General features: G+C 39.4%; 7 protein-coding genes across 9 annotated transcripts; 4 read left to right on the forward strand and 3 right to left on the reverse strand.

Moving 5' to 3' along the window:
* Window positions 1-4,645: 4,645 nt before the first annotated feature.
* On the reverse strand, window positions 4,646-5,281 carry LOC134222426 (uncharacterized protein K02A2.6-like). The gene is made up of 2 exons (XM_062701575.1): window positions 4,921-5,281; window positions 4,646-4,851 (listed from the first exon to the last, which is right to left on the reverse strand). Exons 1-2 carry the CDS (start codon window positions 5,279-5,281, stop codon window positions 4,646-4,648), a joined length of 567 nt encoding a protein of 188 aa, XP_062557559.1.
* A 23,869-nt stretch (window positions 5,282-29,150) lies between these two features.
* Window positions 29,151-31,486, forward strand: LOC134219180 (hexamerin-1.1-like). Its single transcript, XM_062697884.1, has 3 exons — window positions 29,151-29,319; window positions 29,393-29,520; window positions 29,581-31,486. Exons 1-3 carry the CDS (start codon window positions 29,223-29,225, stop codon window positions 31,432-31,434), a joined length of 2,079 nt encoding a protein of 692 aa, XP_062553868.1. The 5' UTR covers window positions 29,151-29,222; the 3' UTR covers window positions 31,435-31,486.
* A 10,999-nt stretch (window positions 31,487-42,485) lies between these two features.
* Window positions 42,486-45,296, forward strand: LOC134223789 (group XIIB secretory phospholipase A2-like protein). The gene is made up of 4 exons (XM_062702987.1): window positions 42,486-42,748; window positions 42,812-43,069; window positions 44,630-44,872; window positions 44,935-45,296. Exons 2-4 carry the CDS (start codon window positions 42,838-42,840, stop codon window positions 45,189-45,191), a joined length of 732 nt encoding a protein of 243 aa, XP_062558971.1. The 5' UTR covers window positions 42,486-42,748; window positions 42,812-42,837; the 3' UTR covers window positions 45,192-45,296.
* Window positions 45,297-51,569: 6,273 nt separating this feature from the next.
* On the forward strand, window positions 51,570-57,573 carry LOC134219184 (uncharacterized). Of its 3 annotated transcripts, none has more exons than XR_009981508.1 (2): window positions 51,570-51,715; window positions 57,267-57,573. XR_009981508.1 is itself a non-coding variant. In XM_062697886.1 (2 exons), the coding sequence occupies exons 1-2, from the start codon at window positions 55,984-55,986 to the stop codon at window positions 57,335-57,337; spliced, it is 1,191 nt and encodes a 396-aa protein (XP_062553870.1). In that variant the 5' UTR covers window positions 55,627-55,983; the 3' UTR covers window positions 57,338-57,573. The 3 variants fall into 3 exon arrangements, 1 of the variants encoding a protein (XP_062553870.1); XR_009981509.1 differs by lacking the exon at window positions 51,570-51,715 and adding an exon at window positions 51,724-51,867; XM_062697886.1 differs by lacking the exon at window positions 51,570-51,715 and adding an exon at window positions 55,627-57,103.
* Window positions 57,574-61,582: 4,009 nt separating this feature from the next.
* LOC134219185 (uncharacterized) lies at window positions 61,583-65,560 on the reverse strand. The gene is made up of 3 exons (XM_062697887.1): window positions 65,377-65,560; window positions 65,049-65,153; window positions 61,583-61,798 (listed from the first exon to the last, which is right to left on the reverse strand). The coding sequence occupies exons 1-3, from the start codon at window positions 65,512-65,514 to the stop codon at window positions 61,703-61,705; spliced, it is 339 nt and encodes a 112-aa protein (XP_062553871.1). The 5' UTR covers window positions 65,515-65,560; the 3' UTR covers window positions 61,583-61,702.
* Window positions 65,561-68,158: 2,598 nt separating this feature from the next.
* LOC134223790 (myeloid leukemia factor) lies at window positions 68,159-89,283 on the forward strand. Its single transcript, XM_062702988.1, has 4 exons — window positions 68,159-68,343; window positions 71,681-72,244; window positions 87,728-87,982; window positions 88,727-89,283. Exons 1-4 carry the CDS (start codon window positions 68,294-68,296, stop codon window positions 88,806-88,808), a joined length of 951 nt encoding a protein of 316 aa, XP_062558972.1. The 5' UTR covers window positions 68,159-68,293; the 3' UTR covers window positions 88,809-89,283.
* Window positions 89,284-98,210: 8,927 nt separating this feature from the next.
* Window positions 98,211-104,855, reverse strand: LOC134219188 (uncharacterized). Its single transcript, XM_062697890.1, has 8 exons — window positions 104,814-104,855; window positions 104,616-104,740; window positions 100,613-100,892; window positions 100,309-100,557; window positions 99,618-100,038; window positions 99,288-99,448; window positions 98,629-98,940; window positions 98,211-98,566 (listed from the first exon to the last, which is right to left on the reverse strand). Exons 2-8 carry the CDS (start codon window positions 104,699-104,701, stop codon window positions 98,231-98,233), a joined length of 1,845 nt encoding a protein of 614 aa, XP_062553874.1. The 5' UTR covers window positions 104,702-104,740; window positions 104,814-104,855; the 3' UTR covers window positions 98,211-98,230.
* Between the last annotated feature and the right edge of the window lie 6,150 nt (window positions 104,856-111,005).

A 111,005-nucleotide genomic window follows, 5' to 3' on the forward strand; every position in this document is an offset into this window, starting at 1 on the left:
CTGATTTAAGCACCATCGTGCGCTTATAACGAATTTAGAAGTAAAACTTTGAAGAAGCGTGTCATATATGTTGCCAGTCTTACGTCACACATATCATACTATCATTTTAAACAATTTAAGGAACATCTGAAACAGCTGAGCGATGCGGAGCGCGTCCAAGCACTCATAAAGCAGAATATCAGCAAGAGGAATTCTTTTGTCTTGGACGCGTTCGCACACGCACTCGCGTGAGTATGTCATCGGCATAAGAGTGTTATCAGCAATAATTGGAATTTTATGGGAATAATTTTCTTATAAAGCAGATTAGCTATCCACTTAATTAAACAGTTATTATGTTTATGAATTATTTTATCTATCAAGGAAATTAGTTCTAGTTCTAGAACCCTTCACCATGCATTAGTTCACCTGATAGACCAGAAAATATTTCCCCGAGGAGTAAATTAATTCCATCATGGGAATGGTGATTCATAAAATTTAATTTTCGACAAGATACTTTACTGTTTAATTAAGTTTACATTAAGTTTAGTTCCATTCTATCCACTTGTCGGTAAAATTATTTTTTTCTTGAGAAACAAATTAGCAGCGTTATTAAAACGAGGAAAATTTTTGGTCGAAAATTTCCTCTGAGACGTCTTACTGGGATTTCCGAAGAAGTTTATCCTGGAACAGTAGTTCTCCCAAGGGTTCTTCCTGGGATACCTTGGTAGTTCGGTCCAAAATTCCATACATGATTTAACTTGATATTCTATCTAGACCTGTGCGCCGATTGAAATTTTATCGACGGTGAGGCGTGATAGATCATTTTCAGCCAGTGGCAGTGGCGTGGTGGTGATTGGCGGCGGCGTGAGTCAGCGTGAATCAATTTCGTGTATTATAAGTTTTCCGGAATTTATCTAGATGTTCCTGCAGGAATTCCTCCGAAAGTTTCTTCGGTAATTCCTACGGGAGTTTTTCCAGATATTTCTCTGAAAGTTCCTCCAGGAATTCCTCTGGAAGTTCCTCTAGGAATTTCTCCGCGAATTTTTACGAAATTCCTCCGAACATCCATTTTAAATTAAAGCCAAATATTTTTCCGTTCATCCTTCCAAATATACCCTCTAAATTCCATTATTTTCTCGGTAATTTCTTCAGCAATTCACTTAGGAATTATCTTAGAAATTTCCACATCCCTTTTCCCAGAACTTCCACCAGAAAATCATTCAGAAACTCCCATACAAACTCCTCCAGGCATCCTCTCTGGAGTTACTCCAGAAATTTCATCAAGATCTCTTCATTAATTACTTCGAGGTCTTTCCGGAAATTCTCATTGAATTTCTTCAGAAACTCACGTGGAAGTCCTTGATACTCACGCCCCAGAAATTCCTCCAAGAACTCTCCTGGAAAATTGTTTTTTTTCTTCGGGAATTCTCTTGGAAATTCCTTGCAAAATTCGTCTGCAAATTCATCTGGGTACAAAAATTAAATTTCGTCAAAACCAGTGCTGGAAATACTCGCTTCACGAGTAAGAAAAGAGTGTAATTCGCGCGAACCCACTGCCTGCATTTTTTCAAGCGCTTGCTTTGTTCGCGAGTACGGGCAGAGCAAAGACAAAAAGCAGGACAGTATTTTTTCGCGAGGAAAAAAATCACGATCACGAGTATTTGTGGTTACTTCGAATAAAATGGATAAATTTTACTTAAGGTGATTATAGAATGAAGCCAGAAATCGGCCATTTTGTAAACCACGTGCTTTTCCAATATTTTTTTCAAGAGCACGAGATGAAAGAACCATGACGCGTATGGGGCTAAAATAATGGTAGATCGTTTGCTTAGTTATGCTGAACAATCATAATTTGATTTTCGGCACTGTACGAAAACTATTACGCCAGATTTGGGGTTTTGGAAATGTATGTAGATAATCATGTGGTGAATTTGTAATTCACCACGGGCTTCATTCTATAATCACCTTAACATAAACACAAAAACAAATGTGTTCTCACATCCGTGAGAATCATGTTCCGAGGTTGGTTTATGACATTTGGCAAATTAACCCAAATGACTCGCGAAGCTCTACGAACATTTTTCGGGGTTCGCTTTTCTGTTTTCTCTGCGAGTAATAGGTAGGCAAGAAAAGGCAAAACAAGTTTTCCCGAGTATTTTGCATGGCCTAATTCTTGTTTTGTGAACAAGGTTCACAGATTTCCACCACTGGTCAAAACTCTTTCGGAATTACCTACAAAAATTCCCCTTAAAATTCCTCTGAAAATTATTTAAGGGATTCTCCCGGAAGATCCTGCAGCCATTCTCAAAATTTCTACGGTACTTCGCTTAAAATTTCTATAAAAAATCATCCGAGTATTTTCCGAGATTTTTTTCCATGAATTCGCAGCAATATCTTAAAACAACAACCCCGAAAATTCTTCAAGAATTCTCACACTTTTTATTCCAGAAATTCCTCCATGTATTCTCCCAAAAAATCCGTTAATAATTTCCCCGGAAATTACTTCAAGAACTTCTTCAGAAATCTCTTTTAAAGTTCCCCCGAAAAGTTATTCAAGAATTATCCGGGATTTCGTATCGGAATTCCCACAGAATTTTCTCAAATTATTCTGCAGAAAATTCCTTCAAAAACTGCTCTGGGAAGTTCCTTTTTCAGGAAGAATAGGAGTATCCGAAAGGATTTCCTGAAGAATTTCCTAAAGTAATTTTTGAAAAAAATCGCGATGGATTTCTTGGTTTGAGTTTAAGTTTCGAAAAATCTTGATGGATTTACCTATGGATTTCCTGGAGATATTCTCGAAAAAAAAATCCTAGAAGAATATCTGAAACAAATCTAGGATAAATATGAAAATAAGAAGTTTTTTGAATGAATTTCCTAAGGAATTTTCAAAGGAAAATATTTTTGAATGTCAAAATAAATTTCAAATAAAGTTTTAAAAAAATTTCAAACTAAAATACGGAAAAACTCTAGTAGAAGTTCAGAGGGTGTTCTTGGAGTAATTCCTTAGTGTCCTGAAGAACAAACCCACATTTTCAGAAAAAAGTATCTTTATGTTTGGCCGAGAATGTGTTGAAAAGTGGCTATGTTGCCAAAAATTATCCCACGTCGCACTTTTTGGCCAGAGATCCACGCTAGTTCAACTAGTTCAGTAGATCAACATCCAATGATTTAGATTTAAATACTTTATCGACAGACACCACCTCAATTCATCAAGCTGATGTGACGCTCAGTGTTCTCAGAATATACATCTGTTACAGCCTTTCAGTCCATTATTGTCTGTTTTTGCTTTGTAGAAGCAAACTATCAAAATCTGTACGGATAATTTGCAGACACCCTGTATGTACGAGAAAATTAAAATAAATTAGAAAATTAGAAATCAGTTTATTTGTTATCTTTATACTCATCTTAGTGTAATGTATTTATGTATAAAATTACGAATCATAATGAAGATTCCTCCTAATCAACGCGATGCGTTTGTTGCTATAGCTAACAGTTTGTCGCTTTGGTGAGGAAGCGTCAATGGAGCCAATAGAATCACAACGACAGTGACAGTTAGGGACAAGCTTAAAGCTTTTCATTTACTTAAAATCTATAGGTGGAATCCATAAAATACGTCACGTAAAAATGTTGTGATCCACCTCCAATCGTCACTTTTTGTAGTTACATGCATAATTATGCATGATGTGTAACATATTTTTATAACGTTACGAATATCACGTAATTTATGGATGCTCCGAAGCATTAACATACAATATTTCATAAAAACAATAGCCTCACATTTGCAAGGACGATAATTTTGCGCAATGCTACATGTAGGCACCATTTCAAGAAAAATCTTAGTCATGCTGGTCCGTTGTGTACTATATCAAATATAAATTTGCTTAGAATACAGAGCCTTCTATCGAAATTTTGGCTTCCGAGAGGTTTTATAAACATTACACCACTCCCAAATAAATAGAAAGGCAAAAACAATTTTTTTTGCTCAGTATTTTTTTGCTTCGATAGTACGTACGCTTCGATAGTACGTACACTAAAATTACGGAGGTGTACGTACTATCGAGGTATGCCTGTATTTCGATTTGAAAGAATGGTGAGATTGATTGAAAGTTACTGTCGGATCATCAATAAAAACAATAACTCAGAAATAGTCGTACACTTTCTAAAGACATTTATTTTCCGACCGTCGAACTTGACACCATCTTTTATTCTAACCTTTTTGCATCTCGATCTCACTCTCGTCGTCTCTCGGTGTTTCCACGTTCATTCGCTAGGGTTACCAGTGCTGATCTACTTTAGTATTTGGCCTATCCCCGACATCCCCCCTTTACTTTAAACGTCGTATACTGTGTCAGTGTGGTAATCCTTCAGATATCCTGGTCTCCGTAACATCCGCAAACCTCGATTCGATCTCATATCCTTTCGTATTCCACTAAATTCGGCTCCCGCTTCATTTCTGTTATTTTGTTTCGAAGAAAGGAACTCAGTTGGTACATTGCCAGATAAATCATTGTTTGATGAATTTTCCGGTACAGGAGTGGCTTCAGATGCGCCACATTTCTTTGCAGCACTCGTCCTGAAGTATTAGATTTAACCGTTGCTTCTGATCCTACTAGTTTTGTCACTGTATACTCTTCGGGTGCAAATGTTTTCGAGTGATTATTCTCATTCACAGCTCGTTCCACCACAACAGTATCCCCTCTGAAATATCTGAGGTCTTTGCATGACGTTTGCCATCCGCATAATCAGCATCTTTCTGTTTCCTTTCCCTGTCTCTATCTAATATCTCCTCCTCCTCCCCATTGGGTTGTTCACTGTAGCTGGGTAGCTTATCTCGGAACAATCGCTTGAACATCAACATTGAAGGTGCCACCCCTGTTGTTGCGTGTGGAGTTGAGTTATACATTAATAAAAATGATCTTAGGTCCCACATCCAATCCGAACTTGCTGTCTGTTGACTTATCTTAAGGTGTTTCAATATTGTTTTGTTCGCCCGTTCCACTTCACCGTTAGCTTGTGGCCAGTACGGCGTTGTTTTCCTCAGTGTTATACCATATTCATTACAATATAAACGCATTTCCTCGCTCACAAACTGTGGTCCATTATCCGACCTAATAGTTTCAGGCACTCCAAATCTGCTAAAAGTCTCATGCAGAGCCTGTACTGTGCGTTTCGCCGTTATTTGTTTCATAACAATTGTTTCTGTGAATCTACTGTAGTAGTCCACTAGCACGAACAGTGTATGGCCCGAAGGGAGTGGTCCCATGAAATCAACCGCTATATCAACCCATGGTTTCTCGGGCATTTTAGTACTCTTTAAAGGCTCCGGTGGCCCAAGAGAAGAAACAAGTATACACTGCTTACATTTCTTCACAATTTGCTCAACCTGCTTGTCGATGCACGGCCACCAAACTTTTTGACGCAGGCGACGCTTCATAGCCGCAATCCCCGGATGCGCCTCGTGAGCCACACTTAAAACTTCTTCGCGTAGTTTAAAAGGAACCACCAGTCGACTACCTCTTAGCAAAACACCATCGAAACTACAAAGCTCATCTGCATACGGTTTGTATTCTTTTTGCAGTCCTTCTATTGACCCTGATTGAAGACACCTTAGTACCTGTTGAAGCTCCTCATCACTAGCCGTTTCTTCCTTAACTTTTTGTAATGTGACTGCGATGGGGACTGATTGTGCCACCACATTCCGAATGTACTCCTCTCCTTTTTCATCAAAAGGCTCGGGAGATTGTTCGCACAGTCTCGAAAAAACGTCAGCAAGGTTGGCAGACCCTGGAATGTGCTCAACATCATACGAATAGTTTTGTAGTTTTAGAACCCATCTCTCTATTCGAGCACAAGGCCGAGATTTTGGACTAAATAGGAACTTGAGAGCCTTGCAATCGGTTAACAGTGTGAATTTTACTCCCAGCAGGTACAAGCGAAACTTCTCTACGCCCCAAGCAAGAGATAATGCTTCTTGCTCTGTTTGGAAATACTTCTTCTCCAGGTCAGTCAAAGCTTTGCTGGCGTATGAAATCACACGACTTGACCCTTTTGAATCTTCTTGAAGAAGTACAGCTCCTAGTCCTGTTGCGCTAGCGTCCGTCATAAGCTTGGTTCGGTCTTTAGGATTGAAAAACCCGAGATGATGTATTTGTGATATAGCTGTTTTGATTGAGTCAAACGCTAGGCTTTCTTTTTGTGTCCATCTGTACGGAACTCCTGACCGGAGCAGGTGCCTCAATGGTTCAGTTTTCGATGCGAGATTTGGAATGAATCGGCCAACATAACAAATCATCCCCAGGAAACTACGAAGCTCTGATATATTCTGTGGTTCCCGAAAATTTTGAATTACGGAAAGTCTATCTTCAGTCGGTCGAACTCCGGAGATTGATAATTCGTGACCAAGAAATTCTAAGCATTCTACACCGTATATGCATTTTCCCTCGTTGAGTAGAATGTCATATTCCGAGAACCGCTTTAACACCGCTGCCAATCGTTTATCATGTTCCTCTTTACTAGAGCCGAACACGATAGTGTCGTCCAGGTATACGATAACTCCTTCGAGGCCAGCTGTAATTGTCTCCATTGTTTTCTGAAATATTTCAGGGGCACAGCTGACCCCGAACATCAAGCGTTTATACCTAAATGTGCAAATACAAACATATTTTATGCATACAAATTCAACTTTATTGAAAATCAATATAAAACGAAAACACTTATTTTTGTGTTTTAAAATACGCAGGTCTACCTGTATAGTCCATACTTGGTGATAAATGTTGTAATCGGTCTTGACCTTTCGGACAGCTCCACCTGATAATAGGCATCCTTGATATCAAGTCTGGAAAACAGTACTGCCCCCGATACTGACGACAACAACTCATCTACAAGCGGTAAAGGGTGTGTTTCCCGGAGGACCGCTTGATTAGCCCGTCGCATGTCGACACAGAGGCGAACTTCTCCGGAATCTTTAAGCACGGGCACCACAGGTGACACCCATGGTGATGGCCCTGGAGCAGGCTCGATGATGTCGAGCTCTAGCAGTGTTCGAAGTTTCTCCTCAATCTTTTCTTCCATCGCAATTGGTGGACGTCGATACGGCTGTTGCACTGGCTGTACTTGGTCGTTGATCGGTATTTCTACCTCCACACCTCGCAGTTTTGGAAACGGGCTGCAGCGTTGTGTGTCGATTGCTTCAATGTCATATCCAACTTTAAGAACTTGTAGGTCCTTGGCTGTTTGATCACCTAACAAGCAGCGTTGACCATCCTCAACAACATAAAATTTCGCTCCCACTTTGTTGTTGCCTGCTTGGATGTCGGAGGTGAATGATCCAGCCACCTTCAATGGCTGCTTGGCCCCGTATGCCATAAGTGATCTGTCAATTTTAGTAGTAGCATCGCTAACATTCACTCCCGCTTAATGTTAGCATCTGCGCCGGAATCGATCGTCATGGGGATATCCACTCCACCTACCTTAAAGTTGAAAACGTTTCGACCCATCGCATAAAACACAAAATCTTTCGATTGACCGTCTTCAATCTCCTCCTGCACCGCGCGAATACGTTTGGCTTGTGGTTCTGAGGAATTGTCATTGGCACGGCGCTTAAACCCTTGCCTTGCAGCATAGCATCTCTTTGCCCAGTGACCGAGTTTGCCACATGCCGCACATTTAGTCTGCTTTGCCGGACACTCGATGCTTCCTTGAACATGACCTCGCCGACCGCAACCGTAGCAATTGAAATTGTTCTGTTGGCGATCAGACTGCTTCCGATATTGAAAACCAGGTGAGTTGGTTGCTCTTCGATGAGTAAACGAACGGAAAGGCGGTTTTGCTACAGAATGAACTTCGAATTCAGGTCTTGTTTGTGTATTGGGTTTTACCAGCTTCTTTGACTGATCCCACGATTCAGCCATACTGGTTCCTAACGCAACGATCTCCTCAAGCGATCGATCTCTCTGAAGAAGTTTTGTCCGAAGTTCCTGCGACTTGCATCCTTGCGTGATGCGATCAGCAATTAGTTCGTCCACAACGCACGCATTGTAATTGCACCTCGAAATTTGCTTTCGCAAACGCATAACGAAATCCGTAAATCTTTCTTCAGGGTTTTGTACAATCTGATGAAAGATGTGCCGCTCATACGTCTTGCGACGGAACGGTTCAAAATAATCATTCAGGCTTTTAATTGCAACGTCGTAATATGGTGGATCATTCGATACATGTGGGACTTGATTAACCCCGGGCAAATGGCGTAACAATTCCTGAAGTCCTGGCCCACCAAGATACGCTAATTGCGCACGCTTATCGCGCTGTGTTTCGACATTTTGAGCAAGGAAGAACGACCCAAATCATTTTTCCATAATTCCCATTCACCAGGAAGACTGCTAGCTTCCGAAGAGACATCGAAAGGCTTAATGCGGCTGTATGATGACATCCTGTGAAACATGTTTTTTTTTTTTGCAATCAAAGCGGAATACGCCATTTAGAAAAATATAATTCTAAAAATTGTGAGTCAATGTGGTCCCAATGTTTTTCATCACATGTATATAAATATAAATAACAATACTACCAAGTAAAAAGGGTAATAAAACACAAGGATTTTTCTAATTTGTTTATTTGTACGTCCTTTATATAAATATTAGCAGCAAAAGCTATTTCAATGACCGGGATTTTACTCCTTTTCGCATGGAAAACCCATACATTTTAAATAATATAATACGTTTCCTGTATTTCATTATTCCATATGCTCTACTGACCATCTTTCGGTACACAACCAGCAATATATCACATGGTACACAACCATAACGTGGTACATAACCATGACGAGGTACACAACCATCTCAAAGGTATATCACAATTCAGATACCAAATCGCTAGGTACACAACCTCTATTTAGGTACACAACCTTTCAAATTTCGTTTATCCTTCCAACGTCAAAGCAACATTTAGGTACATAACCATCGACGCGAAAACAACATTACACCATTTTATGTGATACACAATTTTCAGCTAATTCGACGGTTACTTCCGTTTTCCGTTCCGGTACACAACCTTCCACCAGTTCTTTCTCAGTAAAATAAAAATTCTTTAGTGAAATACAAGTATAGTTACTCACCTGCACTGCCGTTCAAATACTGGTTTAAAACTGTGATCAATATTATTATATCATCCTGCTAAAATACTCATTTCACCGTGCCAGATTACACCCAACAATAATACAATTTTATATATGTATTTGATGTTTGGCAATGAAAAAAACATTGGGAACCACCACTCACTGTATTCTTTCGTTCATTTCTATTCTTCTATTCATGTACTCACATTGCTTCCAAGGCAAACCTAACCTCTCTGGGCCTCCGCCCTTTGATGATTTCTGAACGTCGAAACTCGATTATCTCTTGTAGCACAGAATAAAAACTGAGCTGCCGAAGCAATTATAACCTCACTTTATTTTTATGGGCTTGGGTGTTCCGCCCTTCCAAAACCGACGCGAGTGAATTTACGAATCGTTTTCCTTTTTCGTCCTACTAATGCACTTTTCACAGGTGAAACAATTTTCTCACTGCACTCCTTTTTCTTCCTCGTCGCCAATTATGTCGGATCATCAATAAAAACAATAACTCAGAAATAGTCGTACACTTTCTAAAGACATTTATTTTCCGACCGTCGAACTTGACACCATCTTTGATTCTAACCTTTTTGCATCTCGATCTCACTCTCGTCGTCTCTCGGTGTTTCCACGTTCATTCGCTAGGGTTACCAGTGCTGATCTACTTTAGCATTTGGCCTATCCCCGACAGTTACGTTTATATGCATGCTCCAAATATGTGCATGAAAATACATTTAAAATCACAACATATTTTTATCTGTGATTGCTTGACGGAACTATTTGGATTCACAAAGCTTATAAATCTTTGGTAAGACCATTTGTTAGAAAAATATAAAGTAATTAAAATATGATTTTACCTGTTATTAAACTATGTTTTAATTTTAATTTAAATAAAGTTTATGAGATTTTGAACTCCACGAATGAACTGAGGAAAATTTTGATAATCCTTTACTTCAATTTCTAATTGGCAGATGTTAAGGAATATTAAAATTAAAGGGTGGCCAAATAATCTCGAGCAAAACAAAATTTGTTTCGACGGATAAACGGATTTAACAATCATAATGTACTTTCTAGCAACGACGCGCTCATCGCTCATTATTCTCCTTGACGTTGAGAAATATCAAACATCATAGTCATGTGATGAAACTGAAGCTGTTCACTATCTTTCTCACCGTAGGGCATTACTCTCGCAGCAGACGTCCCTAGCAGCACGCGTGTTGCACATGGGTTACGACAACTCATATGTGCCCAGGTTTTGCCACTGTAAAGTTGCTGCAACCATTTTTTCCTGGCATGTGCTGCTCGGGGTGGTTTTGATACCACTACATACTCATAAATTCTGTCCTTTTTTTCTTGAGGTTCGCTTATCACATTTTAAGAAATTCCATTCCTGAAGAAAAAGATCATAGTTGACATGAATCGGAAATAACCTCACGATTTTCACAACACACTTGGAACTTCTTGGGTGCATATTTCCCAAATTTAATATATTGCTACCAGATTCACATTTGATTTGGTTGATCATGAGCATGATGAGCGTGCATTTCGTAGTTGCTACTCCGTAATTGACCAGAGCAATCACAATTGCACAGAGAACCAATGGATGAAAGCATGGGCTTTGCTCTCCAACCTCAATGTGCACAGTCCGAGAGATCTAGTATATTAAATGGTCGATAACGGCACTGGCCACGTCCTCACGGTCATGGGGGTGGGAAGAAATTGATGATGCAGTCACTGTAAGCCGAGAACACCTCTGCACTCGCCTCGAGTTCATGCGGAATTTTATTGGAATCTGGGGGTTAGGTTTTTATGGCATAGGTTCGTCTTGGTTAACGGGTTGCCAATGTGGTAGTGAGGAAAGGGTGGTATATCTAAACTAAATTGGACGACAGAAACGAGCTTTTTCGCTCATATCGAACCGCTAGAATTTGTCAAATATAACCGCTAGAACTAGTAAAGATGTACGTAGAGGATAGAAGATGGAAACGGTATGAAAGCCCATTTCCAGTTCTAGCAATTGCTACAACATGAGAAATTTATGGAAAGATACAAAGTAGAAGAAATGTAAGGGGCCTGGTATTGAACCCACGACCTTCTGCGTAAGAGGTAGAAGTAGTTGGCATATGACACCCAAGTCCGTTTTCACATTTATTTGGTTGATAATAAAAGGTACAAATAATTTTTAATTTGAGCTTTTTTACAACAGGCAATGCAAAAATAGTGACTTTAGTGACCATTTTCTGTAAAATAGTGAATTTAGTGGCTTTTGGATGCAAATAGTGACTTTTTAGTGACTAGACTCAAAATAGTGACCAAGTCACTAAAAAGTAACTCGCTACCAGGCCTGTCAGTGTGTTTTGCTGACAGTTAGCCATGAAGTAGGCAATATATATTGAAGTTTCTAAAAAAAAAGTCAAGAGCCGTAGTACTTCAGTCAAAATTCAGCAAAAATTGAATTAAAACTCATCAGGAAACTAATGGTCGGTTCACCATATAGTGGGTGAACCCAAAAATTTGGGCCAATGCATACCATGCACTTGAGTACATATGTCGATTTTTAAAAATAAAACAATTTTTTTCGCCGAAATTTCATCAATGGCTTTCAAAGAGGATTAAAATGTAGTTCCATTCCACTTGTTATTTCAAAATGTTGTAAGCTTAATTTCCAGAAAAATTAAGGTAAGCGAATTAATGTCTATGTGAATCGTAATACTGTTAAAACGACGCTCGGTGGTCTAGTGGCTACCGCTTCTGCCTTATAAGCAGGAGGTCGTGGGTTCAATTCCAGGTTCGTCCCTTTCCTACTTTGTGTTTCTATATTAGTTCTTTCTGTGTTTCACGCTCTACCAGAACGATTCCTACTGTTAAACCTTCAACACTAACAATCCAAAAACCTCCCATGGCACCTATGAGAGGTCGTAGAATTCTCTGCATCTTTCTTAAGTAGGTGTCCAACTAACCATCCTTTCCGTTCCTCAGCATTCACAAGGACGTGGCCAGGAAAAATCTCGACTATTGGAGAGTGCATTGCTTCCATCTAAAAGATAGCGATTAGTCCCAAATCAATATCTGTGGTAACGGATGAAAGTGTTGCTACTCTCATACAATAGTCTTGGCTTGTACCACCTTCGAATTTGTGCGAAATGTACTAATGTGAATCGTAATACTGTTAAAACCATTTCAGTCCAAATGGCTTGTAGAAGTTTCAAGCAGTTTAAAAGATATAATTTGTGTATCCGCATACAAAACCAAAAGGTCGCATGAAATCCGAAAAATCGTAAAACAAAACTCGTAGGGGAAGGTGGGGAGACTTGATAACCCCCTGTTTTATCGAGAACTAAAAAAGTTTTGTTCACGCGTATTTTTTAGTATACATAGATCCTCTTGACAAATGACCTTCATGTGATGAGTTATTTTTTGGATTGACAACCTTATTTATTCTGCAGGGCGGTTTGTATGTCTTGACCTTCCTAAAGATTTTTTTATTGGCTACTCAAAATTTGAACAACTTTTCATAACAATTATTATTATATTTTTGTCTTTATTTCAGAGGCTTCCAGCCCTAGACTGGCTCACCTCTTACATGTTCTCAGACTTCTAATTTGTTGTAGATTTGACAAATTTGATGAAGGGTTGACAGGAGAATATATTGCGTAGATATCATAGAAAGGGGATCAAGTCTCCCAAATGTTGGCCAACCAACTTGGCTTGGCTTATTGGCACATTGGCACATGGCTTTGTTCTCTCCGAGGCAGCCAAGTTGGTTGCGACGAGACTGACGCAATGAGAAAACAGAACTGTGCAATAAAAATCCTTTTCGACTAGATGCTGATGTCATATTAGAAATTTGGAGACAGTACTGGTCGATAGAAAATCCTTCCGCACGCGATGGCATATGAGCAAATCAAACCACCTTCCTTTTGCCAGTGGAGATATATCAGCTTCCACACTGATATTCTTCCCTCCCCCTTCATACGGGAGCTTGGCAGAAGGATGGTCGTGTGATATGTGCCATCACAAATATTGCCCTCCGCTCGCTTTCAAATCGACTTCTATAAAAACATTCTTCCTGCCTGCCATATTCTCACGGAACTATCAATTCTATACTTTCGCCTCTAATTCTATCATGAACATGTACGTCTAAGTTTGGAAGATGATATTAGCATTTCCATATCATTAACAAAATAATATTTCTCAGTTAATATGATATAAAATTGCTGCTCAATCAAAGTTAATTGCCTATGTTCCGGGTATTTGACCTCCCGACTTAATCTGGTAATCTGGTAATATCAACGCACCCTCTGACCATAGCCTATCTGCGTTGTATTTAAATACCGCTGAGCGATACGTCTACTGGGCAACACGTCCGGTGTGCACTGCACTAAGATCTCCTTAGATGCAACCGGACCGAGATCTTACTCAAGGCTCCGAAGGGTCCCATTTCGCTGTGATATGTTGCCATAAAATAGTAATGTATGCACTTGCTTTTCTAATCTACGGGAATATTTAAATTTACTAATGATATTGATTATTCACGATGTATTTAAATATGTGGCAAGTCAATTCATTCACCGAACAGATTAGAACGAGCTCAGTGCAATTAAAATATAAACGCAATACTTATCTGCAATTCACAGAGGATGTTGGGATTGTCCTTGAAGTATTCTCGTTATGAACACAGACTTCCTGTATTGACGGTGGTTGTAGGTAGTATTAGTTATGAATACCACTGCTGATACCGGAACTATATGATTTTCTTGAAGTCTGGAAGTCTTCTTCATCATTGGTCGTCTGGAAAGAGGTAGATAAAAGAATTGGGCCGCTTTCACTCGCCAGCCCGCAAAACATTAGTAAGTAATTAATCTTACTACAAAGACAAAAATACAGTTCTTATAATTCTGCCTTATTAATGGTTATCACACATGCATATCTGCTATATAACCTAACTAAAAACATATCATCAATACTTAATAAAATAAAACGATAACTGTATTATAGTTTCTATTATTGTCCATATATACCTACTATTCAATCTAGGATTCCAAATCGGATAAATTAATTCAGTTCCCAACCAAAAGATAATCCTCAACGCTTTGGCTGTCAATAGTCCTCACAATATGAACCCTGAAGTTTATAACTTGTTCAATCCTACATCCGTCTATATTAAAACTCAATCCTAACTGCCCCGAAACCGCCCTCAACACACAACCGCCCCGAGTACAGCCACTACATGCGACCCACAGGACCCCAATCAAGGACGGCCCACACTATATACCATTACAACGCAAAGCCTACACCCTCTCCTGGGCTGTGTGACGCTGAAAACATGCTCCTAACATTTGATGCCTAAAAAACAAAAATAATTATAATAATTACACTAAATCTTACACTCTGAGCGATCCCGGCTGACATCCGCGTTAAACAATGTGTTCCATGAGTGCTGATCACTCATAATAATGCACCGAATCGGGGGAAAAAAATGCAATGTAACGCAGAGTTTAAACCCTCTCTTGCGCTAAGTAATGCTGAAAACCTTACTTTTAGAAATTTGATTCGTAGAAACAAATTACCTATACTGAAATTGTTGCGTGGCAAAATAAGTTATACTATTAGCTAATTTAGTTAAACCCTGACTACCCCACATTATACTGGCCCGTTTGGAGTCATCCAGTGGCACTTGGTCTTAACATTCGTTTTCTTTTTAAATTCTACAACATTTCTTCACGCTTACCCCCCATATTAATCATATGTACAACGAATGCTTGACTATTACTATACTAAGTATAGTAAAAGACCGGAAGTAATCATGGGGCCAGCCACCACCTCCGGGTATTTGACCTCCCGACTTGGACATTAATTCACAATGTTCTGTACATTTTCATTTATTTAGTCTACATCTAAACAGATAACACTGAATCAACAATTTGACGCCACAATACACATCTCTCCATCCTCGAATACGCCCCACGCTCGCCAAGTCGTTTTGCACCTGGTCTGCCCATCTTGCTCGCTGCGCTCCACGTCGTCTCGTCCCTGCCGGATCGGAAGCGAACACCATCTTTGCAGGGTTGCTGTCCGGCATTCTTGCAACATGCCCTGCCCATCGTACCCTCCCGGCTTTAGCTACCTTCTGGATACTGGGTTCGCCGTAGAGCTGGGCGAGCTCATGGTTCATTCTTCGCCGCCACACACCGTCTTCTTGCACACCGCCAAATATGGTCCTAAGCACCCGTCTCTCGAGTACTCCGAGTGCTTGCAAGTCCTCCTCGAGCATTGTCAATTTTTCATGTCCGTAGAGGACAACCGGTCTTATAAGCGTCTTGTACATGACACATTTGGTGCGGTGGCGAATCTTTTTCGACCGCAGTTTCTTCTGGAGCCCGTAGTAGGCCCAACTTCCACAGATGAGCTGAGATGATCAGCCGTTAGCAAGGATCCGAGGTAGATGAATTCCTCGACCACCTCGAAGGTATCCCCGTCTATCGTAACACTGCTACCCAGGCGGGCCCTGTCGCACTCGGTTCCGCCCACAAGCATGTACTTTGTCTTTGACGCATTCAGCACCAGTCCAACTTTTGTTGCTTCACGTTTCAGGCGGGTGTACAATTCTGCCACCTTTGCAAATGTTCGGCCGACAATGTCCATGTCATCCGCGAAACAAATAAATTGACTGGATCCGTTGAAAAACGTACCCCGGCTGTTACACCCGGCTCTCCGCATGACACCTTCTAGCGCAACGTTGAACAACAGGCACGAAAGTCCATCACCTTGTCTTAGTCCCCGGCGCGATTCGAACGAACTGGAGTGTTCGCCCGAAATCTTCACACAGTTTTGCACACCATCCATCGTTGCTTTGATCAGTCTGGTAAGCTTCCCAGGTAAGCTGTTCTCGTCCATAATTTTCCATAGCTCTACGCTATCTATACTGTCGTATGCCGCCTTGAAATCAACGAACAGATGATGCGTTGGGACCTGGTATTCACGGCATTTTTGAAGGATTTGCCGGTGTTCTGTACATTATGTGGAAGATTATGATTTGCAAAATGTATTCGACATAACTACTTTCCTTCGATGGGACTCGACCCTTAGTGAGGGTCGTGGGTTCGAGTCCCATCGAAGGAAAGTAGTTACCTGCATGTAACGTTTTGCCTTTCTCGTGTACAACTTTGTGTACCGAAAGGCAATATGATCACTCCAAAAACGAACTTTTGATAGAAGCCCCGGAGACCCATAGTGTTATATACCAATCGACTCAGCTCGACGAACTGAGGTGTGTGTGTGTATGCGTATACATTTTGTAGATACACTTTTTGGAACTTAGCATTGTCCGAATAACTTGAAATTCGACGGGGAATCTTGTCCCATTGTTTGCTATTGAAAATTGGCCAAATTGGACTATGGGATCACAAGTTATGGCCAAAATACTATTTTTTATGCTCAATGAACGCTAAAAAGTACTCATTTATTTTTTTTTTGTATTTTTTGCACGAGAAAGGCACCAACATCGCTAGGTGGATTATTCTGGGTTTATGAAAAGATGTTTCACTTGTCAAAACGCCCCCGTGTAGGCAGGGCGATATGCCCTTACCTACTGGACACAAGCGCGGCAAGCTCGGCAGCAGTTGCTTCCAAATTATATGGAAACTATCAAAATGTAATTCAAACCTGTTTAAATGGACTAATGTTTATATTTAATGCCAAGTACATAAGGGTTTGTAAAATACTAACGAAGGGCTATGGAACGTTTCTGGTTACGGTGGGGTGTTTTGCCCAGGTACTTGTTGAAATCCATTTTTTCACGGCTGTTCAACAAAGCTTCATTACGTGTTTTCTGTAATATTGTTGCCTTTCTCGTATACTAAGGCTATATATTCGCTCCAAAAACAAACTTTTTATGGAAGGCCCGGAGACCCATAGAGTAGAGTGGGGCAAGAGTACGCTTCTTCTTCTTATTATTCTTCATCTTCCAATCAGAAAATTGCCTAGACCGGCACCGGGAATCGAACCCAGCCACCCTCAGCATGGTCTTGCTTTGTAGCCGCGCGTCTTACCGCACGGCTAAGGAGGGCCCAAGAGTACGCACTTAGTTTTTAATCGATCATGTAGCTCTTATGAATCAAGCTTCTGCATATCATATCAATTTCGACGATTCGTATACTCTTCCTATATGTTACCCAGTGGAAAAAATATTGAAATTATTTTAATCCGTTTCAGTAGAACCCTTATTGCAAGACATGTAAAAACCGCAATCTTACCCCACCGAATTCTCTAAAAATTCTATGAATCGTCATACATCTCGCAACTCCTCCCAGCTCAGCGTTCCATAATTTATGGATGTTTCTTTTGATTAAAGGATTATAATTTAGATGAAATTGTGTTTTCGGACTATATTGAGGTGTAAAACAATACCAAATACAATTTTATTATTTTGCTTCAGTGCTTTGTACGCCAAGTCCTTTCTAACACCAAATAACTTATCCTTAAGAGGAGAACTTGTGATAATTTTCGATTTCTATTCCTTTTTTTTGTTGGTGGTCTTTATGCTTTGGAAATAGTCTTACTTCGGCCGGAGATACCGATTCGACAATAGAATTTGAAGATTCACATGAGTACTCTTGCCCTAAACGTTCCTGCGTACTTTTACCCCACAGCTTCAAAAATGTATTCAGTTTATGGTTTGACCTCTTGGAAAACCAACCGAATTAACATTCTGCACCATAAAATACTCTATACAATAGGTTATCGAAATGGTATAAAGGTCACCTGATTGAACGTATAAATGGTTATTAGGGTGGCTCAAAAAACACTTTTTCAAATTTTTTGATGGGCCGCCCTCTTATTCGGTTCTATTTGATGCCCAGATGCTCTGGACAAAATTTCAGCCAAATCGGTCAACGTTTGGGTAGTGCTAAGCTCGTTGGAAGTTTATATGGACAAATGTATGCAGAAACATCCAAAAACAGTGATTTGCAGTTAGACGGCACGATTTACGATCAAGAACCATGATACTCATTCAGTTCTTGTAAAATAAAATACAGAATGTTATGCTGAAAACCGCGAGAAGATTAGAGTTTATTACGCAAAGATATTAGCATTTTACTGGAGTGTTGTAGGGGTGAATTTATTTCTTTTCAAAGGTAAAAGAAACGAAATTTGCTCAAACCCCACTGCAGAGAAATGCTAATAACTTAGCCGGGCAAACTCAAATCTTCTTGCGGTTTTCTGCATAACATTCTGTATTAAATTCTCCAAGATCTGAATGAGTATCATAGTTCTTCATCGTAAGTTGTGTGGTCCAGCTGCAATTTACTGTTTTTGGATGTTTCTGCATACATTTTTCCATATAAACTTAAAACGAGTTTAGCACCGCCCAAACATTGACCGATTTGGCAGAAATTTTGTCCAGAGCATCAGGGCATCAAATAGAACCGAATAAGAGGGCGGCCCATCAAAAAAATTGAACAAAGTTTTTCCCATACTAATTTGAGCCACCCTAATGGTTATGGAATACTAGTTGCGAAAACACAATTATTTTTAGCAAAATGACCACAAAATTAACTATCTTTATATCTCCCTTGTTGTTTGTTCAAATCGTTTACAATTACACATGAAAATAGTTGGTCAGAATACCTATCAAACTGATGCAGTGCTGCTAGTTTATATTTTTTATACCTTCAAAAAATCGAAAACGTACTCTTACCCCACGCGCACTCTTGCCCTACTCTACTCTAGTGTTGTATACCAATCAACTCAGTTCGACGAATTGAGGTGATGTCTGTGTATTAGGGTGGCTCAAATTAGTATGGGAAAAACTTTGTTCAATTTTTTTGATGGGCCGCCCACTTATTCGGTTCTATTTGATGCCCTGATGCTCTGGACAAAATTTCAGTCAAATCGGTCAACGTTTGGGCAGTGCTAAACTCGTTGTAGGTTTATATGGAAAAATGTATGCAGAAACATCCAAAAACAGTAAATTGCAGCTGGACTACACAATTTACGATAAAGAACTGTGATACTCATTCAGATCTTGAAGAATTTTATACAGAATGTTATGCAGAAAACCGCAAGAAGCCCATCAAAAAATTTGAAAAAGTGTTTTTTGAGCCACCCTACTGTGTATGTATGTATGTGCGAAAAAACTCGCAAATTCTTCAGGCACTTATTGTCGGGCCGCCACCAAACCGGACCGCGCGATTGAGCACTCGCGCTGCGCGGCGAGTCGCAACGATTTGAAATATTTCATTAGTAGTGCGCATCATGCACGCATGGACGTACTATCATGCGCACTAATCAGAAATGAGTTGCGACGTCTGATAACTGCAGATATTTCATTTTATTGAAAACAAGTTTTCGATTTTCTACTATACACGGAATACCTTTAACTGATTTGCTCGCAACAAGTTGCATTCAACGCAGAATACTGTCCCATTGTTTCCTATTGAAAATTTGCCGGATCGGACTATGGGATCAGAAGTGATGGCCAAAATACTTTTTTTTACTCCAAGAACGAGTAAAAAAGTCTCGCCCTTTTTTTAGGCACTTTCCCCTAACCGATTTGCTCTCGACAAATTGCCTTCGACGCAAAACCCTGTCCTATTGTTTCCTATTGGAAATTGGCCGGATCGGACTATGGGATCAGAAGTTGAGGCCAAAATACAAAATACGAGTGAAAAAGTCTAGCTCGCTTTGCTGGACATTGCATTTCGGAATTATTGAAAAATCATTGTTTTTGTGAAAAAAAAAACAAAAAAAAAAGGTTTTTTCTTCGAGAATGGTGACAATGCATAGTATTTGAAGCAAAAACATATAAAATGATAGAAAAAATGCGATCTATTCCCCATAAGTGCTTTTTCTACCTTTCTTATGTGAATTTTTCAATACATTTTACGATGCCCGAGGAAGGCATCATCGCAGCTAGGTGGATTAATCTGGTTTTGCCTATCGCGTATACTAAGTATACGGAAAGGCTATAGGATCACTCCAAAACCGAACTTTTGATAGGAGACTCGGAGACCCAAAGTGTTATATACCAATCGACTCAGCTCGACGAATTGAGATGATGTCTGTATGTACTATGTATGTGTGTGTATGTGTACAAAAAATGTGAGACAAACTTTTTTGTACTTAGCACTAGCAGACCCGACGAACTTCGTTTCGCCTTAAATTGATTTATTATGTGATTAGTTCTCGAGTTATGCAGAAATTTAAGGTTTATTTGTATGGAAGCCTCCCTTCCCAAAGTGGGGAGGCGTCTCGAACCATCTTAAAAACCTTCCCCGGCCCCAAAAACCTCTGCGTACAAATTTTCACGCCGATCGGTTCAGTAGTTTCCGAGTCTATAAGGGTCAGACAGACAGAAATTCATTTTTATGTATATAGAAGAAGAAGATAGAAGAAGAAGATTATCCGATTTTCTCGCAACAAGTTGCAATCGACGCAGATTGGCCTAGTTAGACCCTGGGTGGTGCGGATAGAATCGATTTGGTTGTCAGACTGAAGCCAAAAGTTTCTATTATGTCGGAGCCAAACATTAAAGATCGTGGTTATGTACGTTTCAGATCTTATATTGAGAAGTATTGTTATTATTTGGAAAAAAATATAAAAATAATCTTAGTTTGAGTTTTGCATTCTTTGTAACAAATATTTTCACATTATATTTCGAGTGAAAAATTAGTAAGAATGCATTGAAAAAGCACTCGTTACAAAATTTCACGAGATTAAACAGCTGACTGGAGCAGGAATGTATGTAAACCCATTGGCGTAACTAAGGAAAAATTCTAGGGGGGCTAACTTTTTTATATTCTTACAGTCAATCACAAAAAGTTATTGTATTTGTTCAACTGTCCGTAAGTTGGCCTACCAAACCGCTATTTCAATACATCCAGTAACGACTTGAACAGCTCTGACATAAAAATCTAGAAATTTCATGGTACGTAGAAAACATAAGAGCTTCAGATACATAAGACTTTCGAGTTTTATATATCCACTAGCAGACCCGACAAACTTCGTTTCGCCTAAACTATGCAGAATTTGCTGATTCATTTGTCTGGAAGCCCCCTTTTCCAGAAGGGGATAGGTTTCAAACCACAACAGAAACATATCTTCCCTTCGAAAACCTTCACATGCTAGATTTGGTTTCATTTGCTTGATTAATTCTTGAGTTATGATAAAATTGGTGTTTTATTTGTATTGGAGCACTTCTTTCCAAAGAGGGGAGGGGGCTCGAACCAACTTAAGAACCTTCCTCGGCCTAAAAAACTCTACATATAAATTTTCACGCCGATCGGCTCAGTAGTTTCCGAGTCTATGAGGTTTAGACAGACAGAAATTCATTTTTATGTATATAGATTAGAAATAATTTCAATTTATTTCTCATTAACATTTTAGGTAACGTAATACTTGTGACAGATATATGATGCGAAAATCACTGTACAGCATAAAATCATATATCTGTCACCCAGAATCACGTTGGTATTACCCAAGCAATGATGATTCTACGCTGATACGTACCCTGCTCTGCGCCCGTTGTATACAACGTTACAGGTACAGCGCAAAGCAAATTTGAATGCAAGCAATGCTAGTAACGCATACAATGGCGCCATCTGGTTGCGGTCACTACCCATCACTGACGTTAAAACATAATAAGAAAAATGAGTTTTTTCTTGTTGGAATATGAAAACGACCAATGAACGTGTTCGTCGGCGATATATTTGTATATTCCATTTTAGTTCAAACTAGGTACTTATTTTACAAATTTATATGCCACATCATATCACTGAATTTACTAAATGATTTGTTCAGTAGGCATATACTTATAAAATATTGTAACTGTTTGTCCTGGTTATACTTGATGACCTTAAATAATTTTCTTTTGCTATTATCAGCTTTTTTGAATTCTGAGTTTCAGACAAGTCTGGAACGCTGATCTTTTTTCTTAGTTTCTTGTAAATATTTCTTATAAAAAGGAAACGTCAACATATTTTCTATTTATATTTGAACTAATTATTTCCCAACAATTAAATGAATATTTCATCGCCTACAATAAGTAATACTTAACAGCACGGATATCTCCATCAATCCTTTTACTAATTTTAATATTACAGTCCTGGATTCACTGATTCAGCCTGCTTGATCCGAATTGCCCGGAGAATGTCTCGCATTACCACATGATAAATCAGTAAATTCTAGATGAACTATGGAAATCGTAAGAAATTGGATTAAAAAAATGGCCCACATCCGAAAAACCAGGAGAAAAAAGAAATCTTGGACACTCTAGAGGGTCTACTGAACTTGGAGAATGGAGGTTCAAATAATTTTGAGAATCTAGGCCATTTCCGTATATGTACTGAAAAATCAACGTTTTTTAGCCGAAAAAGACTACTTTTGGCCATATAATCGATTTACCCACCTCCAATGTTTTTTGGGTAGAATCTAAGAAAATGGGATATCAGAAAATGTGAGTAATCCTTTTGGAGTATCCTTAAATTAGCAAAGATCTACAAAGTTAGGAAAACGCTTTCAAAATCCGAAGAATGAAAAAAATCACAGTGATTGTTCAGACTGAACACTTACATTTTTTTTAAATCACGATAATAAAGAATATAATAATAAATACTTACATATTTTGTAAGACAACGGATAATGCCAGAAAATTTTGCATATCGAAGAGTTTCCACGATTGGAGGGGGAACAGTTTTAATAGGGATTTTGTTTGGGCGTAAATAGGGATTTTACATTTTTTGTCAATACCAATAATCAAAAAAGCTGTACATATTGTAATATGATAGGGTTTCTTACCCCATTCCCGGCCTAACATGCGTACGACTGCATTATTTAATTGATATTTATGACAGGAAGCAACTTTTTCTGAAATTTGTAGGCTGTATAATACTGCATTGGGGTTCACTTCTGCTTGAAAAATAGCTATTCGTGCTAAATATCGTTCAAAGAAGCTTTTATTTGATTTAAATGAACGAGGTGCAGCACTCATTTCAGTCATAGCGATTGCCAATCCGGCATACAAAAAATCCAGTTCCCGGCCTAAGCAAAATTTCACTCAATCTCTCAACATTTTACTCTCATTCTCTCTCGGGACGGTAGAAAATGCGATGTAAACAAAAATATGCACGTTCCACGACAACAAGATGCCAGATGGTATTATTCATAATCATTTTTATTTGGTTGAGAAGATATATAAACTCATCCAAATTTGTTCCAAATACTTTAAAACAATATTTATTTCACCTTTTAAAATCGAGAGAACTATAAATAACATGATAACGTCAACATATTAGACAATTTTCCTATTAACGATGAAAGATCATTTTTATAATCCTGGCCTTTTGGCAGCACGGTGCGGCTAGAAGTTCTTGGGCCGAGGTGAATTTTTGTTCGGTTTGTGAATACATTTTAAAATGTATTCTAGTATGTTTAAATAAGTTCTAGTGAAACGAACAAATAAGAATAATTGAAGTGCGGGTATTTAGAATTATGGTGTGGTGATTAACAGCTTCATGCAATGGTTGTATCGTTCACTGTGACGATTTTCAGGTAGGTGTTTATTCGATAATACCGTTTTGTAAAAGTGGAAAGAATCACTCCGGCTCAGCGGTGTGGCATCGGAGAGTGAAATTTTGAATTCTACATTTTTATTTTCTACAATTGAATCAATTAGGAGTAAAACAAGTGATAGAAAAATATTGAGTATTGTGAAAAATAAATGAAAGACTTTTTAAAAATTATCAACCATAAACCTACGACTTCCAAACAGTTTAAATCATTAGTTTTCTGTGCAGTGAGCCGGGAATCGGGTCCATAGGCCCAAGTAGTGATTTACCCTAATTTTGATAACGACAAATTTACTTTTTAGCAATTTTACAGATAGTAGTGTTTCTTTACATCAATCGAAAATTCACCAAGTGTGTTTTGAACAACAATAAAAATGTTTAAAATAATCAGCAAAAGGCCGGATTTTAATAAAGTATGTAGGAGGAAGGTTTTGCAGGTTTTGTTCTATTATTGTCAGGGTGGTTTTTGTCGACCAAATTTTATGAAATTTGGCCACAATATTATTTGATATGCAAAGAATATTTAGGCCAAATTTGAGCATTGTCAATCATAAAAAAACCCTACCAATAATAGAATAAAACCTGCCAAAGCCGTCATTCCCCCTATTTCCATTTTAATAATATATTTACAGGTCATGTAAAAATGGAAAATAAATTTTTATTATTTTGTAAGAAAAATCTTTATGTAACGCAAATAATACTATAGTAACACAACGAATGGTAAAAAAATATGTGTCATCCTGCTGCTGTACGCGTACAACATGGTACGTGTATCACTGTACAGAAATCATATGTCTGTCGATAGTATAACTAACCTTCAAATTTCAGGGTTTACTCTGATATTACAGGCATATGATTAGTCTGCTATTACAGGCATATGATACGTTGTACTTGGCAATCACATTATCGAAAGGTTTCTCCTGACAATCCTTCCAGAAATGCCATGCATCTTCAAAGGTTATGTTGGAAAGCTAGAGGTCATATGCACACTTAAAAAAAATACTCGCAATGCAATGCAACGCAATGTAAACATAAAAATCTTGAAGAATCAATGATTTGCTGATAAATAAAAGTCAAGATTTGTTAGAAATTCTTCGGTAACCTAAGCATCTTGTGTCTTCTGCTCAATTGTCTTTTTCATGTTGTCTAAATATTACGGGCAGTTTATTATTTTACTTGTATATTCTTTATTCAATTTAAATCTCTGCCATTGTATTTGTTCTGTTATGCTATGTTTAGACAAGGCAAGTGAATTGAGCAAGTCGCTTGAATCGAACGCGAACTGAACGTGTAAACACCTTAATTCAATTCACTTGAACGAAAAGAAAGTTGAACATGTTCAACTTTTGGCAAGACAATTGAATTCAACTGAGTTGTTCAATTCACTTGCCCTGTCAAAACGTAGCATTAGTCTGTTACTTCTATTATTTATTCAATCAGCATTGAATCAGTATGAAAATACTGTTCCAACTCCAACATTTCTCTCGACAAAGTCCCAAAATGACTATAACAATACCCGTCCTATCTCTCATTTTGGCAGCACAAATGTCAATTCATAGCTGATAAGCACATCTAAAAACAATTTTGTGCGTACTGAAAACGAGTTGTGTTTTGGAGTTATGTTCCTCCGAAAGTGTAACTTACTTTAGAAATTAGATTCGTACGCAATTCACCTTAACCAATTATATGTGTGGCTGAGAATCAAGGTAGCGTAATATCCTTCGTGTTTAACATTCATAACCAAAGATATATCAACTTTTCGAAGTTAGAAAACATGATAAAATATATTAAACTCACTGTAGAGAGATATGATAAGAATACATTATTTGTACTAGATATGTACAGTACTCATGCAAAGTCGTAGAAATTCTAGGGGGGGCTAACTTGATTCTAGGTGGGGCTATAGCCCCCCCCTAGCCCCCTGTAGTTACGCCAATGTGTAAACCATCATAAAGTCACGTGGAGTCTCGCGCATTTGAGCGCCCTCATGCAGCAGAAAGAGAATTCGAAGAGCGGGAAATGCTTGACAGCTAAGTAACTGCAAAATAATTTTGCTTATGGGAGTGATTTCAAACTATCCCTCTACTTGCTTGAGAGCAGAAAAGCGGCTCTATCCGCAGCACCCAGGTTAGACCCTATTGAAAATTAGACCGATCGGGACCCCCCTGAAAGGCACCATCACCGCTAGGTGGATTATTCTGGGTTCTTTTATGAAGAAGTGCGTAAAAATGTCTAGCTCACTTTTCTTACACTTACCCTCAACCGGTTGGTTGCAGACAAAATTCTGTCCTATTATTTCCTATTGAAAATTGGCCGGATCGGACTATGGGATCAGAAGTTATGGCAGTGGCGTCTGGTCGGCCTGTTCAACCTGTTCATTGCACAGGTAGGCCAACTAATGAAGATTATATTTTGATATTGTGTTCAAAAACATAGTTGCACCGGTTGGCAGAAAACTGTTGCAACAGCTACGTTCAATTTTGTTTCTGAACCAGTCAACACATTTGAAACATAGGCAAACATTTAGCTTTCCTTTTTGTATTTAGGCGTTCGGTTGTTTGTATCCTACCAATGCACAAAAAGACACTCCTGCATCAAAACACGTGTTTTTTTTTGTCTCTGCCCACCTACGCGTAGAACACGAAGCGATGCAACAAACCTTGCAACGAAACGGCGTCGCAGTTCGTTCAAGTTTACGACGTGAACGAGGAAGAAAATATGAGAGAGAATTGTGAGGAAAATTTTCTCTCTATTCGTCTGTTTGGGAACGAAGTGCACTGCGAGCATAATATCGACACCTTCTCGCATTTCGTTGCAACTCGTTCAACTTCAAATTTGAACGAGCAAAAGACATAGGTATTCTCCTGTCGTTCAACTATGCGCGGAATACAAAACTACAGATGATACGAATGCCAGTAACAACAGTTACATATTTGACTTAGTTCGTGGGGAGCAGCTTGGTTCAGCATAATTATTTGAACGTAGTTCTCTTCTATTTCAATATTGTTTGTTCAAGTTCATATATTTCGAGGATGTCTCTGCATGTGGATGTCTCATATGTGGCTCAAATATAGCTGTAATGATGTGCATAACCTTACTCTTTCAATGAAAACTTATTGGTTATCAAATGGTTGCATGATGCTTTTCCCTTGCTAACGGCCAACAACGAAAAGTGAGCTTTATAAAGATATTTTTCCGATGGTCACCGGTGACGCCAGTCATAGTTATTTGGTAGGGCACCATTTGTTGCAAGAACGTTGCCTATGGCAACAAAGCGTGCTAGCGACGAGTGGCGCCACACCGCGCACGTGCTGAAGGGTTATTAAGAATGATATTTGATTGTTGAACATTTTTGAACAGGTTCTCAATTATTCCACGCGACGCCACTGAGTTATGGTCAAAATATTAATTTCAAAATCACTCATTGCTCATCCGATTTGCTAGCAATGGCGAGAAATTTTAACAAATCTCGGGTACTTATTCAAAAGGACGTATGTGATTTTGTAAACAAAGATTCAAACGTCGATTTGTCCGATCGTAACGCTGGGTAGACACCTTTGCGTGGTGTGTTACGGTGTAAGATCTACCACGGTCATATTGTCAGCTACAGGCAAATCCTGACCCAACGAATACCTTCCCCAATATCCAACTCCGTGGTACTTATGAGGGTGTCGCTGAGTCGGGGGCCTCTCGTTAAGTAAGTACTACATCAACACTTCCTTCCCCTCCCAAGTTACGGTGAAGATGGGCGTGGCCAGGAGTAGTTATCCTCATGATTTTGTGATTTGTATCCTAGATTAAAATCAAGGATTACACCCACCTTGATTTCTGATAGCAATTTGGATAAGGATTTCAAAAGAAAAACATGAGTATCACTAGTGTCCAATCTACGAAGTACACCGTAACTATGCTATGCTAAAGTTTGCATAAATAAAGTAAAAAGTTGTCATAGATATTACCTTAGGGGGCATATTATACCGTCTTACCCTATATAGCAAACCTGTGCATTATTTACGATTAGGGTTGTTTCTTTTATAATAGCTTATAATATTATCATATTATCAAGAGTTATAGTTACCAAAATTTTGACTGAGCTATGAAACCTACCCACAAAATTTGATCCCCTTTTCAATGCTGAAAGCGGTAACAAGATTGGTGTTTATCCGGTGAAGTAATAGACACTTTAATGAGGTGCCGACTAAAATGACTTCAGTAAAAATTGAGATGTCTAAAATCAAGTAAAAAAACGATACATACATTTTTCGTTTCAAAGGGGCTGTCCATATACCACGAGAACAATTAAGGGCATGGCATGTATGGCGATTGTGCACGGTTCATACAAATGTTTGAATATTTATATGAGCGATGTCCACGCTGGGGGAAGGGGTATCTGAAACTGATCAGAACCTGTCTACGTGATGGTATATGGACAGCCCAAAATGAGTTTAGCACCACCCAAACGTTTTCTGTAGCGTTCTTTATACACTTTTTTAAATTTGTATGCTGTGTCTCTAGGTAGCCTTGCGAGCAAAGGCGTAGGATAGCCAATCCGGATATGGCGAGTTCAATTCTTGATTCTGTCTAGGATTTGGAAAACATTCTCGACTCCCTGAGCATAGTGTATCCATTGTTCTTGCCATACAAGATACGTACTCAATACTCATGCACTGGCGGGCATAGAAAAACTTTCATTTAATAACTGAGGAAATGCTAAAAAGAACACTAGTTGAAAGCAGGCAAAATTCCAGTTGGAATGTAGAAGAAGAAGAAGTTATATTTATGGAACCTTATTGTTCTCTGCAGCAACATGATTTATTGGCAGGAATGACAATATGAATTAAGTTAGACTGTACCATTTTGGTACATATTTAACATATTGAGACCCATTTTTCTTCATTGCAAAAAAAGCGTGTGCAACTCGTTTTAAAAAAATAATATTTCCTCATAAGGACACCGTGCGCAACTAGTTGCACAAACTACTATTATGCAACTAATTTGAGTTGAATAATGTCATTGAAGTGCCGATTTCTTTAGTATGGAAAAGTAGGCTGGTTTATCACTTAAACACGAACTATAATACCAGGTATTATAATCCGGAATTGCAAAAATTACTATTTTAATATTACGACTCGCAATCCGAAGGAGTTTTGTTGCTTTACTTTTTGCGCCGTAATCTCACTCCCCGAAAATTCAAAGTTTACTGGGCAACCAGAAAGCGAAAAATGAATTTATTCTAAAAACTGCTCTATTTGCATATTGCTGTATTTAATTCACGATTGATCCCTCACTTCCTTGACTCGTTACTAACCAGCATCCGCAAATTCGATAGTGTGTTCATCAATAGGTCATTATCAAGTTGCAGTCAAAATAACACATGGTTATCGCTGCTGCGTGTTATCAAAATTGCAATTCTACAGTGCAAGAAGTACAAATATATAACTCAGGTACTAATCTATCACATTCAGAGAACATACTAACTAAATGATAATTCAAAAGTAAAGGTACTATATAAGCCTCTGCCAGTCCATTCGACAGGGCATGCTCACAGTTGAGCCCGTACAGGAGAGGACAAGATGAGACTGACGGTTGCTGCGATTGCACTGTGCCTGGTCGCATTGGCCAGTGCAGCCTACGTTCCCGTTGGGAAACCGGTAACAGGATCCACATACGGTATGTACAATATCCAAAAAATAAGGCAACCAAGAAAATTTAATTTTATTTAACTTCTACTTTTATTATAAAGCTGACAAAGAATTTTTGGTGAAGCAGAAGTTCTTCTTCGAGGTGTTTCGTAACATCCATCTACCTCTTAAGTACGAGGAATACATCCCATACACCAAGACATGGGTAATCGATGAATCTAAATACACGGTGAGACATAAAACCAACATTCTGCTTACCATTTTGCTCACAGTTATAATCTTATTTTAGAACTACAATGAAGTCACCGAGTTTTTCGATGAATATAAACTTGGCTTTCTATCAAAGGGAGAAGTTTTCACAATCTATAACAAAGATTACTTGAAGCAAACCTATCTGTTGTTCAACTTCTTCTACAACAGTGTCGATTGGGACACCTTCTACAAGAACGTTGTGTGGGCTCGTGAAAACATTAGCGAGGGAATGTTCATCTATGCCTTGACTATGGCCGCTTTCCATCGTCCCGACCTGAATGGAATCGTGCTACCAGCAATCTATGAGATCTATCCGTATTACTTCTTCAACACCGACGTGGTACAGGAGGCCTTGTATAAGAAAATTTATGAGCCTAAATTTGGATTTGCCAGTAATGGGAAATATAATGTAGTCTACTCCAACTTCACCGCCGTGTACCCGATAGATTATTACGGCGAAGACAAGCTGAGCTACTTCACCGAAGATATTGGACTCAACTCCTACTATTACTATTTCATGTTGGAATACCCATTCTTCCTGGGAGAGAGCAAATTCAATCTGTTCAAGGATCGTCGTGGAGAGTTGTATTTATATATGTACCAACAGCTTATCGCTCGTTACTATCTAGAGCGTCAAGTTAACTTTTTGGGACCAATCGAAGAGTTCAGCTGGGATCAACCTATAAAGACCGGCTACTACCCAAAACTCAGCTATTGGAATGGACTGCCTTTCTATGGACGTAATGATTACTATTCGGTTCCCAAGGATCAATACTACAAGTTTGATATTCTTAAGGACTACGAAACCAGAATCAGGCAGGTGATTGATCAGGGCTACATGTATCTCGATGATGGAACCAAGATTGACTTCCGTCAACCAGAATCTGTTGATTACCTTGGAAACCTAATCAACGCCAATCATGACAGTTATGATGCGGATTATTACAAGTCCATCGAATTATACGCTCGATTTTTGTATAGCGGATCTGACTACTTCTACAGTGGATCGAAGGTGTGGCCAAGCGCTTTAATGCAATTCGAAACCTCGATGCGTGATCCGTTCTTCTACCAGTTGTACTACAAAATGCTCAGCTACTACTGGCAATTTAAGAGCTATTTGCCATACTATACCGTCGATCAGCTGAGCTACAAGGGAGTTGAAATCAAAAATGTTGTGTTCGATAAGTTGATGACCTACTTTGAGTATTTCGATGCCGACATCAGTAACGTAATTCCAATGAGCTTTTCTTCGGACAAGTTCTTCGATTTTTCAGTCTTAGCTCGCCAGAAACGCATCAACCACAAGCCATTCACCTATACCATGGACATCTCTTCCGAATACGCTGGTAAGGGTGTGGTTCGACTATATATGGGACCGAAATTCTACGACTTTAATCAACTGCAGTACCTCAAGAAATATTTCGTTGAGGTCGATCAGTACGTGTATGACTTCGTTGTTGGCAAAAATACCATTGTCCGTAATTCTCGTGATTACTACTGGAGCGTTCGCGACCGCACCACTTACAGTGATCTGTACAAGAAGATCATGACGGCGTACAACGGACAAGACAACTTTGTTCTGGATATGTCTGAGGCGCACTGTGGATTCCCTGATCGACTTTTGCTACCGAAGGGCCTTCCAAGCGGCTACGAGTTGACGTTCTACTTCATTGTGACCCCATACTATGCGCCTAAGGTGGAGCAGTTCTCCACCTATGACTATACCTACAGCTGTGGAGTCGGATCTGGATCGAAGTACGTGGATGACTTGCCATTCGGGTTCCCATTCGACCGTGAAATCAACTTCTCCTACTTCTTCACCAAGAATATGTACTTCAAGGATGTGCTTGTTTATCATACTGATGATATGAAGCTTAATAAAACGTTCTGAAAAGGAAGTGTAACTATATGAAAAGCAATAAAGTACAATAGATTCATTTGAATGCACATATTCTACTATTGACTATTTTTCTGAGAAAATACGTGCCTCAATTTTAATCGAAACAAAAAGTTGTCGTATTCAATTCGTATTCAATATAGATGTTGCATAAGCTGGCGCATTTGGGGTTTTCATACAAAATATGTATTATGAAAAAAAAAATACATTTCCGTCCCTCCTTCGTCCGCGAAATTGATTTGAAAGAATGCAGTAGACATGTCATCCAAATCATTAATTTTCAATTAAAATTCGGTTGATTTATTCGGAGATGGGCAGTGTACTTTGGAATTCTTTGATTATCACGACAAACATGTGCATTGTGCAATGCAATCAAAGGTGGTTGCGGTATATGTGATGACCATGCATTTTCATATGTTGAAGCACGCGTAAAATCACACAGCATTTCCGATGACACACACCCCCGGAAATAATGATAACAACACCGTTGGTTTTACGTAAAAAATAATCATGTTTGAGGATCAATATCTCGATTTCTAGCTATTAGATTAGGGACAAATTTTGCATCCCTGCCAAAAATTAACGATTAATAATTGTTATTTGTATGCATGATTACTGAAAAGGCATATTTTTGTTGGAAATAATTATAAAACCACCACTTTTATATGGGGCTCCATGCAAGTTTAATTGCTATAATAATTATTATTTCAAACTAAAACATGCCTTTTCAGTAAACATGCATACAAATAACAATCATTTATCAAAAATTCAGTTAATTTTTGGCTGGGATGCAAAATATGTCCCAAATATAATCGCTAGAAATCGATATATTGATTCTCAAACATGAACATATTGTTTATAAAACCAGCGTAGGTGTTATAATTATTTCCATGGGTGTATGGTAATTGGTAATCCACAAGGAGGCGTCTTATCGCCTCTGCTCTGGTCATTAATAGTGGATGAACTATTAACAAATCTAGAATTACTAGGATTCGAAGTAATAGGGTTTGCTGATGACATTGTCATAATAGTTAGAGGAAAGTATGATAATATCCTTCAAATAGAATGCAACAGGCTTTAAACTTTACAACTAATTGGTGCAAATCTGAAGGATTAAACAATCCATTGAAAACGCAAAATTCAAAATATCAAAATATACTTTCATCTGAAATCAAATATTTGAGAATCATCTTAGACTGCAAACTTAAATGGAATTCTTATCTAAAGCAAGTCCTAGACAAAGCAACAACTGCTCTATGGATTAGTAGAATGGTTTATGGTTATAAATGGGGCCTTAGACCTAATTGTATGATCTTTTGGATATATACGGCCATTATTAGGCCCAGAATTACATATGCTTCGTTGGTATGGTGGCCAAAAACTAAAGAAAAGTGTGCGATGAAGAAGCTAGATACACTACAAAGACTAGCAACTATATACACAACTGGCACGCTACGCAGTACACCTACAAAGGTGTCAGGCCATTTGGCCGAACGGATCTTCTTGGCAGAACGAATCTTCTTTTCTCATTATTCCTTCTTCTTTCTTTCTTTTTACTTCTTTCTTCTTGCTTCTTCCTCTTTCCTTCTTTCTTTTTATTTTTTCCTTCTTCCTTCTTCTTTCTTCATTCATTCTTCTTTCTTTCTTATTCCTTCTTCCTTTTTTCTTCTTTATTTCTCATTCCTTTTTCCTACTTTCTTCTTCATTCTTCCTTCTTCTCTCTTCCTTCTTCCTTCCTCCTTCTTCCTTCTTTCTTCTTTTTTTCCTTCTTTTTTTTCATTCTTCCTTCTTCCTCCTCCTTCCTTCTTCCTTCCTCCTTCTTCCTTTTTTTCTCATTCCTTTGTTTTAGTTCCTTCTTCCTTTTTCTTTTTTCCTTTCTTCTTCATTCTTCATTCTTACTTCTTCCTTCTCCCTTCTTCGTTTTTCCTTTTTTTCTTCCTTTTCCTTTTACCTTCTTCCTACTTCCTTTTTCCTTCTCCCTTCTTCTTTTATTCTTGTTCCTTCGTTTTTGTTCATTCTTGTTCTTTCGTTTTTGTTCATTCTTCTTCTGTCTTTCTTGTTCCTTCGTTTTTGTCTATTCTTCCTTCTTTCTTCTTCCTTTGTCCTTCTTCCTTCTGCTTTTTTCCTTCTCCCTTCTTATTTCTTTCTTCTTCATTCATCCTTCTTCATTCTCCCTTCTCTCTTCTTCCTTTCATCTTCCTTCTTTCTTCTTCCTCCTTTCTTCTTCATTCTTCCTTCGTACCTCTTCTCTCTTCCTTCAACCTTCTTCCTTTTTTCTTCTTTTTTCTTTTATCATCCTTTTTCCTTCCTTTTTCTTCCACTTCTCATAGTACTTATCACCTTGAACAGGTAAATATTAAACGGTTGGTATATCACAATAGATCTAAAGAATGATCGCAGTGATAATCACCCAACAGGAAAAAAATGGTAATTGGTTATCCGAGAAATCCTTGGAGTAAGGCTGTGAGGTCTACATGCACAACTAAAGATCAATCAGACTGTTTTAAATATGGTACATACCCTTTGTGACACTTCTTTTTCTTTCTTCTTTAATGGTTCAAATTCCAACTTGAACTTGGACTGCTTTTCAACTTTATCACGTCTTCATATCATTTTCTCACTTATTAATTGAAAGCTTTCCTATGCCCGCCATTGCATGTGTATGTATCTTGTGTGACATGTACAATGAATACAATATGCCCAGGGTGTCGAGAAAGGTTCCAATCCTATGCTTTTGCACGAAGGGCTGCTGAGGACCCCTTTGTAACACTTAGAATAGAATATGCATGCGCACAGTATAAGTTCTCCAAAAATCTCTGAAGTAAGACGTTTAAGTATTTTAAATAAAAAGGTACCTACATGTTCCTTGTAATGTATAGTTTAGAATGTGTTCATAACAAATGTTTTCAGTAATCCAACAAAATTCCTGAAATGCATTTGACGCTTCAAATCGTGTAAATTTGGTAATGACATTTCGCTTCCAGCCTATTGCAATATACCAACCAACAGAAGATGTTCTCACCAATGACAATAGCGACAAACTTTTTCGGTAGTTTATCCCTTTACAGAAACGCGCTTAAATTTGCCAATAGCGATACCATACGCCTATACTCCATTGCACAGTGACGTCACGCACGACTTTTGACAGGTACTGGTCCTGTTGTTTACAGACGACTTTATTTTAATTTTGAGATTCTTCTATGATTCTTTGGATTTTCTGATCGATAATTACCTAAACTTATCGATAATTACCAATATTTGAATGCGGAATGTACAGAATGTCTTCAACATCGTGCAATATGCAGATTTAATTTGGATAAAAAAATCTAAGTCCGAAACGTAAACAACAGGACCAGTACCTGTCAAAATAGTGAGGTTAGGTTTGCCGCGCGCAATGACCTATAGGGTTTCTTACCCCATTCCCGGCCTAAAATGCATACGACTGCATTATTTAATTGATATTTATGACAGGAAGCAACTTTTCCTAAATTTTATGGGCTGTGAAATACTGCAATGGGGTTCACTTCTGCTTAAAAATAGCTATTCTTGCTAAACATCGTTTAAAAAAGCTTTTATTTAATTTAAAATAACAAGTGCAGCACTCATTTCAGTCATAGCGATTGCATATCCGGCCCACTTCAAACCAGTTCCCGGCCTAAGCAAAATTTCACTCAATCTCTCAACATTTTACTCTCATTCTCTCTCGGGATGGTAGAAAATGCGATGTAAACAAAAATATGCACGTTCTACGACAACATGATGCCAGATGGTATTATTTATAATAATTTTTGTTTGGTTGAAAAGATTCATTCACTCATCCAAATTTCTTCCAAACATTTTTTTTCACTTTTTGAAATCGATAGAATTATAAATAGCATGTAAGCGTACATTGACGCTACATTAGACGTACATTAGACAGTTATTAACAGTAATTAGACAGTTATTATATTAACAATGAAGGATTATTTTCATACTAAAAGAGACTCCTGGCCTTTTGGCAGCACAGTTCGGCTAGAAGTTCTTAGGCCGAGGTGAATTTTTTGGCAATTTGAGGTACATTTTTAAATGTATTCTAATATGTTTATAAAAGTCCTGATGAAACGAACAAATAGGAAGGATTGAAGTGCGTTAGTTTAGAATTATTGTGTGGTGATTAACAGCCAGGCTATTGACATCCTATTGTTTAGCCTAGAGGCCTTGATAAGAGAAACGCGGATTGACATGTGCCGCCAATCGAACCGTCAAAAAACAGCAGCCAATCGAGCAAGAGACCTGTCAAGCAGCCAAAACATCGGCTCAAATACTGAAAACGGCTAAATTCGATTTAACACCATTTATGAATGAACCAATTTCAAATGCATTTTTAATTTGTTTCGCAAATCAATGATAGATTATGAAATGCAATTGTTTTATTTGTTGGATTCGATTGTCTTGTGATGTGAACACATTAAAAAACGATATGTAAAATTTTACCTGGATAAATCATTTCTTCCTTTTCATGTGTTGTTCTTTGATGAACAAGATTGGCTGCAGTGTTGGCAGAGCTACATTTCCTATCCGCGTTTCTCTTATCAAGGCCTCTAGTTTAGCCCATCGCCAGATCGTAGCCAGGATGTCCCGGGCTATAATTTTTTTCATACTGCGTTTCAATGATGACAGCGGTCTATGTCTATTGATGATGATGACACCGCGCTTGTCATTGGCTCGTTAACAGCTCAAAGCAATGGTTGTATAGAGAACTGTGATGATTTTCAGGTAGGTGTTTACAGGGGACTGAAGAGAAGACTAATACGCCTACCCACCATTCGTTCAATATGGCGTACAATGTTTTTGTTTTAATCTCGTTTAATTCATGATAACAAAGCTACGGAAGTATCTACGGGCTATTTTTCGACATAATAAAGCCGTACAAACACAAAAGGTTCGATAAACATCAACTAATTGCAAGTTTTCGCCAGGAAAAGTTAATTGCCGATAATTAGCACTAGCTGCGTACGAACCAATCACCCAAAATGAGCAGCTGAATTCGGGTATACCACCCAGAAACTGGGTACCAAAAACAGCAGTACCAAAAACAATGTTGGGTAGAGTGCCATTGTACCGCGGATGACAGGCGTTTCACCCTCCTGGGTGTTTATCAGCCCCCTGAAACGGCTGTCATCTGCATACAATGTGATTGAAGCCGAAAACTTGGTGCTAAACTTGGTGCTAGCTGTCAAGCGGTGGCTTTAAGCACGGGACACAGTGACGCATGCGACAATATCGCTCGAGGGCAAATTTAATTCGAATAAAAAAAATAAACAGATTTTTTTTAAGGCTCGATTTTAAGCTGTTGTTAAAAGAAAAAGCGCACCATCTAAAATATGTTTCAAAACTTTATTGCAATTATCTCTATAGCTGATTCGTTCATTTCAGATACACATGTTCGCTATAGGGCAAAAGTTATCAGCACTGTCTTTGTCACAATAACAAATACTAAATTGATAATAATAACAAATTTGTCAAGTCTGCCTGATACCCATGTCGATATCTAAACAGTTTGATAGATGTCTGAAATAATTCGACAAATATTTGGCATTGAGATAAAGAATTGGCCTTTAATTCCTACGGCATCTTTCTGTTTGAAAACTAAATTTATGCAAGTAGAATAAATAAGACTGCAAACCAATTAACTGATTGATCAGCAGTGATTCATTTTTCATTAAAATTTTAGAACACTACCCAGGTTCACGACATTCTCGTTAGAGTCTGCAGCAAAATAATGTTTCAATTTTGTTTAAATCTATATACATAAAAATGAATTTCTGTCTGTCTGAACCTTACAGGCTCGGAAACTACTGGACCTATCGGCGTGAAAATTTGTATGCGAAGGTTTTTGGGGCCGGAGAAGGTTCTTAAGATGGCTCGAGATCCCTCCCCGCTTTAGAAAGATGGGCTCCCATACAAATGAAACTGAAATTTCTGCATAACTCGAGAACTAATCAGAGAATAAATCACTTTTAGGCGAAACGAAGTTCGTCGAGTCTGCTAGTAAATAATATAATTACATATAATTATCTTGCTGCTCAGAAATGCCGTCAAAACATAAAAGAAATATTTGAATCTCGTGATTCAATCTGCAGAAAATAGAACAAAGCTGTGCAACAGTTTTGAGCTTTCAACTTGAACTTAAACTAATCTAGGGCAGCTGCTGGGAGATGCATGTCTTAGATTCATATTAAAATTAAATGCTCCAATCACTACTAAACTGATGTAATTCTTAGGTTACTTAGGATTCTTAAGTTTAACTCATAATCGGCAAAAACTCAAATGTTACACATTTGCGACATGGGCAGTATAGGTTTCTCGCCATCCAAAAGAACTTTTTTCCGGTGCATGATCATTGGCAGCTCGCTAGTTAGGCCGTAACAAATATTTAATTAACTTTTTGTCCTACTAGTCACCGAAAGGTCAAGGGGGGGATAATAAAAAATAAGTATTAAAATGAAAAAAATCAAAAAACTCCTCGGATTTGTTAAAAAATGTTTTGAAAATCCTCAAAATTATCCGAATTTTATTTTGTTGCCGAGGGGGGGGGATGACAAAATAAATTTTAAATATTTGTATCGGCCTTATTTTTTTTAATCTCCTGATTTTTACGCTAATGCCATTATGCTTCCAAAAACTATTATTCTCTCAACACACAAATGATCCAGAGTGAAGCAAAATTTTATCCACAATGCGACATCCACTTCCAGTTGGATCAGATCAAATGTAAAGGAAAAAGGTCCCAATAGTGTTTCATAAAAAACCTGCTGATGACACGTACAATGACTAAGTAGATTAATTTATCTTAGTTTCGACGCCCACATTATAGTGAGCTCAAGATTGTAATCAAAGAGTTTATGCGTCAAGATCAAATAGATGAATTGATTTCGTCAACTGAAAAGTAGGTGTGCTGTCTCATATCACATAGTGGCAGTTCAATAATTTTCCAATAACCCTGCTTGCAGAGCAAGATTGCTTTTGATAGATTTATGTTTCAATGGTTTTGGGGGTGCACCCGTCTTTTTTAAGACTGGGTATTTATTAAGTCTTTGAACTGGCACTTTCTAGTTTAATTCGGTAAATGAGACGGACCTTAATGTGTGTTTTCATTCGGATTCCGATAAACTTATTTTACAGAGAACAGACGTGGATGCTCAAACAAAATTTCGTTGAAATCGTGTGTAAAGATTTAAATCGCGCCTCAACGCCGCGAATGCAGGCTGCCCGGCAAAAATGCTCAATCTCACTAAGCGACTCACACTACATAAACTACAAGTTTCCATCATCCATCGATTAAAAGTTGCAAGAAGAAGAAGCTGAAGGATGACATTTGAAAAAAAAATTGCACCGGGAGGCACACGGAAATTTTTTTAAAACTCTTCTTAAAAATTCTAGAAGTATACGAAATTATTTGATGGTGCAACGTGGTGGTGCAACTTTTGGTGCAATGTCTAAAAGTAATTTGATTAAAAACGGAAAGAAATATACGGTGTTGGACCAGGGGTTGGACTTTTCTTATACTGTGTATCAAGTGTGATATCATAAAATTTAATTTAAAATCAAAGAATTGCGTTTATTATGCAGTAGAAGGAAAGTACAGCCCCGTGCTGCCAACCGTTTTTAATTAAATTGCTCCTAAAATTTTTGAGAAGAGTTCAAAAAACTTCCCGTATGCTTCACCGTGCAATTTTTTTTTCTAATATTTTCCTTCAACTTCTTCTTTTTCTTCATGCAACCTTTATTCGTCAATAATGATAAATTCATGAGGATTATGATGATCGATGCGATGTCAAACGACACAAGCCAATCGTCAAATAGATTGCAATTGCAACTTACCAGAACATGGTCAATTGTGACGGCTATCGAAATTAATTTATTGGCTTTTTTCGGTGATAATTTCGGCTGATTTCGATGATAATTATATTTTGGTGGCTATTACCGCACGTAAAATGCTGAATAAATGACGAAAACAGAACAACTTAACTTAAGTTACGGAAATTTAAATTTTCACGATCGAAAATCATTTTGCGATCATAAAAAACCCACGCGAAATGTAATCAGTGCAATATGAACGGAGCTTTAAACTTTAATAACAGCACTAGCGCCACACCAACAAACGGTGGCTTCAAGAACTAGTGCTTGTTTCACGGGATTGGTGTTTATATGATGATACCGTTTTGTAAAAGTGGAAAGACTCACTCCGGCTCAGTGATTTTGCAACGAAGAGCGAATATTCGGAATCTACATTTTTATTTCCTATAATTGGACCAATTAGAAGTGAAATAAATGGTTGAAAGATATTGAGTATTGTGCGAAATAAATTGGAGACTTTTTGAAAATTATCAACCATATACCTACGGCTTCCAAACAGTATAAATCCTTAGTTTTCCGTGCAATGAGCCGGAAGTCGGGTCCATAGGGCCAAGTAATGATTTACCCTAGCATACATAAACCAATTCTCCATTTCTACGTGATCTATTTTGATGAAGAAGGTATCGCTAGTCAAGTTGAAAACCGGAATGGGGGACTATCGAAGTTGGATTTTTCTCGCAATCCATAGGCAATGTTGTTAGGCCCGATTCCCACGCAGCGTCTTTTCAACGCAACGTCCACGTCTCAGCGTGCACGCAGCGGTGAAATGACGCAGGTGTGCATTGGCGTGGTGACGCTGCGTTACCGCTTCTTCCCGATGCACACCTGAGCAAAAGATATTTTAGTTACTAGATAAAGATTGTCGCTTCGGTTCCCTTTGTTCTGCTGTCCGAAACATGTGTGGTACATACCTGTCAAATCGTATGGATTTTCCTTCTTTGACATTTAGCTCCCCTATCCTCGCCAGCAAAAGATGTTCTTGACAGCGACGACAGCGACAATCTTTATCTAGTAACTAAAATATCTTTTACCTGAGCCACCTGAGCCTTTTTAACGCCATTTGCACGCAGAGTTGAAAAGACGATCGTGGTGGGCATCGAGCCTTGTAATAACAGCGTAATATTTTTTCACGTTTCACGTTACACGTTTTCACGTTACACAGAAAAAATAAAGAACCTAAAAAAAAAGTTTAAGGAACTCAGCTTTGAGTACGAAGTTCAAAATTTTAACTCAAAAGTAAGTAGTTTTCTCACTCCCGCTCATGAATGTTATTATAAACAAATGGTCCAATGCACCGAATGAACACAATGACGTTTGAGACGGGCGCTGTTTACTAAAAATGAACACTTGCATGAACTCGTTGAATGAAAAAGTATTCATTCTGAGTAAACAGCGCCCGTCTCAAACGTCAATGATGAGCTCGGTGCATTGGACCATAGAGCTGCATCGACCCCACGTGTGCTGTTCCGTAGAAGAAGCCAAATTTGGGTTGTTTTCACCATAGTCTCGGGTGAGTGAAAATAACATAAATTTGAGTTGGTGAAACTTCATAGTGGGTGAAAATTCAACACGGGAGTAAAGGCAAAGTACTCACCGGATTTTTTCGCATTATACTTATTTTTGGATTCTTCCACGCGAGGGCGGATTTGAGTGAAAGGAACCATAAAGTGAGTTGTTTCGCGGTTCCGTGTACAAGCTCTAGTCGATACAGTCGATACTATAGTATTAATATAAACTGCCATTTCAAATATTATAGAATTCATCGCACTACACTCAGAAATAGAACAAACCCATAGTAGCATAAAAACAAATCTAATTTTATATTTACGTAACTTATACTAAGCTTAGTTTAAAAAGTAAACCTTTCATAATTACAATTTAATCAACCACCAAATTCTGCGAAAATATTCTACCAGTGTATTTGCCACTCTGAAATTTTCTGAGGTCACATTTTCCGCCGTCTGCTCAGCATAAAATTATCATTTTTTATCCCGAATTTGTTCCGGCGCATTAATAACTACCGCGAAATCGACGATATGCAGAATTATCTCAGGATACAGAAGATGAAAGTTAGAGGTAGGTTTTTGAGTAAATATTCCGAAAGCATATCGCTCATTAAATTTTGATTTTAGGAAAGCATATCATTCCGATTCCACATCCGGCAGCTGGTGGTAGCCTAGACTATATTATTGTCACCATGAACGCACAAAAGTTACTTTAAAAATGTCAGTTACAAACTTGATCCAAAACGATCCCGTTGAACAAATTCTCGATCTGTGTAAAAGTCGAGCAATAACTGCTCTGTCGTGTCGTGTGCAAACTAAGACCGCCAGCTAGAACCGGGAGACATTTCGATTCTGGATACAATTTCCTAACAAATGATAAATGAATGGGGCGAAGTTGTGTGACAAGTTACATTGAGCAGCGACGTAGAAGATCCCAGTGGAACATCATCTGGAAGAGGGGAAAAGGGGAGATCTATCAGATACAGAAGGTTTTGGCCTGAAACTTCTACGGTAGAAGGCTGAATCTCAGCATGTATGTGTATAAATCAAGTGAGTTCATTTACAATCTATCAATACATATCATGTTTCAACATTTTTTTTATTTCAGCAAGTTGGAACGTATTGCCCATCGATATGACCAGAGATACAAAAATATGTAGCTATTTATTCGTTGTTGTTTGTTCATGCCTCAGCTGCCTTTGCAGATGTAAAAGTAATGTAAAAGGAGCTGTCGCTAAGATATTCTGAATTGTAGCTATTTTTCTAACGTTCACAAAAATAAAAATATCAAACAAAAGTTTTTTACTGCTTTGTTTTTTATTTTTTGTTTTTAAACAAAACAATCCTAAACAAAATTAATTCTACGAATACTTTATTCGATAATCGATATCGCCACTTTATACTATGCCAATATAAATGGAATTTATACTAACCGAGTATAATCAGCACAAATACGAAGCCGGGGTCAACCAGGCAAATAGCCAGTTAGAATGACTTCAAACCTATTTAGTATAGATTTTTCTCAGAGTGTAGGAGAAGAAAAATAGAAGCCCATCTGTTTCTTGGCTTTGCTATCTATTTACGGTATCTAACACATATAACCCATATAACTGCATATGAAAGTATAAACAAAATAAAGAGCGACAGGAGTGTGCGTTAGCGGCAAAATAAGTAAATAAAACAAACTTTATTATTTTACGTCAAAATCATCCTAAATAAAACGTATCCCGTGCATAAATTTGAGTGCTGTATATTATACATATTTGTGCTAAAAATAGTACACGATTTGCTTGATTTTTACTTCATAAAGGTGTAGATACCAAAAATGAACTTCTTACCAATGTAAAAAGTCACTTCGTACGCAAGCTCATATATCTATATTTAGATAAAATTTATCATATTTGGTAAGTCAGCAGAAAACCACGTCAGATTTGTAGAATAGCGAAATAATAAACTTTAAATTACAGATTTATCAACGAGCTCAACTAACGAAATGCAAATACCTTACATGAAAGTGGCGATCTACTCGCTTACGTTCTTGACCTACGCATACACGGGATATGGATCGAATATGCTGGCCAGTTTACGCGACGCGATAATAGCGGCCGAGGCCGTCTTCGGAGATGTGCTCAAAAATGTGGTACATGTTGCGAAGAAATTCAAAGTGGTCCACGAAGTGTTCGATGCAGCAGTAGACGAGAATTGCATTTACAAATGCCCGGGAGGTGAGTCGAGAATCACTCCTTTTATTTATATTTTTTATGTTTTAACGATTTCCTCCGGTTTGTGGTCAGATTGATAATAATTGAAATTACCGATAGGATAACTGATAGATATTTTAAAATAAAAAGTAGAAGATTGTATCAGAGACACTACCGCAAAATCAACGTAGAATTACGTATTAGAGTGCAGCGACGCAGAACAGTAATTATTGTAGTTCTTGCCTTTAATCATTTTTCTAATTTGATTTTTAACATTTATCAATTCACGCGCCAGATGACTAATAGCCGAAATGTAGGCAATTAACTGTATATAACAAGTTGTCAACAGTGCCTGACAAAATTCAATTTTTCAACTGTTTAGCGCCTTTATTCAATAGTTTTTAATAGTTGTGCGAAATCTTAAAGAGTTTGTCGATCGATTGATATAAAAATCATCAAAATCGGTTGGAAGATGGCTGAGTTGTTAGCCCATACTTCATGACCACTTTTCGTGACGGACTCAAATTTGATTCTGCAGAATGACCCCCTATGTTTTCCCGAAGGACGTATTCTACGTCAAAAAATTAGTCTTTCTTATTAATAATTATTATTTGTCGTCTTAAGTAAGCCTTTAAATTTTGAAAGATTAGAATGGAGACATCGCTATTTATGAAGCGAAAATAACACGAATGAAAAATCACGATTCAAGTACAGCGCAGCGATTGAAGTTGATAAAGTTATTCATAATAAGGAAAGTAAGTGTAGCGAACATTGGAATTGTTAAGAAAATTATTTTGAGCTTTTTAGTGGAATGTCTTCACTTGTCATAAGAAGAGTTTGTACAATCCCATTTAATTCCACCACTTAATTGTACCTTGACAGATACGTATTTCGACCTCAACAGTAAGGTCGTCTTCAGTGTCTCGTACAACTCGAGTCAAGTACGAGACACTGAAGACGACCTTACTGTTGAGGTCGAAATACGTATCTGTCAAGGTACAATTAAGTGGAGGAATTAAATGGGATTGTACAAACTCGTCTTATGACAAGTGGTTGGAATTGTAACAAAACTATCACAATGAATCATGAACGAAAAACAATGTTGGACCTTTTGGACGTCAATACTGGATCTGTATAATATAAACGATTAGTTGATCGTATGAGCAGCTTGCGCTTCAATAAATGGCAAACAAGTTCTAGTAGAAATGTAAATAAATTCAATATTTCGTATTTATACATTGTTCGTCTGCTTACAAACTACGTTGTTTTACGATAGATTGTAAAGATAATCCACTATTCAAAGCACATTTATGTTACACTTCAGGAATACCAAAATCAAGAATCAAGAACGAAAATTGTGGGGGAAACTCGTTCTTGGCATCATCATATCAAGGAAAGGAGAGAAACCGCATTGAACTTTGTACTGGCTAAATGAAAAGAAATCGTAGAGCATAAAGATATAATTGTTGGTTGCTGTGTTCTTAAGACAATCCCAGGCCTTATTGTTTAAAACATTTATACGCTTTGGAATTTCGGGATCTGCATACAATGATTACATTATACATAAATCGTTTTTTTTACTAGATACAACACCGTCAAAAAATAAGTTCTACATCCCGCAATCGGATGGATGCGGTTCTTTGGGCTTAAAAATCGATTCGGAATACTTGCCAGTAGTCGAAATGGAGACATGCTGCAACGCGCATGACATTTGTTACGATACGTGCCTCAGCGATAAAGAACTATGCGATCTGGATTTTAAACGTTGTCTGTACAAGTATTGCGATGAATACGAAAAAAACGTTGTCGGTGAAATAGTCGTTAAAGGTAAACATATAACCTTCCGCACGTACCAGGTTTCTAACCATATGTCTATATTTATTTTACAGGCTGTAAAGCAGCGGCCAAAATGCTGTTCACAGGAACTCTTACCTTAGGATGTAAATCCTATCTAGATTCGCAGGCAAGGTCCTGTTATTGTCCGGTGGGAAAAGCCGACAAGGCGTACGAAAAATCCGATAAAACGTATGATAAATCGGATAAAGCTTACGATAAATCAGATAAGTATTATGACAAAGGTTACAAGGATAAGGATAAGGGTAAGGATAAAAATAATGGCAAATATGGTTGGAAGCAGGATCTCTAAATTAACATACGCCATTGACTTAGTCAGCAGTTATTTTGTAAATAGGTGAACATTTTAAAGCAGGTAGACAGATACCAGTGAAATAAAAGAATGTGTTAGTTGGTATTGGGATGTCTTTCAGTGAATTATACGAATTATATGACGATCCATTACAATGTTTAAAACCGATCATTTTATTGGGGGTCGTTCAAAAATTACGTCCACATTTACTAAAATTTGTTAATCTCTTCAAAAAATCAAATGTTGCTTAATTTGTCTATAGATATATGGCGGTGTAGTATTCCAAAATTGTTTTGGGTGCGAGTCCCAATTCGACCCTAAAATTATCCGGAGAAGTAGCGAGACGGAAAAAATTGAATTATCAGGCCCAGGTCCCCGGTGCTCACGAGTTTATCATTCGTCGTTTCTATCCGGAAAAAATATATTTATTGTGTGCTCACACACAGAAATTGAAGAAAGGAAAGGGGTTTCCGATCGAATCACCATCGACAATGTGTCATTTTGTCTTTTTCTGTCTTTCACAAAAGAATAACACATATCGGCAGCACTTGAAACACGTGATTGTTGGTTACCAATGTTTCTTCCTGCTTAATTGCGAGGTTTTTGAGCCAAGTTACAATTTTTGCATATGTCGTGAGTCTAAAGGGCAAGCCAGAGTAAACGCGATGAGCAATGCGACGCGACAGTGCAATTTGACGGCATGTTGATAATGATTGTTATTCTTTTATTATGAAATCATTACACAATCTATCTATCTATCCATCTATCGATCTATCTGTCCATCCATTTATCGATCTATCTGTATATCCATTTATCGATGTCTAAATATCCATTTATCGATGTCTAAATATCCATCTATCGATCTATCTATCTATTCAGGTATCGATCTGTCTATTCATCGATCTATTTATCTATCCATCAATTTCTTCTATTCATCTGTCAAGGGACCGTACACTAATTACGTAAGCATTTTTAAACCCCCCTTCCCCCATGTAAGATTTTTACCATACAAATCATTTTTTATTTATCGTAATTTAGCGTAAGAAAATGGCAGACCCCCCTCCCCCATCAGTGCTTAAGTAATTAGTGTCTAACCTCCCATCTATTGTGTATCCGGAATAAATTTATACCGCTTTTTATACCGAAGTTGGATTTTTCTCCAGATACAGGCAACTTTCCCAACTTCGGAAGTAGTGCGCTGGATTCGCCTAAAGATGCGCTAAACAACGCATCAATTAGTTTGACAAATAAAACTTCGGAAGGAAGTTCGGTTCGGAAGTCCCGACTTCCGAATTCTAACTTGGTGCTACGCCGACAATGTCTAGCCACCCATCTATCCTTCTATCTACACACTTAATTTTTTTACCAGGATCTCAGCAAAATGTTGAACTTTTACCGACATTCGCACAGCCGTGCCCTAGCAAACATGTTTTTTGCTGAAAATCAGCTAACAAACTGGAATATCAGTTTTTCATTTTGCTGGCGCACGGCTGTGCGGATTTTTGCCGAGCTGCAGAAATAAAAACTAAGTGTATGAATATTAAACGATTGAGTAAACTTCGGAGTCTTTCGGTATATTCTAAGTGGTAGAATTAGGCGGCATGAAAATAAATTTTAAATTTTTATTGAGTTCATTTTTGTTGAATACAATCCACACTTCTAATAATATTTTTGGCGCCAGCTCAAACAGAATCTAGACTACTATCATCTAAGATACAATTTAATTCAGAATATCGATTCTTCTTTCTTTTCAAATCAAAACAAAATCTGCGTATGTGACCGACTCTATTACAATAGGTGCAATGCCTCACTTTTCGTTCCGAGGAAGATTCTACCCGACGTTCGAATGATCTGCTCCGGCTTCTGTCATGACGTTTTTTACTGGCAATATCAGAAAGTTGATCCATGCTTCTAGTGGGTCGATATTTATTATTGGCTTCCGTCCTACTTGACTCGCCTGAGGCATGGCAGGATCCTAATACCAACATGTCTTCATTCCGTATATACTGTTCTGCTTCACTAAGCGTGAGATCTCCCTTGTCTATAAGCCGCTTCTGCAAGTCTCTGTCTCCAATGCCAAACACCAGTCTATCGCGTATAGCTTGTGATTTGAATTCACCGAAATCACAACGATCGGCAAGTTGCTTCACTGCGCGAATAAAGTCTTCGGCTTTCTCTGATAGACCTTGTTCTCGTCGGTAAAATTTGTACCGACGTCGTAGGATACTTTCACTCTTGTCGTATCGTTTACATAGAGCTCGGCAAATTTCTGAAAAACTTACCGCTTTCAGGCTTCTGTCAGGAAAAAGAAGCTTTAGTTCTGTGAATACTTCTGTGTTACATGATGCCAGAAATGTTATTTTCTGCTCTTCCTTGTCAGTTACTTTATGGTGAATAAAGATCCAATCCAATTGTTCCAGATATTGCGAAAATGTTACAGTGCCCGGCAAAAATGGTTCGATTTCACTCGGCATTATAGATATTCGAGATCTTTTTAATGAAAATGTATAAATAAGCGTTCGTCTAATGAACTAATATTTAATTTATCGCACAAAACATACCTATCTGTCAAAGTGACAATCGAAACCATGACATATCCCAGCAAATAATCAGTTCGACGTTAGACACTAGTTAGGGGATGTTGGATATGCCGCCTTCAAGAAAACATAACTAAATTATGCTTCAGTTGAAAACCTTTTCGAATTTATGTTAGAACCGAGGTTGGAACCAACATATGGACGCCATTTTGTTCAAAATCAATGATGTTTCGCAGGAAAAAAAAACAACTTAAAATTCAATTAGGGGAAATGACGGCTTTGGCAGGTTTTATTTTATTATTGTCAGGGGGTTTTTATCGACCAAATTTTATGAAATTTGGCCACAATATTCTTTGATATGCAAAGAATGTTGAAGCCAAATTTGAGCATAAATAGTTATAGAAAATCCCCCTGACAATAATAGAACAAAACCTGCCAAAGCCGTCATTCCCCCTATCAACTTTGTTTTTTTATGTGCCTTCCAGACTACGAGCTACTTGATATAGAGTATTCTCAATCCAGTTGAAAACCGGAAGTGAAATTGGATTTTTCTCACAATCCGTACGTTAAACCTAACTTCGGAAGTGGTGCGCTGTTTCATATCGCAAAGCGCTATTCAGCGCACCACTTCCGAAGTTAGGTTTAACCGGGTTTAACGTATACGGATTGTGAGAAAAATCCAAATTCGCTGTCCTCCAATTCCGGGTTTCAACTTGATTGAGTATAACTTGACATCAAAGTTCACATATCTTATATTTACCGCAAATAATGCATATGACATCTCACGTCTAGATTCTCTTTATCAAGTTGAGGGACTTGGGCGAAAACATGATAAGGACCAGGCGCACACAAACCGGAGAGATGCTCAGGGGCTGCCCACATACCACGTGGACAGTTTAGGGGGTAGGGGAGTATGGTGAATGTCCACGGTCCATACAAATATTGGAAAATTTATATGAGCAATTGTCCACGCTGGGGGAGGGGGTATCTAAAACTGACCAAAATCTGTTCACATGGTATATGGACAGCCCCTCTTCGAGTTAAAGAAGGACCCTGCGGTTCATAGCTCGATTATGCAGGTGCGCATTGCAAAATCGTTGGGCTCAGAGGCGGAAGTCAAAGCCTTAAGTCCAGGTATGGTGATTTTGTGCATAGGGGTGCACTACAGTCGCAGTTCAATTTAGGCGAAGTGCAAATGTCGATTCGTATTAGGAAGGCGTACGGAGGCACACAGACAGCGAAGCTTCGTCTGCCAATAACCGCTGCTCATAAGGCATTGGAAGTAGGCAAAATGACGGTTGGATGGTCGAAATGCCCATTGAAAGCCGCCCAAGAGGTGAACAATTCTGCTTCGAATGTTTGAGCTTTGGACACTGGGCAGGAGCTTATAAAGGCTCAGACAGATCCAACATGTGCTGGAAATATGGGGAAATAGATCATCTTGCGAGAGACTGCACACAAAAACCGAAGTGTATGCTTTGCACTACAGAGGATGGACATGACCATCAGACCGGTGGCTACAAATACCCAGCCTACAAGAGGGCGATCGCAGGTCAACAGTAGTGAAGATAATCATTATGAAATCATACAGCAACTGTTATGGTAGTCCACAGCAGAAACTATGTGCGATGTTGCGATAATTGCAGTGGTGGAGAGTTAATGCGAAGGCTTCGTGATTACCAAAATCAATGACGTCTTAATTTGCAGCTTCAAGGTGGACCGTTGAGCAGTTCAGCCAGATATCGGATCAGGAGGGAGTCATCATCGACATCACGTTATGCAGTCCTTCTTTGACGGTAAGCATGGACTGGAAGTTAGCAAAGAGTACACCCACAGCGACCACCAGGCGATCCGTTACCGTATTGGGCAATGAAACCCTGATGCAACACGAAGGATAATCTGTGAACAGAGGTGGAAAACGAAAGCTTTCAACAAAAACTCATTCACTTAGGCACTTCGACCGGACAGCAGTACCGATATCGTTGGGTCGTATTGGGTCGTGATGGCGAATATCAAAGGCCGGTCGACGCCAGCTGAAATGAGCCCGGATAAGTTGTAGGCAGTTGTGGACATTTTCCCGAAACATGATCCGTGACTGTCAAGCTCAGTGATAAACTCTAATTATAAGAAAAAACACCTCAATAAAGTTTAATAAAATGTGATTGCCAACACCGTACGGCGAAGAAGAAGCAAACCCCGTAGATTGACAAGTGTCCAATAGCGAGCTTGCAGAAAGTCTCGGAAAGTTCGGATGAAATACCGAAAATTGCGTTAAAAGCTGCGATCCTGGCATACCCGGGCATCTTCAGGAAGGCGCTGCAAAAGTGCCAGCACGTAGGCAATTTTCCAGAAATGATGAGCGAATATATTATTATTTTCATTTATTCAGAGTCCAGAGCTGGCATTTCCTCACACACTGTGCACAATGAGGAGATTTTAATACACACCACAGAGAGTAACGCCGATCCTCATCGTGTAACAAAGCCAACACGATGAGTGAGGACAAAGACGAAGAGTGAGAGAATTATTCTGGTGAGAGTTGGGCCAACACAAAGTTGTGCCACTTGGTGCAATATTCTTTAAAATGATATTGTTTTCGCAGAAATACTTTGGAACACAAACATATTTTGGCGGGGTTTCAATGAAGTTTGGCCCTCCATACTAAAAAGTATAACATTGGCATATAAGGGTTGCATAAAGAAGAAGAAGAAGTCAAAATATGATATTTGCAAGGAATGGCACGGGAAAGCAAACGGTGAAATTTTGATAACGCTTTTCAATAATTCTAGAAGCAATTTAGATAAAAGCGGTTAGGGGTCGTTCACCTAAAGTGACATTCAATTAATGAGGGTAAATTAATATTTTGACGGCAAACATACAAAAACCCGTTATCAGAGTAGGAGTATTTTGGGCATAATGCATCAAGAAAAAATATAGCACTGAAATGAAATAATGAAACTTTATATAAGTTCCTTGTTTTTTGTTTTCGTTTCGATCTCATTACCTGAGATTACATGACGGAAATTGTATTTAGAAATTGTCAGTAACACATTTTAAAGCGACAGGTGTGGCGTAATAATGTTGGTAATACAAAGGCTTCTGAATAGTTTTGCCCACAGACATCCCAAAAGCAAGCAAAAACAAAAACATCTTATTACGCATAAAAAGTATCAACAGCTACGTTAAACTTTAGCAATGTATACTTTCATTCTGGTCGATTCACCGTTATATCAAAACTCATTGAGGAACACGGTGTGTTTATTTCATCATTTATCCTCAACTCTTCGTGTCTGAGAAATGCATTCGCTGCAGAGTAAAAACACAAAGAGGCCTCACTGCGTTGAGGAAGAGAAAAAATGAGCGATAATCGAAACACACTCTCTCCGGTCTTTTTGAGGAGTGCGAAAGACACGCACATTTTGACTACTCTGAGGAGTATGCCAGCCCTGATTCAGACTAAGGCCAAAGTGGCCTGTGCGGTATATAAGAGGCTTCTCCATTCGGCTCGGTCCATGGCTACACGTCGCCAACCACGCAGTCTACGGAGGGTCCGCAAGTCATCTTCCACCTGATCGATCCACCTTGCCCGCTGCGCACCTTGCCTTCTTGTGCCCGGGCCGTCGGATCGTTGTGCCAATTCACCATTTTCACCATTTTCACCGGGTTACTGTCCGACATTCTGGCTACGTGCCCGGCCCACCGCAGTCGTCCGATTTTCGCGGTGTGAACGATGGATGGTTCTACCAACAGCTGATACAACTCCCGGTTTATTCGCCTCCTCCACGTACCGTCCGCCATCTGCACCCCACCATAGATGGTACGCAGCCATTCCTTGTCGTGTTTCTGGACGAGCCGGACGTATTTTACTCCCGTGTCTCATCACGTGACGCGCTTTATACCGCTAGAGTTTTTTTTCCCCCGTTTAGTATTCGGCGGGTTGTTTTTATATCGTTAAGTTGCCTACGCGAGTGTAAAGCTAGTTACAAGGTGATTTATCCAGCCGACTAGTTAAGGAAGCGAGCTGTTCTAGCGATGCTATTGCAGTCTCGTTAGTTTGGTTTTTTTTTTTTCATCAAGTGCTGCGACGACGATCAGTATCAATCAGCATCAGGTCGTCATCGACAACGCTACCTACTCGGGTAGGCAGCAAACAGGCTAAGTAAAAAGATTGTATCCCATTGTCTCTCTTGCATTCGTTTAACTTTCATCCACGCACCAGTGGTGAAGCTTTTGTGTGCTCTGCCTGTCGTTAGGCAAGGGTGGCACCGTTGCATTAGAGTGGGACGAAACGCAAAAAAGGTTGCCTGAATTATTATTAAAAACTTAGAATTTTTTTTCTTCTTTTTTTGTGTGTGTGTGTTTGTTTTGTTATTATTATAATTAAAACCTATTAGTATTATTTTTTTCTCTTCTATTTTTTTGGGGGGGAGATTTTGTATTACAATTCATGGACGAATAACACGGAGGCGAGACGCCTCCCAAAGACAATGTCGTTCGCATCGCGATTCTACCAGGCTTCTTCGCCTGGGCCTTGGGTTGTTTACTTTCGGCAGAAAGTGAAAAGTATTGATTTCCTAGGAATCAAACGTGATTTGACGCGTCGTTTTCCGAAAACTGATTTTCATCAAATCAATCGGAACAAACTACGTGTAACCGCACCTACATACCAGGATGCAAATGCTATCGCAAAAGACCAGAACTATAATGTGGAATATTTGGTTTATGTGCCCTCGCGGGAGGTCGAGATTGAAGGCGTAATTAACGCAGCGAGCCTGACTTGCAAGGATGTGCTTGCAGGAAAAGGCCGTTTAAAGAATGCCCTGCAATCTACCGTGGATATTCTGGACTGCAAGGAATTGCATTCAGCAGCCATGGTAGATGGTAAAAAGTATATTCGAAGTCAGGTTCGCTACGGGTAACGTTTGCCGGTTCGATACTCCCAAAATATGTAGATATCGAAAATATGTTGTTTCCGGTGCGTCTTTTTGTACCCAGAGTTTTCAATTGTACCAACTGCAAACAGTTGGGGCACACTGCCGAGTTTTGCGACAACAAGCCCAGTTGTGGCAAATGTTTTGAAAGGCATAGGGAGGAGTCCTGCCAACAACAAGTTACAAAGTGCGCTTATTGTGGCATGGACCCTCCCCATGGTTTGCAAGAATGTCCGGTGTACAAAAAGCGCACCCAAAAAGTTAAGCGTTCATTAGTTCAGCGCTCTAAGCAGTCGTATGCAGAAATGGTGAAGTCGCAAGACACATCCGCAACTGCCAACGCAACGGCTGCTATTTCAGCTGCCGTTCAAGTAAGTGATTTTTATGATGTCATTTCCATAGACGAATCGGACTCTGACGTAGCCGATATGGATGATTCTGCGGAGGTACACGTACCCGAAAAGAGGAAGAAACTGTCTTCCCCGGGATTGCGCCGTAAGAAAACAAAAATCATCCCTAGAAGCTTGCCGAAATCTGATGGTAATGGGGGATTATTTAAAATTCCGAAGCAGCCTGTCTATACTGCTCCTTTTGACCCATGTTGCAGTAAGACATTCCCGCCATTGCCTAAAACTGATGTTACAAAGAAACATCAGGCAAGGAATATCTCTGAGCAGAAAACTGCTACTCGCACTTCTAAGAAAAGAATCTCGTCCAAGCGAGGATTGATATCCTTTAAGGATCTTGTGGATCGTATTTTGAACTTGTTCAATATTCCGAATTCATTGAGGCCAATCATTGACCTCTTTATTCCAACAGTTGAAAGTTATCTGAAGCAATTGACTGTTTCATGGCCCTTCTTGCAGGACTTGTATCTTTCGATGGATAATACGGCCATACAAGATACAATCACTGTGCTGCAGTGGAACTGTCATAGCCTGAAACATAAATTGGACGTGTTTAAGACTTTAATTCGCAACTCCGATTGCGATATAGTTGCACTCTTTGAAACATGGCTTTCTTCTGAAGATGAAATCAACGTCCACGATTTTAACATTATTCGCCAAGATCGGAATGATCATTATGGTGGCGTTCTTTTGGGAATCAAAAAATGTCACACTTTCTACAGAATTCTATTCCGACTGTTAATGGTTTAGAAATCGTCGCTTGCCAAGTAAATGTAAAGAATAAAGACCTTTGCATAGCTTCAGTGTATATTCCCCCAAATGCCTCACTTAATCGTCGGCATCTTTGGAGCGCAGTCTCTCTTTTATCATCCCCAGTTTTAATACTGGGTGATATGAATGCACATGGTATTGCATGGGGCGAAACTAGAGACGATAACACAGCGCCTATTTTCTATGATTTGTGCGACGATTTCAACTTGAATATTTTGAACACAGGCGAAGTAACTCGAATAGGACCTCAAGGTCAGGAAAGTCGAATAGATCTGTCTTTATGCTCTAATTCACTATCATTAGATTCCACGTGGAAGGTAATCCAAGATCCCCATGGTAGTGACCACATGCCGATAGTCACCACAATCAAAAGCGGCTATCAACGATCAGTGCCAGTTAATGTTCCTTTCGACGTCACGAAAACATTGACTGGCAAAAATTTGCATCGGCGGTAAACATTGGTATTGAATCAACTGATATTCTTCCTCCACTGGATGAGTATCGATTCCTTACCGAATTGATTCATAAAAGCGCACTAGAAGCTCAGAAACGACGCGTTCCAAGTACATCTGTCATAAGAAGACCAGCCACTCCTGGATGGGATGATGAATGTACTAAGTTGTATTCCGAGAAATCTGATGCCTTCAAGGCTTTCCGTAAACACGGAAGGTCTGAGCTTTTCGAAGAGTATTTGAGGCTTGAAAGAAAGCTCAAAAATCTTCTCAAGGCTAAAAACGTAGCTACTGGCGACGTTTTGTCGAGGGACTATCACGAGAAACCTCAATGACAACACTTTGGAAAACGGCCCGCAACATGCGGAACCGCATTTCCACCAACGAGAGTGAAGAATACTCCAATCGATGGATATTCAACTTCGCAAAAAGGTCTGTCCAAATTCCGTACCAGCTGAACCGCTATTTCGAGAATCTACGCTTGATCCCGGTTCTTTGGGTGGACCATTCTCAATGCTGGAACTATCTATGTCTCTTCTTTCATCAAACAACTCTTCTCCGGGATGCGATAATATCAAATTCAATCTTCTAAAAACCTCCCAGATATCGCTAAAGACGATTACTTGACCTGTACAACTGTTTCATGGAGTACAACATCGTACCACCAGAATGGCGCCAGGTCAAAGTAATAGCTATTCAAAAGCCTGGGAAACCAGCGTCTAATCACAATTCATACCGACCGATTGCCATGCTATCATGCATGAGAAAATTATTGGAGAAAATGATCCTTTCAAGAATTGACCATTGGGTCGAGCAAAATGCATTACTGTCAAATACTCAATTCGGGTTTCGAAAAGGTAAAGGAACAAATGACTGTCTAGCGTTGCTCTCTTCAGATATACAGCTGGCCTATGCGCACAAGGAGCAACTGGCTTCAGTTTTCTTGGATATTAAGGGCGCTTTTGATTCTGTTTCCATAGAAGTACTGTCGGAAAATCTGCACAGTAGTGGATTACCCGTTATTTTGAATAATTTCTTGTACAATTTGTTGTCAGTAAAACACATGAACTTTACTCTCGGCACTCTGACAACTTCCAGAAATAGCTACATGGGCCTTCCCCAAGGTTCATGTTTAAGTCCCTTGCTTTACAATTTCTATGTTAAAGATATTGACAATTGTTTGGAAGGACAATGCACGCTTAGACAACTTGCAGATGATGCCGTGATCTCCCTAAGAGGTTCATGTGCAGAAGTCCTGCAAAGACCATTGCAAAATTCCTAAATAACCTGACTGTTTGGGCCAGACATTTAGGGATCGAGTTCTCTCCGCAAAAACTCAATTGGTTGTGTTTACTAAGAAGCGGTACCCTGCTCAACTGAAACTAAAGCTGTTGAAAGATGACATAAACCAATCTTTATCTTCTAAATACCTTGGGGTCTGGTTTGATTCTAAGTGTACCTGGAAGACCCATATTGATTATTTGTTAGAGAAATGCCGAAAAAGGATCCATTTTCTCCGTTCTATCTCCGGAACATGGTGGGGCGCTCACCCGGAAGACCTCATCAAACTATATAAAACGACTATTCTCTCTGTTTTAGAGTATGGCTCTTTCTGCTTCCTCTCAGCAGCTGAGTGCCACCTAATCAAATTGGAACGAATTCAATATCGTTGTTTGCGTATTGCCCTTGGCTGTATGCATTCAACGCATAACATGAGCCTGGAGGTGCTTGCTGGAGTCACTCCTATAAAGCACCGTTACTGGGAGCTCTCACTTAGAATACTGATCAAATGTGGAACAAGTAACACACTTGTATTAGAAAACTTCGATAATATGCTTGAACTGGTTCATCGTTCAAGATACCTGCGAGTCTATCTCAACTACATATCGTCAGATCTCTGTCTTCCATGTTATAATCCACCTCGAGTTCACTTCGTCAACGACAGTTCCTCAATTGAATACGATCTGTCCATGAAACACGCTATTCAAGGAATACCAGATCATCTTCGACAAATATCTATCCCTTCCATTTTTTCTGAAAAATATGAACATGTCAATTGCAATAACAGATATTTCACTGATGGTTCTCGCATTAACGGATCCACTGGCTTCGGTGTTTTCAACGTAAATTCAACCACCTTTCGAAAACTTCAAGAACCGTGTTCGGTTTATGTTGCTGAGCTGGCAGCAATTAATTTCGCTTTGGGGATAATTTCCGATCAGCCCGTAGACCATTATTTCATCTTCTCGGATAGTCTTAGTTCTATCGAGGCACTCCGGTCGATGAAACCTGTTAAGCACGCATCTTACTTTCTTACAACTGTAAGAGAGCAGATGCGTGATTTGGTCGAAAGATCATTTAAGATTACCTTTGTATGGGTCCCATCCCATTGCCTAATCTATGGCAATGAGAAGGCGGACTCGCTAGCAAAGGTGGGCGCACAGGAAGGTGAAGTTTATGATAGACAAATCTCGAACAACGAGTTTTTCCCATTAGTCCGTCAGAGTACTCTTCAAAATTGGCAAATGATTTGGTCACACAATGAACTTGGACGGTGGCTCTTTTCCATAGTTCCTAAAGTTTCTGCGCGAGCGTGGTTCAGAGGTGAGGACTTAAGCCGAGGCTTCATTCGCACGATGTCGAGACTTATGTCCAATCACTATTCACTAAACGCACACCTCTATAGAATAAACCTGGTTGATAGCAACCTATGTAGGTGTGGAGCCGGTTACGATGACATCGATCACGTAGTTTGGTATTGCTCGGAAAACGACGCCTCCAGAGAGCAACTATTGGATACCCTTGTGGCCCGAGGTAAACAACCCTACAGGGAAGTAAGAGGTGTTTTGGGGGATCGCGATGTGGTTTATATGCAGGCCATCTATGCCTTTCTTTGCTCGTCTGACATAAAAGTCTAAATCCCCTATTTTTTTTTTCTCGTTTTTGTTTTTGTCTTATTGTTCTGTGTAATACGAAGCTATGGCCATCCGGAAGATGCTCCCTGACGAACCACAACTCGAGCCCGACGCTACGCCATACCGTTATTGACGTCAAATACCCGGATGAGCAGCTGAAATACCTCAAACCTAAATCCCAACCTAGTCCGTCCTGAAATTACGCAATCTAACCTTGAGTCGCCACGAGTATCTTGGTCTATACCCTTTCCCCTTACTAACTGTTGATAATAAGATGATATCGATTGTAAATATCATAAAGTCTCGGCTCCGTTAAGTGTTATACACGCCTGAGCCTGTCAAATAAACACAATAGATAAAAAAAAAAAAAAAAAAAGATGGTACGCAGCACTTTCCTTTCGAAAATTCCAAGTGCGCGTTGGTCCTCCACGAGCATCGTCCAGGTCTCGTGCCCGTAGAGGACTATTGGTCTAATGAGCGTTTTGTAGATTGTCAGTTTGGTACGGCGGCGAACTCTATTCGATCGGAGCGTCTTGCGGAGTCCAAAGTACGTACGATTTCCAGCCACTATGCGTCTCCGAATTTCTCTGCTGGTGTCATTTTCGGCAGTCACCAGTGAGCCCAAGTACACAAATTCTTCTACCACCTCGATTTCGTCACCACCGATGCAAACTCGCGGTGGGTGGCTCACATTGTCATCTCTTGAACCTCTTCCTATCATGTACTTTGTCTTCGACGTGTTGATGACTAGTCCGATCCGCTTAGCTTCCCTCTTCAGTCTGATGTAGGCTTCCTCCATCTTCTCAAAGTTACGTGCCATAATATCTATGTCGTCGGCGAAGCCAAATAGCTGGACGGACTTATTGAAAATTGTACCACTCGTGGTAATCCCTGCTCTTCGTATTGCCCCTTCCAAAGCGATGTTGAATAGCAGACACGAAAGACCATCACCTTGCCGTAACCCTCTGTGGGTTTCGAAGGGACTCGAGAATGACCCTGAAACTCGAACTACGCACATCACCCGATCCATCGTCGCTTTGATCAACCGTGTCAGTTTATCTGGAAAACCGTGTTCGTGCATTAGCTGCCATAGCTGGTCCCGATCGATTGTATCATATGCGGCTTTGAAGTCGATGAATAGATGATGTGTGGGCACGTTGTATTCGCGGCATTTCTGCAGTACTTGGCGAATGGCGAACACCTGGTCCGTGGTGGAGCGTTCGCCCATAAAACCCGCCTGGTACTGCCCCACGAACTTCCTTGCAGTTGGTGCTAGTCGACGGCATAAAATTTGGGAGAGTACCTTGTAGGCGGCGTTCAGCAATGTGATTGCGCGGTAGTTGCTACAATCTAGCTTATCGCCCTTTTTGTAGATGGGACACACGACACCTTCCAGCCACTCCTGCGGCAAAACTTCCTCCTCCCAAATCTTGGTAATGACCCAGTGCAGCGCTCTAGCCAGTGCCTCACCACCGCGTTTAAATAGCTCTCCTGGTAGTTGGTCAACCCCAGGGGCTTTGTTGTACTTCAGCCGGCCAATCTCCTCCTGGATTTCCTGTAGATCCGGAGCCGGCAAAATTATGTCCTCCGCGCGTTCTCCCAGGTCCATCACCATACCGCCATCTTCGTCTGCTACATCGCCATTCAGGTGTTCTTCGTAGTGCTGCCGCCACCTTTGGATCACCTCACGCTCGTTCGTAAGAAGGTTCCCGTTTATGTCCTTGCACATATCAGGCTGTGGCACGTGGCCCTTACGTGAACGGTTTAACTTCTCATAGAACTTTCGTGTGTTATTAGCGCGGTACAGTTGCTCCGTCTGTTCACGGTCTCGATCTTTCTGCTGGCGCTTTTTCCTCCGGAAAATCGAGTTTTGTCTGTTCCGCGCCTGTTTATATCGTGCCTCGTTCGCCCTCGTGCGGTGTTGCAGCAATCTCGCCCATGCTGCATTCTTCTCTTCCACTAACTGCTCACATTCGCCGTCATACCAGTCGTTTCTCTGATCCGGGGGCACCGTGCCAAGTGCAGCGGTTGCGGTGCTACCAATGGCGGATCGAATATCTCTCCAGCCATCTTAAAGAGACGCTGCGCCTAGTTACCGTCTTCCATTGGGAGTGCCACCTCCAGCTGCTGCGCGTAGTCTTGAGCTGGTCTACCGTCTTGTAGCCGCGCAATGTTAAGCCGCGGCGTCCGACTTCGACGCGTGTTGTACACCGTCGAGAGTTTTGAGCGCAGGCATGCTGCATTGAGATAGTGGTTAGATTCAATATTTGCACTGCGGTAGGTGCGCACCTTTGTGATGTCCGTGAAAGATTAACCGTCGATTAGAACGTGGTCGATTTAATTTTCCGTTTCTTGGTTAGGTGATCTCAATGTAGCCTTGTTGATATTTTTGCGGGGGATGGAAGTGCTTCGGACTATCATTCCACGGGATGCTGCAAAGTTTATGCATCGTTGGCCGTTGTCATTTGATACGGTGTGCAGACTATCCGGTCCGATGACTGGTCTATACATTTCCTCCCTTCTTACCTGTGCGTTCATGTCACCGATGACGATTTTGACGTCCCGCAGTGGGCATCCATCGTATGTCTGCTCCAGCTGTGCGTAGAACGCTTCTTTCTCGTCGTCGGGTCTCCCTTCGTGTGGGCAGTGCACGTTGATGATGCTATAGTTGAAGAAACGGCGTTTAATCCTCAGCTTGCACATCACGCGTTGGCGCATCTTACCCAGCACTATGAAGCCGGTTCCCAGCTCGTTGGTGGTGCCACAGCTTTGGTAGAAGGTAGCCGCTCGATGCCCCCTTTCCACACTTTCTGTCCTGTCCAGCAAATCTCCTGCAGCGCCACGACGTCGAAGTTGCGGGGATGTAATTCATCGTAGATCATCCTGTCGCAACCTGCGAAACCTAGCGACTTGCAATTCCATGTTCCAAGCTTCCAATCATGATCCTGTATTCGTCGCCTAGGTCTTTGCCGATTATATCGAGTCGCATTATCTCTTATATTGTTCGTAATGATTGGTTTTCTAGGCGGCTTATTGGGCCTGCGCAAACCTCCTGTCTCGTCGGAGGACCGTCGTGTCAGGGCTGTTTAGCGTCCCACCTAACACCAGGACTTGGGCTTGAGCGAATATATCCTCTGTCTCCAAACGAACTGTCAAACGTGTGTCCAAACGAGCATGACGTCACGATTTCAATGGAAATGTTAAGGGCTGTGACGTCATATGCGCGTGTGCACGGTCAAAAAAACCGATTCAGCCATGCTTTCGCTCATCTATAGATTCTACTCTATACTGCAAACCAAGCGGAAGCGAGAAAAGCTGAAAAGTGTGTTCCGGCTGATGATCATTCGAGCCGTGAGCGCATCTAGAACGAATAGTACGCGTTATTGCTGGGATGCTACCCATCTGCATCATCCTGGAGGAAGACATCGATTGTTATCGGCGAAGAGACACCAGAAACGGAAAGGAGGTAATGAGAGAACCTTTTCGATGGCGAGATGGCAACAGGAGTGGGGCAGTATGGAGAAAGGGAGGTGGACCCACCGGCTCATTCCAAACCTGTCGACGTGAATGAACAGAAAGCATGGTGAAGAAAACTTTAACCTGCCGCAGTTCCTGTCAGGCCACGGATGCTTTCGGAAGTACTTACATCGGTTCGGTCATACTAATTCACCGTTATGTCCAGAATGTGAGAATGTTGAAGAGACGCCGGAGCACGTGGTGTTCGATTGCCCGCGGTATGTGGAATGCCTGTCCCAAGGGCGGATAATATCGCAGAGCGAATGTGTCACGAGCAGTGGTGCAATTTATCAACAATGCCTGCTAAATGCGATTCTGTTGTTTTGTATTTTGCTTTGCTCCTCTTTGCCTATTATGCCTTTCAGTCAGAAAATAGCTTAGCCATTTCGGTTTGCCAACAGCGGGCTGAAGCTGATGATTATTCCGCACCAATTTTCTGTTTTTTTATTTCAGGTGATAGTATTCACCCATGCATTTATATAGGGTTGTCACTTTCATGCACCAGCGAGTGAACAGGAACTGTGGAAGCTTCTGGATAGGTTTATCCTTAATAAGCTGACGCAGTTCACGGAGGGCGAGACTAGCTTATCGGAAATGCAGTTCGGATTCTGTAAAGGCAGATCGACTGGGATACAATCAGGACAGTCATTGAAGATGCAGAGAGGGCGTCCAAGAAGAAGAGGAGCGGCAATGGATTCTGCGCGGTACTGACGATTGACGTCAAAAATGCGTTCAATAGTGCCAGATGGGAGGCCATCGCTGCAGCGCTGCCTCTGTAAGCACGCTTGAAGCAGATAACTCATTGGTTATTACTGTAGTTTTTGGCATGGTGATATCTTTCAAGATCAAACATCTATAAATAACTATTGTACTCAAAGATTTTATAAAGGAATATAAGAAAAATATGATGTGATGCGTGGCATCTTCAAAATAACATTTGATATCGAATAAGTAATTATGCAAATAACTTTTGGGCCATCAGTTAGGTCAACAGCTTTTCTAGTCGTCCGTCAGAGTACATCTTCTTAATGTCGGTTCCCCCGCCGACGAAATTCCCATTGATGAACACTCTAGGCACCTAAAATTAACAATACATTGCTTACCTATGTAAATACTTGTTTAAGAGATAGATTGAACAAAAATTATAGGTTAGGTTGTCCCAATAGCACGTTATGTTAAAGGCAATGCAATGTGATGTAATTTAAACAAATGAATGAATGCTGACATGTGAAAAACTAGTTAAAAAATTCGAATCTTCAAAACTTATGCTTAAAAAATTTAACTTCTGCCTTAAACAATGATTAGCAAAAATTTAAAAGTGCTGCACGCTTGAACAATTGTTCTGATGTTGGTTCAAAATCGGGCAAATGTTTTTGTCTTAAATTTTGAAAATAGTAATCAAAATAGGTGTAAAAAAATATGGATACTTATGACCAAATAAGTTAAAGATCCGATTGGGTGAATAAAAAATTTTAACGGGAAAGGCGAAACACTAAATAGCTTCTTGTGCGGCAGCTGATATTGCCGGCCCCCGCTATTTCATTTTAATTTTGCAGCGTTTGGTGGGGCAATGAGAGCGCCCACTTGAACGCCAAGGGTTAGGATTTGGAATCGACTCGACACTAATGCGAAATGTAATTGAATGCAAACTAGTTAATGATCAAAGGTTAAAATGATAATTTCAAAAATTCTATTACAACGGTTTTCTCGGTTTTTGAAAGCAATGTTTAAAATGCAATATCTTCTTCTTTTGACTTGGAAGCAGCTAATTTGATGTGATTTGAAAAGTCATATAATCATATAGTCCAATTATAAGTTGTTATGTTTGTTAGCTTTATATGACCACATTGAAAATATAAAAAAATATTGCGTATTAGTGTTCAATTTTATAACTTTTATTTATGCAGAATGAAAATTAATTAACTTTGTTTGTTCTGGGTGTAGGGTATGTGTTCGTAAAATCACTAAGCTAAGTCATTGTTTCGGCAATATTCTTAACCTGTGTCGACACTACAAACTCAATGTAAGATGTATCATGTAAAAGTGGAAACTGTAACAGAATTTAGTTTATTCTTTTATCAATTCTTGGTCAAGGTTGCCTATAGCTTTAAACAAGTAGCTTTATCGTTGTTTAAATTCGGTGATTATCCATTAAGTTCTTATCAAGGTCAGCTATAGGATTCACTTTCGGTGGCCTAGTTTTAAAAAAAAAACTTCTACTCAGTGAATCTAGCAGTCGATTCCCTACACTGAGGATACTGGTCGTAAGAACATCATACGTTTCTCTTTTGAAATTTCGCCTCAAGGAAATGTATTGATTTTTATACGATACTCTATTGGAATGCATTTCATACGGCTATCTTATGGAATATTTTCAGTTTGTTTGAAAAAAAATGTAACCCACTTTCGAACTATGGACGTCGTGGTTAGGCGTGCGTTCACACCACACGCCCACCGACGCTTCGAGAAACTGTCTCGTTGGATACCCAACAAAGAGTTAGAAATGATCGAAAAAAGATCCTATACGATTTTCATAGTTCAATTCGTATGAAACATTCTCATAAGTTTGGTCGTATTAAAATCTTACGGCCAGTATCCTCAGTGTAAGTTTGGTCGTATTATAATCTTACGGCCAGTATCCTCAGTGTACAAATGTCTTGAATACATTGTTTTTTAATAAATGCCTAGCTAGCTAAATGTAAGCCTCAGCGTCACAGGGAACGCATCAGAAAAGTATTGCCGAAAAGAAGAGAACTCACATCATTATCACTGATGATCACCTCTGCATGACTGCACTACCATTCAAGGCTCCAAGACACGATGTCCGTTGGATCACACGCACATGCCCTAAATCAGTGCGTGAATGCCATGTCTTTGGTTGCCATCTCAGTGCTAATGGCGTAACCCATCGCAAGATCACACACCTGAGGGGAGGGATATTTCCGGCCCCCGCTATAGAAGAATAAATCCGAAAATTGGTCGTCCTTTGGATTGCAGGAACAACTGGTCGGGGTTCAGCCAAACCGCACCAAGCGTCTCTTCGACCGACTTGTGATATTTTGTTCGTAAAAGGACAACGGAAATAGTTTCATATCAATTTAAACGTGCATTTGCAGTAGGATATCCTCAGTTATGGAGTTGAGGGATATCCGATACGATTTACGATCAATTAAATCTGCTAAACGAAAGTTTGAGCAAAAAAATCGGTAATTTTTCGTTGGTGCTTGGTGCGTTTTGGCTGTACCCCGACCAACTATTCAGTAATCAACCAATGGATGTCGGTGTTATTACCCCAGTGCAAATAATAGATTTACCAGAATCGTCACATAAATGACTTGCAGCATTCACAGGATAGCTGATGTCTAGAGGCGAATTCCTAGCGCCAAATATTGTAGGTCTCCAATCAGTTCTCGGAATGGAACTTTCTCCATTCTTTTCCGCTCTTCTTCCGACTTCCTTGACTTAACGTAATGTGTAAACTAAAAAGTTGTCGTACCCAATAAAAATTACAATTACAATGAACTCTATTGCTTAGTTAATTTTTGTCCCAGGTCCACTGTTGTGGCCGGAGTGTTGCAGTAGTCAGTCGTACCTAATCACTTTAACAAATCAATGTTTGAACCTTTCTATCAAGCCATCGGAGTTTATTTCTCCAATTTTAACCTAAGGTATTCTACCCAGTAGGTATTTGAATCATCGCACTGATCGCATCGCATAATCGGTTCTGAAGTTCATAACGAAATGACGATACTTTTCTGGGGTACGCGGTCTATCTCTCTCCCTGCGCCTACCAACTTACTTAAATTTGATTTCATTGATGTTGGATATGGGTGGAATAGGTACTATGTACGAATGATTAGTAGCATTAATCATGCATAGCATATATGATCGTAGCCGCATGTTTGCGGTTTCATAATTTCGTTATCAGCTACAAAGAGTTCAATAATTCTACCACCAAGTACAGACTGTGCAAATTACGAGCTTTATCACTTGATATCACATTAAATGAAAATGAGAGTTGTGAACTTTAACATCCAGATACTCTTTATAAAGTTTGAAGTTTTTTATTCTAATAGGCTAGTAAAACTCGCTTCCAGTTTCGAATTTTTCAACAAGTTATTACTTTACAATAAGTGCATTGCTTTTCCGAAACATCAGATATCTCTAAATTTCTAATTGATTTGTTTTTTCTTATATAATGTACAGTTTTTATAATGACTTTACAAAGTTAAATTATAAATTTGATATTCAATTGGAAACATGATTTTCATTACACAGATATTTTAGCACACTTACTGATAGACAAACCAAAATATTTCATAACTTACTGTTCTTGCTCCAGTCAAACTGCCGAGAACCGATTGGATTTCATCAGCATCATTCCGCTGGTCCAGCTCATAACAGGTGAATGGCTGATTGAGTTTCTTGAAAGGCTGCAAGTAATTAAAATGACTCGTGAGCAAAACAAAATATTGTTTCATATTATGATTCAGATCTCAGTTTAGATTTGGATTAATTGGCTTTTTGGCGACAACCTGTCAGCTTACTATAACTAATCAGGTCAAGGACAATATAGGTACTTCATAAATATTTGTTAGATGAAATCATCATGTTCATAAAACATCAATGTAGAAATTAGGTTCAAGTCATTCTTACCTCTTTGGCCATTGTGCAGTACGGGCAATAAGTTTTGGAAAATATTACCACCTTGTCTTTGGCGATGGCATTTTTCACGAAATCAGCAATTGGACCACTCATATTGGCTGGAGGAGATCTACTGACGAACGATCCCATTGTTAAAATGATTATAAATCAGGCTCGTGGGTTCCGGCTCTCTATTATAGAGATGAGTGACGTTTAACGCTCGCACACTGATGTGCAATTCGGCATGTGTAAATACATGTTTGTTTTCCTTCTGCTCATAACCTCAAAATTGATCGAGTCATCACGATGGTTGCGAACGAGTCAAAAAATATATGGAAATATACTCATTTTTACCCAAACTTTGCTGAGTAGCACTAGGGATCCTATAATGAGAGATATGCGAAAGCGGCCATTGTAACCCAATCGAGCATTGAGAACTGTCAAAACGTGAGCCAAATGAACGTTGTTATTGTTGCAGATTGAGACGAGGTTGAAAGGTATTGAGATAGATTTTAAGAAAAGTTTCATAGAATAAACAATTTGTTTTACTTTCGCGAGTAGAAGTAATCTAGTTTATGTTTCGTGTTTCACCTATTTGTATTGCACTTTTATTTTAGTGATAATGCTTATTTAAACACTGTTAGTGGACAGACAAACATATTCCAAATTGTTATCAAATGCAAAGTCATATACAAGCTTCAATATTTTGCGCTGCGGCAAGTGCTGGAAGTGTTTGCTAACAAAAGTAGCAGCGTTGCTAAATCGTCTGGAAAAGTATTTGCATATCTCTCATTATAGGATCCCTAAGTAGCACCATCTAGGAGTGTTTGTTTTCCTTTTATCGCCACTCACACATTCGGACGTGAGAATCTCAATATACTTATCGTCACAGTGTGTGTAAAACGATGTATATAGGCCTTTTCATGTGACACTGCCGAGACTGCACTTGTTTACAACCGCTGAACAGGCCTGCAAGTCCGAAGCTGTCACTTTCATAGAAGAACTGTCAATTGACGATAAAATCAGCTGTTTTTAAACGTCTCGTGAAAAGGCCCATACCGGTATACACAGTGTATGCATATAAGCAAAATTGAATTTATATAACCATAATGACAGTAGGTAGTTCTTGATGGGATTTACAGTACCCGGTTAAAATCGTTTACTCATTAATGGGTACTTTTTCTCTATCTTTTTCTCACTGCTGAAAAATTTACCCATTTTGGAAGAATAAGTGGATTTACTATAAGCCATTTTATGAGACAGATTCGAACAGCTGATCGAAATTTTGAGTGGACGGCTCGGTCTTTGTTTTGGTAAATTTGCATGTAAACCATCATCATTTCGTCATCATCATCATCATTTCGTTTCATTTTCGCAAATGTTCCTTGTAAAATGTAAATATTAGTATTTGGTCTTCTGTCATTTGAGCTTTCTATAAAATGGCTTATAGGGGGAATTTAGGGGGCCCTCCTTGCGGTAAGACGCGCGGCTATAAAGCAAGACCATGCTGAGGGTGGCTGGGTTCGATTCCCGGTGCCGGTCTAGGCAATTTTCGGATTGGAAATTGTCTCGACTTCCCTGGGCATAAAAGTATCATCGTGTTAGCCTCATGATATAGGGTAAAGTGTCCAATAGTAGACCCTCAACCAATAGTGGACCCTCCAGCCATTTTTTCATTATTACAGCACAATGGAAACATTTTGCTATGTAATTCCATCGGGAGAACCTACCTTACAGTCCTATGATTTGATTACATGCATTGGAAATGCTATGGAAAGTAAAATTAGATGATTTTTTACAATTCTATAAAAAATAAACACGAGAGTGTCCATTATAGGAATATTTTGGGGGGTCCATAATAGGGAAGAAGAACGTCCCGAAACGAAACATGAAAATCAAATGAAGTGTCGACTATAGGGAAGCAATTTCCTATTATGGACCCCCAGGGGGTCTACTATAGGGCGAATTCAGTTCGACTTTAAAATGTTAATTTCGAAGAATAACGTCGAGTATTTGAGTGTTTTATGTATGTATCGTGAAGAGGAGATGCAGAGCTTGATATTAGATATCACGCAAAATTAATATTTTGAAAATTTCCACTCATTATGCCCGGAAGAGCAAAATTTCGCTACTAGGGGGTCCACTATTGGGCATTTTACCCTACGAATGCAAAAATGGTAACTTGGCTTAGAAACCTCGCAGTTAATAACTGTGGAAGTGCTTAATGAACACTAAGCTGCGAGGCGGCTCTGTCCCAGTGTGGGGATGTAATGCCAATAAGAAGAAGAAGAAGAAGTGGATTTACTCATTTAAATGAGTAGATCTATGTACTTATTCTCAAAATGGGTAAATTTTTCAGCAGAAAGGAGAGATAGCCATCATTTAGAAAAAAGTAAACTGCGGCAGGCTAGTTTCGAACTATAGACGTCGGGATCGGGAGGCCGGTGAAGAGCACACGTCCATTCGAAGCTTGAATACTCGGGAAGGTAAATGCGTAAATGCAGCAATGCGTAAAAGAAGCACTGTTGGTGGAATATTCAGGCACCTGGTATGAATTTCGATACTCCTCTGCTGACTTCCGATCGGAATCTTTTTCTATCTGAACTTTAATTTTACTGCAGTAAGAGATCGTACAAAAATGTACCCATATTAATGGTTAAACGATAATCACCGTGCATGTGAATATCTCTTTTTTGTTTGTTTTGGTAATCATTCTTTCAATTTCGTTTGGTTTTGAACCGACGTGTAGTTGTTTCTTTTTCGTGCCGAAAAGTTGGCTGCCCGGGCATTTTATTTTTCAGTCAGAGACGTCTCTTTTGCTTTGCTGCTAGTTGGAGTGAAAAAGGGAAAAAAGGTGTATAAATTTCTAGAACAGTGAATATTTTTCATTAAAATCCTGTCCAAATAGCTTGAGAAGCTATTTTTCATTATGTCGCTGTTCGGAATGTTGGGAGATTTAGAAGATGATCCAATTTTCGGGTAAGTAAAAAAGATACTGTTACTTTTATGTTGATTATCAGTGAAGTTGATTCGCTGGCTATATGTGGCGTGAAATAATGTTCTTAGGTAGACGTTTTCGTTAATCGCCAATTAGCAATTCTATATAAGAAAATTTTATTGTAATCGCGAAACTTAATACAAATTAATTTAAATTACAAACGGAATCGTTGACTACAGTAAACAAAATTAGATTTGCTGTTAAAAAAAGGTAGGGTGAAGGATCCAATTTCCGTTTCATCACCATATAATTAAAGTGCTGCAATGAAATTTTGGGCTAACATTTGACCGATTTCGAACCAACATCAGGCCAGTTCACACTGAATTACTTTTTGCCTTTCTCGTTTACTAAGCATACGTAAAGGCTATATGGCTATATGATCACTCCAAAACCAAACTTTTGATAAAAGGCTCGGAAACCCATAGTGTTATATACCAATCGACGAATTAAGGTGATGTCTGTTTTATACATATGTATGTGTACGTGTACAAAATTTTGTAGACACACTTTTCGGAACTTAGCATTGACCGAATCACAAGTTCCATTCGACGAGGAATCCTGCCCCATAAGCCATTTTATGAAAAGCTCAAATGACAGGAGACCTAACACTAATACAGTCAAACCTCCATGAGTCGATGTTCTATGACTCGATATCGACTCATGGAAGCAAATTATGCCATATTAAAAAATATTTTCTGGGTTACTGTGATGGTCCCTTCAAACAGCTTCCCAAGGATTTTCGATTCCACATCTCGATATTTCCATGAGTCGACGGTCCCTTCAACATCGACTCATGGAGGTTTGACTGTATTTACATTTTACAAGGAACATTTGCGAAAATGGAGTGAAATGATGATGTTGATGACGACTTGATGATGGTTTGATGCAAATTTACCAAAACAAAGACCGAGCCGTCCACTCAAAATTTCGATCAGCTGATCGAATCTGTCTCGTAAAATGGCTTATTGTTTGCTATTGAAAATTGGCCAGATTGGACTATGGGATCAGAAGTTTTGGCCAAAATACTATTTTTAATGAACAATAAAATGGGACTCCTCCACGTACCGTCCACCATCTGCACCGCACCATAGATGCTACGCAGCACTTTCCTTTCGAAAACTCCAAGTGTGTGTTGGTCCTACACGAGCATCGTCCAGGTCCCGTGTCCGTAGAGGAATACCGGTCTAATTAGCGTTTTGTAGATTGTCAGTTTGGTACGGCGGCGAACTCTATTCGATCGGAGCGTCTTGCGGAGTCCAAAGTACGTACGATTTCCAGCCACTATGCGTCTCCGAATTTCTCTGCTGGTATCAAATTCTCTTCCTACCATGTACTTCATCTTCGACGTATTCATGACTAGTCCGATCCGCTTAGCTTCCCTCTTCAGTCTGATGTAGGCTTCCTCCATCTTCTCAAAGTTACGTGCCATACTATCTATGTCGTCGGCGAAGCCAAATAGCTGGACGGACTTATTAAAAATTGTACCACTCATGTTAATCCCTGCTCTTCGTATTACCCCTTCCAAAGCGATGTTGAATAGCAGACACGAAAGACCATCACCTTGCCGTAACCCTCTGCGGGTTTCGAAGGGACTCGAGAATGCCCCTGAAACTTGAACTACGCACATCACCCGATCCATCGTCGCTTTGATCAACCGTGTCAGTTTATCCGGAAATCCGTGTTCGTGCATTAGCTGCCATAGCTGGTACCGGTCGATTGTATCATATGCGGCTTTGAAGTCGATGAATAGATGATGTGTGGGCACGTTATATTAGCGGCATTTCTGCAGTACTTGGCGAATGGCGAACACCTGGTCCGTGGTGGAGCGTTCGCCCATAAAACCCGCCTGGTACTGCCCCACGAACTTCCTTGCAATTGGTGCTAATCGATGGCATACAATTTGGGAGAGTATCTTGTAGGCGGAGTTCAGCAGTGTGTTTGCGCGGTTGTTGCTACAATCCAGCTTATCGCCCTTTTTGTAGATGGGACACACGACACCTTCCATCCACTCCTGCGGCAAAACTTCCTCCTCCCTAATCTTGGTAATGACCCAGTGCAGCGCTCTAGCCAGTGCCTCACCACCGTGTTTAAATAGCTCTCCTGGTAGTTGGTTAACCCCAGGGGCTTTGTTGTTCTTCAGCCGGCCAATCTCCTCCTGGATTTCCTGGAGATCCGGAGCCAGTAAATTTATGACCAGCGCGCGTTCTCTCAGGTCCATCACCATACTGCTATCTTCGTCTACTACATCGCCATTCAGATGTTCTTCGTAATGCTGACACCAACTTTGGATCACCTCTCGCTCGTTTGTAAGAAGGTTCCCGTTTATGTCCTTACACATATCAGGCTGTGGCACGTGGCCCTTACGTGAACGGTTCAACTTCTCATAGAACTTCCGTGTGTTATAAGCACGGCACAGTTGCTCCGTCTCCTCACGGCATTGATCTGCTGGCGCTTTTTCCTCCAGAAAATTGAGTGTTGTCTGTTCCGCGCCTGTTCATATCGTGCCTCGTTCGCCCTCGTGCGGTGTTGCAGCAATCTCGCCCATGCTACATTCTTCTCTCTACTAACTGCTCACATTCGCCGTCATACCAGTCGTTTCTCTGACCCGGGGGCACCGTGCCAAGTGCAACGGTTGCGGTGCTACCAATGGCGGATCGAATATCTCTCCAGCCATCTTAAAGAGACGCTGCGCCTAGCTGCTCTACCGTTGGGAGTGCCACTTCCAGCTGCTGCGCGTATCCTTGGGCAAGTCTACCGTCTTGTAGCCGCCCAATGTTTAGCCGCGGCGTCCGACTTCGATTCGTGTTGTACACCGTCGAGAGTTTTGAGCGCAGCGGTATGATCACAATACGAACCCAGACCGCAGTGACCTAGTGAGCAACATAGCTTGAGTCGTCTGCTAGTATTGTGTATCACATGGAGAGCCCAGAAAAAAAAGTTGGATTTTTCTCCAGATACAGGCAAGTTTCCCAACTTCGAAAGTAGTGCGCTGGATTCGGCTAAAGCCCTAAAGATGCGCTAAACAACGCATCAATTAGTTTGACAAATAAAACTTCGGAAGAAAGTTCGGTTCGGAAGTCCCGACTTCCGAATTCTAACTTGGTGCTACGCCGACAATAACATTTCAAGTTCACATATCTTGTTCGAATGTACTTAACCACTTGGGAAACTTCTTATGTATGCGTCTATTTATTTAATATGATATCAAATTGATATTTTTTAATATCATCGAAAAGTAAAACTTATAATATGAAAAGGCCTAATAATTATCATTTCAAATTTCACATCAATTTCTAAAGCACTACCTTGTAATTTCAGGCATCAAATGCGTGCTATGCGCCAAATGAACAACATGATGAACTCGCTGATTACTAATCCGTTCGGAATGTTCGGTGCCTTGGATAGCATTGCTGGACCATCATTGGTTGCTCCTCGTGGCGGTTTATCGTTGATGCCACACATGGGGCCAAATATGCAAATGAACCGGCTCCTAAACAACAATGATGGAACCATGTACAGTTCTAGCAGTGTATTCTCAATGACTTCCGGGCCCGATGGACCGCAGGTCTATCAAGCTACATCCAGTACCCGTGCTGGACCAGGAGGTATCAAAGAAACTCGCAAAACCGTTCAAGACAGTCGAAGCGGAACTAAGAAAATGGCCATTGGTCATCACATTGGCGAACGGGCGCATATTATCGAGAGGGAGCAAAATGTTCACACCGGTACGCAGGAGGAACGCCAAGATTACATCAATTTGGACGATGATGATGCGGAGGAGTTTGATCGCGAATTTCAAACCAAAGCACGTAGCACTCTGCATCTTGCAAGTGGACGTCGACCGGCTCTTCAGATAGAAGAAATACCCTCCGGCCAAGCCAAGTAAGTATAGGGGTGGACGGGGCAAGATCGCCATCCGGGGCAAGATGAGCACCTATTAATTTTACCCCTATTATGCCTTTTTCTCTCTAAATACCCCGCACACTGATAAACTAGAGTTCAACAAAAGACTCAGCACTAAAAAAATATTATAAAATATAATGAATCTAAAATACAGATAAATTACCAAAAGTTTGTGAAAACTTGGATTTTCTTATAAGAAATCAGCATTAGAATATGAAGTTTTTCAAAACAATTTTTTTAAAATAAACTTCTTGACAAAGTGTACAGTTACAATTTAATGTTTTATCTCAAATGGAGCAATATGAGCACTCTATTTTGAAACAATCAAAAAACACAGAAAACATTTAAACTTTTTTGTGCAGCCTACAACCATGATGCGCTGAAGATATTGATAACATAGGGAGTGAGTGCTAGTAATGGACCCCTTAAGGACGGAAATTTACTTCAATCGCTACGCTAGAGTCAGACTCATGACATATTGCCATTCTGTAGCACCAGATGACAAGTTTCAGTTATCAGCAATGCGTTTCGTACATTAAACATGCTAAAACATTCATTTTTACTACTAAAATAAGTATTTTAAAATAATGTAGCCAGATTGCCTATTATGGCCACCCCGGGGACCATAATACGCAACATAGAGTTTGTTTACATACGTATTATGGTCCCCCCCATTTGATTTACATATTCCATTTCCACATGTTCCTGTTGCCTATTATGGACCCCCCCTTGTGTGCTAGTAATGGACCCTCTAACGTGTTTACTTTTACAAATTAGTTAATATAACTTAATTTTAGTATCCCAAGCCAAAACAATTGCATGGAACAACTACCCTGATATGTGAAGCAACTTTATCCAATGGAATTTTGCAGGAAATCGTTGATTACAGCGTTAACTTTTAGTTTTTGTTCAGGGGGTCCAACATACGCACGGGGTCCATTATTAGCACTCACTCCCTACATTATCAAATTTACTGAAATTTTCGACTGATGATTTTGATGGTATCCTACCTACCTGGATACCTCGTTGGCTACAGCGTCGATACACCTATGCCTGGCGTATTGTAGAGCTCCATAATCGTCGGTCTTGGGCGATGTTCCTCCAGTTTCCCCGAACGGTCAGGGTCCCCAGGTCCGATACCACCGCGTGCAGCCAGGGTGTTCGTGGCCTTCCACGAAGTCGCCGGCCCTCTGGTTCTCTGTTGAATATTGTTTTCGCTATTCTTTCTTCCGACATTCGCACAAAGTGACCAGCCCACTGAAGTCTGCCGTATTTTATACGATTCACAATATTTTCTTCTTTGTATACTTGATACAGGTCATGATTCATGCGTCTGCGCCACACACCATTTTCTAGTTTCCCTCCGAGTATTGTACGCAGCACTTTTCGCTCGAAAACCCCGAAAGCTCTTCGGTCCGCCTCTTTTTACATCCATGCTTCGTGTCCATAAAAAGCCACTGATAGAATCAGAGTTTGGTTACGTGATCCGTAAAAGGCCCTGTTCGGCAATACGTCTTTTCACTTCACGGGAAACGTCATTGTCACATGTCACAAGCGTTTCAAGGTAAACAAATTCTTCAACAACTTCAAACACATCCCCATCAAGCACGGCGGTACCCCGTTTGGCATAATGGCCATTTGGCATAATTTGTATGCGGTGTCAAATTGAGGGCCGTTTGGCATAATGGTCATTTGGCATAAGGGCCGTTTGGTATAATAGCCATTTGGTATAATTTGTATGCGGTGTCAATTTAAGGGCCATTTGGCATAATTTACATACTGTTCTAAATCAATTGCCCAGGAATCTACTTACCATCATCGGAGGTGAATTACTCCGATGATGCGAAGTATACTTTAAAGCTCTAAAGATTATACGACAATTTGCGGTACAACATTCCGCGGTAATCCATTTCTTGATGTACCACATCGCGATCATTACCATTGCGCAATATTCTATTCTGCGTTTTGTATCATCCCGCAGTTAGAATTATTTTGCAGTGAATCGTTTTGGTGCCAATACCCGAGCAAATTCGAGTATTCAAAGAAGGCAAAATAACACATTTGGCCTTAAGGTAGCCTCAAACCTCGGGAATTTGGTCCGCGGATTTTTTCCCCATGTATTTTTGCATATGCGATGTTTTCGGGATTTGGGCACGGAAAATCAAAATCCCGGCCCCATTTAAAATGCACGGGGACCAAAATCCGGCGGAAAATTTTCCCGAGGTGTAAGGTAGCTTTTATACCGGGCAAATGCGAGCAGTTATAGAAGGCAAAATAACACATTTTGCCTTATAACAGGCAAACACGTGCATCACGAAACGGTACACCATAAAATTGTTGATACAGTCAATCCTCCATGAGTCGAGAATAAAGGGACTATCGGCTTAGGGAAATATCGAGAAGTGGAATATAAAATCCTTGAAAAGCTTCCCGAGCAACAAAAGTCAGGCAAAAATGGTTGCAGCAACCTGTTTGTGACCAAATCTGGTCACAGATGAATTGCAGTAATCTATGTGAAATACGTGCTGCTAGGGTTTTTATAATTTTATAATATGGCATAACTTGCTTCCATGACTCGATATCGAGTCATAGAATATCGTCTCTTGAAGGGTTCACTGTATATCCCGCTGAAGATTATTCACTTCAACACCTTATCATTTTCATTTCCTATAATTTACCCTTCTTTGAAACGCGAGCAGTTCTTTGTTTATTTCAATGGAATTTTTGAACTGACCATTTCTTGAAAGCCTTGATAGCAAAACTTGTATTCACTTTTTCTGTAATTTACCCTTCTTTATTGCATATGAATTGTTGCGAACGGCAATCAATTTGGAACCGTATATAAATTATGCCAAATGGCCTTTAAGCCAAACGGCCCTCAATTTGACACCGCATACAAATTATGCCAAATGGTCTCTACTAACGAGCCTGGATTAAAAACAAAGAGACGCAATACTCCTACCTTTAACAACCTTGTGCTCGATTGGAACAACCGATTTGACAGCAAATGCGCTGTTTCAATTTTGACACTTCATCTCTTTGTTATGAGTGCAGCCTCTTTAGTCTCTACAATAAATTTGATTGTAAAAACTCTCTTGTTTTTATATCATACCAATTAAATTGCCATATTGTTTTTCCAATACACGTACAATAAATGCTATTGCCAGCAAGATCCCTGTCCATGGATAAGGGGCTTGACGTTGATATTTCAAGTGTCTTAAAAAGATTTTTATTTTATTTTTATTTTTGTTGTTTAATAGAGTGCTTTTTTCAAACAAAGGTTAAGTTCAACACTAAATTAAAAAATTAGGATATTTTTCCATTTTTTATATCTCTTTCACAAGAATATCGTTATTTTAATGGTAATGGTTTGAAAATAAGCTCCGTAGAGAAACTTTTATCACATCTTACTTAAATAAGGTTAACAGTTATACCAAACACTTGAGGTACCATGCCTCCAAGTTAACTAATGGTTAGTGTCGCACGATCTAACAACAACTGCCTATTGGTAAATTTGGAGGTGCCGGCAGGGCTCAGTAGGGGTCTAACTAACATAACTCTAATACTAACAAGACCCTGAAACAAACGCTTATCCAAATAGCATACATCTATTTATACTTGTAGTAGTAGCTAACAATAATTCATTTTGTACCCGTATAGCTGAAGTAGAATTTTAGTAGTGAAAAGTAGAATTTGTAGATTTACTAATTTGGCATTGGAGATAGTGAATGTATCTATTATATCTTCTCGATAATCTTTTTATTTTAGTCTCTCTAGCTGCATGGATCAACGCAAAAAAAAACTGTTTCTCTCTAGTGTTTCTCGTATTAAGACAAATTCGCTGACCTTTACCTTATAATAAAATAAATGACCGATAGTAAAATAAATGACTGAAATTTAAAGATATCAAATAAATAATAAAAAACGAAAATAAATACATGACCATCGGTGGACAGAAAGATAAGATACAGAGTTCTGTTTAGAATAGTTAATTGAGACCATTGCACTCACAAGATAGAGAATAACTAGTACCACTATTATTGCTACAAGACTAATAACTTGACCACTTACGGAAATGAGGATAGACCATAATATGGTCTATTATGATGCGTTGAATATTGTATACCCTGAATCTGAATAACTGAATTTTAGACCTCATTATTTTAATAAATAATAAAGGTTTGAATATTAGAAAAGGGAATAGAACTTGACCAAAAAAAGCAATTACGGAACAACTGGACAGAAATTTTGTATAATGATCACTATTAGACTACTGAAACTTTAACATATGACATTACTGTGACTGATAGGATACAATTAACTCGACGACGTATTGACAAACATCCGATACTCAACCGTGTTAAAATAAGGGAAGCTCTTCAATGTGTCCATTTATTACAATAGTACTTAAATTCTAGATTGCTTTGAGAATAGGTCGTATGTGCAAAAAAGAGGCTCTCTTTGTTCACGCTCTCTTTCGCTTGTACATAAGCTAGTTTTGCATATTTTGCCACATTTTCACTTCAGAACGCTAGACAAAGCTATAATCTTCAGATATCTGCCAAGAAATCTGAAGTAAACTTTATTATAGATCTGTAATAATCGAAAGAGAATGGAGGCAAAGAGAGACTCTCTTTTGCACATACGACCTATTCTCAAAGCACTCTAGAATTAATCTATTTTGAAACTACCCTACCAGAATGATATCATTACATCTTTATTCGAAATTGTTACTTGGAAATGGCAACAGTACCACCCGTTGTCAACATAGACTACTATTAGGTATTGAATGTCGGCTCCAAGTAACTAATAATTAAATTTACATGTTAACTACTTATTCAGAAAACATCTATGTACATGTTGAGCTTCCATTATTTGTTCGGTTTATAATTGACAGACTGTAGATAGAAAGAATAATGTATCGGTATGATCACAATACAAACCCAGGCCGCAGTGACCTAGTGAGCAACATAGCTTGAGTCGTCTGCTAGTATTGTGTATCACATGGAGAGCCCAGCCGAGATACCAGTCTATTAAGACTACAACTGGTCAACTCTCGAAAAAAAAAAAAAAAAAAAAATTAATAAATGCTATTGCCAGCAAGATGTTGGAAATAAAATTACAATAAATTTGATTGTAATGGCTAAATTTTGTTCGAGAAAAAAGCGATTTTTTTATTGTAAAGATACATAACAACCCCCATTTTCTATTGCAAAATTGCCATTTACAATAGGTGTTATGGTGGAAAACCATATTCTCTAATGTTATTCTGTTGTGATGTACAGTAGAATTTATCGTCAATACCATTAATTTCATCGTACTGTTCAAGTAAGGGAAGATCCATAAAGTACGTCACGCAAAAATGGGTGATTTTGGACCCCCCTCCCCCCTTCGTCACACTTTTTGTAATAAACCTCTAAATTTTTTGTATGAGTCGTCACGCTGCTCGGAACCCCCCCCCCCCCAGGAGCGTGACGTACTTTGTGGACGGCCCCTAAATTCTATTGTAATTCTATTGGGATTTTTTATTAGGGAGAGAATTAACACTGTTGTTTACATTTTAGAACCAAATCCAGATCTCGCACATGTCGGGGTAGGGCTTCACTGTTCCGCCTTCTCCCCCTGCTCACGACCAGTGAAACAAATTTTGTTTGTCTTTGTGTAATGGACAGCGGATCTCTTAACCCTTTCTTTCCCGGTTGTAGTAGAGTTCAATAAAATTTTGCACCTTCCAACTTTCATCGAAAACATTTAGCGCAATATTTAGCGAATCCTAATGGTCACATTATACAGCTTATTTAATCAATTTTGTATAAAAATAGTAAAACTATTGAAATCAATCGAGTAACTATTGATTTACAATCAATTACGTATTTTAAAAAAAGAGGTCATTTACTCCTTCGTCTTATTCCGAGCAAATTCGTACTTTTGAAGTAGGGGTCACCCAGTCTTATGCCTTATTCCGAGCTAATGCGTACTTTTGAAGAAGAGGTCATCTACTCTTGTGTTGTCTTCTTCTTCTTCTTCTTCTTCTTCTTCGTTGGCATTACATCCCCCACTGGGACATTGCCGCCTCGCAGCTTAGTATTCATTAAGCACTTCCACAGTTATTAACTGCGAGGTTTCTAAGCCAAGTTACCATTTTCGCATTCGTATATCATGAGGCTAACACGATGATACTTTTATGCCCAGGGAAGTCGAGACAATTTCCAATCCGAAAATTGCCTAGACCGGTACCGGGAATCGAACCCAGCCTTGTGTTGTCTACTCTTCCTGGAAAATGCGTACGCTTGAAGAAGGGGTCATTCACTGTTTCGCCTGATTCTGGTAAAATGCGTTCTTTGGAAGAAGAAGTCATTTACTCTTGTGCCTTAATCCGGTCCTCTTCCCCTACAGGAGTTGTTTTAGATTTATGAACAGTGTTTTATCGTGAATTAGCATAAGGATGAAGAAAGGACTGATATAAATAAATAACTGCCTATGATCGCATTTTTGTAACAATCGACAGTTTAATATATGTCTTCTTCTTCTTATTGGCCTTACATCCCACACTGGGACAGAGCCGCCTCGCAGCTTAGTGTTCATTAAGCACTTCCACAGTTATTAACTGCGAGGTTTCTAAGCCACATTACCATTTTTGCATTCGTATATCATAAGGCTAACACGATGATACTTTTATGCCCAGGGAAGTCGAGACATTTTCCAACCCCAAAATTGCCTAGACCGGCACCGCGAATCGAACCCAGCCACCCTCAGCATGGTCTTGCTTTGTAGCCGCGCGTTTTACCGCACGGCTAAGGAGGGAGGCTTAATATATATGTGTGTGTGTCCATTCTAACCCCCACTGGCTGGCAGTGATGTTATGGAAAAAGCTAACCGTATTAGGTACAGTCAGATTTAGTCCGGGAATTAGAAGGTGCTAGCTCTACCGCAGCTCGAGTGACCCATTTCAGACTGCCTGGTATTTCATGACCAGTCCGAGGTCACTTTTGCAAACAGTAAGCCCCGCCTGTTTATGCTACCATTATCAATTGGATAATGGATCCATAAACAGACTTCCGGATTGTCTACTCCAGCACGGAGGGAGGTTTAATATATGTATCAATATTAAAAACTAATAAATTTTCTAAAAATCGTCAAAAATTACAGAAAAGCTTTTTTTGGTCTTCCCTAGCGTCAGTCAGATTAGGGGAAAGTGGGGCAAGATGGCCATCCCAAGCGGTAGCCCTTGTAAAATAGTGACACTCCTTCAAATTCTGCCGATTTGTCCATGAAACACCTTTATGATGACCCGTCTTTGACATAAGTATCAATAAACACTGATTAATGACGTTTCAGTATCTTATAAACTGGTTTTAAAAAAGGTGTTTTTATGATGCCTATATTTACCATATGGGGCAATATGACCACCCCCTCGGGGCAAGACGAGCGTGGACCAAAAACTATATCAAAAGTGTGCTAAATTTATTTAGAATGAGGGACACATTTCTTGCACCTCTATGGATTATGTTTAAATGATGCTTCGCTTAAAAATGTCGTATTTCATGTTGATTTCATGACAACTGGCACTACGACAATATCAGAATTTGCCTAAAACTAATTTTTACTGTTAAAACCATATCCTTTGTTTTCGGTGGTGGCTGGCCCAATTATTACTTCCGGTCTTTTACTATACTTAGTATAGTAATAGTCAAGCATTCGTTCTACATATTACTAATATGGGGCTAAGCGTGGTGAATTGTTATAGAATTTAAAAAGAAAACGAATGCTAAGACCAAGTGCCACTGGATGACTCCAAACGGGCCAGTATAATGTGGGGTAGTCAGGGTTTAACTAAATTAGCTAATAGTATAACTTATTTTGCCACGCATCAATTTCAGTATAATTTGTTTCTACGAATCAAATTCCTAGAAGTTAGGTTTTCAGCATTACTTAGCGCAAGAGAGGGTTTAAACTCTGCGTTAAACTGAATTTTATTCGCCGATTCGGGGCGTTATCATGAGTGATCAGCACTCATGGAACACATTGTTTAATGCGAATGTCAGCCGGGTTCGATCAAAAGTGTAAGATTTAGTGTAATTAGTTTATTTATTTTTATTTTTAGTCATCAAACGTTAGGAGCATGTTTTCAGTGTCGCACAGCCCAGGAGAGGGTGTAAGCGGTGTAAGCTCACAACGGTATAGTGTAGGTCGTCCTCGATTGGGGTCCTGTGGGTCGCATGTAGTGGCTGTGCTCGGGGCAGTTATGTGTTGAAAGCGGTTTCGGGGCAGTTAGGATTGAGTTTTAATATAAACAGATGTAGGATTGAACAAAGTTATAACCTTTAAGGTTCATATTGTGGAGACTATTGACAGCCAAAGCGTTGAGGATAAGCTTTTAGTTAGCAACTGAATTAATTTATCCGATTTGGAATCCTAGATTGAATAGTAGGTATATATGGACAATAATAGAAACTATATACAGTTATCATTTTATTAAGTATTGAGGATATGTTTTTGGTTAAGTTGAGTATCAGATGGGCATGTGTGATATCCATTAGTAAGACAGAATTATTAGAACTGTATTTTTGTCTTTGTAGTAAGATTAATTACTTACTAATGTTTTGCGGGCCGGCGAGTGAGAGCGGCCCATTTCTTTTATCTACCTCTTTCCAGACGACCAGTGATGAAGAAAATCTTATTGTTCCGGTATCAGCAGTGGTATTCATATTCATAACAACCACCGTCAATACAGGAAGTCTGTGTTCACAACGTGATTACTTCAAGGACAATCCCAACATCTTCTGTGAATTGCAGATGAGTATTACGTTTATATTTTAATTGCACTGAGTTCTAATCTGATCGATGAATGAATTTACTTGTCACTAATCAATATCATTAGTAAATTTAAATATTCCCGTAGATTAGAAAAGCAAGTGCATATATTTCTATTTTATGGCAACATATCACAACGAAACGGACCCTTGGGAGCCTTAAGTAAGATCTCGGTCCGGTTGCATCTAAGGAGATCTTAGTGCAGTGCACACCGGACGTGTTGCCCAGGAGACGTATCGCTCAGCGGTATTTAAATACAACGCAGATAGGCTATGGTCAGAGGGTGCGTTGATATTACAAGATTACAAGATTACAAAACCATATCCTTTGTTTTCAATCATCTCTGATTTAAATGTGCATTTAAAAATGCATTTTTTAAATGCATTTAAGGGTTAGGCGACTCTTAATCCTGGAGATGATCTTGTTGCTATACACTGCCGTCATACATATATTTGTCCCATGTTTGCTGGGATTTCCTATGTACATGGGACAGTTATGCGTAGAACGGCAGTACAGTTGGCAATACCGCTCCATGCCGACGTATATCCAAAGATTGATATCCCAGCGAACCTAATTACTGTGAATCTCTATAATTTTTATTGTATATAGGCTATAGTTATATAAAAGCTTCGGTAAATATCAATTTGTCCTGAAAAATGAGTAATTTAGGCTTCAATTGTTAAACTATGTAACTAGAAAATTATAAGAAAATTCGAATTTCAACTAAATCATCTTCAAATCAATATTACAAGAACAAGTGAGGTTGTCAAAGTTTTTCAGTTGTATAGCCCTTTTACATTATTGTGCACCATCCCTTGTAATAATAATGGGAATATCCCAACTAACAATTTTGGTGCTAAAAGCTTCAACTTCTAGCCTTTGACTGTATAATATTTGAATGAAAGCAGCCAATGCTGAATAAAAGAAAAGCCTCCGCAAATAGTTCCTTAAACTTCAACTCGACTATTACCCAAATATCTATCAGCTAGTTACTTTGTGCCGAATATATTTCATCTTTTATCGTTTATGCAGCTTTCATAGTCATAAAACAGCTCTGTCTGAATTAGCAAAAGCTTATCGGTTAAGAGCTCATGTATGTAATTAAGTTGCTTGTTAGCAACTTCCTATATTACGGTGAGTAGCATTCACAATGAAAATGTTTTCGCTGTTGTTATAGCACTAACAATATAGCGTAATGGCGCTATAAATGAACTAACGAAGCTTTTAGGCAACTTCTGTATCTTTGAAGATTACACAACGTTTAAGTAAACCTTATACTGCTCCTTTTAATAGCTTATCAGTATGGAACGTCAAAACCGCAATGTTTACATTTGATTCTTGTTGCCGGAGCTGTGTATGAGTTATTGATTTCTGTAATGCAGCTACAAAGGTATTCTCCTGTTCTTATAGCAACTGACAAAGCGCTGTCATTAATGCTAGCAGATAGTGTAATAAAACAAGCCATTTAGAAGCGATATTGCTGTTGACGGCTACTGTTAAACGATTAGCAGCAGAGTAGCATCTATACAGATCGAGAAAATGTTGCCTAAAAACAATTTCAGCGATTGATGATGCATAAAAGTTAGCCCACAGAACATGCTGACAGATGTTTGAATAATGGTTGAAATAATGCTGAAAGCATACTTTTTAAGCTTATGTGCATGTAGGCCTCTTCCTAACGTTTATACAGCATGAATCTAAAAATTGCGTTAGTAAAACAACCTATAGGGTATGCGAAGAAGCACATCCATAATTTTCTTTGTTATTTACATATGTCAAAATGATAGTGATGACAAAGCAGCGGCCATTGAATCAGGAGATCAGGAGTTCGAATCTAGGTAGCAACAAAATTGATATTTGAGTTTTCACAAAAAAAACATTAAATAAACTCCGAAATTTACTCTCCTCTCAAATAATATTTAATCAAAATGAATTCAGTGGCTGTATAAAACTTATTTAACAGATTTAAAAAATCTGAATAAGCGCCATTGAAGCGAATTATATTACTAAATGGTTTAATAAAGATTGAGAAAAAATTGTGTAACATGCTGTAAAGTAGTTGTGCAGGCACGTCAAAAACAGCTGAATAGATTCGCCAGATTTGCTGGTAAAAGCATTGAATAGAAGTTCTTGATCATATGTATAGCACACATATTCAGCTTAAAGCCGTATAGACGAGTTGAAATAACATTTACATTGACATTAAATGTTAGTTGGGATAATGCTCACTTAAGGCATAATTAACGTTGGCTGTCTTGCCCCATATGGCCATCTTACCCCACTTTCCCCTACTTGTTATTTGAGTGCAAATTTATTGCGAAATTTTTCGTTATAGGAGCACGGCATACTAGCGATAGAATTTTCAAATGTTACTGTTATGCGGTTACTTCAATTTTACAAAACAACTTGCTAGTTTTTTCGGGTTTTCTAGAACAAACTTACTGATTTCTCTTAGTCGGCTCAAAGAACTAACAATTTGGAGACGATTTCAAAGCTTAACTCAAAATCGTCAAAAATGCAAATGTTACAAATATGGGATCATGAGCAGTGTAGCAATTGTAGAAATAATCAAATCAATAATACATTACTGGGGGAGCTGGCCATTTGGCATAAAGTCATATGGCATAACGCCATTTGGCATAAGGTCATTTGGCATAACGGCCATTTGGCATAACGGACATTTGGCATAATTGTGACCAGCGTCAAAAGTAAGGGTCTTTTGGCATAACGGACATTTGGCATAACTTTTCTTTGCGTTCGGTGAATGGTGACTAAGTGATGCGGGAAACACCCCGGAATAGTAAATATAACACCCGTCGATAACAATATTAAAAAGACATTATCCTCTCGTGGAAAGAATGCTTTTGCAATGCAATGCAAAAGTAGGCGTATGCCCGGATTAGAGCAATGGTGGATGTAATCCTTTCTTTAGAAGTAGGCGTGTTCTAAAGAAAGGATTACATCCACCATTGCTCTAATCCGGGCATACGCCTACTTTTGCGTTGCATTGCAAAAGCATTCTTTCCACGAGACGATAATGTCTTTTTAATATTGTTATCGACGGGTGTTATATTTACTATTCCGGGGTGTTTCCCGCATCACTTAGTCACCATTCACCGAACGCAAAGAAAAGTTATCGGATTATGGCAATGGAGGATGTGATTCCTTCTTTAAAAGTAGGCGTGTGGGCGTATTATGGCAATGAAGGATGTGATCCCTTCTTTAAAGGTAGGCGCTTGCCCGGATTAAGGTCATGGTGGATGCGATCCCTTCTTTAAAAGAAGGCTCTTGCATGGATTGTGGCAATGGAGGTTGTGATCCCTTTTTTTAAAGTAGGCGCTTGCCCGGAGTATGACAATGGTGGACGTAATTCCTTCTTTAAAAGAAGGCGCTTGTCCGGATTGAGACAATGGTGGATGTGATCTCTTCTTGAAAAGTAGGCACATGCTCGGATTAAGGCCATGGTAGATGCGATCCCTTCTTTAAAAGTAAACGCTTGCATGGATTATGGCAATGGAGGATGTGATGCCTTTTTTAAAAGTAGGCGCTTGCCTGGATTATGACAATGGTAAATGTGATCCCTTCTATAAAAGAAGGCGCTTGCCTGGATTGAGGCAAAGGTGGATGTGATTCCTTTTTTTTAAATAGGCGCTTGCACAGAATATGGCAATGTAGGGTTTGATTCGTTCTTTGAAAGTGGGCGCTTACCCGGATTGAATCGATGGTAGATGTAATCCCTTCTTTAAAAGTAGGTGTGTGGCCCGAATTGTAGCAATGGTAGATGTGATCCCTTCTTTAAAAGTAGGCCCTGCCCGGATTATGGCAAATGATGGATGTGACTCCTTCTTTATAAGTAGGCGCTTGCCGGGAATAAATCAATGGTAGATGTGATCTCTTTCCCGAGTAGCACAATTCAGATTGATTTGGTTGCAGTAACTCATATGTGACTTGATTTGTTTTAGTAACTCGTCTACGACAAGTGTATTGCTTGAGTTTTTTTAAAGTTAGGCGCTTGTCCGGATTAAGGCAATGGTGGATTTGATCCGGTCTTAAGGCGCATGCCCGGACTGAAGCAATGGTGGATGCAATCCCTACTTTAAAAGTAGGCATGTGGTCGGAATAAGTCAGTGATGGATGTGATCCCTCCCTCGGAAGCAGTTCTGCCGTTTTGTTATTTCATTCTTCCGGAAAATGTCTACCATCTGCCTAAATTTATCGGAAAACTGCCTCGACCTACTTTATCTACGCTAAACATTACAGGAAATATCCCTTTCGTTTTCACAGTTCAAAATTATGCCAAATGTCCGTTATGCCAAATGACCCACTCTTTTCTTGCAGTTCTAAATTATGCCAAATGTCCGTTATGCCAAATGACCCACTCTTTTCTTGCAGTTCTAAATTATGCCAAATGTCCGTTATACCAAATGACCATTATGCCAAATGGCCTTTATGCCAAATGGCGTTATGCCAAATGACCCAGACCCCATTACTGGTCAAGGTAAAATAAGTATTAAGAACTGATAATAGATTGAGGAAAAATAGAGATGTGATTTGCTGCAAATCTGTATAATAAAGATAAAAAAAAATATTTGCAGCCCTAGGTTGGCTCATCTCTGAAATTTGAAGGTGTTGGAGAAGATGCCAAAATATTAACAGACGCAAAAATGTTTATTATCTCAACGGATTCTTCAATTTATTTAAGGGTAGCTCTAGGACGACATTGGAAAAGGACGTAACGGTAAAAATTATTCTCCCCGGTTCCTCGTCTGCATACATAGACAAAGAACTGAAAAGAATAAATTTTGGCTGTTACACGCTTTTCAAATGTTGGTCGAGAACTATAGATTTTAAAAATAGTTAAAGGCTTTTAAAATTGACCTCAAATTAGCCAAGGAATTGACTGAGACAATAAAACTAAATAAATTTGTGACAGAGAACTTCAATTAAAATAAAATATAATTATTCACGATTTTTACAAAAAAAACCCATATTAATCCACCTACAGTGAGATTTTGACCCTTCCTTAAGCCCCAAACGCAATACAACGGAACGGCGACGGAAACGGCAAATTTGTCAGAAAATATATGGGCTAACTGTCAAATTTTCCGTTTCCGTCGCCGTTCCGTTGTAGTTGTATTGCGTTTGGGGCTTTAATTATAAGGAATTTTTTCCAGACTCCAGTATTTAAACCGAGATAAAACTACTCAGCTTCCCACGGTGATTTACCGTGAAGCTGACAAAATAATTGCCTACCCAAAGGCGGATGTCATGGGTTGAATGACAACTTAACGAATGATAACGTACTGTGCTTCATGCAGCCTATCTATAAGGCGCTCGTCGGATTGAATAACTATTGTGCCATGGTTAGTAACTATCGTAACGGTGGTTTAATATATTGTACTCGTAATTTCCAGAGACCTCGATATTAATTAATCCAGAACTAACTAAATCAGTCATTAATCTGAGCGAAACTCAATAGCGTTCAATAATAACATATATTTCGCCTTATGGATGCCTAATTTGGTAAAACTAAACTTGTTCAATACCTTAAAAATGAGCGAGATTTTTATGGTAGTAAATTTCAGAATTTGCACACATACGCACACATACATGCATACAAGTGATCTATTAGTGTCTCAAAACATGCTCACATTTGCTATCTAGCTTCCACTGAAGAAATTTTTGAAATCCCTTTCAATTTTTACGTTTTTGCTTTTCTGAGAAGATTTTTTTGTACATGCTTCTATATGTTCCTAAATTAAAATCATTTGTTTCTTTGAAACAAATCAGAAAAGTAGGCATAATTCCATGTCATATTATTTGTTATAATTATATTTTCAATGTCAAAGTGTATTTGTTTAAAAAACCATACATTTTATTTAATAATTCACGAGATTTCTTGATAGATCAATACGTAACACACCTGCGTAACGCATACAAAGTGAAATTATAGATACTTCCGAAGGAAGGGTCAAAAATATTTGAAATCTTCAAAATTATGTCGGCAATTTTTATAAAAATATCGGGAAATATGCGGGAATTTTGAAATGGAAGTTAAGTGGTTCTAAAGGCTATGGGATCACTCCAAAACCGAACTTTTGATAGAAGGCTCGGAGCCCCATAGTGTTATATATCAATCTACTCAGTTCGACGAATTGAAGTGTGTGTCTCTGTGTCTGCGTCTGTGTCTGTGTGTGTTTTTTTTTCGGAAGAAATTCGGTAAAACTATTTTTTTTTTCGGTCAGTTTAAATATTTTTTACTGTCAGTACCTAAATTATTTTGCTGTCTTCAGTATTTTCATTCATGTTAACTGAGTTACCGGTAAGAAATATCAATTTTGATATTTGGTTTACTGATATCTCAGTAAAATCATTATTTACTGAACTATGTTAAGATCTGTAAAAATATTTAACGAACAACAGAACCCTGGTTAAGTGTGTATTCTTCAGTGCAGGATAAACTCGAATCCTCTCGCTGCTTCCAGCATAACAGTAAAGTAATGATAAATTCTTTGCATCAAGAATCAAATTATTTCCAATATTTTTCGATCGTCTAGAGCGACCCCATGGGCTGCTTCAAAATTGTTACATTAAAGTGCATCGTTTTGAATTTACATCTTGCTGCTACTTTTTTTCCGCATCATTCAGCCCGGCGCATATCCGTGCTATTGCAAACACACCGTACAATGTGACTATGCCGTCCGACAGCAGCAGTGGCCAGTACCAGCGTAATTCGGCCTCGCCGTCCTCGCCATCATCGTCGCCAGGTGCTGTTAATCGCAAGAGGATTACGGGTGCTCCTGCTGTGCCAACTGTGACGCCACGCAGAGCGATACGATCTCCGGCTTCGTCCCCGCTAGCGATGCCACCATCATCAACAGGCACCGGTCACATTACGACAAGGTATTAGATTGTAATTTTTATGTTAATGTAGGCAATTGTGAGAAAGGCAGACCACGTGGTTTGCCCCAAGTAGAAAGTCATGCCTCCAATCGCAGGCTCGTTCATTCCCTATTTTGTGTTAGTATGGGGAAATGGCAGGTATTTTGAGCAGACGATCGTGCTAAAGGGATGTTTAGAAAGAAACCCTTTCAGTAATGTTCCATTACAACAAGGTGCAACGTAAGTTCTCGAGTGAGCACAAATGAGAATAGGACCAATTTCGTGAATATCTGCCATTATCCTTCTCTGCATATGTCGCAGGTTGTAGCAATCCAGCTCTACATTCAACTAACTAGTGGACGGTCATGAGTATTATTAGATATTCTTATACAATTTCGACACTATCTACATGGGAAAATTATCTATCTTTCGAAAAATATGTTTTCTTTTATCTCTGTTTCGGGGTTGATAAAATAGTAGGGTTATTGATGACATTCCAGGCAGGGTCCGATTTTTGATACGGCCCAAAAGCCAAAAATAGACACATTTATTTAAAAACAAAACTTAAAGGTGCAATTGCGAGCAAAAGTGTATGATTTACAATCCGGAGTAAGGTGCACAAGAGGAACATCAAGAGTATATTCTCTAAAATTTATGTATTATTAACTTTGAAGTTATTTTTACATTTAACTTTGACATGTTTCATATCGACGATTAGTAAAGTATTTACACGGCAATTACATATTGAATATTTTATTTTTGCAGCGTCCACCCACACCCTTACAACATGGCTGGAAGGAAGCATCGTTCCATCAAGGGACCGTCCTCTTCTCCTTACCATCAATAGGCAAAAAATCTCGACAGAGAAGTTATAAATATTTGACACGCGAGCAAAAGTCTATCCCCGCAAATTTGACATTTTTAGCTGTATCAATTCGTGCTATGGTAAAACTAGTTCCATTGAATGACAAACAACCGCCATTGCTCAATGCAATCACATTCATTGGTGGCTGTATACTAAGTACATCGTAAACAATCCCGCGGCTTGCTGAATCCTAAAAAGATACCAAGATTACAATTAATAATCCGAATCATACGACTGCTTATCTTCTTTCTTCTTATTAGGATTAGTTAATACGTTCTATATTCCTCGAGAAGCGTCAGGATTAGGAAGTACACGATAATATTTTAAGTCTTTAAATCGTAAACTTATGTATGCGTTCAAGATGTTCTATATTATTGAAGTTGTTTTTAACAATCATAGTGAATAATAGTTCTTTTTCAGATGAGTAATAATAAATAGCCTAAGAATAAATACCAAACATTTTATTATTCTGTGAACAGTCCAAAATTGTATCATAATTTTAGCAGTTGATAAAAAAAATAGTCACATGGCTCACTAATATGGATTCAAGATTTTTTATGCTTTCCACGATGCATTGTGGGTTATGGGGATAAAAAGGTTCGCAATTAAATTTCCTTTACACATGGATGCTTGCGTAATGGCAATGTATCATTGCATGCACGAATGTATCATTGCATGCACTAATTACGTGAGGAAGTTTTCAGGGCTTTCCAACACACCTCCCCCCCATGTAAGATTTTTGCATACAAAACATTTTTCATTGATATGGGTTGTAAGAAAATGGCAGATTCCCTGCCTTTCCCATTAAAACAAATTTCATCGAGCTGAACGAAGCACTTCGCCAAATTGATTGGGACATTCTAGAAGCAGCTCCCAACGTAGATGATGCCGTTAGTCTTTTTATACAACTGATTTTATTTATTTAAATCATTTATTTAAAGGCTCACTCGCCGTATCCAGCTTTACTGAGCCAAAAGTTTGTTTACCAATGTTTGGTATAACCTGTCCCGCTTTAATTTTTCTTTAATATAAACCTTTCTTTCCGTGCAACATTAACAACCGTGTCGTTGTGACCCGTACTTGGGGAACACTGATTACCGCATACTTTTTTGGTTTCATTTTCTTCCTTCCGCTTTGAACACCTCTATGTCGGTAACCTCATTGTAGTCGGCAGATGAGCTCGATGTGTTTTCGTCAACATCAGTTCATTCGTAGATTCGTTTTGTGGCGATGCTGTTTGCAGTTCGATGTTCACAGGAGGGAAGTCAGTTTGAGAAAACAATTCGTCAGTTGGCTTGGATATAAATATAGCTGCTGATGGGGTATTATTTTTAACGAGTGTCCTTGCATTGTTCGTTATGTTCTTTATTGTTTGATTCATCAACAAACAACTTAGGTTCTAATGATGCTTATCCTAATTAATACTAATAAAAGTAATTAAAATAAAATCATCGTTAATTATGAAACATGGTAGAATAAGCCCTTGTAAAATTACGACGAATCGTCTGTCTGGATAGATTAAAATCAAAACATGTGGCAACCTCGTTGAATGCCCGCTGTAGACCCACCATCGCTCCACGTTGTCCGTAATTCGTTCTTCGAAAAGGTATCCTCAGCATTCCGTTATTTCGCAGTGCCCTAGGTCGAACGTTCAAGTTTACTGATTCGAGAATTTCAGGGCAGTCGATTCTGCCTTGGAGCGTATCAGCAACGACCATGGCCCGTGCAATGTGCCTCCGCAATTGTAGGCTTTCAAGATTAATCAATTGACAACGGTTGCTATAACTTGGTAACCGGAATGGGTTTCGCCATGGAAGCAACCGAAGAGCAAAACGAATGAAGCGGCGTTGAACAGATTCAATTCTTACTGATCCGTTCTGGTAATTAGGATGCCATACAGCGGAACAATATTCCAGCGTAGATCGAACCAGCGAACAGTACAGTGATTTCAAGCAATAAACATCGGTGAAACCCTTGGCGACGCGAAAAATGGATCCTAATGTTCTAGAAGCCTTCTCGATCACGTAAGAGACATGATGCTTGAATGTTAGCTGCGTATCTAGAATAACACCAAGATCCTTTATACAGTTCACACGTTGCATCACAATTCCATTGAGCTCATAGTTGTAAATTATTGGCTGATGTACACGAGTGAAAGAGATCACGGAACATTTGCTAGGATTGACAACCATCCGGTTCAATGTGCACCAAGCCGCAAATGAATTAATATCTTGTTGTAGGTCCATTGCGTCAGAGATAGACCGAATGAGTGCATAGAGCTTCATATCATCCGCATACGACAGTCGCGGTCCTCGAAGCACATTGTTTACATCGTTGAAATACAAGAGGAATATCAAAGGGCCAAGATGGCTTCCCTGAGGAATGCCTGAGGTTGCCAAAAATTCAGTGGACTGAGAATTGCCTACCGTAACAGACAGTCTCCGTCCGGTGAGATATGAATGGAACCAGCGCAAAAGATAACCAGCAATGCCAAATCTTTCCAATTTCGCAACCGTGATAGCGTGGTTAATTTTATCGAAAGCTGCAGATAGGTCCGTATATACAACGTCCGTTTGTGCTTCTGCACAAAGCTGTCGGTAATGCTCGAAGTTAGGCACAAAAGATTAGTGGTCGTAGATCTGCCTGAGATGAACCCATGTTGATCGGCACTCAGATGTTGCTTACAGTGAGATATGAGTGGTTCTGTTATAACTAGCTCGAATAATTTGGATGCAGCGCACAAGGATGAGATGCCGCGATAATTGTTGACATCTTTTCGATCACCCTTCTTGTACACGGGAAACATTGTAGCGGTTTTTCACACGGACGGAAAAAGTCCACTGGATAGCGATTTGTTGAAAATCAATTGATACGGATCATTTCTGCATCTACGAAAAACGTGGCCCAAGTGATCCCGACTGCAGGAACGTTGTTAGCAGCCTCAGCGATTGTGACATCAGAGATGACTTCGTTACAATAGGTGCTCACAAACTTGTCGGCAAATAGCTGACAGATGGATTGGGGTGTAGAGGCCACTTCCTCGTCCAGAGTCATTGTTGTAGGGAGCCCAGCTTGTTTCCTTTGTTCATTTATGTACTTCCAGAACGTTTTAGGCCAGGTCCTTAAGTTTTGCTGTATATTTTGCTGATATTGAGAAAAACAGAGTCGGCTAACAATCTTGTACGCAGAGTTTAATTTTTTGTAGTGCTCACGCAACGATAAGGAACCGTGTTTGGAATAGCGCTTGAGAGCAGGTCTTTTAGCAGTTTTCATTCTACGAAGCTGACGGGTCTGCAAGGACAACTATAAGGAGCGACGATTTTCTTAGGAACATGTCTTTCAATCACGTGTCCAATAATATGCGATAAAGTCAATGCCGCATTCTCTGCATCACAACCGCCAAGAATGTCAACCCAGTCCAATGTAGCAAAGAACTCAGCAATGCTATGATGATCGGCGTTATGGAAATTGTAGATTATGGGCTCGATCGATGCAACAACATTGGCTCGCGTGTTGTTCAGCTTGAGTATCAACGAAGGATGATGGTTAACTACTTTAACTAACGGTGATGGAGCATGCAAAATTAGCGGAGCAGCGTCCTGAGCGCTAACAAAACACAGATCCAGGCTGCGATTATTTTCGTTGGTAACGTGATTGATTTGACGTAACGTGGCTGTGCTGTAGTAATCGAGGAGTTTGAGGCGTGACTGTGTAATGAAGATCGTTCCATATCTATGTGAAGGAACCCGTTGCAGGAGGAACTCCACGTAATTCCTGGCAGATTGAAATCGCCGATAATGATGATTTCGTCCGAAGCATTAGTCATTTCTATCACTGACAAGACTGATTGTGTGTGAGCTTCGATCAGTGTATCATCGCGAACACGATCAGGAGATATGTATAGTGCACACAGGAACACCGAACGATGGGAAAGCTGGAGGCACACCCATACTTGCTCGACACATCCCCATAAGTCGTTGTAAATAACTCTTGCTTTCCGTTTTTTATTCACTGCGATTAGGACGCCTCCTCCAGTTGAGTTGAATTGTATTCCCCGATGGGCCGCTTCATCACACTGCATGCAATGTTTAGGCTGATCTAATTCATCCTCAGTACCCGAACTCCGTAAGATATTTCTGGAAAATAGTGCTTCCACATTTCATCCCTGATCGAAATCACTTCACCAAATTTCAGCATGTAATCAGCTATTCGCGAAGTCGAAGCAAATTCTGCTCTTTCCTCCTAAGGGAAATCCCATTGCTATCTGTCAGAGTTTGAGTGAAACATGGCCGCCATCTCCTCCTCTCTGTCGCTCTACTGTAAAAACCCATAAAGAACTGTCATTGTTTGTGTGAAGAATTTTGCCTCGACTTCGCGAATTGTGGAATGATGTACTGATGGAGATAGATCATGCACCCGAATAGTTACCGCCCCGCAGTCGACATAGGCAGTGTAATATATGTAATGTCCATCCGATATCCCCTCGTTTTATTTGACAGTCGGTTTTGAGCGTACCATGGAAAAACATGTATCCAAAAAACATAGGGAAATAAAAACCCAATTCACCAAGTGGAGATACTGCCTTTGTCGCATTTAGCCAAGACACCAACCTTATATGGCGCTTGCTTAGTTCTATTTAGTTCGATTCCATTTTCTTAATAACTTTGAAACGAAACGACATAGTTCGATTCCATTTTCTCAATAACTTTGGAACGCAATGGTCGATCGTTATCAAATTTAATAGTTATCAACAAGGCTTTGTCTCCTGTCGAATGCAACTTGTTGCGAGAAAATCGGTTAAAAATTACTTTATGAAAAATTGGCTAATGTTTTTCGGTTTTCGTGTACACACACACATACACACGGACAGACAGACATTTGTTCAGTTCGACGAGCTGAGTTGATTGGTATATAACATCATGGGTCTCCGAGACTTCTATAAAAAGTTCGATTTTGGAGTGAAATGATGGCCTTTCGGTACAACTTTGTTGTACGAGAAAGGCAAAACCCTTAAAATAATGTAAATCCGTGTCGTATACGTCGTTTACATTGGCGACGAGTAGTTTTTCATAACACGTGTGTTTGGGTACCGTAATCCGGGGGAACATTGATCTTACGGTCGCCCCATAAGTGCTTACGTAATATGTGTACGGCGCCTGAGCTGTTTTACCTTTGGTGGGCATGAACGGCTGGCCGTTTGATCTGCTGGTTCAAAATGTCCGTCCAAGCTAAAACAACCTAATATAATCAGGGTTCGTATCGCTCACTCAATCTCAGGAGCACAAGATACTCAATCACGAAAAATTTCGGGGAGAAATCGCTTTTCGGGAAAGAAAAACTGCCCGGAGAGTGATAACCATTTTTCGCTCACTTCGATTGCCGCCAAACGTTGGTTTGCTCTTTTTCTTTCATATTCGAGTCTTTTCGTGGCACCATCAATGCAAATGGTAGTAGCTTATGTGAAACAAATAACTTAATGCGTTCATATAGATAGCATGGTTATGTGGCTTGAGTAAGCGCATCCCTACGGCTATTATTGTTACTATTCTGGGTTCGAATCCCGGCGCGGCCATACAATTTTGTAATTGTTCTGCGATAATTCTCGCGAAAAGTGAGTGAGTGGGTAAAAGTGATGAAACGAAAAAGGTTTTTCATCTAATAGGCAAGATTTTCGTTTATCATCCAAGGCTAAATGTAGAGAAAGATTGATGGGTGAAAGATGATCCTCAACATTAACAACGAAAAAAGATTCTCCCTTGGCCCGAGAAACGCTTGCTTTGGTCTCATTGAAACGAAAAGTTGAAACCCTGAATATAATGGATCAACAAGGTAACTCATTTTGCACTCACCGCATCAAAACAACGGCGCCACTGTATACGCATATTTCTATTCGTGTGTGTTTGACAGAACATGTCTACGGTGGCACGATCTGCTAATTTCCAGGGCTGTGAATTTCGCGGATTTGTCGCGGATTTACCTCTCCAGCGGTGAAAATCGCGGTTCCGTCAAACATCGTCGCGAAAATCGCGGATTTATAACTACACTATCGCGAAAATCGCGAAAATAATTTTAGGATTAATTCAACATCCAAACACATGGCATTTGAATAACCTTTCAATAGTCATATGGATGTTGGTTTAAGTGAACACATAGAAAGTCTGTCGAATTGTTAGATCGATCATATTGCATTTATGGATTACCGAAATGCCGAGTACTATTTATTGTATTACTTAGAACTTTTGTGCCGCTAATTGCGGAATTACAATTATGATTATTTGCGCTGCATAGAGAGTCGACGATAAACTCGGATCAAACGCAGTAATATTCACACCTGCAACTGCCGGGACGGAACTGATAGATGATCGAAGCAGCTTTCATTTAGGTGTTTTTAAATTTATAATATTAGGTTCAACACCAATGAGGAAAGGAATTAGAAAGATTAGGCAATTTAAATTAAGAGGAAGGTCGGACCAGAAGGGCCACCTTGTGAGTCAACCAAGGGCTTCGCCAGTTATTTTGAGTTAAATTACCACATTAAAATAATTGTTAGGATAAAATTTGGTAGAGAAAAAAAAACAAAAAACACTAATAAAACAGACAAAAATTGCGATGATAGGGTCCCGATGGTTCCGGCTTCTCCCTAAGGACTGGAATCCTGGGGTTCCTACCGCTTCGTATGGCTCCTTTTCTAAGGGTGGTGGAAATATAGTTCATCTGCATCCTCTAGTGTCTCGCAGTAATTTTTTTTTTGCGCCCTGTTCTCCAGTGCTATATTAACTTGCTACTGAAGAATTGAGGTCTAGTTTGGGAATGCCACATTTTGACCATCCTGCCAAACAGAAAATTCCTGTAGATTGTTCGTGAGAAAGGATCAGATCACCTTTCAATGGTTGAGGCTGCATAGAAATCCAAATATCGGCTTTCAATGATTGGGGCATTCTGAAATCCAAATATCGTCGGTTGAACGATAGAGTTTTTTTTTCAATTGCCAGACCATCAGTTGCGTCCAGTTTTGTACCATGCTCAATAACTCCCACTATTGCAGGTATCTCATTCAAACCATTCAGTATTCGTCCTTTGTTTTATTATGCATTCCAAAAACTTTTTGGTAGGCTAGTTTTTGTTCCATTACCTGTGCTACAAAATTTCTCGCTGTTACTAGGGTAAATCACTACTTGGGCCTATGGACCCGGTTCCCGGCTCACTGCACAGAATACTAATGATTTATACTGTTTGGAACCCGTAGGTTTATGATTGATATTTTTTTTAAAGTCTCCCATTTATTTTTCACAATACTCAATATTTTTCAATTACTTGTTTTACTCCTAATTGATCCAATTGTAGAAAATAAAAATGTAGATTTCAAAATCTCGCTCTCCGATGCCACACCACTGAGCCGGAGTGATTCTTTCCACTTTTACAAAACGGTATCATCAAATAAACACCTACCTGAAAATCGTTCTAGTGCTCGTTACAATCATTGCTTCAAGCTTTTAATCACCACACCATAATGCTTAACACACGCACTTCAATCTAATCACTAGAACGTATCACTAGAACTTAAACATAAACATAATTTTCTCGATTTCAAAAGGTGAAAAAAATATTGTTTTTAAGTATTGTACGTGGATTTCCCTATTGGACCCGACCGTTCGAAATAGTCGCTCCTTGAACGGTCGTTGAAATCGCCGTTTTTACCTTCACACTCGTCTTCATAGTAAAATCTGTCAAAACTGACAAGTCTGCCACGTGGTTTTTGCTGTTTCCCTCGGACTTCTCTTTCTTTTTCCGATGTTTTGACATCTGTTTTGATAGACAAGGAGCAAAAAACAAGGTAATCAGGACAAGGTACCAGACATTTATTGAGTTTGGCAAACATTGCAGGAAAAGGGGTCGTTTGAAATAGGCAAGTGAACCGACCTTCGAATCCATTGGTCAAGTAAATCCACAATATTTGGAAAAAAATTGGATGAGTAAATATATCTTCTCAACCAAATAAAAATGATTATGAATGATACCATCTGGCATCTTGTTGTCGTGGAACGTGCATATTTTTGTTTACGTCCCATTTTCTACCGTCCCGAGAGAGAATGAGAGAAAAATGTTGAGAGAATGAGTGAAATTTTGCTTAGGCCGGGAACTGGTTTTATGATATGCCGGAATGGAAATCGCTATGACTGAAATGAGTGCTGCACCTCGTTAATTTAAATAAAATAAAAGCTTTTTTGAACGATATTTAGCACGAATAGCTATTTTTTAAGCAGAAGTGAACCCCAATGCAGTATTATACAGCCCACAAAATTCAGGAAAAGTTGCTTCCTGTCATAAATATCAATTGAATAATGCAGTCGTACGCATGTTAGGCATGTTAGGTAAGAAACCCTATATCCATTTTGAGTTCGTTCGGGATTCCTTAGTTGCAACAAACTGTCTGACTGAACTTGAGCCTTGAGCATAGCGTACACCCAACCGGCGGTTGTTAGATTTTCTAACAATTCTGTATAAGAATCTACCAACACCTGTATTAGAAGTGGACATATGCGAAATTGTTAGATTCTTATACAAAAAATGTAAGAAAAGCTTACAATATTGTTAGATTCTTATACAATATTTGTATAAGAATCTAGCAATTTCGCATATGCCCAATTCTTATACAGGTTTTGGTAGATTCTTATATAGAATTGTTAGAAAATCTAACAACCGCCGGTTGGGTGTAGCGTACTAAAAAGTATAATTCAAATATAACCCTTGATCTAACTGGTATTTAACTATGACAACAGACTGCCATCTGCACAACCAACTTATAAAGAAATGAAATGATACAACATCGATTCAAATGGGGGTTTCCCGGCAACATTAAAAATTAAATTCCTTTCGGGCATAGTTCAACGCTGCACATATATTTTCTGTGGCTTATAATATGGTTTTCTGTGGCTCATAATAATAGCGTTAACTATACAGTTTTAGATATTACATAAATACGCGAATGTTCTTTCATTTTGTTTTCTACCGACGAATTTGCCAATAGATTAAAGGGTAAAAAATTAAAAAAATTTCAATTTGCTAGTCGCGGATTTCGCGGATTGGAATTCGACTAGTTTGTAACAGCCCTGCATTTCATAGCGGCAGCTTTTGCTTATTGATTGGTCCATTGTGCTTTCCATCTAGCGTAATGTAACTAAAGTGTGCTCGATACATTTTTCTAAAGCAGCGCTGATAAATATTTCGGTACAAAACGATGTAGAACCGCTAAATCATTGATTTACTTGTGATGATCCAACATTTCATCCTATGCTAACATTACTACCTCCCGTTGCCCTATTATATGCTATTTTGTGATATCCTCTAGGAATTTCGAAGTGCTTGTTTATAGTCAAAAACAAATATTTTAATACCTTTCTTTACTATAGACGATTAAAATCAGTAATTAAAGCAGTAGCGAATGTATTACTTCGCTCGCCTACAAATTTCAATTCGTACAAATAGCCTTGAATAAATCGTAGAACATTTTCGCACGCGTGAGCGTACTCCATATGCAACACGGTGTACAACTTCAATAGAAAATCTACTGCTCGATCAATAGTTCCACAAGGAAAAATCATTTCTTCCAGCACAACATAATTCTCCCGCACACCACTGAGCAACGTACCGACGCTAACGATGAATGGTGTATTCCGCTCTTCATTCTCCAAAGCTTTCCTTTTACGCATCTCAATGCATTCTTCGATCATATAGTTTGCCTAGAATGAATTTAAGCATAGGTTATCGTTCGGCATGTCTGGGCTTAGCACGAAGAACATACTGGAAGGAGAGTGATGAAGCTATCGCGAGCTTCTGCGAATGCAAATTTTCGTTTTTTCTTTACCCTCTTACCAGTGAAGCCCTGTCGTAACATGTAAGGCAACGAATAAAATGCAAGGAAAGATACTCTATCCGTTGACTCGGTGGAGGATTCGCTGAAAGCCGAAACAATGGCTTGTGATAATGCTTTATCGTCTTCAATGACTGCCTTGTATCCGATGTAAACCGATTTGAAACGATCGACGAAGTGTGGCACGCGATTGTAGAAGATTTCTTCTTCAATCGATAATATCCGGGAAAAATCATAGGTTATCTGCAATATACAATCTGTATTTGAACTGCATTCGCTGGGAGACGAAAGAATATTAAAACCACAGACATAACACATATTGAACATTCTCTCATCAAATTCATCGTCGTCAAAACACTAACGACATCTGTTGTTTTTACTAAGTTGGGCAAAGCACGGTACAGATGGCGGTAGTGCGCAGACGTCAAACTCGAGCGAATTCGATGCGCGCGCCACGAGTGAGTGATTGGCCAATGAATGATTATTTAAATTGACCAGTAAATCAGAGAACGATGAAAATTTAACGATGTCTGTTTGTCTGTGTTAAAACTACATATGTATATGTTTGATGTTAGTCTTCGAAACGTTACCAAGTCATGCATCCTTGAGAAATTCGTGAACGGTTGCAGTTCGTTGATTTGTAGTACGCCCATAACGATTTCATATCGCCGCAACGGGTAGCATGTTTTCCAGGCCTCGATAACGTCGTCAGTTTCAGCAATGTCTATGTTCCAGAGTTTAGTTTTCGCAACTGTAGAACAACACAATACTTACGTTACATTTCTAATATACTTCTTTGTGATAAATGTAAAAGTGCTTTAATTTTTGAACTACCGCACTTATTTAAGTTATAAATGCAGCTTGGAAGAGCAGTACGGCACTTTTCATTATCACGGCATTCTTGAAGCTATAAAACTTACCTAAACACTCATTTTGCTCAATACTGTTAAGTGATTCCCAGGATTCTTTGGCTTGCTGGATCAACATAGTCGAATGCTGCACTCGCTTTGCTTCTTTCTGCTTCCGATACTCTTTGTTGGTTTGCATCATGTATCTGTATCGTCCATATAATAAACCCGTACTGCATGTCGAATCGGCTGTGGGAGGTGAGAACCAAATAGTAGGTTCTTCATCGGGTAGCTCATTCATTATTAGGGCAACCATTTCTTGGAATTCATGAGCCCCTATGTGTCCCTGTCCAGCTCGAAAGTAATAATCTACCAGTGCCTTTTTAATATAGTTCCTGGATTCCGCGGAATAGATTCGTTTCCCATTCTCTACCTTGTATTGATCCAGAAATTTGAGACCCATTTCTGAGCCCTGGAGAATCTCCACCAGAGTCTAGAAAACATATGGTTGAAATGTGTTACTAAGAGTTTTTAATCGATTTCTCTTCGTCGATGTTTTCTTTATATTATTGTACCAAATTGCGCTAGTTTGTCGATGATGTAATGGGTTGGTGTGATAAAGGATGATTGCATCTTGCACCAGAATCAATAAACAAGGTTGTAGCTTTTGAAACAGTTGAGTTATGAACAAAATATAAAATCGATTAAGAGAAATCGATCTGTTCTGGAAGTCGGTTTATGAGGGCTATTATACGTTACTTACTTTCTGACCTTTGAGATGTTGTGCATAATCTTTGGCTTGTTCTAAACTTTTCAACTTTGTAGCCACTGGTTGCATCGTGATTGTAGAGACATTAGAATTTTCGGTTGTATCTCGCTCTGGATGGTTATGCTTTGATTGCTTAGCTGGAGTACCATCGATTACAACTGATGTCTGCGATCTCTTATTATGTGACACTGCGTTTATCAGCTCGTTTCGATGATTATCTGCGACAAACGCTCTATGATAACTCTTAAAAATTGGAATATTTATTTATATTTATCTCCAGATATTTTTTTATTTTTACCTTTTGCTTTAGTTTGTGGCGCAAAATTAGACGATAGCGCATTGGAAAGTCCTTACATAAGTCTACAACATCTACATCGATCATGTATTCCAACACGTTTACGTCAATCAAATTTTGGACAAATCTTCCATAGAGTGCGTCTAAACCCCACTCCTTCAGTAGTAAGGATAACCCTTCGAAATTGTAGTCCTCTTTAGGTGCCACTGTCGTGTTCGTGTTTTGAGTGCTGTTAGTGTGATAGGCGTATCCATATGAATTAGGTCCTAATTCAATACTTTTACTGCAAAATAAAAGCGGATATCAATAACAAGTTATGGTATTTATAGAATCATAGGGGCGTAACTGCATTGATCGATTTCTCTGTATCGATGTTTTCTTCTTATCAATGCAGCGAATTTCAACAGTTTACTTTAGATTTTATGGTTCGGAGCGATGAAGGATAGTTGCAGCTTGTACCTACCAGAAGTAACAATCATGGTTGCAATTGTTCAGTTGAGTTATTAACGAAAGAAAAAATCTATGAAATAATATCGATCAATACAGTTACGCCCATTTATGAGCATAAGCGTAAGATATATGCTAAAAGGGGCGTACACTAATTACGTAAACACTTATGGAGGGAGGAGGGGAAAGTAAAATCTTTCAAAAAGGTCTCTCATATTTCAGTCTTCTTGCCCTCAGATACATTCAATCTATTCTACAAGCAATCTATGTACTTGAAACAGTGACCCATTCTCACCCCAATTTCACCCATTGTCGCCCCCGACGACGGTATGTAATATATGTAAAATCAGATAAAATATTTAGCTAGTCAAATTCAATCTGCTTTAGGTGGCTTTAGTCTCGCTTGAAGGCAAAACATGTTTTTTAAATGATAGTTCAGCCCACATCTAAAATATGTAGGTTTAAAGGAACTCAGAAGTTAGTTCCACGTTGACGTTTATCAGGTTGCTCAACTGCTCCACATTTTAAGAATTAAAATAGATTTTAATTTCTACGTAAAATTATGCTTCCGGAGCTGCTGATTTCTTTAGCTAGTAGCTATCTATCTCATTCTGGAACTGCTGCCTCGTGGCTTAGTGTTCATCGGTTTAGTTGGAAAGTAGGGACAGTAAGGGCAATATGAGCCACCCTCAATTTGAGCTTATTGACAAGTTTTATCATGTCAAAGTTATATAATTTTCAAGAGAATGCTCCACGTATGCCTCAACGTGGAAACCACATTAAAAATCAATTCGAACACGAAAATACACTTGAGAATGTGAATTTTCGCTGCATTAGGGTCTCGTCGACATTTCTTACCAACACGAACCCACGGTTCGTGGTTGCAAACAATCTCATTTGATTTTGCCGTGACAGGTGCTCGTGGTTGCAAACAAACTGAGTAAAAGTGTGAGTGAAATGTACGTGTGCGTACACGCTCGCAGAAAGCCTAATAGACACAATTATTATAAGATTTGAAGTTTATGAATAAGGTTTTGACACAAAACTGATTTAAATATACAGGCCAAAACTACATCACAATAATTAATAATAAGATCTATTATAATTGAATATTGTGCACACATGTTTGTTCTGATACAAAAGTAAATTAATCATACAACTTTTTTTTTCTAAAACCACTCTCTATGGGGCAATATAGACATATCTACACAGAGCAAGATATTAATCCCTAATATGCGAACAAGTTCATATTTCAGTTGCCGAATACAAGAATATTATCATCTATGTTAAATTCATTATGTACTAGTTGACCCGGCAGACGTTCTAGACCAACATTTGAAAAGGGCGTAACAGCCAAAATCTATTCCTTCTGATTCTTTGTCCACTTATATAGCTTTATATGTAGACGAAGAATCAGAAGGAATAAATTTTGGCTGTTACGCCCTTTTCAAATGTTGGTCTAGCGTTGTCCTGCATAGTGGGCGAGAATGCGCGTTGTGAACTGCCCGTGCGAAAATCCCATAAGAACTTTAGTTTTAGTTTTTCACGATTTACTCAACCTTATACATTAAAATTCAATACATTTTCAAAAGTGCATTCCAACAATTTCCAAACGAATTTTTTATCATATATCGATGTAATATGAAAGGGTGGTGGCTGGCCCCATGATTACTTCCGGTCTTTTACTATACTTAGTATAGTAATAGTCAAGCATTCGTTGTACATATGACTAATATGGGGGGTAAGCGTGATGAAATGTTGTAGAATTTAAAAAGAAAACGAATGTTAAGACCAAGTACCACTGGATGACTCCAAACGGGCCAGTATAATATGGGGTAGTCAGGGTTTAACTAAATTAGCTAATAGTATAACTTATTTTGCCACGCAACAATTTCAGTATAGATAATTTGTTTCTACGAATCAAATTTCTAAAAGTTAGGTTTTCAGCATTACTTAGCGCAAGAGAGGGTTTAAACTCTGCGTTACATTGCATTTTTTCCCCGATTCGGTGCATTATTATGAGTGATCAGCACTCATGGAACACATTGTTTAACGCGGATGTCAGCCGGGATCGCTCAGAGTGTAAGATTTAGTGTAATTATTTTTGTTTTTTAGGCATCAAATGTTAGGAGCATGTTTTCAGCGTCACACAGCCCAGGAAAGGGTGTAGGCTCTGCGTTGTAATGGTATATATATATAGAGTGGGCCGTCCTTGATTGGGGTCCTGTGGGTCGCATGTAGTGGCTGTGCTCGGGGCGGATGTGTGTTGAGGGCGGTTTCGGGGCAGTTAGGATTGAGTTTTAATATAGGATGTAGGATTGAACAAGTTATAAACTTCAGGGTTCATATTGTGAGGACTATTGACAGCCAAAGCGTTGAGGATTATCTTTTGGTTGGGAACTAAATTAATTTATCCGATTTGGAATCCTAGATTGAATAGTAGGTATATATGGACAATAATAGAAACTATATACAGTTATCGTTTTATTTTATTAAGTATTGAGGATATGTTTTTAGTTAGGTTAAATAGCAGATATGCATGTGTGATAACCATTAATAAGGCAGAATTATAAGAACTGTATTTTTGTCTTTGTAGTAAGATTAATTACTTACTAATGTTTTGCGGGCTGGCGAGTGAAAGCGGCCCAATTTTTTTTATCTACCTCTTTCCAGACGACCAATGATGAAGAAGACTTCAAGACTTCAAGAAAATCACATAGTTCCGGTATCAGCAGTGGTATTCATAACTAATACTACCTACAACCATCGTCAATACAGGAAGTCTGTGTTCACAACGAGATTACTTCAAGGACAATCCTAACATCCTCTGTGAATTGCAGATAAGTATTGCGTTTATATTTTAATTGCACTGAGCTCGTTCTAATCTGATCGGTGAATGAATTTACTTGCCACATATTTAGATGCATCGTGAATAATCAATATCATTAGTAAATTTAAATATTCCCGTAGATTAGAAAAGCAAGTGCATAAATTACTATTTTATGGCAACATATCACAGCGAAACGGGACCCTTCGGAGCCTTAAGTAAGATCTCGGTCCGGTTGCATCTAAGGAGATCTTAGTGCAGTGCACACCGGACGTGTTGCCCAGTAGACGTATCGCTCAGTGGTATTTAAATACAATGCAGATAGGCTATGGTCAGAGGGTGCGTTGATATTACAAGATTACAAGATATATCGATGTAATATGAAAGGTAACACACCCTAGTATAAGACAACTACATTTGAATGATGATTTTCCAAGCTTTTCGGAACGATTTCCTTAGGTAGCCCATATTGCCCCGATCAACCCTAAAAGCAAACGCGATGGATATCGTTATCCTGATAGCATTTAGGTCAACAAAATTGTTACAAACTAGGACGGTATATACCAAACTATTGAAACATCGTATCAAATCGATAAGTGGAAGATATTTGGCTGGTTGGTTGGTGACAAGCAGCTGTTGACCGAAAAGTATAAGGACAAGTTTTATGTATTTACTAAGCACTGGCATTACCAAAAACATTAACACATAGACCAGACACATTGCTTTACTTACCATGGATGATGTGGTTCTGAGTTATCAACTAGCTCATATCCATCTATTATGACGGATGATGGTTGATTCTTGAATTCGAATTCCATTGCAAATGCAGACTCAAATTGAATTATTTGAGAACAATCCTAGAATAATTCAAAATTGGTTAAACAGTAAATTTCGGCTTTACTCAGATTGTGATTATAATCATACCTATACCTTAATGAGATTGAAGATGTTATTATAAATATTTTTTTTGTTTATTTTTGTTTATAAATATTGTTACCTATACACGGAGAACCTCGAAAACTCATTAAAGGGTAAATTTTCACTCACTTTGAAGAAAAAGTGAATCTACTCATTAAGAGCACCTCCACGGGAGTCCTCATCGCTATTCTTATTATAGCGCTCCCTCCCGAGTGCTATTTTTGGACAGCGCCCCATCTTCCGGCTGGTGGTTTCTGTTTTAGGTATAGCGACTTTGTAAACATATTGAGTTCTCACCGGGCGTTGCTAAAAGTAGTCATCATCTTCTTCAATGGCTCTAACTGGAACTTGGCTAGCTGCTCAACTTAGTATTCGTCATTGCACGAGTATGTATTTTGTGTGACAACTATGCCCAAGGAGCCCACTCGAAGACATCCTTGACCGAATCTGGAATAGAACTCGCCATCTCCGGAGGGCAATTCTGGGCTTCTGCTCGCAAGGCTATACATAGCTGGAGACCCGCCTTAGTAGGGTAAATGATGTATCTTGGACAAGCGCAGGACATTCATTAGAAAATATATCGAGATTGAATAGTATAAAACAATTGAAAACCACTAGGTTCATCCAAATACAATTGTGTCTCCATTGCCCAATTTTTGAGTAAATTACGTTTACTAGGTGTAAACTGTGATATACTGCGAAATGAAATATTTTCTTTTTGGACATCAAATATATAATTTCGACATGGAAAATGCATATATTTTGGACAGAGTCATTTTCTCCTTATTTAAAAATGGCCACCTACAGATCTCAATGGTATGACTTACCTACACGTATCCACATTCATTTAAATGCATTTATTTGCTTAACTGACATAGATTAAACCAGAAATTAACATTGTTTCGCAATCTTATCGATATCATTGAAAACAGCCTGAAAGTTGGCAATTAATGGTTCATCCATGTACTGTACATGGGGTGACCAATAAATGTTTGATGCATAAAAACAAAACTTCATTTTGGTCACTCATTTTTCATCCGTCTCAAGTTCATGTTAAACGATTGGAATATGTTAGTATCTCAATTACAATCAAACTTTGGCCGCATGACCTCAAGATTGCCGTTTAAGGCTCAAGACTCCATCACAATGTTTTGAAAATTAATGACTGTATCGCTTATTTGTAATAGTGAGGCAATTGGTACGGAAAAGTGCAGCAGCGATAAATAAATTTTGTTTACAACTGGGGTGGGTGGAAATGGGATGTAAAAAATATGCCAGCTGATGCATAATGTTGCCAGACTTGACGAAATGTTTATTTTATATCATAACAGATGTTCGCGGTGTATCAAATATATGGGTTTTTACCGAGTAAAACTTTTTAATACACCACTTGGAATGTAACTGAAGCTTACATAACATGTTTAAATATTTATTTTTCGTTTATTTGTTCAATCCGACAAACAGCAATGATTTTTTCCAATAAATAAATCTGGCAACGGTGAAGAGATGATTATTTTCTTGTGTATGCACACCTTTGTTTGCTTGTAGGCGTGGACGTGGCTGGCGTATACGTTGTATTGTTCGGATTGAATGAAGTTGCATCGCGTAGATTTTGTTCTCACCATTTCACTTATTGCGCTAGTGAATTGGAGTCTTCCGCATTTTATTGCATTTACAATACGGTCGTCAAATTTGTCTCTCACTTCGATTTTTGGAAAGCAGTTTTCGACAGTTTTTGGACGTGAAGTGAATTTATCGGTAGTCAAGATTGAATAAAAAGGTGAAACTCAGTTAGTGAATATGTTTTAGGAGTGATTAAATCAAGGAAACAGTGGGAAAAGATCAAGTGAAAAATCAAGTTGCGTGTGTATGTGTTAGCTCCGAACGTTCGGAGTTAGTATGCGTTCGATAAAAATGCGAATGTCGGTCTAGGAAAAAAGCAGTTTTCAGCGTTTTTCCAGCAATTCCTCAGTAATTGTTAGATTGGATAAGTGAAAAATTAAAATGAAAAGGTAATGAATATGCAATGATTGAGGTAAGTCGGCAAATAGCCCCAAAATATTGAATTAAGTTCAAAACTTTATTAGTATTAGTGTGGATTCGAATAAAATCATCGTCATCATCGGATTGATTACGGTTTATAGAGCCTTAAACCAATTTAAACGTGTTTCAGGTGCATGTTACGAAGAGTCCTATAATGCATGTTCTCCTGCATACTGGTGTCCAGCAGGCACTTTGGTAGAAAGCTTTACATTTTAGATAATTTTAAAGATAAATAATAGTTGATTCGTGAATTCTCATCAGGAGCCGCTAGAGTTGAGGTAAAAGTATGCAATGATCATACTTTCGATAAAAATTTTCCTACACATTATCTACAATTGGTCGAAGAAGCTCAGGCTTGTCCAAAATATGTACATGTCCAAAATATATCATTTACCCTAGTTACATTTAGATCAAACTTTTTTACTTGTCATAAGACGAGTTTGTACAATTCCATTGAATTCCACCATTCAATTGTATCTTGACAGATACGTATTTCGACCTCAACAGTAAGGCCGTCTTCAGTGTCTCGTACTTGACTCGACTTAGTACGAGACACTGAAGACGGCCTTACTGTTGAGGTCGAAATACGTATCTGTCAAGATACAATTAAGTGGTGGAATTCAATGGAATTGTACAAACTCGTCTTATGAAGTGAAGACATTCCACTAAAAAGCTCAAAATAATTTTCTCAGCAAAACTTTTTTAATTTTTTCCACCGTTTTTCCTTCTGGATTTCCTTCCTCCTGGAAATTTCCTTCAAGGATTTATACTTGCAATTCCGAAGAAATTCCTCCTGAAATTCCCGCCAGTTTTCCAACAGAAATCTCTTGACAAACCTAACTGTCAAATCGTATGTATTTTTCCTTCGTTGACATTTAGATCCCCTATCCTCGCCAGCAAAAGATGTTCCGGACAGCGACAATGTTTATCTTGTAACTAAAATATCTTTTCAAAATCCTGCAGGATGGTGCTGGGAATTTGGTTTCATCAGTACCCGCTAAGCTGCGGTGGACGACGGAGGTCCTTCGTAGCTTAGTAGGGAAAGCACCTGTCATGCGAACTGGGGTCGTGGGATCAAAGCCCACCGAAGGGGCGGTTACCCTCCAATACCTTTTCCGAACTAAATCTATCACATGTTGTACATATGCATAATCAAGTTTCAGACATATGCTACGTTTAGACAAGGCAAGTGAATTGAGCAAGTCGCTTGAATCGAACGCGAACTGAACGTGTAAACACCTTAATTCAATTCACTTGAACGAAAAGAAAGTTGAACATGTTCAACTTTTGGCAAGTCAATTGAATTCAACTGAGTTGTTCAATTTACTTGCCCTGTCAAAACGTAGCAATAGTAATTAATTTCCACACCGGGTGGCTTAATACCCGGCATATAGGCAATTAACTTTGAATGTACTCTTTTTAACGTTTATACAGCACGAAACTGAAAAGTGTAAGTAAAACAACCTATATGGGGTATGCGAAGAAGCACATCCATAATTTTCTTTGTTATTTGCATATGTCAAAGTGACGGCGATGACAGAGCAGCAGCCATTGAATCAGGAGATCAGGAGTTCGAATCTAGGAAGCAACAAAATTGGTATTTCAGTTTTCACAAAAAAAAATATATACTCCGAAATTTACTCTCCTCTCAAATAATATTTAATCAAATTGAATTCAGTGGCTGTATAAAACTTATTTAACAGATTCAAAAAATCTGAATAAGCGCCATTGAAGCGAATTATATTACTGAATGGTTTAGTAAAGATTGAGAAAAAAATGTGTAACATGCTGTAAAGTAGTTATTCAGGCACGTCAAAAACAGCTGAATAGATTCGCCAAATTTGCTGGTGAAAGAATATTCAGCTTGAAGCCGTATAGACGTCTGCGAAATGGTGAGTTGACGTCTGGGAAGGAGCGACCTACACAGCTCTGGTCCTCACAAGTTCAAATCTCACGCTTCCACGGGTCTTCCGATGACAATCGACCGCCAGCTAAGGGTTTTGTACTTAGCTGGTAGTGCAGCCTGGGCACTGTTATCCTTCTGACATCAGCTAGAGTGAGGGAGTGCGACCAAGAGGACCATCGTCCCTAACACCTAATCCCAAGGCGTTAAGCGACCCGTGTCGAGGGGATGCATGGCCAGGGAGGTGAAATGATGAGCTAGGCCTTTAACGGAGCCTGTGGGGTCCATGGCTTGTGAGGGCGATGAACCGCAAACGAAATGGGCTTTCGGCCTTCGAGGTGGCGACGGAACAGCTGGACGCCATCATCGGCTTTGCGTCATCGAAGCATAATATCAGTAAGGACCTCAAGGGGAGCTTTCTGAAACTTCGAAAGTCGATGTTGGACGCCAAGCTGGAGAGGGCGGTCGGGACGGCCAAGTGCAAAGCTATGAAATCCGTGGAGTCGACGTCTACCCAGACTGATGCCGAAGGATTCGCGGACTCGGACAAGGTCGAATCGATCGAGGGCGTGCCAGCAAAGACGGTGGTGCCAAAGTCTACCCAGACTGCCGAATGAGGGTAGCAAGAAGTCTAGGGTAGGCGCCAATCGCTCCAGGGGCGATGCTATAGTAATCAAGACGGACGAGGCTAAGTACTCGGACGTCTTGAAGGCGATGAGGAGTGACGTCAAGCTCGTTGAACTCGGCGCCGACGTACGTCGAATAAGACGTTCCCGGACGGGCGAGATGATCCTCGAGCTGAAGCTGGGCTTCTCGCAAAAGGGCGCCGCCTAGAAGAAGTTGGCGGAGGAAGTCCTTGGCGAGACGGTCAAGGTGAGGGCACTCACGACGGAGGTGAATCTAAGGGTTAAAGACCTGGACGAGATCACCGAAGTCGAAGAGCTTGTCACGGCACAGATGCTGTAAGGACACGCAGCTAACCTCGAGGGTGCGTTGTGCACTGGCCCCCCTTTGCAGCATTACTTTCTGGTTGTACCGAAGAGACGATGGTCTTGGCGGCAATGGAAACGGTTTAGCGGGTCGGGGATGTAGTCCTGCCTCCCTCGTTTGCTTTTGGAGGTGGTCCCTAACCCCGCACTTCCTGGACAACCCAGGATGTCTGTTGAGCAGATTCCCACTCCATTGCTTACGAAGAAAAAAAAAAGAAAAGCAGGCGAGTTGAAATGACATTTACATTGACATTACATGTTAGTTGGGAAGATAGCGTCTTCACCGATCTCTTATTGTAGTATTTCTAGTGACAACCCGAACCCTGAAGTCAATACCAAATTTTCATAACGACTTATCTGCTTTAGTAAACAAAGATTCAAACGTCGATTTGACAAGTCTGGAAGCATTCCCACGTAAACCAACACCATCAATGCTACCTGTTGGTGGTGTTGGTTTGCGAGGGAGTGCTATCAGATTCGTCAAATCGACTTTTCAATCTTTGTTTACAAAAGCAGATAAGTCGTTTTCAAAATTTGGTATAGAATTAGCCTGCGATGGGTCCGTGCACGACCGTGCCTTCCGGACGGAGAAGTTGATCCTGAACAGGCTGTCGCCGTACGTGGAGGAGGTAGGAGGATTATCGAGTGAGCATTTCGGCTTTCGGAGAGGAGTAGGAGAGTAGACCACTCTTGGTGCCATGAAATCGGTGGTTCACACTGCAAAGGTCGCCATCGAATGCAAGTGGCGCGGTATACGTTATTGCGCAGTAGTTATTGTGTTCAGTTATCGAGTGTTATACTCGATGTGCGGAATGCATTCAACAGTGCGTGCTGGATGGAGATCGCGAACTCGTTGCTTCGGCTGGGAGTACCAGCAGGGCTTTGGGCTGTACAAGATTCTGGGAAGCTACTTTCAGAATCGAGTATTAATCTTCGAGACAGACGATCCCCAAGTAACCAAAAGTTCATTTAAGAGTACGTTTTGCGCTTAAGCAGCTCAGTGAAGCTGATTAAGCCAAAAACGTACTCAGGAACTTTTGGTTACTTGGGGAAGGCTTGGCTAGCGCCCCCATCACGGCAGGTGTCCCACAGGGATCAATTTTGGATCCATTGCTGTGGAACGTGATGTACGATGGCGTGCTGAGGTTAAAGCTCCCACCAGGAGTTAAGTCAGTGGGATTCGCCGATGACGTAACCATGACCGTGCACGGAGAATTTATCGAGGAAGTGACTGCAGCCTATTCGATCAGTCTAGTGGAGGAACGGTTG

The sequence above is a fragment of the Armigeres subalbatus genome, chromosome 3 (assembly GCF_024139115.2).
Source record: "Armigeres subalbatus isolate Guangzhou_Male chromosome 3, GZ_Asu_2, whole genome shotgun sequence".
NCBI classification, from domain to species: domain Eukaryota; kingdom Metazoa; phylum Arthropoda; class Insecta; order Diptera; family Culicidae; genus Armigeres; species Armigeres subalbatus.

What these genes read in the sequence shown, in the direction of transcription:
- LOC134223790 (XM_062702988.1), top strand. Translation starts at nt 68,294, where the DNA reads ATGTCGCTGTTCGGAATGTTGGGAGATTTAGAAGATGATCCAATTTTC. An exon ending in ATACCCTCCGGCCAAGCCAA is followed by an intron (nt 72,245 to 87,727) that starts GTAAGTATAGGG and finishes CGCATCATTCAG; the next exon opens with CCCGGCGCATATCCGTGCTA. An exon ending in ACCGGTCACATTACGACAAG is followed by an intron (nt 87,983 to 88,726) that starts GTATTAGATTGT and finishes TTATTTTTGCAG; the next exon opens with CGTCCACCCACACCCTTACA.
- LOC134219185 (XM_062697887.1), bottom strand. Translation starts at nt 65,514, where the DNA reads ATGGGATCGTTCGTCAGTAGATCTCCTCCAGCCAATATGAGTGGTCCA. An exon ending in ACTGCACAATGGCCAAAGAG is followed by an intron (nt 65,154 to 65,376) that starts GTAAGAATGACT and finishes AATTACTTGCAG; the next exon opens with CCTTTCAAGAAACTCAATCA. An exon ending in GTTTGACTGGAGCAAGAACA is followed by an intron (nt 61,799 to 65,048) that starts GTAAGTTATGAA and finishes TGTTAATTTTAG; the next exon opens with GTGCCTAGAGTGTTCATCAA.
- LOC134223789 (XM_062702987.1), top strand. Translation starts at nt 42,838, where the DNA reads ATGCAAATACCTTACATGAAAGTGGCGATCTACTCGCTTACGTTCTTG. An exon ending in CATTTACAAATGCCCGGGAG is followed by an intron (nt 43,070 to 44,629) that starts GTGAGTCGAGAA and finishes TTTTTTTACTAG; the next exon opens with ATACAACACCGTCAAAAAAT. An exon ending in CGGTGAAATAGTCGTTAAAG is followed by an intron (nt 44,873 to 44,934) that starts GTAAACATATAA and finishes TTTATTTTACAG; the next exon opens with GCTGTAAAGCAGCGGCCAAA.
- LOC134222426 (XM_062701575.1), bottom strand. Translation starts at nt 5,281, where the DNA reads ATGCCCGAGAAACCATGGGTTGATATAGCGGTTGATTTCATGGGACCA. An exon ending in GATAAGTCAACAGACAGCAA is followed by an intron (nt 4,852 to 4,920) that starts GTTCGGATTGGA and finishes ACGCAACAACAG; the next exon opens with GGGTGGCACCTTCAATGTTG.
- LOC134219188 (XM_062697890.1), bottom strand. Translation starts at nt 104,701, where the DNA reads ATGGAATTCGAATTCAAGAATCAACCATCATCCGTCATAATAGATGGA. An exon ending in AACATCTCAAAGGTCAGAAA is followed by an intron (nt 100,039 to 100,308) that starts GTAAGTAACGTA and finishes TATGTTTTCTAG; the next exon opens with ACTCTGGTGGAGATTCTCCA. An exon ending in GCTTCATCACTCTCCTTCCA is followed by an intron (nt 98,567 to 98,628) that starts GTATGTTCTTCG and finishes AATTCATTCTAG; the next exon opens with GCAAACTATATGATCGAAGA.
- LOC134219184 (XM_062697886.1), top strand. Translation starts at nt 55,984, where the DNA reads ATGCATTCAACGCATAACATGAGCCTGGAGGTGCTTGCTGGAGTCACT. An exon ending in GGATACCCTTGTGGCCCGAG is followed by an intron (nt 57,104 to 57,266) that starts GTAAACAACCCT and finishes TGTAATACGAAG; the next exon opens with CTATGGCCATCCGGAAGATG.
- LOC134219180 (XM_062697884.1), top strand. Translation starts at nt 29,223, where the DNA reads ATGAGACTGACGGTTGCTGCGATTGCACTGTGCCTGGTCGCATTGGCC. An exon ending in GGTAACAGGATCCACATACG is followed by an intron (nt 29,320 to 29,392) that starts GTATGTACAATA and finishes TTTATTATAAAG; the next exon opens with CTGACAAAGAATTTTTGGTG. An exon ending in TCGATGAATCTAAATACACG is followed by an intron (nt 29,521 to 29,580) that starts GTGAGACATAAA and finishes ATCTTATTTTAG; the next exon opens with AACTACAATGAAGTCACCGA.